Raw genomic sequence first — 144,179 nt, forward strand, 5'->3', positions numbered from 1 at the left:
TGACTTCATCAGAATTGTGAACATCACAGCAGATGCCTTTGTGTGAAAGTAACTGAGAATAAAACACAGAAAAACATGAAGGAGATTTTCCTGGTCTGGCTTTTTATAGCAGATAACCTTAAAAATATTCTACAATGTTCTGCATATATAAAGTTTCAATTTCTTCAGTATTGAACAACAGAAAAAATAGGCTTTCTTGTCCGAGGTCATTTAAGTGAAAAAAAGAAAAAGAAAAGAAAAAGACAGCAGCCGACAGCGCTGTAAACAACGGTAAACTGGTGGGTAATAAGCGAATGAATAATACAGAAAACAGAGATTGGAGATGGGAAACTGTTCTTGAAGTACAGAGAGAGATAGAGAGAGAGCTAGCTGTGCATGAAGTGTGATTTTAATAGTCGTGGAAGCAAAACAGCAAAATTCATGACGACATTGATCAAATGTGAAGCGCAGTTTGCTGCTTCTTTTGCTGCTGGCTCGGTGAATTTTGGTTGGAGAAAGACAAAACCTGCAGCTCAGAATCAGCGCAAAAAGACGTAATCACAGCGCGGACGCATCAGAATCGCTAAGCTCCGACAGCGTGTCCGTCAACGGGCCGTCGGGTGAGAAAGCCAAGAAAGACAAAGTTGATTCTGATGCGTCGGGTCCGTTCTGTGTTTACGTCTTTGTGTGGAATCCGTGTACCTGCTCTCATTTGCTGTTTGGTTGTTGTTGAAATGGTTTTGTGAGCTTTAATCTGAGAATCTGGCGTTTCTGGCAAAACACAGTTATATTTAAAAATCAATTCAGGATTTAATGAATTGATATCGCTTTATTCAAGCTACTCACCTCCCACTTCCACCTGCACTTTCAACTGGACCACGGCCAATCAGAGAGGTCCCGCCCCTTACTATCTCTGATTGGTTTAGTCCACGATAGGGGCATAATGTGTGTCTGTTGTTGACCACAGGGAAGGTTGCAGATTTTTTATTTTTTTTTGCTACCCGAACAGTTGGTCGCACAGGTGCAACCAAATATTTTTTTTTAGTCACACCACTGAAAAATTTGGTCGCATTTGCGACCAAATTGGTTGCACTCTAGAGCCCTGCCTATGTATGGTCTCACCAAAAACATCCTGTGTGTTTGTCAAGACCTACTGATTGACACAAACCAGCTGTGGTTTGGCTACAAGCTTGAAGGCGAGCAAGATGGATTCTCCCATGGTCACGACTGGGAGTTTGAATCCTGATGCCTAGCAAGATAAGAAACAACGCTCTATTAACTTTTGGCACTTAATTAGATGCTTCACTCTGGCACTTTGTAATGAAGTAGCCATGTGAGGACCTGGGTTGTCAGTTTCTCACACTAGATACTGTGATGTACTTTTTTTTCTTTTCTGGGGTCTTCTTCTTCTTTTCTCGATTCTAGACAAAGTTTTTCTAGTTAGACACTTCCACATAGATCCCCCTTCCTTTTTGTCATTTTGTGACCATCGTCTACCCATTAAAGGCTGATGCTAAAGCTTGTTTAATTATGGGTGATCATGGGTTCACATGGTTAGACTAAACATGTGAATATACGTTTTTTAAAATTATTTTTTAAATCAAAAACATTTCTAATTGACCCTAAACTTTGGAGCAATAATGTACATTGAAATGTATATAGCAGTTACCACTGTTTCTCATATATATGTGAAATAGCTCCTCATTCACCTCTGACGAGCGTGGTGGGGGAGGTAATGTGAAATGGCAAGAAGGGAGAGAAATGCGAGAAAGGGTGAGAGTTGACCTTTGGGTCTTGCTGAAGCAATGTCTGTAAGTAAGGGGGCGGGTGGTTGAACTAAGTGCCTGATTCATTTCCCCAGAGACCGCCTTCCCCCAAGCCTACACACACACACACACACACACACACAGACACACACACACACACACTGGACACCCTTTCTTTTGCGGTTTGGTCCAGCGATCCAGGTGCTGGCGTCTGTAGAGATGGCAGCATGACCTCTACTGACCCCAGGGGAGCCCAGTTGAGGTGAGAGGTCATGGTAGAATCCTCCCACTGCCTGTCCGTGTATGTTTTTGGCCTTGAAGGCCACAGGCGGAGCCTCGAGAAATATGGCCGCCACTTTGCCCCGCTTGAACCCTTGTAATTTATTCATGTTTTGACAGCAGACCTTCACTGGTGAATGAAGGAACTGAGGCTGGCAACAAAGTTCAGAAGTGTATGTGTAAATGTACATGTAAATTTAGTACCTAAATATATCATAAAAGAGCTGAAATGAAGGTAGTATTTTACTGTCATTTAAACAAGGGGTTATTTAGGGTCTCATAAGATTGACTGTTGAGAGATGTTTGCTCATTTTCCTTCATTGTAATACGAGTAAGTGCTAGAGTCATGTTTGTTTCATTCAGGTTCTGAATGTAGCCCATGTTACTGACATTTTAATTAATTTCTTATGAATAAAATCAAAATATACCTTCATAATAATACTGTGTTTATTCAAGCCTACAACATTAATCATCCCTCAGATGAACTTGGCATGCAAATGAACTCATTCTCCTCCAGATCAACTTTCTCTTCTTCATCTCTTTCTTTATTTCTCCTCATCACTGCCTACTTGGTGTTACCTTTCAGCTTCATGGTGAGTCAACCAGCTGCCTGTCTTGTGTTACAGCGAGTGATGCTCAAGTAACAAAAGCTCAATGCTGCCCCATCAGCATTCTCCTTTCTGTTAACATTGTGCTGAGGTAGATGCTAGCTAAGGCCACAATGCCAACACGATGTCTGGAATGTACAAAATCAACTGAGGACTTTATAAAATAGATATAATATTGTGAATAATAAAATAACCCTGACTTTAAAATTCTCATTTGGTAATAGAGAATGATATTCGATGTTTAGCAAGAGTCTGTCAAGTTAGAAATAAATGTTTTGTTCTATCGGAATGAGCACTAGAAACAGAAGTTAATAATTTGTATTTGAATGACTGAAATCAATCCATGCAGAATACAGAGTTTGCTATACAACACTTTATTTTAACAGACTGATAAAGAAGATGAAACAAGTGAGGCTGGTAATGTCCCATCAATTATTTGCTCAAGGTGCAGAGTTTTCTTGCCACTTGATGTCAGGAGAATGCAGTCAAGTTACCCCTCCCAATTCAAGTGCATAAACCTTTTTGGTAGTTACGGTAGCTGCTTTAGGACCAACACTTTATAATCAGCCTTCAGGGCAGCCTTCAGTCCCCTTCGAGGCCTTCCCCAAACTGCAGCTCAATTCATGTTTAAGCCATTCACCTTTACCTACTAAAATGCTGTCAAACCTAAAATGAGGACGTTGGCCCAGCAAGTGAACTGATATATAGTTGCAGAAAAAAAAAATGTCACACTGTTATGTGTGCTATAAAGTGTAATATCCTCGTGGTGGTCCTAAAACCAAATTTGAAGTTGCTTGGAAAATGGATGCGCTGAATTCCCCGTGTCTCAAATGTAATGAGCTCGCTGAGTGAAGACAGGATGCATAGATGCACAAGCATGACACTGACAAGGGTGGAAGCAGGAAACAGACGACAACAAACACACAGGGAGCATATGCAGACTGAATAATTACAGACTGAACAGAGACAATGATGATAAAGAGGTGTGTGCATGCAGAAACACACACACAGACAGACACACACACTTAGTGTCATGATGATGGCGGCAGGGTTTTAAGGATAAAGAAGGATAGACTTTACACAGTCGAGCTCAACTCCCTCCACTCTGTGGTGGTTCCAGACAGGGGCACCCAAAAGATCCTCTTCACAAAGATTCTGAGTGACAGGTAAAAAAAGGGAAAAAAGAAGCTCAAAGAGAACGACGGAGTGGCACCTAGTAAAGGAAGAGACAGCGTGTCTTTACTACTTCCTGCTGCCTGGCAGCTGAAGCTAAGAGGAAGATCCTCGTCTCCTTCTGTCTCCTTTTAATTATGGCCAATTACAAGGTTAGCACGCCAGGACTTATTACACGGCAACCAAAGAGCCCCCCTTGAGTATATTTGTGGGGCCGAGGCGCATATTATGGAGGGTTAGCGTAGCGAAATTTCCAAGGCCTCGGCTCTGAGGGGCCTTTGCAGTTTTCTTTTTGTGGTTTTAATGAGAACTGAAAGCATGAAAATGCAGCAGTACAAAAAGACCCCCCTGCTAAAAGTGAGTAGCACCCTCGGTCACTGCGGGCTAGCATCTGAGGTAGTAGGGGAGGAAAGTACTCCTACACATGTGTCCTTCCTCAAAACTGTGTTGCAGTAGATGGTAATGTGTTCAGCATAACTGCGTGGGATAGACAGGTAAAGGGGCAAAGAGAACCTGAGATGTTTCTGAAAGAAACCAAAATAAAACTCATGTTCTCACATTTTGGTGTGGAATCATGGTAGATTGTTTTTGTCACTGTGTATCTTCATATCTTTTTTTGTGGGTAATGCTGATTTAACATTAATGCTGCTGGAAGGAATTTAACTTCACCGTGTCTTTTATGTGAAATCCATTATGGGACATAATTATCAAAACTGTTTTTTGTTTGTTACTTTAAGTGTTTTTCATAAGCAAGCGATGATAGCAATAAACCACACATCACAAAAGTTTAACTACTGGATAAACGTAATCTCCCGAGACTAAAAAAAATTATTCTTTTTATTTTCTTTTTGGTGTCAAACTCCATGCAATCTTTTTTTTTTGCACAGTGAAGCTGGAGCATTTGGTATGTGGTGCGTCACTGCTTCGGCTGGCAGGTGTAAATAGGGCCGATTAAGCTCCCTCTTGGCTCTTTTGTGCTTTTGAGTGTTTGGACACCTCCTTGGCATGAGGTAACGAGGGCATGGCCGCTGAGTAGTGCCAAGTTTGCGCACTGTTGACACAGATTCAACAGAAGAGGGTCTTGTCATGTGCCAGCATGTGACAATACAGTGTGACGTCAGGTGGGTGGTCGCTCTTAGGCCGCGTCATTCCTTCCATTCTGTGAGTTTCTTACTGACCTAACCTACGAGCAGAGTTTTCCTTCAGTGACATGTCCTTAATGTCATGCACCAATGGCATTTTATAATTTGTACAACAACAGCGTACAAGATACTGTTATTCTGTTGTTATACAACCGTAATAAATGGTGCAAAATCAATAACCTTTTTTTTCCCTTCCTTTTCTCCCTCTTCCAGCTGCAGGCTGGTCTTAGCATTAGCTTTTAGTGGAGCTGGGCACCTCAGTGGCACTTTTATCAAATCACTTCCTCCCCAGCTAACTGGGCCAGTTTGTGGTGGAGGAGGTGGTCCCTGAGGTTTTGCGAACATTTCAGGCCACTGATTTATGTCCCGGTTCCTCATAAAACAGATGAATGGCTCATGGTAAGAGGACGCTGTTGAATATGGACTGGAGGACTGCCCAAGAAGGGGGAAGAGAAGATATCCAAATGGGGCGGTGTCAGAGCATATAAACTATTGTTACTATTATTTTCCATAAGATAAGACAAGACTTTATTGATCCCACGATGGGGAAATTTTTGCGTTACCTCAGCTCAGGTACTGATATCAGAAGGAAAATACAAAACATACAAATAAAATACAAACAAATAAAAAATAAGTAAGATAATACACTATATACAACAGTAGCATACACAGTATATGATTATGGATATGGTTGTGAAAATATGCAAGACACAAACTGTATAGCTTAAGCTTGTTTATGTGATAAAAAGTAGATTAAAAAAACTGCATTTGAACCACAAAAATGAAAAAGGAAACATTAAGAAAATCCACACAGACACATTTCCCTTGGCTCTCAAAGGATTCCTATATTTGCTTTCAGTAGTCCACAAGTTTTTGGTTGAAGTAAGTGTTGTCTCTGACATTATCTTTGATGTCTTTGTGTGAGAGCAGGGCCTTGCACTAGACAGTGAGTTCAACATACCCAGGGTATCTTTTTCTTACCTGGGTTCACTTTTACCCTAACTGTGGCGATCAGGATAAGCGGTCACAAAAAGCTGGCTAACGACTCGCTAAGTTTTCCAATCTGGGTCAGAGTGCGTTCACGTGAAGGTAGCCGAGTGGCTGATTTTACAAAGCAAGACTAAAGTATGATATTAGAAAGATATGCAGAATGTAAGTAAAGAGAAACACAGTGAATAAAACATCCAATTTAGAATCACTATTAACCCAACTCCAGTAACCTCATGTCTTTGGACTGTGGGTGGAAACTTGAGTACCCAGAGAGAACCCAGTCACATCAGGACTTTCTTGCTGTGAGGCAACAGTGCTAACCACACCACCACTGACACCGTCACTAACTTGGGAAACTCAAAGACAATATTAAGACACAGACACTATTAAAAAGCTTTAGACCCTCCCCCCACTGTCCACACAGAGAGGTCTGATAGATCTTCGAGGAATAGAGACTTGATTTGTCAATATCTGGTGATTTCCTACTTGCCAATCTCTAATCTGGAATCTAACCTTCTCCGGAGCAGGTTAGGAGAGCAGCATAAGTTACTACAGTAAATTCGTAGTACAGAAAACCCAGGGTTAACCCTGAAGTTACGTGGATAAGATGAAATCCTGCTTGGTGGGGCGTGCCTCAGAAGTCCACACTTGTCTATTTTTAAAACACGAGTTGCAAATTTGGCTCCGCCGGCACTCATCATGGCGTGGAAGCCACTCCAAAAGGAAGTTCACACCGGACATTACCAGAGCTCTGACGTGAATTACACATTACACATCCTGACATGAAGTTCAGTAAGATCCGCTTGTTTTCTCTTTCATTTCATCCAACGTCTCTCATTCTCTGCAGCTCTTTGCCTTTCTTTTCTTTGCCTATTTGTCCTCTGCTTCCCTTCTTCCATCTCTGTCACACACACACGCACACACATTCCACAGGCTGAGCTCATCTAATTGGCATCTTATCAGCTATCTTGTGAGCGTGTCGTTATTATGACTAGAGTTGTTTCTATTCCCAGGACACGGCTGACACTGAAATAGAACATTCACATGTAGCCACTCCACAAAGTTGCTCAGACATTCTTCCAATACCAGTTTCAATAAATCATCATCATCGTCATCCTTTTATAATCTCATCCCCCTGAGCTCATCCCTTGGAGGATGCTTTGTTTTTAAATACATGAGATTCATTTCAAACAGTTAGTGGTGCCAGGGTGAGATTCCTGTTAGGCTAACAAAATCAGCATTCTTCAGAGTTATGGGATGTGGGAATTGTAAATGTTTAGCTTAGTAATAAATACGATATGCAAATGTTTTTGAGAGATCTGAAGGTCGTGCTTGTTCTTGCATTGAGACCTATTTATTCTGAAAATCAGGGATTTATGCAACTTCCGTGTATCTTTCTTCCAAATACAAACATGATGTCATAACGTAACTCTTATCTGGTTCCAACCAGAAACAAAAGAAACACTTGCAGGCAGAGTAGAGTACAAATGCTTTTATTTTTCCCTATGTTTCTTCTTCTTTTCATAACATTGTGTTAATGATTGTTAATCACTGCCGATTAGCGTCTGTGCTCCCAGACATTTTGATTGTTTACCCACACGCGTTTCTCCTACAGTTTAAGTGGTTTTCCTTGACTTTTCCTGTCTCTCCTCTTTCTCTCTTGCCTTTCTTACACAAGATGAACAGTGGCCTCGCGCACAGGCACTCACTCACACACACACTAATGCTTCCAGCTATTAGCAAGAGTGCAAAAACAATGAGCCCAAGGCCTGACTGTGTTGTCTCCACCCGGTGGATCCTTTGATGGGGCCAGGGGCAGCCAGGGAGTGTGGAGCCCGGAGGGCCAAGGGGTGCTCAGGGGGCAGCAGGCAGCCGTTCCTCCCCTAAACCCATGTAACTCCATCTTGGGTCGTGAGCTGGGGGAGCTGCAGGCACGTGCCACGAGAGCGTGAGAGGCCCCTCGGTCCTGCTGTTGCTTTTGGGTGATGCGGCGGCGTTAGCCTGATTCTGAGCTGTTTAGAGGGCCTCTGAGATGAAACAATGAGATTTTGTACAGGTGCTGGCGCCCAATGAACACCGAAAGAAACGCACGCACACACACGGATACACACAGACATAATTCTCAGAAAGATTTGCACAGCTGCGTGAAGGGGACCCCTCCCTTCCCAAATGCAGCGGCAGCCCTCTGTGAAGCGCTCTCCAACACACACAGATGACTGCTCCTCGCTGAAACACGACTCCCCAGGTTACACAGGAAAAATAAAGTCGAAGGAGTCGTTGCTCTTCTGTTGCTTTAATTAATTTTATTTATTTATAAGCTCGCACTAAAAAGGAGTCCTCAGAGTTTGGGCCTGGCTTTCTTATCCTTCCTTTTCAGTTTTTTAGGATAATTTTGGTGTGCTTGTGTTGTTTTGCAGCAAAGTGTGCACATCTGCGACAGTATTCCTAAATCATATGTGCATACATGACGCATGCCGGGGAATCTGTCTTCTTTTGCGCAGCCACGCAATCGGCTCACGACGCATGAAGTAAGTGGAAATTTCCTGCCCGTCTTTAAAAGGATCTCAATCTGGGAAATGATTCATCATCAAGAGCTGCCGTTTTACACCTCGCTGCCACACGCCAGGCAAAGTGACACCTCTGGCACATCTGTTTCTTTTCTCCCTGCGACGAACTCCAAGCCATCTTTTTTTCTGCTTCTTCCCCCAATGTTTAATTTTTTCTCAGGCATCATAATTTACTCCTCTGGTTCTTTACTCCTTTTTTTTGTTGAAAATATAGTGCAACATTTAAGAATTTTTGTTTTTATTTCAGCCTGACTTGTAGCTAGTAACAGCCAGAACTCTGCAATGATGAGAAAGAGCATAAATACAACATCTTAATTTTGTAGATGACTTTCACATTAGAGCTTACCTAGACACGCTAATTACTGAAGTAACTTACAGTGACTTTACAGGGGGTGTGGCTATGTGCTGGTGGTGTTAAGCGTAATTTATGCTCCTGCAAATCTATTTGCCCGTCTTTGTACGCATTGCCATTCAGACAGCACATGGCGAGGTTTTTTACCCACTGCTCCCGTGCAATCCTCCAAAATCCAACCTGCACATCGCTGAACACGGATGGCCCATCTGTCAGTTGAATGTTTATTGGTTAACAAGTAGGCCAGGATGGGGGAGAGCACGACAGCAGAGTTTTACCAGAAATGAGAGAAGCACGGAAAAATCATCAAAGATCAAATACGGCGTGGAAAAACACAGACAGCGGTCACAGTGAACACTTTTCATTGTTTTTAACAGCACAAGCGACATAAAAGAAACACTCTCTGTAGGTAGACTGGCTGCCCTTTGATTGACTTTGCGCTAACTGTGTTAAAGCATAAAACAAGAATAGCTGAACACACTTTAAACAGAAAGACCTACATGACCTCTAAGTTGGCCACAAACTAGTGTAAGGTTTGTGACATTGATTAAAACAAAAAATTAAAAATTAAAAAACGAATGCCTGACTTAAAAGCTAAGTTAACACTGGAAGCGATTTGCTCATCACCCATGACTTTGAAGGTGACTTGCTTGTGGATATTTCAGACTCTGGTTGGCTTGGTAACCCTCTATCATCTTTGGCACCAAGTCATTTGTAGTCCACCTTCCCACACCTGCATTGTTTTCACCTATAGTTCCTTGAAGTTTCCGAATATCGTTCACTTTCTGTGGTCACCACATCGCTCTAAATTGCGTCCAGTGTGAAAGAATCTCAGACGAGACATGTCCCCGATTATTGGGGGACACCCAATAATAAAATAATAAAACCCTTAAATAACTTCATGCACACTTTTTTAAAAATAAATTGCAATATGATAAATGAATGAACGCCTACAGAAGCCTCTCTGTCTTCCCCCTTCACAATTGCCCTCACATCCACAGAAACGAAGAGATCACAACCACAACGCGCATATCATGACACACAGACACGCACACTGGGTCTTTGCATTTTTGCCTTTCGCCACTCCCCACAAGTCTGCCTTCCCCTCCCTCCATTCAGTCAACTCCAGATGTGCGAGGACACAGGGAGCCCAGTCATATTTAGTCAGCCAGTCACTTTCTCCTCAGAGAGAAAGTGAAACACCACCTGTGTGTCTGTCTGCATGCATTTCAATAGCCAAAACCATAACCCTCTGCCTCACCACAGGCCAGCCAGAAAGTCTCAGTGATGGTTTCCCAAGCTGGAGCTGAGATGATGTAGAGAGACATCTGTACACTACAAAAATCCCCCTCTCAGCATTGTTTTTGCTTACTGTTAGAAAACCTTTGCCAGTGACATAACATCATTTATTTTCCAATCAACTTGGTTTAAGAATCAGATGTCATCTTTGTTTTGGATTTTTTGCCATTTCCCATATCTATCCATCTATCTATCTATCTATCTGTCTGTCTGTCCGCCTGCCCGCCCGCCCTCCTTCCTTCCTTCCTTCCTTTTGCAATATATACTACATCTAACCACATCTGGAGTAGCCAGACATGGTAATAAAATGGATTTAATGTGGTTCTTAATCAAAGACATCCCACTGAATCTCAGTTTAGTTGTAACAATATAATTGTCTAATAGTAACAAAACAAAAGGTCTTAAAATCATGGCCATTTCAAATGTTAAAGAAAAATGTTGTATTCGAACAGAAATAAGTAGGAAGCAGAGGAAAAGAAGTCCCAGCATATGCACACAGTGTATTATAGCCCAGAGAGACAAACTTGGTAAAGCTGTCAACAGGCCTCTTCATGTGCACAAAAAGTGAGTGCATTCATCAGCTATCATGGACCGGACAAGCAGTCCATAATGGTAAACACATTGGTGATTTCATCTTTGTGCCATTTATATGAATCCTGAGCTCAGCATACACAATATGGACAAAAGTGAGCTAAACATCTTCATTTTTGAATTCGGATATTTTCAATCCCATTGACACAGGTGTAGCAAATCAATAGAATAGAATAAAATAGCTTTATATTATTGTCATTGTACATGTCCAATGAAATTATTGGTCCACACCAACCGCGCAGGAATAAAATATAAATGGTAAGACAGCAGCAATAAATAGCCAACATGAGAAATTCATAGAAAACAATAATAATGCACACACTGGAGAACAAAGTACCTGGAAGTAGCGCCAAAGACTTGGCCTGAGTGATGGGGGTTGCTCAGGTATGGCCCAGGGGAAGAAGTTGTTTACAGGAAACACATGCAAAAGCCAGGAATCAAACCCAGGTGACAAGAATGGGAATTTTCACGATACCGCTACACCAGCAGTGCTCAGGCAATTGTAAAGCCAAGCGATAAGATTATATAATGTATTGTTGGATGTTGCTGCCCTGGAATAGAAAAAGTGACTTTTGTGTTTTTATTTTTTCTTCTTTTTTTTAAAATGGATTACATAATTATATAAAACACAAATAAAGGAAATTTTATAATAATAATAATAATAATAATAATTATTATTATTATTATTATTATTATTATTATTATTATTATTATTATTATTATTATTATTATTATTATTATTGTGATTTAAAAACCTTGTAAGACATGAAGCAAAACTATCCAAGAAGTAAGGATTAAATGAGATAAATCAGAAAAATAATATAAATGATAAGTAGACCAATGAAAAACAAGTATTAACACTTTAAGGTGTATAAAAAAAAGCAAATTCAATTTTATCTTAAAAGAGTAATTTAATGCTTAATATTCCTAGGTCAGATTTCTCAGTAAGAGTCTAATCTGTCTTGTAATTGAACTTTCAGGTTGTAGTACTGACTGTGTAATATACATCCTCTGCTTAGATTTCACTGATTGCTCTTATGCAGGCACAGAACGCTGTAGGTAATTTACCACATTTATCTCTGTTCAAGTCACGTAACTTGGTAAAGTTCTATGAATAATTACTGAAATCGGAAGCGTTTGATAAGGAAACTCAGCTCTTCTTTCTTTAGGCTGATTGAACAATGACAGCGTGTCCAGAGATCAGTCATATGTGCAGCCACTAAAATATTTGTTCCCGGCCTGATTTAGGTTCTTCTCTAAAACAATGACTTTGACCTTGAAAGCTAACTAACAGCAGCGATAGCGCTAAAAGAAACATGCCCTTTCAGAGTTGTCTCCAAGCTTTGGATAAGTGACACACCGTGGAGTAAACAGCTTTGTTCTTATCACAAGTTTTCTGTCTCTCCTTTAGAGTGTTAAGTAAGAAGGACTAACTGAATAAACATGCATTAAATATGATGCATAACCACAACAAGAGGCCATCTTAAAATGTGCGGCTCGCTATCGCTCCATCAATCCTGTCTGCTAAATGTAGAATAAACTTGCTAACTCCACAACAAATCTCCGAGTTTGTGCAGGTCAAGAGGCCAGCGAGACAAACAACCCCTGTCTGTCTATCTGTTTGGACAAGGATTTGTTGCGGAAAAAGCCTTCACTCCATCTGTCTCTGTCCTGAGGTGTTTATTTGTACTTAGGACTCCCATCGCACATCAACTGTTTACAGTGTTTATTTGAATTGTTTCATTTTATTTTCCAAAAGGAAAAAAAAAGAAGCTGTTTTTAGCTTCCTCTTGTTTGGACAATGCTAGTTTGTTTCTTAGCCTATAAATATTTCGACACTGGCAGCCGGATAGACATCCTTCCCATCACTGGAAGTTGACCAGTTAGCTAAAGGAACAAACTGGTTCTGTTATTATTTATCTATCTTTATTGCAGGGATTTTTCTGAAAATATCACATTCAGATATTTTAAGATAATTTGAAGATAATAATTTTACATCCATTGATTTTTTTTCCCACACGTACAGTTTAAGATACAAAGGATTGCATCAATACTCAGTTTTAACTGTTCTTCAAATATTTTAATTGTTATATCAAATAAATGTTTGCACATATAAACAAATTCCATGCCATCCCACTTTGAGCAAACCTGACTGAAAATCATAAAAAGTTTATGAATATTATTTTACAACGTGACTGAAGAGGCTGAGGAAATAATATTTCATAAAAGCCTTTAAAATGTAGTAAGTGTACAAAGAAATTTAAAAAAAAATCAGTAAGCTGTCAATGTTGTGAATGCATAAAGTAAACTAGTTGTTAAACGTGGTTTAAGTAAGTTTAAATGTTAGGAAAAGTAATACATTTTAAGATATCTTGTCCCAAAATGCCACTTCTACTTCCAAAGAAGCAAATCATCTCATTTATGAAGCTAATAATTGGCTCAGGCCATGTTAGTCCTTCAGTGCTGCACTGTATTAAACAGAGATGTGGTATTTTTGCTACTATGCAAGGACTGCTTGCACACGGTTGGCTGTTTTGCTATCCAGGCTTTAACCCTGTAAAAAATGCTAATTTTTTTTTAAACTAGAGCGTTTATTGAACCTTCTGACAAATTTGTTTGTAATTAATTAATTAATTCATATATATATTTAATTTGTTTAATTTTTAACTTTTGTTTAAAACAAATGTGTTGTGTGCTTTATTTACATTTTTTGGGGGAAAAAATCACTCTGACCTCTGTAGAGGTCTAAATAATGTACTAAAAGTTGTGTTTTAAACATGTTACACTTGGTGTTACGGCGTTAAGATATGTTACTGTCCTCATTGCAGACTTCCATGGATCAGAGGTCTCGTAGTTTAATTCCCTTAAATGTACATTACTATCTGCTAATCAGATTGACTCATACAGTACATCTCTTGCAAGTGTATTTTGTAATTCGTATTTTCATTAACTCAGAGTGTGTCTCAAAGTGTCTTCTTAGTTCATATCCACGTCCTGCTTCCAATCTTGTAGCATCCTCCCAGGTATTTAGTTGATGGTTCACCAGTGTTCCTGCATGTGTAGTCCGGATGTTAAGGGTTGACAACAGAAAGGTTAATCAGCATCAAAGCTCAGACCTTCCGGCCTTGTTCAGAACCAGCAAAGCATGCTGCGCTCTGTTTTCACAATACGTCCTCACTGCCATTAGTGCTGTGTCAGCAGGCAAGGCCTTGTATATGTGTACGCAAGAGAGAGAAGAGTTTCAGTTTTCAGGAATAGAGAACGCACACCGACACGCGTGCGTATTCAGTCGTATGAATTCACCCAAACAGCACTTTCGTACAGTCTGATAAACTACGTCCTGACTCAGGTTGTGTTTTGAGGAAGTCGGGCCTGGTGGACCCCATTGCTTACTCATGCTGGAAGTGACAAAACAGAAGTGTCCTGTTCAGACATACACTGAAAGGCTAATAGTCCTGTTGTCCCCCCATATAAGGCTGTGTGCACTTGCTTCCTCTTATTGTGGCTTTTGATCCACTGGTCTCCTAGTAAATATTAAACATAGTCAGAGGAAGAAGGAGTGGTCTGAATGTGTGTGTGTTGTGGGATAGTTGTCAGATTTATTTATTTTTTGCTATGATGTTCATCTTCTAGTATTTTTTATTGTTTATATGTTTGATCTTGGCTTTGAAAAGGCTGGTGAGCTATAGTCTAAAAGCAAGCAGTTGCATGGTGAGCCAGACAGCAAAGATGCATCAGTAGTGAGTCATCTTACTTGGGGGCAGCTTATGTGGTGCGATGTGTGACCTGTACAGGTCCCTGTGAAAGGGACAGCTTGGGTGGTTCTTTCTCATTGCATGTGCATACCCAGGAGCAAATTCAACACAACATCACATTAACCAAGTCTTCATATTTTCCATACTAAGTTATGAACACTCAGCCGTGCATGTGGAAGTTTGATTTTCCTCATACTCTTTTCCCACAAACTGCCCTTTTTTTCTATTTATGGTCCCAGAATAGATTTAGTTTTGGGGGTGTGAGTGTGGGTTGTTTTAGTCAGAAATGAATGTTTCTCTTATATTTCTCTAACCCTCTATGACAGTGGACACTTTGTGTCGAGCTTGTGTGTTTGTTAAAAATAGAGTTTACTCAGCAGAGTATTTGAATAGATTGAGCTACCTGCAGACATTTCCTGACTAGAGCTGTATTTCCTACCCTCTGCTAGATCAACAGGCCATCTAAATAGGGACAGTGACCTGTCCGGTCCTGATTGTTTCCTTTTAGGAGGCTGGATCGTTGCTTGATGATGGCATAGGAGGAGTCGTGTTTGATGTTTACTACAAGCTAAAAATACTACCCAGCCGCATTTGTCTGAGGGGGTGGGGGTTCATGTGTGTGTCTGTTGCCCCAAGTCCAACAGCTGGAGACTTGAGAGAGCCTCCATGATTTCTGAGGGGGGACAACAGGTGGGAAAGTAGGCGTGGGTGTCTGTTGTACTGTGCATACTGTGTTTCTGAATGTGTGGAATGATTTAGGTGGGTCTGCGCGTGTGTGTGTGTATTATGGCAACTATGTGATTATGTGTGCAGAAATATGTGCTTACATGTGTTACTCACACAAACACACTATTAGTTGGATTACACATAAAAATGTCCATGTAATTTTGTTACATGTGTACTGTGTAAAAGATCTAAAGGAATCTGCTCAAATGGAATTGATTAATTCAGTTTTGGCCAAGCACATTTTCCTTAATGATTAATTATGTCAATAAATTAATCAGTGATTTCATATATTTCAGTTGCATTCTTCTCAGAATTATTCATTCATGTTTAAGGAGTGTGTCATGCAAAACCTGGATGTATAGGAAGACTTGAATTGTCGTATTCATCGTCATATTTTCTTACATATTGAAACTATGGCAGTACTATGAATTGAAATGAACGATCTTATTGTTAATGCCAGTATAAAACTGTGCACCTTTCTACAGCTCTTGCTTTCACCCTGATGAAACCAGACATTTGGCCTTCCCAAAGGACAGGGCTGTTGTGCCTTGGCAGCTATTCTTCTCTGTCCCTCCGTAAAATTCAAGTGGTTACAGATTCATTTGATTAATACAGAAGATAAAAACATAAAATCCTGCTTAAGTATGTATGCCAGACCCTATATAAACTAACATTTAATAGCAGTAAACTGCACTCTACTACAAAAAACAAATAAAAACTAAAACCGTGCAGAACAAGTGGCTTTGTGTATCTAAAATAGAGAATCCCCCATGCCTGATGTTCAACGAGCTGTCTGTCCCGCCTAGACAGTGGCCGTATGGCTGGAGCCAGAGCCCCAACAATGTGCCAGCTGATCCACAGGGTCTGGAGCCAGGCTGACCCTGGAAAACCTCTTCCCTTTTAACCAGCATTAAATCCATTACTTGCAATTGAAACTCTTATACTATATTACAACAGTCGCCATCACACACACACACATACACTCACACACACTCACACACACAAATTCAAAAGGAAACAGTCAGCTAGAGACAGAACAAGAAAAAGCGACGGCTTGCCGCCTGCATATCTGTTTCCAAATATAGCTTTTTCTCCATTGCACTCGGCCTGTTGTTTTTGTTACAGTGGCATTTTGCCCAAGTGGCGTTGTTTGGCTCACTCTGTAGAGGTTTATTTTTTAATTTTTTTATATATATTTTTAATTTTTTTGCTTGAGCATTTGGGAAGTGATGTTTTGATGATGTCTGCAAATGTCATGGGGAAGCTGAGGAGAATCAGTATGCAGACCACAGATGCCTGGTTAGACAGTGACTGTGTTCAGAGACATGTGATCGGCGATGGTGTGAGGGGAAACTGCGGTGAGGTCACGGGGTTCAGAGAGTTCTCAGGATTGTGCAAATTTAACAATAACGTAACCAAAAAGCGAAATATTTGAAAATGTGAATGAAACCACGCCCTTCCAGCAAGATATAGTGAACAGGGATAGTTGATGTTATTTCAGAGCCAGATTTCATAATAACTCCATCGGCTCTGCTTCACAACCCATACATTCTTTACTGAGGACCAACACTGGCTCTGCCAGGCTCAGCAGACAAAACAAAACATGAAACTGATAAGACCAGATGAAACTATTCCACACATTCGGCCTGGTCATCGCGGCTTGCCAAAGATCCCCTGCTTCCTAGCTCTGCCTTAATGATGTTACTGTATTTGATGTACAGTAAAATAAATTGGATTATGAAGAGGGTGAGCAATGCGAGCTTAAATAATAACTACTTACTTAAGATTAAGATGTTGGGTTTTATTTTTAAAGGAAATTTTTAAGACATGAATTATCTGTCGGTTGTTGCCATATGCATGTAGTTGCCTGCTTTATTGTAACCATCAGGTATGCCCACAATAATCCAGGGACACTTGCTAGATGGTGGATTTACCTTGTTATCATCTTTTACATTCCCTACATGGTAACCCTTATTTGATTGTTGCTACACAAGCAAGGAGGTATTTAAGCACATTGAGTTTAGATGTAGTGAAATGTGTTGTATAAATAAAAATGAACATTGTCATACAATTTACAACAAATTGATTATTATTGATTGGTTATATATTGGTTTAATTTCAAACATTGAAATATAAATAATATATTTACAACAGAATACATTTAAATCTGAAAATAAGTTGCCATGAATAAATTAATATACGTATATTAGGAGACAAGTTTTGCACTTATTTAGTCCTACTCCCCTTAATACTATTTTGAAATTTACAAATCAGTGTTACTCCATATAGTATATAATCTACACACACAATACACACATAAAACAATATATACCTCATCAACCAGGATAACAAACTCCATTTTTTTACATTGAGCTAGATACCCTGTGATTAACAACCCCCTAAAAGAGCCAATCAAGGGTGTTGAAATGTAAGGAGAGGGAAGAAAGAAGATTGTCCCCAAATGTTTTGATCAAGTGGATATGGCTCAGAATGGTACAGCTACTAAAGTGGATATGTTTTACTTTCATATATAAGTAGCTGTGTAGGAGTCGACTTTTGGACTTCTGTATTGCTTGCTGAGCACCATACACATAGGTTTGTCTACGAGCACTGCTTCTCAACCATGATCTCAAACATATCTTTATTTGTTGCTATAGAAAGTTTAAACATTCTTTAAAAATTATCGACAGAACGACAAGACGGGGAGATTCGAGCGCATAGAGATCCACCTTTGATTCCTTTATAGTGGGACAATGAAGAAAGCTGGAGATGGAGGGTGCAGACTTGAGAGCCTCGACCTGTCCGCCATCTGTCAATCCCAACTATAGGGCGAATCTCCTTAACATCACTACTATTACTAGGAATTTTAGTTTTCAGGTATTTATTTAGAATAAAATTGAAATAAATAAATAAAATTGAGTGCCTCCACTAGCACTATAATAGTAAAGAGTAAAAAAATCATTAAGTTAATGCTGGTTATCTGAGGTTTCAGTGCTACAGTATTTACAGATGCTCTATGTTAGTATTTTAGCTCCTCAACAAACCTGCAGTGTGTGTTTTGTTGAGGAAAATTATTTTCTGTGCACAAGACAAAATGCCATCTATTTCAATAGTTGCCCTCAACCTAGACCAAAGTGCTGGCACGCCCCCTGCCATTTATAATATCAGGCTGACTGGCCTATTGATGATGAAAACAAAGCCACAGTGTGACTGACCTACAGCAGTGGCTGTAGTAACATGGCACCTCCCTGGTGACTGACGATGCCACGCTGGCTACCACCACAGCCTGGCACAGGAGGGGGAGCATGTATGTGTGTGTGTGTGTGTCTGTTTGAGGGGCTTGAGGGTCTTTTGGTGGTTGTGGCAGCTGGTAGTGAGAAAGGCGCAGGGGGTGGGGTGGGTGGGTTTCCCTCATTTATAAAGACACTCCTGTGTGAACACTGTGTGAGTCCACACCCTGGATGTATGCAGTCGCATCCCAAAGCCGACCGGCAGATTACCTTTAAACACGCAAACGAAAAATCCTTGCTAGAACTCTCTGAGGTTTATATCCGTGTGTGTGCATGTGTGTTCCTCCTCTTCAGTAGATCAGTGTGGGTGATTCAAAGATTTGTCACCTTGAGTCATTGCCTGACTGCTGGTGAAATTTAGAGCAGTGTCGTGTTATTGAGCAGATTTTTTTTTTTTTTTTTTTTTGGCTCCAAGGACACTATGAAATGCCATCAAACTTTCCTGATTCAATCATGTGATGGCTATTCATCATCCCACATTAGAGAACAGTAAGATGAAGAAATCTTAGTGTTTGCGTCACGGTATGTGGCGAAATAATTCCTCAAAAGGAAGAGGCCTCAGAAAACTGGAAATTTTGTTCAGGCAGACAAGCACGGAGTTATTTGTGTTATGATCAAACATGAAAAAAATTATACGTATATGTGATTTTTTTTGTTTGCTTAATGTAAACAAAACGTATTCAAACATGCCTGCAGCCGTATTCTGTCTTTGTGGGGGTCACCACACTGGGGACCGGTTAGGAGCAGATCATGTCCAGCTGTCTCTGAAGACAAATGGTCCATCAGGCAACTGCTCATTCCCCAAATCTGTCCTCTAAACTCCCCCTAGCCTTCCCCCCTCCCCTTCTTCAAGGGTATTTACTTGACTTTATGTAATAAAAATCACTGTGAGCGCCTTTATCAGTTTAGTCACAGGATTAGCATAAGTGTGCGTGGTGATGGCTCCCGCAAGCAGATTGGAGCAGCTTTAAGTGTTTCTAGATGGACAACATTTTGCTTTATGGGTTTCACATGTAATGAACATTTGAGGGGGTTGTTTTTGTTTGTTTGTTTAACATTTGTCCCAACTCCAGTCTTTGATAGGTATCATTTAACATTCCACAGATTTTCATAGAAGATTGAACTTTCATAAAAATGAGACACAAACATTAGTCAAAGTAAAACCATTACTTTGTTTTCTTTCCATGTTTAAAGCAAAATATTTCAAAGAACATAAGTGCTTTTTTTTTTTTCTTCTGGCCCGTTCTACTCTATTTAAGCGCTCATTACTCATTAGTACCATTTTTTCAGTGTTTCAAATATCAACATATTCTCAGTCACACATTATGTGACCTATGAATCACATTTTTTTTTAGCCAGTGGAGCAAAACCCAGACCTGTACTCCTTTGAGCTTCCAGGAGCAGTTTAATCTCTTCACAACTCATAATTCATCTCAATGAGTTTGTTTATGCTTCGCATATATTTTTTTCTGCGCGTAACATTCCCCTGACCCACACAACTCTCAATGGCAAAAACTCTAACGTGCCTCAAACGTGATATCAAAGCCTCTCCCACACTAGAGCGAGCAATTTGATTTATGAATTTTTTTTAGCCTTTGTACAGCATGAGAAGCCTGTCAGTGTTCCCCACCAGACGTGCTTATATGGACACACCGGTGGATGTACGCTAACATGTGCATGTGCTCATGTGTGCATTACAAACATATCCAAACAGAATCATCAGTAAATCAAGTGAAACACCCGCTACGTTTCAGCGCACAAGCGTGAGCGCTGAACAACAGAGAGATCAAAAGGGAAAAAAAGAAGCGGAGGGGAGGAGTGGATGCAGGGGATTGTACGTCCTTGTGAAAGTAGCCCTCAGAAACAAAAGCAGCTTTGAGTGCGCACCCACTCAGAAGAGAGATTAGCCAGTACACACACCCCTCAACACACCACCACCATCACCAGCAGCACCACCCCTGCTGAAAAAAAAAAAAGAAAAAAGCTTTGGCTGCAGTTTAGCGGCACGTGGCGCAACCCTTGATACTTACCATGTGCGTCAGGTGCTCTTGCTCGGTTTCCTGTTCTTTAAAAACATACCCACAATTTCCCTCTTTCGCTCCCTCCTTCCCTCAGCCAAAAGCAGTCCATTCACACTGCACCCATCCAGCCTTACCCGTCAATTCTTCTTACTCTCTTTCTCTTTCTCTTTTTCTGTCCATCTCCTTTCTCCTGCTTTTACAAATACAAAGAACATATTGTATCTGCCAGCGTTAAAGTGAATCCATTCTCTTTGGCAGTGGCCCAGCCGGTGGTGAATCTGAGCTGGGCAAGCTCTGTTTTCCAGTTGGCACCAAGGCCACTGGTGGAGCAATTTGGTCGCTCATTGGGTTGGTGAATTTGAATCTAGCTGACACATTGGTTTGGGATTCATTCATGCAGTCTGTCATTTTTGCTCTCTCTCTCTCTCTCTCTCTCTCTCTCTCTCTGTCTCTCTCTTTTTTTCATTCTTCTTGCAAATCGTGACCTCAGTTCACCTCTTATAAGGATTTTGAAATGTACGCTTTCTTGGACAACATATAGGGACTTCTGGAGGATCACGAGCTCCTCGGGGTTGTATGCAGTTATTTACAATATTATTCAGTTCTCCAGGGAACGTCTATAAATGGGTCACATGAATTTAAACCCAACACTTTCACAGATTCATTGCATTAGTTGGTGGTTTTCTGTTGCCTTTTTCCATCTGATTGGAAACCAGCCTGTTGAGCCTTCAAAAAAACACAGAGGAAGAACATTTTAAGGTCATGGTACTATTCAGATTTAGTTGTGGAAAGTCTTGGAGAAGGTTATTGAATTTTACATCAGGGCCACATCAGCAAAATGCAAAACCCAGAAACACACGCTTTTGAATGTACTAAATAGAGCTTGTAATTACTGAAATATACTTACTATTGCCACTCCTCTTAACACGCCACATAATCCCAAAAACATTGCCAAAGCTGCACAGTTTTGCACAAAAGTCCATATAAACACGCACAGACACAAACATGCCAATAATGAGACGCTATCATATTTCGTAATCATAGTTCAGGCCCAGAACTACCCTCTAGTCAGACAAGACAGAGCCCAGAAGATGAGTCAACACACTCATACAATAGCAAAAACAAACTGGTGAATATTTGAAGAAGTTTTTCTGACTGTCTCTCTTTTCTTTAATCACTGAATTTGATTCCCCTTCCTTTAATAGCTGGCTAATACTTGTCTTTTTCTGTCAGTAGTTCTCTTTTACTGCATGTGTCTGTGTATTGTTGAGGGTAGAATGTGATGATAATTATGTAGATGCATTGCTAATTCTGTTGCTTAGTTTTTTAAGGTAGCTTCTGTCGATTTAGGGGAAATGTGGCTTTTTTTTAGATCAGCATTTTTTTCAAGGTGCTTTCAATAATGTTATAGTTAGTATCCTGATAAGATTTAATGTCTTGTGTCTCGTACATGACATGTTTGTGTGTGTTCTTTCCTGGAGACAAAAAGCAGCTTATGTCCTTTTTTCATTCTATATGAGTTTATAATCTCATTTTTTCCTGGCCTTTTCAGTTTCTCTTTCTCACCTCTGATTTTTATTCTCCATTCATTCATGCCCTGTCACATTGATGATAAAGATGACCTATGTGTAATGCTAGCTTATTATTGGCCCAACAGAAAAGCCAGTGTATGCCCCCTCTGCTGCTTTTCTGCATTGTCCTTTGTGTAAAGACAGAAATGCTGGAGCCTGTGTGTGTTCATATGTGTGTGTTTGTGGTGTAGGTGAAAGACAATGCACACGCAGTCTGGGTGAGCTGCTCAGGGTATCAATAGAGACTCTGAGAAATTCACCTAAACTGACCCATTGTTAATGTTTGCAAATATACAGTACACATTACAGTACACTACAGTATACATTAAGTTTTATGAAAACAAGGTTATAAAAACATTGCCAAATGCTGTCCTCAGTGTTAAACTTGTATGAAAAATATTCCAAAGTTGACATTTTAATATGGTTTATGTGGCATTTTTTTATGATTAACAAAACTAAGTGACAACAGCAAACAGTAAAGGTTAACTTTAACTCATAGGCAGTGTAAAAGATGGATATAACCACTGTAGTATGTCACATGGGGGTTTTGCTCTCTGTATTTTTAAGCTCAAATGCTAGTATTTTGGCTTCTGCCCTGTTGTTGTTTTTTGGGGGGGAGACTGAAATTAACTTATATGGATTAAACAGTCTAGCTAACTTTAGCAAGCTACATAGAAACTGTTATTGTGCAGACAAACATATCAGCTAATTATTGCTTCTTTTCAACTCACCTGTTTTGTTAAACTGGATTTGATGGTTCAAATTTTCACAATGCACGATCTACTCTAAATCACACGTTGCCCAAGGTAGTCAGTACAAGAACAAAGTATCTGTTACGACGAAAAATCAGACAGGTGTTTCTGTTTGCTGATGCTAGCTCTGTTTCTACACCAAGTGGGACTGATCTCAGAGCCAGTTGCAACCATTGTTAATAGGAGATAAGTCCATAAAATAGAGACACACTACAGTTTCTAATGGGATCCAAGACAAGCGTACTTCCTGTACTTAATCATGACCACAAGACAGCAGTATTTTAAAGAATAGATACAAATAAAACAGGCAAGGAGCTTTATGATAGAACACTGTTCTGGAGGCATTCTCAACAGGCAGCTAGAGGAACTGTAGTTTATGACACTTTTTCAGCTTCAGGGGTTGTCCCTTGCACTTTTTTAATGTCATTTTTCTTCTATAGCAAAATATGCCACAAGTGTAATCCTGACATATTATCTTTAAAACATTTACATTTGTAACTCGTGTGCTTTTGGATTGATTTCAAGCCATGGTTGGAAACTGGACAACAGAGTGATCAATGTCATTCTCCTTTTTGCTTTGCTTTGCTTTAGCTGTGACTTGTTTGGTAGTGTACAGTTATAACGGCATGGTTTTTTTTGCTGAAGACAAGGTTCACTGTGGCTGGAAGCTGGTAGTGATTGCAGTAAACAAAAACAATTAGCTGAAATGTGATAAATGTGAAACTAAGAGAGATAGTAGAGTCTCTCTTAGTTTTGTCTCTGCTGATGTGTGTTTATACAAAACATCTTCCACATTTCCTACAATGTATATGGACTAGAACAACTTTGATTGATACAGTTAGTTTTAAATAATATCTTTAATCAAAAATATGGTAAGTGTTTATTACAGGGATAGACTGTATAAAAGTCATTTTGGAATGTATTTAACTGAGGATGCATTGGTGTTACACATTAAGAAAGGTACTGGCTCCCAGTGCAGTTATTGGGCTGATGTCAATGCCGGACCATTGGTGAGTTTTACACACCGTGCACCTCAGAACTCCACCGCCCCACTTTGAAACTTTATGCAGTCTGAGTAGCTGTGGCTCCTGATAAGTTCCACTTTGCAATAATGCCACTTTCAGTTGAGTGTGGAATATATAGAACATTTCATGAACTGATGTTTCAGCTGTGAAATCCTATTACAATACAACACTTTAATTCTGTGAGCACTTTTGAAAAAAATCATTTTTTCACAAAAAATTGTGAAGGCAGGCTGCATGGTTAGGCGCTTTAGGGCGATCGTGGCTCAAGAGTTGGCAGATCGTCTGAAGGTTGCCGGTTCGACAGTCTCGGTCGTTGTGTCCTTCGGCAAGACACTTCACCTACTGGTGTTGGCCAGAGGGGCCGATGGCGCAATATGGCAGCCTCGCTTCTGTCACTCTGCCCCAGGGCAGCTGTGGCTACAACTGTAGCTTGCCTCCACCAGTGTGTGAATGAATAGTGGAATTGTAAAGTGCTTTGAGGGTCTCGAAAAGCGCTATATAAATGCAATCCATTATTTTTTTTTTTTTACACCTATGGCAATGGTCTTGAAACACTTGAATTAAAAATTTAAGAGGTGTGGTCCAGTACTTGCCCATATAAAGTGTTTATGTTAGGCTTAGGTTCTAAGATTAGGCTCAAAACTTTGCTTTTTGTCATATGATTTGTCAATCATATAGTTAGGGCTGGATCAGGTGACCATAAACCATCTATTTTTTATGCTTCAATAGGCCTAGGCTCCTGGGGGACTTCCAATGGTGCCCTGAGCGTTTCTTCTTCACCCACCTGTTTCCATTCTGTGTGTTTATACGTCATTGCTGTATTTAATTATTTATAATTGTCTCTTGTTACCTTGTTTCCCCTTACCCCATGCAGTTGTGGCTGACAAGCCTAGTTCTGCTGGAGGTTTCTTCATGTTAAAAGGGAGTTTTTCCTTCCCAGTGTTCCCAAGTGCTTCCTTATAGGAGATCATCTGATTATTGGGGTTTCTTTCCAATTTTGTAGACTCTTTAACGTATATTATAAAGCACCATGAGGTGCCTTTTGTAATGAATTGGTGCAATATAAATACAGTTGAATTGGGTGTTAACGCTCTTTGTTCCGCAAGACTGTCAATACAATCTCTTGCAATATGAAAGTGTTTTTGTCGTAACAGTAGTCTTCACAATATTGTTATTATACAAGAGGATACCTTTTAATTAGGAAAAAATCAAACATATCCCCTTTTCCTGCCTCCTTGAGCTATCATCAGCTGACTTCAGCTTCTGTAGTGGGAAGAGGAAATAATCAGTCATCAAGTTTTTGAGAAATGGAGTTATGAGCAACACTTTTATTTTTAGTCAGGCTCAAACTGCATCCAGTCTAGAAAAGACTATCTACTACTGCTGTATGCCAACCCCCAACGAAGCAGCCAAAGCCTGATTTTCAGCGCTTCATGTAGCCTGAGGTTTATATTGTAAACTAATAATGTGACAATGAATCTCAGGCTGTGAGAGCAAAGCAAAAATAGTGTAGAGAGCAGTGTAAAGACTTAATTTATTCAGGGAGTAAATAAGTGACATAATGTATAACTTTTTGAGAAAGTAACAAGTGATTTGTAATATAATACCTTTCTGTAATGACCCCTCACAGTGCAATCTTAGAAAAAAATTAAACAGCTACTTAAAATCTAGCTTTGTAATTCACACGGATTTAATGGGAATTAGAAATGAATTGAAATGAACATCATATGAGTCATTGTCTTGCTGTATAAGTAGGCACTGTCATAACAAAAGTGAGAAAAAGTGAGACTGTAAAACTGGTGCTGTGCAGGTTAAGTCAAGGGGCTTTTTGAGGTCAGTGTGGTGGGAAAACACTACATATTAATTACAGCATGCGAGGATGGTGACCAGCACAATTGTTTCCCTCTTGTCATATCTGTTTTTCTGTCTCGGCTCTGGTGCTATTGTCTCATGCAACCAACAGCGTTTCAATGACAGGAATCTTGTTTTGTTGAATAGCGCTGCCTGGACTGACACAGATGCCAAGACATTCCTGGAGCTGGTAGTCTTTCCTTCTTGGCTACTCTACTTTACTCTCCTTCTGTTTTCTCTATTTTCACTCCTATTCCCTCCTCATCTTTCCCTAGTCCTCCTCAAGGTGACTGTCAACGTGAGAGAAACAGAAGAAGAGAACGCAAGTGGAATGGACAGGTTTATATTAAAGTTTTGTTCCCTTCTTTCTTTCTTTCTTGCTTGTGTGTTCGGGTGTTGAATGCTCAAAGAAAAGCTGTGTACTCGGCAGTCCAGTCAGGATTGTGCAATACAATGTATATCCCAGTGTTGTTTTCCCCTGCTGAATAAGCCACGCCACTTCACAATACACCTAATTACCATTCATTACATGTCAAGGTTAGCATACACTCCCTCGTTCGTACGTATCTCATGTCCTTCTTACATTTCCTACCTCCATTTGTCAGTAATCCTGCGATGGTAGAAGTTGGCAAGACTCAAAGAATGCAGCAATAGCAAGCCTGAGCTTTTCTCCAGGCTTTATAAAGTCCCCAACAGATGGCAGTGTGAATCATCCTATCTGCAAAGACCAGCTTGTGATGAGTGAATCATGTATTACTAGACTTCTTCCTATTAAATTGTAAAGCAGGCACAAATCTTGTGAAATTATTAATTGTACCTTGTAGCATTTTTAAACAAGGTTACAAAATTCTGCTTGAGACAAGCTGCATCTCCAGAAATAAATGAAAATGTAAAAAAATAATGAACATTCAATCAGCGTTAGGCCACATACTATTTGTGGTGAGAAGGCTTTATGAAGCTGACACATGGTAAACCAACATGTGATGCTATCTGTTCTCTATTCTGCTCTTTGTGCTGTGGCTCCACTTTACAAAGTTAATTGTCTTGTGTGTTATTTTATCTGATCATGAACTTGATTTGGGTCCAGACTTTGAATATGGCCACAGGGAGCGAATCATCTTCTATCCTGAGCGGCAGAATTTTTCTACTCCAGCTGCAGTTAAGTCCATAAGTATTTAGACAAAGACACACTTTTTTTCTATATTTTTGCCCTCTCTACACTTCTACAGTGGATTTAGCTCAAAGGATCAAGATGCGACCGAAGTGTCGAAATAGAAGTCGCAGGATCAATTGTTGAGTGCGCAGTGCAGTAAAGGCATGGCAGAGCATCTCAAATGAGGAAACGCAGCATTTGGTGATGTCCATGTGTTCTAGACTTCAGGCAGTCAGTGACGGCAAAGAATTTTCATCCAAGTGTTAAAAAAGTATATAAATGTAAAATTATGTTTGTTCTATTACTACATACTACATACATATTCCTGGACAGTCTGTTAGACTGGTAACATGACGACTTTGGCGACAGTGTTAGCATCTCAACAAGGGCGTGGCTTCTTGTTGGCTCCATTTTTTTTGTTTGTTGTTTACTAGGTGACAAGAATGGAATTTATGCACATTGTATGCGGCTGTACTTGTTATTGTGTACAAGACAACAGACAGTCCCAGGGGAGGGCAGGAAGGTGGTTCAGGAAGGGTGTTCCTGTGTGAACGGGAGCTCTATGCTCTCCTCGCCACTATGGTTCATGTCTCGACTGATTGTTCTTATGATTGGAAGTACATGAAGTACTGGTGAAAGATGGAACAAAGTGTACCTGCTTTGTTTGCTAACTTTATATAAGATCCCTTTGTGTTCCCACAGTCATGGATTTTGACATTTTCTGTAAGTTAGATGATATTCGACAACATTTACCAGTTGCAGCCTTTACACTTTTTTCCTCTCTCGCTCACTCTCTGAACTGGCTCAGTCAGTCAAAGGGACCTCAGTGGAATTCAGGGAAAGCCCTGCTGCTGTAGTGTCAGGTTTGTGACTTATCCCATGTGTTGTCTGTGGTCAGAGGGCGAGGCAGGGACAGCTGGAGCATCACCTGTCACTGGATCGCATTTGTTTTTATGACACAGCAGTGGCTCGATCATAGCCCTAGTACAAATCACTGTGGACACCTATATAAATAATGGCACATTACAAAGTGTGCCACATTTAATTGGTATTTCTTCTGTACTGTGACATAAATGAGCAGTGAAGCAGAAGAAACTTTCTCAAACTTTATAACCACATGGATTATTGTAAAGGCTAATGTCCGTATGATAACATGTAGATTCATATGTAAAAAGGAAATTTGTGTATTGAATAACTTTGTAAAAAGGCTTGTTATCATCTTTCATGGGGTCACGTAAATGGTTTTAACTATTATGTTTTTTAATTACACCTCAGCATAGATTCCAAAAGAAAAAACACCTCTGACATACGCTAGTGATATATTCAAACACATGCGCTTTGTCCCCCTCTCACCGGCACCGGCCCCCTTTCGACCCCATAAAGCGCACACATACATAAAGTCAGTTGCAATAAATAGGCCCGCCGTGTTTTGGAACACGCCTGTCTAATTATGTTTTTCTTGTCTCTCTGTGGGTCTCCTGGGCATTTCCTTTCAGATTCACAACAGGAGGAATTCCTGATCCATTTTAAGCTCCAACGAGAATGTTGATAAGTCTGTAGATTACCAGCAAACATGTTTATGATACCCTATTATTCTCTAATTTTCATCCAGGCCCAGCGCGTGCTTCATCTACTTAGCAAAGCTATTTAGGTCATGGGACAATCTCAGAAAAGTCCAGTGGGTGGTGAAATATAAGCAAACCTTAGCAGAAAAGGTCAAAATGAAGTTATTGTTGCACAGTCATACTGCAGAATATTGGCAACACAATTCAGAGCAATTCAAACTTTATGAGTAAGTGAAGGTAACGCATTGAGGCACAACTGGGATGCTACTATCTGTGTAATCTTTAACTTGAAATGTGTATCATAAATTTCAGGGTAAAGCCATCCTGTCTTGATGTCTAGACTCTTCTGATTTGACAGTGTACAGTTATCTGTGAATTATGGCCATTGCCGTGCTGTGATGTGATTTCACTCTTCCCTGTGACCTACTCTGATATCGGAGATTTACGCTTCCTATTATGGCTCATATTTCAACAACAATAATAGCCGCTAAATGTCCTACTCTACCATAAAAATGTCTCGGCCATCAGACACACACAGTAAAAGATGGGGAGGGAAAAAAGAAAGGCACATACCCTTTATCCTAGAAAATGCCACTGATGTTATGATGTTAACTGCACAACTGTGCCTTGCCAGTAACACAACAGCGCTGTGTAGAGACCACAGTCTGAATCTGTGTGCTCTGCCTGATGCTTGAGATGCTCTTTGATGTGAGTTGCTGTTTAGGCTTTGATTTATGAAGCACAGTCATTTTCTACAGTTTCTTGAAGACATCTGAGCCATCAGAGGATTTTGGTTTGTGTGTGTATGTCTGTAAATGCTTTTGTAGGGATCGCTAGATAAGTTTAAAGGTAAAACCAAGGTTAAGGCTAAGAATATGTGAAGATATAATCTATCACGTTTACTCACACAGTGACCCGGGCCTTTGTATGCTTTTAGCTGCAGAAGATATCAGGCCTTTATTTGAAGCAGCATGCTTATATTTATAGGCTGACCTTTTTTTTTCTAATTCAGGCGATTAATAATAAGATATGTTAAAGCGTATCATTTTAAGTCATGATCTCCTTGTTAAAGTTACTTCTTAGTGCTGTTGATGCTGTGGAGAACGGTGAATCTTTATCAGAAAGAATCTGGACAAGGTGTTATTTTAGCAACAAGCAGATTGGGACAGAATGCTGTTACATGTGCCAACACAACTGCCATCAACACAGAAGCCCGCTGCACTCATAGTGTCACAGTTGGCCTAGTCTAACACAAAGTTAAATAAAACACAATGTGAGGAACTGAAGTAGAGCATGTTAGGCTTTACACTTTATGCAACTGACTTAAATTCAAAGCTCAGGCTTTATTTCTTAACAAGGCTTTTTATAATTGCAGCATTTGCAGGCTTTGGGGGGCGGGCCTTGCCAACCACTCCAACCATCATTATCAGACACCCAGCTTTTAATAGACTGTTAGCTTTTATTTAACTTCTGTACTTTTTTCCCCTAAGTGTGGCATGCTAATGTCATTAGCAAGTCCATATGCTCATTATTTCAGTTTAACTTAGTGACTGGGTGTTTCTCATATTTAGTAGAGTATTTAGACACATTGGGAAGCTGACAGAGAGTCTGGAAGCAAAAATTACATTTTAATTCATGCTCATTGGTACTGCACTGCTTAGTGTTATTTTTGACATGCAGAATGAACAGAAAAACATGATCTGTCAGAAACCAAGGTTAGTATTACTATTAGTAGTAGTAGTACTTTTAGAAGTAAGTGGTGGAAAACAGTGGTGAAACTATTTTTGGACCTCCAGCTCCTGCAAATAATTAAAAAGTATAAATAGAAGTCTTTTGTTTTTTGTATGTCCATGGATGGGTTTAAATACATATTGTTGAATGGGTGGATGACTGGTTGTGTAAAGCGCTTTGGGGTCCTTAGGGACTAGTAAAAGCGCTATACAAATACAGGCCATTTACCATTTGTTACAGAAAGAAAATTCAAAATGTTTCACATTTTGAAAAAAATGCTTATTAATTTAAAACTAGATGTAAGCCAGACAAGCCTATTTTTCATTCTTAATACCCAGTAATTCACAGCCTCTCAGATTCATTCATGTTCTTTTTGTGTATATGAAGGTATGTTTACGAAGTCTTGTAAGTAGGTGCTATACATACATACGTCTGGATGTGCAGTGCTCACTGCATTTGCATGTCACCAGGCAGTCTGCGGTCTGTTTACTTGTGCAACTCAGGTGGAGACATTTATGTATTCACACCATGGCTAGACTGGCTACGCCCTGTTAGGTCTGGTAGTATCTTAGCATCTGTTGGGTGACACACCTGTGTTTACAGTTGGGAAAGCATGTAAATAACAGTGGCCTTAATGTGTGTGTGTGTGTGTGTCTGCCCACTTAAGGATCATATAGCTCAACAGCTTTTGTAATGAGTGCCTTTAGCAGGTAGATGGCGACTGGCAGACTAACGTGTCATTATGCAGTCTGTCATTGGGATGACGACTATATTAAAGAGGCAGATGGATTTGAAACAAAAGAGCAAACCAAAGCTAGAATTGTTACACAGTGCAGGTCTACACTATACTTATTTTGTGAGTGTTGATCTCAGAGGTATTCAGCTAACATAACCTGTTTGGTTTTTTTGCTGCTGTCAGATCCATCAGATGGACGAGAAAATGGACTCGGTTCTACGGATCCTGTTGGAGCAGTTCCCACCCAAAGTAGAGCTGACATCCAAGCCCTCTATCCGCAGGGTGACCATCCAGAAACGGATGGGTGGCAGCACCGACGAGGGCCCCTGATGTTGCAGAGCGGCTCACGTTGGCTACGATGATGTCATCACCAAAGGACAATTAAAGGAGCAGGAGTTCACATAAACAGCCTAACCCCTTATGTGGGGACTTAATAAGGGGGTTCAGTCTTCCGAAATCACCCGTCCGCCCACCCTACCTCTATTCCTTTCTCAGTTCCAAATTTTCAAATTAACTTTTGACCCTTGAGAAGAGAACAACTTCTAATTGTCCGCTTAACTGTGATTTTGGACACAAGGGCAAAACAACCACTCGAGTGGGATTGATGTGTGGAAAGCTGACTGACTAGCTGACTTCTTCCTTAGGGTGTTTGCTGGCTGTGTATGAGTGTTTTGTTTTGTTTTTTAAGTTTTCTCAATGTAGCTTTGTCTTCTATACTAGTCAGTCTACCCCTGCAGCACAGTCATTCAAGCAGCGACATGCTGCATGAATTTATTTCACTACATTAGCCCTCATAATCGCACTACTCTGTGATGTTAATTTATGTGTGGCCTGTCAGTGAGCTGCATTCCTCTACTGCAAATATTATTCCAAAGCTAACTAACCCCGTAATGAAGTCGTAATGCAATCAAAGCCCTGAAGTTCCCAAAGACATAGGAAAAAGAAACCCAACTCAAAGTCCAGCCATGGTAGAGGAATTCCACAAATCCTTCTGATTATCTTGGCACCACCAATGCTGAGCACACAGTGGAGTTATATCCATAGATACATATCCATCTCGCCTAGCTGTACTCAAACTGTGGCAGGTGTTTGTTGGTAGTGATCGAATAACACGAGGAGGGTAGATGGTTTATCTGTTGACTTTTTCCTACGTTGAGACCGGAGGGCTGGAGTGGAAGAAATGAAGCTAACCAAATGTGTATGGTCCAGGCTGGGTGGCTAACACGGTGCTGATTTGCAGCTGTGTTAGTGATAATAAAACAGTCAAACCTCTGAGACAAGATCGGACACTGTACAGTCAGGAGTTGAGGCATGATCTGTGTGCTTGCTCGGGGTTTTCCTGTAGGTATCAAGCTCACGCGTTTTAACCTTACACCACTGCTAGGATTCTGCAGGACAGCTTCTGTTACCCTCGTCACGGCGTTCCCACTGCTATATTGAATTTGAGATAAATTTGCTCTGATTATTTTTTCTCTCCTGAGCTAATTAAGTGTCGAATTCGTGGTAAAGAGAGATTTCTGTCCATAACCAGATAGTAAAAAAAACACAGTGCAGAATTTAAACAGAACGCTTTGAGGAGCTGGAATGCTAATTCTGTGTGAAAGGTTTTTGGGAAAAGTCGGCTACCACCGAGGGCGATCGTCTGAAAGATAAAGACAATGCTCTCATTTTGTTTCTACACTCACATTATCTATCTGACAGAGGCCACTGAGGCATGGAAGAAGTAGAAAATAGAAAATAACTCAACTATGGAGCTGTAGTATGAAAGGCCTCCCATAATTATAGCATGCACATTCCTAAAAAGACGAATGCACACACAAAAAGAAGGGCGAACAAGGGAAGCAGAAAGCTCTTTCTCTGCACAAATGTGTGTTTTCTTCTTCTTCTTCTTTTAGAGTGGTTAAAAATGTACTATTATTTATTATCTATTACCTAAAGTGGGTGTAATTCTTCTCCTGTACAGTTTTATAGAAGTTGTAAATAGAAACATTGCCTTATTGTTCTGTATTTATTATAATGTGTAAAAAGAAAAAAGATCAGCCTGGAATATGTCTGCTTGTCTGATTGGTTTAACACATGGTGAGGTTCCTGTTGTCCAGATGGATGGAAATGATTGTAAATGATACTCTCACACACCCTGTGCACTGTAGCTCTGCTGTAAATAATAAAACTCCATTTCATTAAAGCTCTGCCCTCCTGTCTTAGTTTGGGAGAATTTGATAATCTCATCTATGCCATAATATAGTTTATAGTTATATAAGCTTATAGTTTTTGTTGTTGTTGTTGTTTTAAGCTAGTTCTTTAAACATCAAGCCAAGAATGGGTCGAGGTAAGTCACGAGCTGACGTTTCCATCCAAATAAAATGTCTCCAAAGCCTCATTTCACTAAATTCCTTTTTAAGCTCCAATCACCACTAAGGAGGAAGAGAAGGGGGAGAAAAAAAACACGACACTTTCACTGTACCTACTTTGAACTTCAATATTCCATAACCCATTGAGCCAGGCATGCAGAGGAAGAGGGAATGCATCTCGTATTACCACTCAATTATATTTTCCTTCAAAGGCCAAAAAATACTGGGGATGTCCCAAGATCAGCACACTTGTGCATTTAGAGAGCGAGAGAGAGGCTAGAAGAAGGAGGCAGGGTCATCCTGGGGGAAGGGTGGGGAATGGGCAGAGTAAAGTGGAAGAAGGAGGAGATTCAGGAGAACAGCGGGGGCATAAGTGACCTTATGTGAGGCGGAGAGCAGGGGCATTTTCAATTTACCAGAGGGACTACGGGGCGTAGTGCTCCGCTGCTTTTTGTGCTCCTTTAGTTTCTATCACTGCTAGGGGATTTTGGCAGAGAGAGTGCTGGGGGGGGGAGGTAAAAAAAGGAAAGAAAGCGAGACCCCATGGCTAGCTCCGTCTGCAGAGGCTGCTCTGTGCCTCCCCGTGCTGCTCTTTCATCTCGAGACTAGACAGAGAGAAGAGAGAGAGAGACTCCCACTTCAAAAGGCAGTTTGATCTCAGAAGTACACAGGAACGCAACTAAAAGAGGATCTGAGGAAGCAGTTTAAAAGGAGAATATAAGGGGCACACTGTCATAGACGCTGGACAGTGAAATCTGGCAGTCCTGGAAAAAAAAACTCTGTGCAGAGGAGGAATTCAAGGAAGATCATGACCAGACTCTGAGCTGAATCGATGATCCGTGTCGACTTTGATCCCGCCTCCTGACAGAACCTCATCATGCAGCTGAATATGGCCCCGTACAACACAGTATCTCAAATCATACAAAAGACTTGCAGTATATTATGTGCTTTGTGTCTCAGACATATACAAATATCTGAGGATGAGCATGATCTTCTAGAATAGTGTTCATTTAAAGTAATACGATCTAATGGAATTAAAATAAAATTCCTGCTTACCCAAATCAGGGTCACCAGGGCAAGGGGTAGCCTATCCCAGCTGTCACCCTGGACAGGTTGCCAGTTTGTCACTGGTCTAACACACAGAGACGGACAAGCATTCCCACTCACAGGCAATTTAGAATCACCAGAATCATCCTAACCTCATACGTCTTTGGACTGTGGGAGGTGTCAGAAATTAAAAAAATTCTATCTGTTCAAGCAACTGAAAACTTTTAAGAGGGGGAAAACAAGCACACTGAAACCCGAGGTTAGATTCATTACTCCCTCATATACTTGACCACGAGGGGCACTTCCAGCGCGGTGGTGGTGGCCGGTGACTGGGTGGTGGTTTTCATGCTGGGGCGGCTGGTGGTGCATGTAGGCCACCTGTCTGTAGAGGCCCAGCAGCGCTATATGAAAGCAGATATGTTTCAACAGGTGTGCGTGCATGTGTGTTTGTAGTGTATCTTTCAGGATTGTGACAAACAATGTCCGCAGCAGCTGATGCCAGCCACTCTGTCAGGAGTTGTCGCTAAATAAATGAGGCCAACAGTTGCCTAGAGGGCAGTTGCTGTAGTTCCTTGCCCTCCCCCACCTCTCAGTCACCAGAGAATATATTTTGACCTTTAGCATAAAATTTTCTTGGTGACCTAGTCAAGCTGTCATGAAACGCCTGATGTACGCACCTCTGTGATCCCATTAGAGTACAGCCTTTTTAGGAAATGAAAGGGGTTGCTTAGAAGAATAATTTTCATATTCACATTCATATTGTGTTGTAGAATGATTACTTGCCAAAAAAGTAAATAAAAACAATGCACGTAGCATAGCACATAGCAGATAGCACCTCTCTTATTACTTAAAAATGTTATAAGTATGATGAAGCATGCGTAAATAAATGAATAAATAAATCTATCAACAGAGGTTTAAGCACATTACTAGATAACTTGGTGCTGGGGACTTACGCAGTTTCCCAAATATCTAGCTAGCTTAGGCTAGCTTAGCTTAGCAGTTTAGCAAGAAAACAACTACCGCAAAAAATATATTAATGCCATTTGGAAGGTTTTTTTGGTATGGGTTGATGTGTCAGTTTTTACACTAAAGATCACTCTTGTATCGCCCAAACAAGCTCAATGCCCGGTTTATGTGCTATAAAAGCTATGTTCCACACTGTATTCTTCAACAGCTACACTTGCTTCACGTGCTTGACTTCATTCTTTAAATGTTTTAAATGGTAAATGTTCTAAAATGTTCCTTAGGCAGATTCTGCAGTGCAAACATCTCACTTAGCAAAGATATTAAGACTGCCAGTAACACTAAATGAGATACTTTCATTGCTATATATAGCTCACTTACTGCAAATACATGCATATTATGTTAACTGGTGATTCTAAATTGGCCAAAGGTGGAAGTGCAAGGCTGTACCCTCACACGCAAGATGGATAGCAAAATGGATAGCTCTTACATACTGACCCTTTAAGTACTTACTTGTTTCTATCTTTGCGTTGCAGCTGTGCGTTTACATAAGTGATCCCATAATTATTCAGTTGGTCTGTAGGCTTTTCTGCATCCTTTTATTCCTAACTGACAAAACCGTGTTGCTAAGCCGGCTTTCGGAAAAGGAACAGATACAGTATGCCCTTTGACCCCTGTTCTGTTTGGTCCAAGCAGGGCAACATTGCCCCATGGGATAATAAATCAACCAGAGGCTAAGAGGTTAGCTCGACCCACTCTGACCTTTGGTCTTATGAGATTTGCCTCAGCCATATGTCTGTGGCTCAGCAGCGGCCCGCCCCTTGCTGTGACCAGAGGAAGGCCGAGCAGCCAACAACAACAAAAGCTCGGATCAGCCCTGTTCAGATCCAAAGATGTGTCTGAGCTGCTCAATTTCACGTCCTGGGTCCAGCCAGTCGCAGAAACTCCACCCAGGGCTGGCTCTGGTAATTGTGACTAGAGGTAATGCGTTGTTAACGGCTGCTGCAGATTCGAGGCGATGTCCAGGCACACTTCCAGGCCGAAGGTGGTGTGTGGGTGGGATGGAGTGGGGATGGAGTGGGGGCGGGGGGTTACTTAGGTCATATTATTGGGGACTTTTCTCCAGACAGGGAGAGAATTCCTGGCTGCAAAGCAGAAGGATTTCAGCGGTGCGATGGGGTTTGGCCAGCCAAGGCAGAATGTCCGGCATGGTGGACAGCTGCGCCACCGAGCTACTGTAACGAGAGGGGTGGGGGTGGGTAGTTGTTGTTGCTGGTGTATTACTGTAAGACAACACATATTCTAAAAGCTTTGACCGTCACTTCATTGGTATGTTTAGATGCTCTGAAGTAATTTTGATTAGCAAGAGGAAGTGAAAACACAACATGAACACCAGAATTATTAGAAAAAACTTGCCTTGCAGTTCTTTGTATCGTGGTTTCACAATTAGACACAATTTCACAGACACAAAGGAGGTGTGGTAGACACAGCTTCTGTTTAGGTATCATCAAATGTCAGTCACCCTCAATTTAGTATCATTTCTATTGTACGACTGTAGCAAGCTGCAGAAATCCCAACACTGTCATTTGCCGTGAGTTAAAATTGAAAACAGAGTGAAGAATTGAATTTTGTGAAGTCAGTGTAACACATCTACAGCTGTGGAAAAGCAAAAGGTGGGTTTTCATATGGTGAAAAATCTGCTTTTCTCATCAAGGTCCGTGTTGAGGAACATGCTCATGCATTCTTATGACAGCAATCTTTTCAACACCATAACAGAACCGTGTAGTGTGGAGGCCCCGTGAGCCTCCTGATGATGAGGGCAGCAGAGAAAGAAAAGAGAAACTCAGAAAGGAGGTTACAAAGAAGTCTGGGTATACGGTCATAAAATGTGGAACGCGTTATCGCAAGTGAAAAGTGGAAAGTCGATGGATTTCTGGTTCGACTCCAAAGCAACACTGAAGACAGTTTTCCACTTGGTGTCACACTTTAACCAACAGTTCCCTGTTCCCTGTGTCAAAGGTTTAGACATGCTGGCAGATCAGCTTGGTGGATGGGATCTAATTTGATGTATACTGTGGTCCGTGCTGTAAGACATATTTTGAGTGACTGGAATTATTGCCACATACAGTTCTTCAAGAGTTACGCAATGTTGCATCATATGGAAATATTTTTGCATCATGTCAAGTACAGATCGCGACCTAACACACCCATGCTGCAATCGACTGTGTTCAAAGCTCTTCTGGCTTGTTTACACACAGTTACTGTACACATGTGTAGTTTTCCGTAACAACTATACATTCTTTTGGGGTTGGGGGTGGGGCTTAAATCTCTCGTACAATCACATGCTCTTTCACCTCAGTGAACTTCCACATATCGCTGCACACACATTTATTCCTTTGGTTATTTATGGACTGACTTACTCCTTTTACTAAAGGTTAGCAGATCAACCCAAGTGTCAGTATTATCAATACAAACGCCGATATGGGTATCAGATCAATACTAGTGCGATAGGATCGATACTTTGTTTATTAAACATTAAAAAAAAAAGATAGACATCATGAAAAATGTCTGAAACCTTTTGTGGGATTTATAGTCTATACCAAATTTAAGCAATAGAAGTTGACCCAAAGTGTTTTAGAGACAGGCATATTGTACACTCCAGGTCTCCAAAGAACACAGTTTCAAAATACATGAAAAGTTGAATGGTGTGTTTTGTTGGGGAAATCTTAAGAGCTTTACAGTTTGATAACACCATTGTGTGAGATTCCTTGAGGTCAATGAAAAAGGATCTGACATGAAACTGATGAGAGGAAAGACTGTGCTCTGCACAGATGTTTCAGCGGGAAGAGTCATCTCTATTTCTCAGCCAAATGCATCCAAATACACCCCTCAGCATTCCTGACAGGATTAGTGCGCCAGGTACTAGCCACTGGTCAGAATCGACTGGGAGAGGGAAAGAGATAAAGAGAGTATGAGTGAGCATGCAGCACAGTCTGCTTGTTTTGTGCGTCTAATGCTGCGTGCTTTAGCAGATTTCAATTGATAAGAGATAAAGGCTCTTTGATGGGCTGCAGGTGTGCTGCTTTAATGAGCATTACCCCCCACCCCAATCCCACCCCCCGCCCCAAACTCCCTCGCCTTTCTGTTCCCCCAAACTGCGCCGCAGATGCACATCTGCGCATCTGTCATTCAGAGCTCTGCAGTATCTCTGACCTCTTAACCTCTCCTCCCTGCCTCTCATTCACACTAACTCTGCAGCATGCAGCCTTTGCATACGACACCAGAGTATGTGACATACTGAAGTTCTGACAGTGCATCTGCTATTCAATGAAGTCGTTTCCCTGTATTGAAACAGCCCTTCCTTGCTCAATTAATCAAATTCAGCAGTCCAAAAAAACTGTTGAAATTCCATCCCGGGCTGCAGCAAACGCTCAGCAAGTAAAGCAATTTGTATGCTTGCAGACTGTTAGAAACTACACTGGAGAAACCAAGAAACAGACACAGAACGAGACAGAGAGATAAATGTAAGGTGTTTGTTTGTGGCCACTTGCTTTCTCCTTATTCACAGCCTAAGGTGCCAGGGGAACAGCTCGATGACGTACGTTGTGGCCTGGGCAGGAAACACAGGGAGGAACTTGTGGCTTTATATTAAGTGCTGGGGCGCTTAACAGGAAAAGATAACCTGTTTCTGTTGATATAGCAAGGAAGTGTGAATTCTTGGCACATGCAAGATGTTGCAGAGAGGAACAGGCCAACGATGCCTTCCACATCTTTGATTGACTGGCTTACAGGAATTTCCTCGAACTCAGTGCGTTTTTTGTTTGGGTGGCTGTGCTGGAGTGTTACAGGAATGTTTTCTGGGACATTCCCGTTGTTGCAGAAAAGGTGTTTCGGACGCAGAGCTGAATGCTGCTGCGTCACAGCGGTCGAGGTTTTTACTGACCTTTTGAATAAGGAACCCTGTTATTCCCTGTCATTTAGAATATATATATTATTTAAGTGTTGATCCAATAGTTTAAACATTAGATTACATGAAATAGTAACAGCATAATAGAAGTATGTTACAGATAAGGATGCTCAAGCTGTTATACAATTTATAGATTTCTATATGAGAGTTTTACGAACAGTGTAGCATTTGGGAAATGTGTGCAACTGTTACACCAGCATTGTACAAATATACTTGAAGAAATTTGAAAAATGCACCCATGTAATAAAAGGCTGGTGTGAATATGTGGAATGATGTCAGTCTTATGCATGCAAAAACACCTGCGACTGTGGCATTTTCCTGGAAAATAACCCCAACAACAAAAAACTCTTTTGCCATTTTTTTATTTACATTTCAGAACATGTCCCTTGAGTGCCTCATTACAGCACTTTGTTTTTAAATGATCACCCTGTCAAAATCCCATTAAAGCCAATGCATTTTATACATATTATGATAATAAAAAACTTATGTGGTATTTCATTCATCATACGTTTATCAGTATCACGTATATAAGTGACACTGATGTACACTGAGTATTACAGATTGCCTGAAACACAGTACTTCCCCTCTTCTGCTCCATCCAATCAATCACTCAACCAATCAGGCACCCAGTCAGCCATTCAGTCAGTTAGTCAGCCACCTAGTCTGTCAGTCAGACACCAAGTCAGTCAGTCAGTCTGCTGTTTGGGTAGGGTGGAGGCTCATAGACGGGGCCTTTGTTTGAGCAGAGAAGCCCCAGACACAACAGTGGCCAGCCCTGGGCCCTTACAATGGCTGTCCACACAAAAGCCCACACACTGGGACAATGGGACAAGCTCAGAGTGGGGGTGCATGGCTGAGCTGAGGTTACCCACCTGCACACTTCAGGAGTGGACCCACCCCCCACACACTTTTATCGTACCACACCACTCACACCCCCACCAACTCTTAGGCACACTCAAATGCACAGCCTCCACCCATCCAGCTTTAAAATGCTCTAAGCGCAGGTGTCTTCCTGTGCTGCTGACACAAGAAGGAAGCTGGGAAATTCTGAGCAGTGAAAACATTTAGTGAAGTTACTAGAGGTCAAAGAGCATCTCAGCACAGGTTAGGGCTCCACTTTTAGCATACATCACTCAGAGTGACAAGAAAGCTGAAAAGTACAACATTAAGAAGCTTCTGTTTAATAGAAAACACCAATTTATTTGGAGTAGAATCACTGAGTCAGTTTTCTACTGAGTTTCAGACCCACAACAGCCAGATTCAACAACACTTACTCTGAGCAATTCTCTTTATATTATTATTACTATTATTATCAAGTACTGGATGAAAGTTGGTGTACAATGGCACATATGTGTTGCCTGATAGCACCTGTAAGAACACCTTTATTTTATGTTTTTCATGTTTCAAGTGGATTACTGTAGGTGATTTAATTACAAAAAAAAGCAAATTATAATTTTGACTGATTAAAGGTCAAACCAAATCAATACCGATGTGAATTAATTTATTTTAAACATATAAAAGACATACTTATGATTTTTCAGTTCAAAGATTAAAATGTATATAAGTACAATACTGAGCTTGTGTGCACATTGCATTGTACACATTCAAAAAAATACTTGAAATAAATCAAAATTCTATAAAAAATAAAATTTTGATGAATTTGATATATTATAGAAGACACATGTATGAAAGAAAAGTTTTCAAAAAAATCACTCTGGGTCTTCCAGTTACACACTCCCTTATTTTCTTACACACACACACACACTTTTTATAGACACAGACAGATGCAACTAAGTCCATGTAAATAGTGAAAAAGAAAAAACAACAAATGGTAATAAAAAAAAAAAGCCTAACAAAACAAAAAGCCTGACTTGCCTTGTTTTACTTTGCATTCAAAAGACTGTTGTACTGAGATTAAAAGCAAATGAAAGCCTTACCCATAAATTACTAAATGTTACTGGCTGCAGCGAGTGGTCTGCTTTCCCCACTGTCTTTTTGATTGGATGACTAAAGTGTCAACCTGCTGCTCATAGTGCTGATGGAATTATATTGGGAGTGTCACAGTATTATTTCAGGAAGTCCACCCACACAGCTGTTGCAAATACTTTGTACGTCCCAGTGATTTGGGGAATGAACAAAGCAAAAACTATTTTCATCCTATTTTTCTACAAACAAAGTGTGTAATTTACACCGAGTGTAAGAAGGAACCACAACTCATTTTTTTCTTTTTTAATTGATTGCAATACATTTTATAACCACACATTAAAAAATGCACATCAAATATTTTACCAGGCTCAGTTTGCAACCTTTATAAGAAAACAAAACAAAACAAAAAACTACCAAAAATATGGTTTTACAAAATAAAACAATTATAATAAAGTAAATGCCACTTTGGATAACCGTAATCAAAAACCCATATTTTTTTATTCTACATAAAAAAAAAGGCTTGACATAAATAAGTTAGTATATTTCTCAGTGTTTTTACAAAATTATGTACAAAGGTACATTGCAAAGATTTACATAATACACAGGCATGGTGACTGCATTTCAGAGACGAGCTGTTTTCTGTCTCCATTTAGGTGTACCCTGGTCTTTTTCAAAAAAAAAAAACAAAACATAAAAAATAAAATAAACCACACTTCAGGCAAATAAAGGGAAGCTTTTAGATGCTCATGCGCATCCTCAGCAGGCTAACAACATTGATGAGAAAAGTACAAACATCTCTAGGTTATCACAAAGTAACACAATGTGAAGTCAATTGAAGAGCACAAGCGGTGCTGGCAAACATATTGATGCAACCATGTATTTGGTATTGTAGGACATTCAACCCTTTAACAAAAAAAATGAAAAAACCAAAACCCCTCACAAGCCTTAATGTTCATCAAACAATAGGAACAGTCAAAGAGAACTCAACCTGTGCAGTTTGTATAGTCTTTGTCCTTCAATATCTGAGTACCTCGCAACTCCAGAGCGTGGGAGGGGAAAAAAAAAATAAAAAAATCGTATTCCAGGATTCAGCTGATGCTAAAAGCACCTCAATTACAAAATAAATATCAAGGGACTTAAAGACTGTCCTTACACAAATATTACACTTCGTCCTGTTAAACTAGATCGTATAGGAGAATTTACACTTGGTGACACTAGACTGATCAGAAAAAAAAGGGGGGGGGGGGGGAAATATATAAAAAAAACAAAACAAAAAAAACCCCCGCTACATTTGTACCATTCTTCAATGCCGAGTTAGGAAGATGACGAGGGAAGAAACACTATTAAGAAACTGTAAGAAGCCAAGATTTTTGTTTTAAATGTAGCAATTAGGGACTGTCAACACCCACCCCCACCAAAAAAAAAATAAAATAAAATTAAAACAAGAGAACAGCATTTTGGAAACATTTATCAAACATTGCAATTCAAGTCAAATCAAAATTCACACCGTTTTACATAAAGGATTTCTTTTTAAATCATAATGTCTTATGTGCTACATATGGAGAGAAATAATATATGTTTATATATTTATATATATATTTTTTATTTACACACAGGTAGTTAAAAAAAAAAAAAAAGGAGCAAAAAAGTAAATTAAACCTAATTGCACACTGCTACATCGACTGCTTTTAGAGGCAGTAACTTTTAATTAAGTGCCAAAAAAAATTTAGTGTTTCTATTCAGTGCTTCAACAGCGTCCTCCCCAATCTTCAGGAAGGTTGATATGTTTCTGATGCTGTGTAGATCCTCTTCCAAAAAAACAAAACAACCCCCCCCACAAAACAAAACACTAGACTAAAAGCAAACAAACAAAAGAAATTACAAAAAAAACGCCAAAACAAACAAAAAAACAACAACAAAAAAAACAAAACAACAAAAACAACCCTAAAACAAAACCAAAAAACAAACCAGCCAACACTGAGGTTTCTCCATGTTAAACAAGGAGGGGGGAGGCATTCATCTTCAGTTCTGTGGGACAAAACAGATGAAAGGAGAAAGAAAAAAAGAAGCATAAGAGGTTGCAATGATGACACTAATGTGGGCATTGTGCAACAATTTCTGCAAACAAATAAATGAATAAATAAAATAAAATTACTTAGTGTGGTCTATGGGGTAAACCTCAGAGCAGCAGGAGACCTGAATGAACTAATCCGTTTTGTACATGTATTAATACATAAATACATAAAGACCTACCTGAGGGAGAAAAAAAAACAACAACAAAAAAAAAAAAAAAAAAAAAAAAAAAAAAACTGGTATAGTTTTACATTAGCACCCCTATTTAACCATGAAAAGATCTGAAAATGCCTATGAGACAGAATAGTTTGAGGGTATTTTTTGATTTCTACAATTAAAAAAAATAGAAATAAATAAAATGCATTAAATAGAAGTGACCACCCCCCAGCTTTGACAGTTGACATCCTGCCATAACAATGCTGATTTCATGCCTATTGGACGTCGCCCTGGCCAATACACACACCCACACACTTGCTTTCAGACCTGCACGACTCTTCTGCACACTCTCCACCGGCAGGGACAGATGTGTGTTGTAACGTTAGGGTGCAACGCGTGTGCAGCACTGCACAGAGACCAGCCCCTTCCCGTCCCTGCTCTGCTCTCAGTTGCTGACGTGTTACACTACTACACTGTTGTTCAGCACTTGTTGTTTACAAGTTTCGACGGAAACTCAACGGACTCACCGTGTCAGACAGCGGTTAAATGTTAAAGATCTTTAAAATGTACAGGCATTATTTGTTTGTTTGTTTTTCCTTCCCCTGTTTCACCTCGATCGCAGTGTATCGACAGAGCTCTCTGTGTCCGAGTGGAAAATTAAAAACCAAAAAAAACAACAACCCAAAAAACAAAAAAAACCCCCAACAACCTTAAGAACCCCTTTTACTCCCTTACGTTTCTGTCCCCGCTCATTAATGAATGAGACAGACTGACAGCACATTTGAAGGGCGTGCACAAAAAGTATGCAGACTGTCAAAGCTGTGCAACATCCAAATCTTATTTAAGTGAACTGAAAGGGTGTTTAAGCTGAATTAGAATGCCTCCTAATGGTTTAAAAGCGGTATCAAATTTTTTAGTAAACGAATAACCAGATGTTTTTGCACATTTACTCGTTTTCCAAAGGTACCCCCCCAGTTGGGAGATTGAGTAGCCAGTAAACAGCCTACTGTAGTTACACTATGCACAGACTTTTTTTTTTTGTTAAGAAATCTTTGCTTTTCCTTAAGGGAAAAAAATATGATTAAAAAAGGAAAAATATTGCATGAACAGTCTTTACCTTTTCTCACGTTTTCCTCTTGGGACTGGTCTTTCTGGGCGTGTGCTCTGCAGAGTGACTCCGACTTGGACAACTAACATCTGAGCTGCTGTGTGACCTCTTGCTCGGGACAGGGGAGTCTGCAAAAAGCAAAAAATAAAAATAAAATTTCGTAATTTCTTAAAAAAAAATAGTGGTATAGTGTTGCAGGCAAACCCCACTCTTTACAGTGCTTTTTTGGGGCCATGATTTTCAAAATTTTATTTTCGGTGCACAGATCAATACGCGATCAGCTGCGTTGCTCAGAAACAACTGCGATGTAAACGGGTTAAACTGGAGCGTATGTAGTACCGTGACACGCGTGTCTTTTCCTCAGCGCTGTACACTGTTCCGTGCACTCCATTTGCCCGTCAGCCCTGTCGGGATCTTCGCTCGGAGGCACCACAACACAACTGTGATTCCCGTTAAGATCCACATTGTTATTCCCAGTGGAGCAGACGCCTTTCTTTGTAAGCGGCTGCCGAGTGTAGAAGCCCGGCAGGTCTCTGCAATCCACTAGTTTCCACTCGAACCTGGAGTTGGCCCGCGGCGTGTCAGTGGCGAAGTCGAAGCCCCAGTGGTCGGAGGCGCGCTCTTCCAACTCCCGCAAATGTCCCTTTAAATCCCTCTTTAACTCTTCGTGATCCACCGAGCCGAAGAGGCTCCTGCAGGCTGACGGTTTTGGGTGTTCAGACAGCCGTGAGTCCGTCCGCTCCAGCGTCGGGCTCCCGTTTGAAAGTCGAACATCTGACATTTTTCTCCAGCGAAACACGCAATTTTTTAAAACAGCCCGGAGCGTCCAGTTTTTCACAAGGAGGGAAAAAACAAACAAACAAAAAGGCAGCACACACACACAACACTCAAAAACAACAGTTATCTCCTCGTCGCTGAGAAAGCTCCAAAACAAGCGTAAAACGCGTTATGCCATGCATACGTCGGAACGCAGACGCGAACAGCCGCCGTGTTGTGAAGCCCTGCGTAGTCTCATCAAAACAAAGTGCTCAGGAACGGAAGGCGCTCTGTCAATTTTGTCCCGTAGCGAGAGAAACTGCAGACAACCCTTCTCTTTCGCCCAATATGGCGAAAGGTTGATGTGGGGGTAGGGGCATGATTGACATGCTGAGCTATTTAAATTCCCGAAGAGGTCGCTCATTGGTCAGAGTTTTTAAGCCCGCCTACTTTTCTTAAGGTGGACCGGCTAAATCAAGCCGCTCTGATTTCTTTTTTTCTCTTTTTCCCTTAAAACAAAAAATATCAGCGTGTGAGTGTCATGTATATATGTAACTCTGTATTTAACGTATAATAAATAACTGTGAGTGGGGGAAGAGGATGGAGGAAAAAAAGGTCATTGATAATAAATGTTGTCATGGCTGTGCCAAATAAGAAAAATTATAATCTTTGAAATAAAAAAATAGCATAACAAATCATTCCTAACAGGTGCAGAACAACTAACTTAAAACAAAAAAAGAAACAAAAAAATTGTGCCAATTTGGCTAATGTGTATCTTTATGACATGCCATTTCCACCAATTATCTGCACCTCAGTGGTTAAGGTCAAGGTCAGCACACATCAGACTGTCCACACTGCCACCAGAACCCAGAGCAAAAAACAAAACAAAACAAAAAACACAGTGCTAAAAAAACCACACAGTATCAGAAGTCAGCAAATTTAGATTTTTTTTTTAAAAAAAAGAAGAAGCCAAAAGTACTCAATGCTAAAGTTTTTTCCCCGACACCTCAGGAACAAACTTGGCAAGTTCGCACAAATCCCTAGCGTCATCCAAATCCCATTAGAAATTACCAATAAAAAAAAGAAAAATATGGAAAATTTTAATTTATGTTTTTAACCCTAATCTGGAAAAAAGTAGGCAGGGTGTGCAAAAGTGCAAAGCAGTGATTTCTAAATTTACACTGACTCTCATATTGAGGACACTAGATTAAATGTTTTGATCATTACCTGCAAGGAGGAGGGATCTGTTAGAAAAAAAAAACAGTAATCTGCTAAAAATGAGCAGATGTGTTGCTTTCAACACAAGTCAGGTCAACAATAATGTACAAATCCCTGCTTTGAATTTAATTTGAAATTAATAGTCCAAACTTCTTTGTTTCTTATTTAAGGCTCTATTTAAAAATGTGATCTTCAAGCAAAAGTACTGTTTGTTTTTAAATTTATCAAGCTTTTTTTTCCAGCTTCTTTTTCTTTATCGTCCAAGTTTTACACTTTTCCACTGAAGGGGAAAACAGAAAAAAACAAAACAAAACCAAAAAACCAAAACAAGAGCGATGTCAAAAAAGATGCTCGCCTCAGGTTCTGATCAAGATTAAACAAATCAGATTTGCTTAAAATAGAAGCAAGCAACCTGCAAGAAATGATGCAATTCAATTTTACTGTGAGCAATTATTTACTTAAGAGGTCACAGCAGGCTATGTGCTGCAGCTGTGGCTGCTGGCTGGCCACCATTAATTCTGGGGCAATGATGCCCCCTAGTGGTCACCACACCGCCTCTCAATGTCCATACAAAGTAAGCAGGAAGCAATCGTGATATCAAACGCTTTTAATAGAATGGTTTTAAATAAACATTTAATCTGTACATACACATATTTATATCCAAAAAAAGGGGAAAATGATCCTTCCTGACTCTGCTGAGGTGTAGTCGCCTACCTTCCCAGTTAGTCCATTATAACAGTGGTCTCCTGCTTGATAAGGCACCGTCAGAGGCTAAGCCACTTGATAATGTAGAAGTTCTTCTTGCCCACTCTGAGCAGCGTGAGTCCATTAGCCAGGATGTGGAGTTTGGGGATCAGTACCTGCTCCGGGTTGTCTGTACGTGTGTGGTTGATCCACACAGCTCCATCTGAAACCATTTGATACCTGCACACAAACATTTACACCATCAGTTAGGACAGGGTTTCATCTTTAAAAAGAAAATCTAAAAGTCATGTGAAAAAGAAAGTACACCCTGTATTCTTCCATAGGAATTTAGTGAGTGAGGAGGATCCAGGTGCTGCTAATCAAATGGACTTAACTGATCTACAAGTGTGAGCACCTCTATAAAGGTTTTGGCAGTTTACTGGTCTGAGGCATTCGGGCACATGTTAACATAGTGCCAAGGAGGAAAGACAGCAGTGGCTTTAACAAGGTCATAAGGTCATTTCAAAATAATTTCAACTCCATCTCTGTACAGTCAGAATGATTATTCACAACTCGGAAACATTCAAGGGAGCTATCAATCCTCAGATAAGTGCACATCCCAGCAAATTCAGCCCAAGGTCAGACTATGCAATGTTCGGAGAAACTCCAAAAAACCCAAGAGATACATCACAGACAGTAGAGGCCTTTGTTAGCATTTTTAAATGCGGAAGTTCATGATAGTACAATTAGAAAAGAGTTAACAAGTCTTATTTGGAAGGGTTACCAGAAGAAAGCCTCCTCTCTCCTTAAAAAACAAGCAAGCTGTCCTTTGAATAAACAAGACCAATGTGGATATATACTTGACCTTCACATTTGGAGTCAACCAAATACAGCAAATCACAAACACCTCATACTGACTGTCAAGCACGGCGGTGGAGGGCTGATGATTTGGGTTCATTTTGCAGCTTTGCATGGATCGGGTAATAGCCAGAAAAAGGAAACAACATACTTTTCAACAACATTTTTGAAAATACGTTAATCTGATCATGGCATTTTTATGCTGGTAAGCTATAATTATGACACGTTTAACTCTTTACATGTTGCAGGGCTTTTGCTACATTATACACCTTAGATGTGGCAGTTATCTTGGCTGTAACTACATGACAGCAGAGCTAGAATCAAAGAAAACGTTTTTGTTTTCTACAAAAGAAGCTTTTTGAAATGTGGCGGCGTGAATGTGACTGGTTGCTATCGTTGCACTAAAGGCACACATCAAACTGTTACATGGTTACAGGCTGTAGGGGCAGCTGCAACCCGGCTAACACAAGCAAGACCTTTATGCTATTTTTTTTTCAGGAAACCAGCTTATGAAATTTGACTGCATGATCGTGACTGGGTGTTATCGTTACACCTCGGACACAAAGAAGTTGTTGTGGCTACCTGTGAGCGGTATCAGTGAAGAACAAAGAGACCACAAACTCCTGCACCTGCTGCAAAAAAAACACTACTCTTCAGCACTTGTGTTCAAAAGCAGCGGTCCCCAACCTTTTTTGCGCCACGGACCGGTTTCTGCCCGACAATATTTTCATGGACCGGCCTTTAAGGTGTCGCGGATAAATACAACAAAATAAAACTAGTACCGGTACCGAAAAAAAGAAAATTTATTCATAACACACGTGAAAAGACCAAGGAAAACCGAGTAAACGATGAAAACGATAACAAAATAATGCTGAAACCGATTAAAAACCCTGAAAACTATACATTTCACACCTGAGCCTCAACTCTCGCGGCCCGTTACCAAACGACTCACGGACCGGTACCGGTCCGAGGCCCGGGGGTTGGGGACCGCTGTTCTACAGGATAGAAATAAACAAGATGTAACAGTCAACTCAAAAAGGTTCAGATGTTTTTCATTGAAGATTTTAGCTTCATTTACTAAAAAATAATTTGGTTAACAAAATTCAGCGGGCTGCATGCTGAATTTAGAGGATAGAAACAAAGTATCAATCTTATCTTGCTACTCTCGTTCTGATACAAATACCAACTTTGGTATCGGTGCTATCAACATTTGGATCAATCCCCCCACCTCTATTACCCAGAATGTGTAACTGCATTACACACCTTACACAAAAGATTACACTGTGGATCTCTGGGTGCATGTATGCTCACACCAACAAGCTCTATCAAAGCACTACATACCACTCTGGTACCGCATTTAGATAAAGGAGAACTGGGGTGCTTACCCTCTGGGACCCTCAGGGATGGCGCCGACCTTGCGGCAGGCATCTATAACAGTTGTCCCCGGCTCCAGCAGCAGCTCATGGAAAGGTGCCTCCCTGAAGAGTTCCTGAAGCTCCTCATCACTCATTTCCTCCAAGGCTTGCACGCTGCTGTGATAAAGTGCATTGGTGCATCTGCAATGACGACATTAAATATGACCATTCTGTCCACATGGAAGACAGAGGACATGGGCAGCCACAGCAAACAGAGACTACAGCAATGAGCACTGTATAGTTAAGAATTTGGAATCTTCCTCTTACTGTACTGCAGGTATAAAATTTTCCACTTTTTGGCAGAGCATAATCCTGCTGTTCTAAACACAATGCACTTTGACTCTAATAAGTTACAACGTAAAAGAGCTGTAGATGAGGATTCAAGAAAATAAAATGTATAATTTAGGGGAATAAACACACAGACGATCAATTCTTACCTCTTTGCAGTCTCCAAGCCCTCCTTTCCATGCACCAGTTTTGTCACTTCAGCAGCCAGTCTTTTGTGGGCGAGGCGTTTACTTGGATCTTCTCTCTGTTGCTCCATCAGTTTCTCTACCTCTGCCAAAGGCAGAAAGGTGAACAACCTCAGATACCTACGAAAAAAAACAGCCCACACAGTACACCTCAGCATCCTATGACTGTGCACCGAATACTTACTTTCGGATAAAAACAGGGTTGCGATGAGATGTTTCTGGATATTGCACTTTCATTAAAACTCAACAAACATGATCAGCCTTCACTTCCACATACCCTTCCACACTGGCATCAGGCTGCCTGAGAAAGAACTGGTAGAGTTCAAAGGGTGACGTCTTATCTCTGTTGAGCCACACTGCATTGCCTGCAGTTTTCCCCAGCTTGTCCCCGACAGTGCTGGTAACTAACGGGATGGTCAGGCCGTACACCTCCTCGCCGCTTACTCTGGAGAAAAATAAAGTTTTCAGTGTTTCAAGGCAGCCTTCAGGGTAAATCTGGCAGGCATGTGTGTGTTTTGGTTGGTAGAGAGAACAGAAAAAAAAAAAAAAACAACCCAAAAACATATTGGTGGTATAACTGGGTGTAGAACTTAATGTCTCAAAACAATTTGACGTATGTGCATCTAATGATCAAGAATATATAGTGAATTTGCAGATTTTATAATGGAGTCTGACATTATACTACATGTAGGGTTTATCCACATGAAAATAGCCTAGTCCTGTTTCAAAAGGTGGTTGTGCTATGTTGGGATGAGCATTGTACATGTGTATTTACTTGGACCCAGACAACGAAGACCTTGGATGAGAAGAGAATGATTTCTAAATTAGATTGTGGATGTAACAGAGAGCCAATGAAGACAGGCCAAGATGGGAGAAATATACCTCTGTCTTTCTAGTCCCTGTCAGTACTCTCACTACAGCATATTGGATCGACTGCAGGCTTTTCAGGGACTGGTAATTATGAATTAATTAGCCCAGTACTGTAACAGTAGTGGGCTTAGAAAAACATTTACTTGTGAATGTACTCATGGCCAGACATCAAGTTGCCCAGTTGGTCGGTGCCTCCAAGCTGAATCTTGCAGCCGTATACTTGGTTCAGGTGGTGGAAGTCATAAGCTTGGAACACCTGGTAGGTGAACTCTGTCAGGCTCATGCCCTCGGCGCTCTTTAGCCTGGACTGCACGCTGTGGCGGCTGAGCATGGTGCCCATCCTGAAGTGTCTTCCAGCCTCCGACAGAAACCCCACCACGCCCCAGTTCTTATACCAGCTCAGGTTGTTTAGAACAGTCACGGTTCCCAGCGGCCTGGAACCGTCGTGAAAGTGCAGCTCGTGGTTGGTGAAGATCCTCTGAATGCTCTCCCGGATACTGTGGGTGTTCGCCTCCACCACGTCCGCGGACAGCTGCTCCCGCTCGCTCGTCTTCCCGCTCGGATCTCCGAGTTGTGCAGTGGCTCCTCCGAGCACCGCGATCACATGGTGTCCGGCGCCTCGGAAGTGCAGCAGGCCGATGAGAGCGAGCAAGTTCCCCACATGGAGACTGTCGGCTGTGGGGTCAAATCCGCAGTATACCGTCTGAGCACCGGACTGAAGCAGCCGGGGGAGCTGGTCTTGGGCTGCGTTTTCTGGGAATGAGTCTTTCAGAACGCCGCGTTTGTGCAGAGAGAGAAGCAGCCCGTGGTGCGCGGAAGAAGAAGAGTGAAATTTAGACCTGCGTGTGAGGCAAAGAGTGGCTGGCCCGAGAAGATTACAAGATCCACGCCGCCACACATAACAGCACATACCCACCATGGACGCAGCCATGTTGGACAATGTGACAAGAACACGGAGGTGGAACTGAGTAGAAGCTTGGGTCGTTTGGTAGGAGCAGAGCGCCCTCTGGTGCGGTGGTTCTCAAGGAAAGGCTTGGGTGTACTACCTGCAGTTTACATATACTCATCGTGGGCATGAATGCTGTGGTCAGTTTGGACTTTTAATGATTTCTTTGAGCTATTTCCCCCCTCTGATGCGCAGGGAAGCAAAACAACGAAATTACTTTGCTTGGGCCAAGAGTGTTCATCTTTAATATGCACACAGAGGAATTTAGAGTTATAGGCTCTTTCAACAGCCTCTTTGTTGATGTACACAGGACCTGTGTCTGTTCTCTTAGACGGTCTGAAGTCCACCACAATCTCCTTGGTTTTGCTACCAAGGAGACAGTGTGTGTGTGGTGAGGTTGTTAGTGGTGCATTAGGTTCTGCACTTTATCTCTGTCTGCAGTCTCGTCATAACTGGAGATCAGGCCAATGACTGTTGTGTGTATTGACTGTTGTGTGTATTTATACTTTTGACCCACAGGGTCAAAAGTATAAATACAGCTCATCTCATATGTGGTTAAATGTCCCTCAGCAGTCTTGTTGATGGCACCTTGGTTATGTATGTGCACATCTTGGTGTTGTAAAGATGCATCTGAACTAAAACCTAGTTTTGGTATAAAAAGTAAATAAGGCAATGTCATAATAAAAATAACTTGCACTACTAAAGTCTGAACACACGATACGTAGCCGATTTTAAAATCACTTTATTTTTAAATCCATTCAATGTCAATTTGTTTCATCGTTTAAATGACTAAATATACATTCATCAAACATTTACAGTATTGTTATCAAGACACAGTACACATTAACGACACATCGAAAGGGAGACTCCGCTGTCTCTTTGCATGACACTACAGCCACAGAAACAAGTTTAACTCAGGAGAGAAAAAAAAATCACGTTTCTAAATCCTATAACTGCTGCCTCAAGTAAGCCCAAGTTTTTTCTTTTTTTTCTTTCAGTTCTGGAAAAACAAAAATAAAGGTAATCTTAATCTGTATTGTTGTTGGTGTATGCGTGTTGTAAGGCAGAGCATTCTATACTCACTCCAGAGTAAATGAGGAAGGGAAAACAGTACTGTCCTATATCCTGAGCTAGTTCAACAAAGGAAGACTACGATTCCCTGATAAAAGTTTAAAAGTCCCTTAACAGTTCAACACACAAAAAAGACATTCTTAAGGGAAAGCTGACTTTGCAAATTTACATGACATCTTGTTGACATTTTGAGTTGCCTTGTTGATAAAGTTTCTAGCAGTTTTTTTTTTATGTTTAACATTTAAAAAGTCTGTATTTTTGAAAAGCAAATCCTTCACTGTTACAGCCCAGAAGGGTGCACATTGTATAGAATGTACAGTGACGTTATTTTCCAGCCTGCGGGACCCTTTTGTGTCACAAACAGCTAAATCTAGCTGAAGATGCCAACAGTTTACAAGTGTGTGCACAAGAAACTTTTTTATTTTTATTTTAAATCTGGTGTTTTATGGCACACACTAAGGCACACACAGGTTTGTGGTTTTTCCCCGAGCACATCTGGGATGAGCGAGTCCCAGGAAATCTGCAAGGTTAAAAACTGAGCTGCGCTGAAGTGGGTCTGACATTCTGTGACCAGATATATGCAAGTAGAGGCAGTTTAAAGATCAGTAATCTACTTATGGCATAAGAAATGCTTGGTAAGTTAGTACAATATAGCAGCGAGTGAGACAAGTCAGACAAAAACAAAGAGAAAAAGCATGATGAGATCAGAATTGTAAAACAATATACGCGTTTTTCTCATTACTGCAACACATTTACTGCTATAGCATGTGATTTAATGGCAAATTATGAGTGCATTCAGTTTCTCTATAAACCAACAGAGATATTATGTGACCCCCCCAATCTGTGCATATATTACCCCCTTTGTTTTCTTATGTACAACCTGAGATAAAAGCATTAGAAGAAGTGTTTAGTATTGGATGATCAGTGCTAAGCTGTGCCTTCACATTTCCTATGAAAATGTTTTTTGTTCTTTTTTACTCTTCATGGTAATCAAAAGGTCACAGAGGTCAAGTTTATAACTAACCACTCAAACGTGTAAGCTAGTGTAGCCCTGCGCAGACCAGGCATGCTTGCAGTTTAAAACTCTAGTGCTTAATTCGACAGATAAACGAACTTGAAGGAACTGAATGGACATTATGGTCTAGATGACTCTCCATTTCAAAAATTCAGATCTATGGATATGCAGATTACCAGTTGCCCTGTTACACCTTAAGTCTATTTACAATGTACTCTTAAGCTGTGCCATTTCAAATAAACACATGTGAGATTTTGTTATATATATATTCATACTTCAGTATAAAAATATGATTCGATTCAAAGACAAGCATGACGCATTTAGACCAAGAAAATAAACACAGTACATAACTACATTTACTGTAAATGTTCAAACATCTGAAAGTATTCACCCAACTTAGGAATACAAAAGTCAATCATCATTAGTACCTTGTTTACCACGAGAGCTGGGGTGAGCAGTCAGTGTGAAAGCTTCAGTTATGTAAAGCCCGCTCTGATGTTGCGATGTGTTACAAACATAAGGAACATTTCTCTGAATTAAATGATCATTTAATTCACTCACTCATTGTGTGAGTGATGAGGCAGAAAAAGAGTAGCGCCCTCTCACAGAGAGTCAGATGTGAACTATTAGAAAACTGTGCATGTTTTCAGCATTCCCTTAACATAGGTCCTCTGATGTCCACCGTATGTATTTTATATTAAAGGTAGTATGACAACAAAATGCAGGAGCGGCACTTTCACATGGAAATGTGCCTATTTTGTTAGATAGCAAAAACACCAAAGCCAGAGAATAACTGGGTAGGAAAAGGGCTACGGACTCATTTTTCTTTTACCTACATACGTCCAGATTGACTGTCTTCTATAACTGGCCAAGTGATTTCACAGAGAAAACTAAACAAATGAAAGTGTGACAACCTTTCAACTAACAAACTAGATGTTTCACCAATGAGGCCATATCACTGTGGTTTTCTCTTAGCTGGAAAAAATAAAAACAATTACATTTTCATCAGGGAAAAATGTGCACATAAGATTGTTAAATCTTAACTAACACGTGTGTTATGAGGACCAAACAGACAGTTAAACACAATAACAGAGAGAGATTCGCTGAGTGAATTCATGTGTCGCCTGTGTCAGAGTTGTATTGTGGTTAATAACAGTGTTAGCCCTTTAATACCAGAACACACATCAAGAGGGAGTGCCGAACACCTGTGCATGTCTTTTTTGTCCTTTGAAACCTCCATTAGAAAAGTGTCACATTAACATATCACAGGCATGCTTGTGCTTCAGTGCATTGTGGTGCATGTACACAGTGAGTCTGAACTTTGGGGTCTGATACCTAATTTGAAGAAAAAAAAAAATAGCATTCCCAGTACAGTTTGTGGACAACTTAAGCACTAAGTCGTATTTCTTGTTAAGAATATTAAAATAAAATAAAATAATAATAATGATGGCAATTTTTACTGTGTCATTAAGAAGTATGGCTTCGGGGACATAAAGTACAGATAAAATGGTTATGTTCAGGAGGTGACTCCACAGAAAAGCTTGAGAATCACGGTGGCGGGCTGGTGTGCTGATAACCACTGGCTCCTCAACCGGCTACATTTTGGTAGCCAATTGAGGAGAAGCTGCCTTGATTTAAACTGCATAATTGCTGAAGTTATTTGGGCATATGGCTCATTGCTGTAAAACAATCTGCTGGAGTGGCAATTATAAAGTTCACTTTTGTTCTTCAAATTAGGGTTACCTCAGGGTTTCACCAAGGAGGTGACCTTACAGACGTTTTAAAAAAAATATGGAAAAAAGAACATTTAGAGTTTGGTCAGAGATTGCATTCAGTGGTGTCTGGACAGGGGCTCAATCAGCTGTACAAACTATCTTAGCATACATGATTCTTCTGCCTGATAAGGTTCACACACAATGAAGTGGAGAGCACTTTGTCAAATCAAAGGAATCATCAGCCTCCTTTTTCTTCACCTTTAGGTTCCCTTACACTGGACAGACACCAAAGCTAACCCTTTAGGGTCGGAGGTTAAGTGGTTCAAACCCAGTATGTGGACGTCTCCTCTTCTTTTCAAGTCCCCGCTCAGAAGGAGATGGTTTCTTGTTTTCCTACTGTGGTTAAACCTCCAAAGTCTTTAGTACATGTCTCTGTAGATCTCCTGCAGGAGCGGATGCAGTGAGGTGTCCTCTGTCTTTTTGATCTCCTGCACAAGCTGTGCATGCTCAGTGACTAACTGCCTCAGGTCAGCTAGTTTCTGCAGCAGCTTGGGGAAGAGGAAAGTGTCATCGGGGTGATTGGCCAGCAGATGGAGCTGCAGGACCTGGACGATGCTCTCCTGCATCACCTCGATGTGTGCCACATTCACCAGGCCTGGCCGGTCTAGCCGAAATGAAAATGAGAGAAACATCATCATCTTTTGTAAGGTAAAAAGGATTTTATAGGATACTGAAGAATGCATGCAACAAATTTCCTCACCGCCACAGCAGATGATGGCAGCCACAAAGAGAGCCAGATCACTGTCGTCCAACTCCAGCGCATTAAACTTCATGGCAAACTGGAACTTTGGCTCCATCATGTCGCTGAACGGTCGACGCAGGCTCTTGAGGAATTCCCGGGTGATGAAGCCCGAGCCGTACGCTACAAGAAGCCCGTCCTTGTTCATACTGGAGGCGAGCATGGCGAAAATGGCTTCGTACACTCCGTATTTCAAAAGAGTCACCTGATCGTTGAGGTCCAAGCTCGAGAACCCGGGGACGGACTTTGCAAACTCTGTGAGCTCCGTGACGGTTTCCACCGACGTGCACTGGCAGCAGTGGAAAATCCGAACCTCCACCTCCTTGTCCTTCATTGCTCCCACGGAGCCGACCATCTTGGCCACCAGTGTCTGCTCTGCCAGCTGGAGGGTCTCCATGTCGTGAATGACAAAAGGCTGTGGATGGTAGGGAAATAAACGTCACTATAAAACTAAAAATATAATGCTTTGTTAAAAATGTGTCTCAGCTGAAATGCAACACAGGCTATAGAAGCGAGAACTGGGATTTTGGCCTGTTAACAAAAGACGATTCGTGACAGACGAGACCTGACATGGAACATGCCGACTCAGCAAACTTGCCAACGTGAATAACTGACTGACTGGAGTGTTTACAGATAATAATCTTCACTGAGAGGAAAGGCTAAGCCTAGAGCCCTTATTGATATCTGAATGTTTTGTTTCCGCGATGACATACGTACTGTCCTTCATTTTACTGCTACACACACACACACCAGCCACATCATTAAACTCACAAACAGGCACAAAGTGCAACAGTGATCATCTCATCACAACGCAATGCTGGAATTCATGTGGAAGTTACTTGAACAGCTAAAACCCACTTAAACTTAGATGCTAATGCACACATTCCACTATTTCCAAATCCGAGTCAACCAAGCTGGGACATGTGGCCCGGAGGATCCGCCGCCAACGTTCTAGTGCCAAAAACCGCTGGACACCCACAGAGGTCCCATATCCATGCCCTGAGTCAGAGCTGTTTTGGTGCTTGAGAAACAACAGTTCACTATTACGTGCTTGAAGTTCTGCTAAATTCAATTATATTTATATAGAAAAATAAGAAATATATGATTGTAGGTAACTATAATTATAAACTAAATTTGTGTTTGATCAATCATTTCTTTGTTGTAACAACTGTTCTTGGCAGTAAATCTGGAAAGTAAAGATTTGGCTTTTGGGGTTTTTTTTGTTTTTCATATGCGCAACCCACAAAAGCATTTTCTGTCATTTTCTGGCGCCATTGTTGGGGAAACAAACAGGCTTTCCAACAGTATAAAATTTATTTCCAAGAAGCATTGTCACAACAACGAAATCATCGACCAAGACAATTAAAAAAAATAATAATTTAGATGTTACTCACAATATCCACAACTGAAGGCACAGTTAGAGCTCAAAGAAATGCAGCGTAAACGCAGAGTTTAATTCAAAATGTCTAAAATTGTAAATGTTGACGCTGTGCCCAGTTGACAGGTCTGTTTACAGTGAGTGTACCTGTACAGAAAGCAAACAAAAGCATTGTGGGCAGTTAACGGGTGTTTCGGTTATGTCACTGTTCCCACAGAGGACAAGTTACAGCATTTCGATGAACAGCTTTACACCTGCTGCTGCACATCGGAGCTCTGACTCATGAATGCTGCTCTAACTGTGGGCTAGAGTAACAAGGGAAGGTATGCGCAACACGACGCTGAGGTGGTTAATTTTGTACTTTTACGTCACGCTAACATTCCTTGATTTGATAACGGAGGTTCAGATGAGGAGAAGATCAAAAAAGGTTCACAGCTCCAGAAGTCAAAGAGTGTATACTTTGCTTTTTGAGCACAACATATTTTTGAGTAAACCTCGCTAGAATTATTATTATGATGCATTAAAAGAAAGACTAAATAGGTGGAATTCTTTTAAAAAGTGTCTTTCTATTTCTCTTAAGTGAAATAGCCAAACTAGTGTTTTCCAAAACTGTCCTTATAATATATCACTGCTTGCCAAACTCCCCAGTCCACATGAACTACACAAATGTGTACTGGCATTGCAATCATTTGAATTGTTTTTTAAACAGAAGACGCTGCAGTGGAGTAACACGTCAAAGCAGGGAGGAGATACTAATCTTCGCTTATAAAGTTTTCAGAATGCAGAAACTTGCTGTTTACTCATTGGTGAGACCTTTAGGCCTGGGTTGAAGTGACAAGCATTTGTATCCAGATCAAGACATATATACACATGTATATTTAATAGTATCTGTATGAATAAAGTTAAATTTGACGAGACTTATTGAGATGTACATTTAACATGCCGCACTGTTGGAATTTGTACACAGACCACTGGCAAGAATTACAACAAGACTTTTATGGGCAGTTACGAGTTGTGTAAAAGTGCTGCGATAGCAAAGGTAGGTTAAACAATATTCAGTCACTGAGTACTTTCTACCCACTCTGCTTGTTCATCAGGAGCTTTGAAGCAGTGGATAAGATCTGTGCCTGAACTTGGATGAGCGCTTGGACCGATCTGTCCCTCTTGACCTATTTTACACCTACACATCCATCCATGGAATTCAGACTCTCTGGGCTGCAGTCCATGAACCTCTCCTTTTCTAGCCCCCCGCTTTTTATCCCCCTCAGTAGGAAAGAAGCACATCAGAGGGGGGAATGCTTTTAGGGTGAATGGGAATGGGTGATAAAAAGAACATACACATTAAGGGAAATGCACAGTGAAAGGCTAAGTAACAGGCTTAAGTAAGTCCTTGCCCATCCTGTGTGCTGAATTGCTCCACTGGTTGAGCAACTTATTTTTGTCATTGGCTGGCTGTGTCTAATCTCTAAGGGAGTGATTGCCAGGTCATATTGAGACATGACTTTGCAAAATGTATTTTATGTGCTCAGAAAGAGACTGAAATCACTCCAGCCGGGAAAAAAGAAATTAAAAGTTACAAAACCGCATGACCTCGCACTATGAGGAAAAGCTGGAAATGGAAGAACGTGCGAATATGAGGTCCACATGTGCAACACCTTTCACTCACCAACCCATTACTTTACTCACTAATCAACGTACAGCAGTGTTGGTCTTGCCCATGAGAATGGATCGAGACTTGGCCTTGTTCATGTTGAAGTTCTTCAGGTAAGCCTCATAAATGTGCTTGGCCAGGGTCTTCTGGTCAGCTAGCTGGGGGTTTTCCACCTCTTTTTCCACCGTCACCATCTCCGCCTTTAGTTTGAGCTTCTCTGACTGGGGCATCCGACCAAACCGGATGGCTGCGGACAGCACACAGAGAGATGGAGATGACTTTGTGGTGACATAAAAGTGTCGAGTCATAGATTTATTTCAGTTACACCAAGTGCAGTTCCAGTAAAAGCACCTTGCTAAATACAACTGTTTCAAGCAAACTTAAAAATGAAGGCAAAATATTAAATGTATCCAGAAAATATAAACAATTTCTGCAAATTCAAAAAGCTAACACTTTAATATGGTAGTACTGCAGAAAGCATATCTGTTGCCAAACACCACAGAGGATATGCAGACAGCCTTATAGTGTATTCTAAAGAAGGGACTCTTGAATAACATACAAGCACAGGATGAATTTAGTGGAAGAGAATAGACAGATGGAATGGACAAGTTAAAACGGCATTTATAGCTGAACACAACAGAACACATTCCATGATAACACCATAAACTTCCAATGCTGAGCTCAATCAAAGATGTAATTTAACTTGTATCTGCCCGTCTCAGTGCCAGCTTAAATTCAGTGGCTTATAGCCGGATGAAAGTACAAACATCGAAGAAACAAGAGACTTGTTTCATGAAGTCAATTTAGCTCCCCTGGCTTTTGCCAAAACATCTCGCTATGCCTGAACACGTACAATAAATCTGCAGCAACAAAAACAGTTTAAAAGGTCAGGAAAAACACTTTACAATAGAAGGTTCAGTCAAATATGTAACAAGTTTCAGTGCATCAGAAATATCCTGTGCTATATGAAACATTATGCAAGGATAAGAAGAAAAAAAAAGAGACGGTAAACATGTCTGCTTGCCATTGAAAGGCAAATGGACTTTTTGTGCATTACAGTAATGACATAAGTTAGCACAAATTACAAAGTGGGCAACATTTGCTTGAAACGTTCTTCAACAACATGTGCTAATAAGTGCTATTTCTCTATGAGAGGATGCTGGCATCGCTCAGACTGTCTGATCCCATTTGACTAATGAGATTAGAGGTGAACTATTTCCAACCCCTCTTCACTAGTTTAAATGTGCACAAGCTGTTTTACTCACACACAAATCTGCACGTCTATGTGAGGAAACCAGCTGTACTAACTGCCTGTTTTTTATAAGCCCATAAAAGCATTAAAAAAACATCAGATATTTATTGATGGTTGCTTACAAAATGAATCCGAGCATACTGAAGAGGACTGCGCAAGGATGAGACCTTGAGCTGGCAGGCAGCACGAGGGCCCTTTAGATTACTGCTCAGAATGTGGATGGATCATCTGAAGCTAGCAAAGCTCCACGGTGGGCGCCTGGCCAGGAGCCAAGTCCAATTAAGATGTCAGGAAGTGATTGATGCTAAGCTTTGTGTAAGTCTAATTCCTAAGCGACAGTATGAGGGGATAAGAGTGGAAGGGAGCTGAAGGTGGGCAGGGGTCAGTCCGTCAGTCTGCTGAGTCGTCTGCGTCTTGTCAGCAAATGAAATGCGTGAGGAAATAAGTTGCTGGATTTGAGAAAACTTTCAGTCCCTTTTGCTGATAAAGAGTTTTTGTGCTGTTGCAATGCTTAGAAACAAAGTGTTTAGGTAAAGAAAAGTGTGATGTGTGTATTTTTGGGTAAATGAAGCTTGTTTTAAAAAAGTACTTTGAGTGTTCATTTAGAGTAGAAAAGCACTATATACCATGATGAAGGATAACATTATGACCACTTGCCTAGATATTGTCTTGGTCCTCTTTGGCTGCTAAAAACAGCCCGGCTCCTCAGGGAAAGACTCCTGAAGGTGTGCTGTGATATCTGGCACCAAGATGTTAGCACCATATCCTTTAATTCATCAAAGCTGAGAGGTGAGGCCTCCATGGATCAAACAACTCAAACTTGTGCTCAAACCATTCCTGAACCATTTTTGCTTTGTGGCAGGGTGCATTATCCTGCTGAAAGAGGCCATCAGGGAATTCCACCTCCATGAAAGGGTCACGTGGTCTGCAGTATTGCTTAATAAGGCGGTATGCATGAAGTAAAAGAAAAAAAAAATCTGACTGACCATCCCTGACTCATTTGTGTATTCTGACATCTTTCTATCAGAAAGTATTAAATATTTTTTACCAATTTGAGCTACAATAGCTTGTCTGTTAGACCGGACCACACTGGCGATCCTTCACTCCTCATGTGCATCAATCATCCTGTCACTGGTTCACCACTGTTCTTTCCATGGACCACCTTTGACAGATACTGACCGCTGCAGACTGGGAACACCCTAAAAGAGGTGCAGTTTTGGAGATGCTCTGACCCAGCCGTCTAGCCATCACAATTTAGCTCTTGTCAAACTTGCTCAAATTCTCACGCTTGCCCGTTTTTCCTGATTTTAACATGTCAACTACGAGGTCGAAATGTTCATTTGCTCCCTGATATATCCCACCCACTAACAGATGAGTCTGATCACTGCCTGATCGGTGTACCAGTCCATTTTTCGATTACGTTTTGGAAATAAAGACTTTTACATAAACTACATGCTGAGACTGAAATGTAAATGTAACCATTTTTATTCTAAACTTCTTCACCTTTCTGTTGATGCTTTAACTTTGAATGTCTGATCGGTTTACATTTGAAATTTAAAAAAATAAAATAAAATGCAAACCTTGGGGAGGATCTTCCATTGTGTCTACTGTAAATGACTCTAAAGCAATACAAAGAGACATACAAAAATAGCCGTGCTGTGGTCCTGTGGTGTCATCACACCTCCAAAGATCAGGTTGTAAGGTTGCGACGGTCTCACATACCCTCAAGTTCCTGTACTCGCTTACATTTTGCTCAATGAAGTCAATAACATAAACCATAAGAGGAGGGGTAACCTAAACTATATCTCAACACAGAAGGCTATATTCGGTCAATCTCTCCAGAGAGAAATCAAAGCTGTTACACGTCCACAGGTTTGCTACAAAAGGGGTGGGGGAAAAAAATCGATTCTGTGTAGTATCGTGATATTTTGTTTGCTAATAATGTATCGATACAGGGACAGCAGAAATTGATATTTTGTTACAAAAAAAGTGTTTCTGGACTCTGACTTCAAAGCATGTTGATCCTTTTTCTGAGCAAGAATCCTGACATTCCTTCACTGTCCAAATGTTTTTAACTTTTTTTTTGGCAGCAATAAACATGACAGTTTACTTATTTTAATTTAAGACATGTTTTATTTTAATTAAGTTTAAAACTTTTTTATTTAATGGAAAATTATATTTTGTTTTAATTTACTTTCAAATTCTTCAGTTGCTGAAGGGGCTGCATAGTTTTCATAAACTGCATAGTTCAGAATAGCTATAATTGTACCAGATGGTTGCATTCAGTTAAGTTGGACTAGACTGTAATGCAAACCGTTCAGTTTGTCAACAATACAACTGACTGAAATGAGAGAAAGACTGAGTGTGAGACTTTGATATTAGATAAAATGAATATTGATAAAGTTTACCTTTATGTACAGAATCTGAATATTGCAAAATATTAAAAAAAAAATTGCAATAATATCGTATCGTGCGTTAAGTATTGTGATAATATTGTATCGTGGGATGTATGGTGATTCCCACCTCTAGCTACCACCAGCGTGGAATATCGGCAAAGTGTGCACACACTCTGTGTGCACAGACTGGCTGCATTGACCTTTTTGATACCTTTAGCAGAAGTCCACTCATACAAACACATACACTCATGTTTTCGATCAGTAAATGACCTTAGCCCAGGGTCAACATGACGTGCTATATTTTGAGTGTAAATATCATTTCACACATAATATTTTTGTATGTAAAAGAAAGACAGCCCACACCAAGGTGGAATCTTTTAAGCTTTTCCAATTGTGAAATCTTTGTGTTCCAACATGCGAAATAGAGGTTATTGCTGCAAAACACAAGATTTCTTTTCAGTGTCCAAGTGAACAGAACTATGCGGAAGTTCAACGAACTAGTAACGGTGATAAATTAGCAATACTGAGAACCACTGCTCTCCTGATGTTCTCCATGTGCTAAATTTGCACAAAATCTGACTATTAGTGAGCTCCAGGTATTTGCAAGCTGGAAAAAAAAAAAAAAATCGGGTGGAGGGACGCACAAGGTCATGTGATTTTCCCTTCCTGTTTGCACATCTGCACCAAATGGGTCAAGCAGTTTCAGCCAATGTAATTATAATGCAATGTGATACTAGCACTGTCAAGACAGAGAACAGGCGTGCCTTCCATCTGCAGGTTTGTTTCTGGTCTATTTCTGAATAAAAAGAGTGGAAATTGTCCAAAGGTTAAATGAAGACGACATATAAATCTATATTCGCCTGAATTAGGTGTCAGTTAGGGACCTGCCTTAACATGCATCTGAACACCCAACTGTCTGATGGTTTATTTGTGCTAATTATGTGGGTACGTGCCTGTTCAATCTTTCCTGGCAGCAGCACAACTGTGCTACTCTGTTAAGTAGTCTGTGTTTACAAGTAACAAGCAAGATGGATGTGTGGATGTGTGCTTCTGAGCTCAAAGCACAGCCCAGGACTCACCATTGTGGGACATTCCCACTGACAGGCACTTCTGGAAGCGGCAGTATTGGCACTTGTTGCGGTTCTTTTTTTGGATTTTGCAGCGACGTTCACACTTGTCATATTCCAGCTTCAGACGGATGGTCCGGCGAAAAAAACCCTGGGGGGTTGAGGGGAGGGGTTAAAAAAAAGAACATAAGAAATGTAATTAGTGCTCACATGAAGCAAACGTGTTTTCATTTGACCAGACTGCTCAGACACAAAGTGAAGTATTCTTTGAGAAAGTTCATAAAAATTTAAATAAAACAGAGTAAAGTTTACATTTTACTTTTAATAAAGTTAGCCGTTCAGCAGCCAGTTTCAGAAATAAAATTATCGTCTCCCCACTGTATTAAGACGATAATCATGGGAAAAGCAGCTCTTTGTTCACAAAGCAATACCACCAGTTTCCTTCTGTTTACACAACCTTAACACAAAGCAATATTTAACTTTGGTAAGGAACAGATGGACCAAACAGCACTTTTAGTTCATCGAAGGGTAGGAAAATGTCCTGAGGAGGTGCTTCATAACACATTTATCCTTACTAACAGCAAGCTTCAAAGATTTCATCCAAAACTCAGTCAATCAGTTTGCTAAAGTACGTACGGAGCAAGAATACACAGACGTGTGACAGTCATGTGAGCTCGCAACACCGGCTGACTTTCACCTACTAACCCTGAGCCTGACACTGGCACACAAACAGGTATACAATAACACGGTGATGGAAAAGAAATTCAGATTCGCTCAAGTGGGCTGCATGCCGGCTTTGCTTACATCCAATGTCATCCTGAATGAATGTCCTGACATGGTGAGGGTCATGTTTCTATTACTGATCGCTGACCAAACATCTGAGAAGAACTAAACAAAAACAGGTGTGTGTGTGTGTGTGTGTCTGTGTTATAAGAAAATTATTGACAACTATTGGTTTCCATGGTTGTTGTTTCCTTATTTTTTTATTAATTTATTTATTTATTTTTACACAAATAAAAAAAATTATATTAAAAAAAAAAACCCCACTTATAAATCAGTATATGGATGAGGCAGGGTGCTTAACGGTCATGCTTTACATTAAATATGGATATATGTATATATAAAAAGCAAAACTTTTAGATATGTTTATTTAAATAATTATTGATCAGTGTATACAGATACAGGGCTCGCAAAATCGCTAGCCCGACGTCCCGGGGCTAGCGATTTTGCCAGTCGGGCTACCAAACTCTATCTCTGCCCTGCCCGTCGGGCTATCATAGGAAGGAAAAATATATGTCAATGCTTTTGCATTCTTTCGTAAATGTAGCTGGGTAATTATGTCATTGGCATCGATGAGCCACTGTCAATATGTGACATATTGAAATCGCGTTTGAATTTGCGCTTGTTTTTTGCTTTCACTTTGCAATCGCGCGAACTGTGTATAGAGAGCGACAGTACTGATTGGCGAGTGACGATAATTTGCGCACCAATTCCTCTGTCGTCGTCTTATCAATCGTTAGCTTACTATGCAAACATGACAAGTGAAATCTCCCGCAGCAAGCTTAAACATGTGAGAGGTTGATCGCGCAGAGAATCGCTGAGCGTTATGTGAGTGCGTGTGTAAAAGCAGCAGGATATATATTTTAGTTCAGCTGAGCCAAATAAGACAGGTCAGGGTGAAGAAGTGACAGCCAAAGAAAAGCTTACCACAAAACGGAAAAGTTATGACAAATCAGACTATAAGGCAAAAAGAAAGTGCAGCTTTATGGTTTCATGGACAAAAGAATTTCTGTGGCTGCAATATGATGAGCTAAATAACCAGGGCTGCACATAAGTGGTCCGCAGGTGCGCATTTGCTGTCAAAATAAAAAACGTGCACAAGATAAGAAGTTGCAACGCGTGTTTGCGTACATAGGATTTTGTGGAGGAGGACAGACATTTGTTTAGAACTCTTAAAGATGTCGAAGAAGCTCCTTTAAGCAATTACTTTGGTTTTCCTCCACCTCCAAAGAAATGTCAGAAGGAGTCCGAACCGCAAAAGAAGCTCGTATTCTCGGACAAGTGGTTGCAGGAGGTGAGCTGGCTTCAAACAAATGATGAACGCACATAGAGGTGGTGCAGAATGTGCCGTGAAAATCCCACTCTAGCGGACAAAAACAGTGCCTTTTATATGGACGCAAACGCGCGTTGAAACTTCTTATCTGGTGCGCGTCTTTTATTTTGACAGCGAATGCGCACATGCGGACCACTTATGTGCACCCGTGTAAATAACATAATGTTCTGCCGGGTGTGTTGTTGGTTTTCCCTCGATTTCTGAGTCGACAAGCGCCTTTGTTACTGGGACCAGTAATTTTAAGAAAGAACCCATGAGAAATGCAAGAAATACATTATTGCTCAGTCTGCAATATATTTCCCAGAACAAACACCAATTGCAAATAACATACTAAAAATAAACCTGAAAATCAGTTTAGAACAGCTACTATGTTGCAAAGAGTGAACTACCACTGGCAAAATTTAGCAGTCTTTGCAAACTTCAAAAAGCAAATGGCCTCGATCTTGGTTCCACTTGCCTCTGCCCTGTGACTTCAGTGGAAATTTCAAATTCAGGATCTGACACAGACTGATTCATGTTCTACACAGTTCTTACAAGTTCATAGATATTTCTGTTCAATTAGAACCAAGTATTTGAGTTGATGATTGTAATTTTTATACAATGTTGTAATTTGTGTTTCAACTATTTTTTGATTAATGTTTTGTTTCCGTTACAATATCATACTTTAATGTATAATATTGTAACGGAAACAAAACAGGAAACAAAACATCAATCAAAAAATTGCTCTCTTTTTTATTCGGGCTACTTAAATTTATTTTGGGCTACAAAAAAGTGAAGAGTCTCTGCCCGAAGGGCTACCAGGGATTTTGAAATTTTGCGAGCCCTGAGATATATATAAAGATATTTTATCGCGTTGACACCGTGAAGCCCCACGCACGGTGCGATCCGCAGTAACTTGCTAACAGAGATTTGCCACGTTAATGTGGTTATGGCGTTTAACGTCATTTTAATGAGATTAACGCTGGCAGCACTAATATATATTAATCTAAAAAAGCTTGTGTATTCGATAAGTATATTTATTTAGCACATATATGTATAGATTTGATTGTATAATGAAAACTTATACACATATAACAGGGGTGGGGGAACTCCAGGCCTAAAAAGCCGGTGTCCTGCAGGTTTTAGATGCGTCCTTGATCCAACACAGCTGATTGAAACGGCTGAATTACCCCCTCAACATGTCTTGAAGTTCTTCAGAGGCCTGGTAATGAACTAATCACTTCATTCAGGTGTGTTGACCCAGGGTGATATCTAAAACCTGCAAGGCACTGGCCCTCGAGGCCTGGAGCTCCCCACCCCTGGCATATAATGACCTAAAGCACGGGTATCAAACTCCAGTCCTCGAGGGCCGGCGTCCTGAAACTTTTCTATGTGTCCCTGCTGCAGCACACCTTAATAAAATTAGTAGGTCATTAGCAAAACTTGACTACATACTGAAGTGGCAATTCAGTCATTTGATTCATGTTACAGCAGCTCATTAGTGAATGAACATGGTACAATAATAGTATTTTTAGAAATACAATTTTCCAAACACTTACATTTATTTAGCTTGCAGTCAAGTCTTACGGAGTCTTGTTAATGACCCATTTTCACTCAGCTGTGTTGCAGCAGAGAGACATTTAAAAGTTTCAGGACACCAGCCCTCGAGGACTGGAGTTCGACACCCCTGACCTAGAGCTCTCTCCTACTCCTTTTCCAACAGGAAATCATTAGCTTTTTTTTCACGTGAACATGATAGCTTTCTTTTATTTCATAGGTGTCAAACTCTGGCCCGCGGGCCAAATTTGGCCCGCAGCCTAATTACCATTAGAGCTGGCCTGTCAGTATTATACAGTGCATGTACTGCTAACTTTAGACCAATATCTAAGCTGCCCTTTTTATCTAAGGTCTTGGAAAAAATTGTATATGACCAATTGATCTCATACTTGAATGCACAAAATGTTCAGGAGATTTTTCAATCTGGTTTTAAAGCAATGCATAGCACTGAATCAGCACTTTTAAGAATTTTTAATGATATATTTTTATCATGTGATTCTGGTGAAAGTGTCATTCTTATTTTACTCAATTTAACTGCTGCATTTGACACTGTAGACCATGAAATTTTAATCTCGCGTTTGGAGCAGTGTGTCGGTATAACAGGTGTGGCTCTGAAATGGTTCAGGTCTTACTTAACAAATCGAACCTTTTCAGTTTGCTTAGGAAACTGTGAGTCCTCCCGTGCTCCGCTGTCTCATGGAGTACCGCAGGGTTCCATTCTGGGCCCTATCCTGTTTTCACTTTATTTACTTCCATTGGGCTCGATTCTTAGAAAGCACAGACTCTCTTTTCACTGTTATGCAGATGACTGCCAGATTTATGTTCCTCTTAAAAAGAAAGATGGGTTATCTGTAAATTGTTTGTCGACGTCAAGTCATGGTTGGCGCTAAACTTTCTTTGTTTTAACGATTCTAAAACTGAAGTAATGGTGTTTAGACCCACCTCTACTGCTGTTCCGTGTGTTGATTTGCAATCCCTGAAATCATTCTGTAAACCAGAGATTGTTAATCTGGGTTTTAAAATGGATCCTGAGCTTAAGCTTGAAAGCCAGATTGGTTTGGTTGTACGGTCTAGTTTCTTTCATTTGAGGCAACTGGCCAAAATTAAGCACTTTCTTACGAGACAGCAATTTGAAACAGTAATCCACGCTTTTGTAACCGTTCAGCTGGATTACTGTAATTCTCTTTATTTTGGGGTGAGTCGATCTTCTGTTTTTTGACTGCAGCTAGTCCAGAATGCTGCTGCACACCTTTTAACTGGCACTCGTAGATACGAGCATATCACCCCAGTTTTATATTCACTTCATTGGCTGCCCGTGCATTTTAGGATCCATTTTAAGCTGCTTTTATTTGTTTTTAAATGTTTGTCCAATGCTGCCCCTCTGTACCTCTCTGAGCTTCTTCATCCATACATACCTTCCCGGTCCCTCAGGTCGGCAGACCAGCTCCTCCTGAGCGTGCCCAGGACTAATCGTAAGCTCAGAGGGGATCGGGCGTTTGCTGTGGCAGCACCAAAATTGTGGAATGAGTTGCCTTTACATGTTAGACAAGCACTTTCCTTATCTGTTTTTAAATTACGTCTTAAAACATATTTATTTACCTTGGCTTTTAGCACAGCAGGACTTGATGTTGATGTTGATGTCTCTTAATATATTTTCTTACTAATTATATTATTTTTAATTTTAACATATTTTATATGTAATTTAAACTGTTTCCTCTCTGTTTTATATTTGTAGCACTTTGGTCAACATTGTTGGATGTAAAGTGCATTACAAATAAAGATGCTATGCTAATAGTTTAATTCCCAGAATGCTCTGTTGGTGTTTTGGCATGTTAGTCATGACAGGACCCATTAGCATCCTCTCCTCTGTTGACCATAGTCATAGCAACCATGCAAATACTGCCATGCTACCTATCCCAAAATGACAAAAAGAAAGGCAGAAAACAGGAGCTTTCTGGACAGGTGGGAGAATATGATGAAAATTTGATAAATGATAAAATGATAAAATTGAATTCAGAAGGCTGCAAATACAATTTTTTATTTAAGAAATTAATTCCACTGATGTGTTATTTAATTGGAATTTTGATTTTGCATGTGCGCAATATTAAGTTATATATACGTTTATATAAGTTATATATATTGTTTAGTATTGAGCTTTGCGTGGTCCATATTCAGTTTTTCAGCAAAACTTGTTTGAGTCCATAAGAAAAGATTCCTTGTTATATTTGGAGGAAGATTTTTTTCAGTGAATATCAATGTTAGCCCGCGACTTTGATCCAGTTTTGAATTTTGGCCCATTGTGTATTTGAGTTTGACACCCCTGTTTTATTTCATGTTCATTTATTTCTTTTGTAAATAAACATTTCTTTCTTATATCTTTGAAATAAAGACTTCGATTCCATGGTTTGGCTGTGCAATCATCAGTAGCTTGTAACAGAAAAACCTTTATCAACGTTAAAGTAAAAATCATATTTTCATTCATTCCTATTTTTTTAAATTTTGGCTAAACTACTGCTGTTTTTCCTCAACTGTAACGAATACTTCCTACAGTTTCTTCCACCATCGCAGTAACCCTTTTACTGTCATCATTGTCACTCACTCAGCTCATTATACAAGGTGACAGAAGGACTCACTTTCTTCTCACAGCTGTCATCAGCAATGTGAGAACTCCTGCTCTACATAATCATTTCTCAGTTATTGAGTGCTTTAAGAGAACGTGAGGATAACGCTGTTTAAATTTGTAATTAAAGGCACAATTTCTAGATTTTCTGGTTATGATCAAGAAATGTTGACTTCTCCCATTCAACTCATGTTCAAAGTTTGGGGTTTAACATTAACCTTTAGTACTTTCAGGCCACCTCTTATAGATATGCACTGACATGACTTTTTCCTAAAGGTATAGGCTGAACAAATTTACCTTGACTTTGGAGAAATGTCTTTGATTTATTGTTTTACAACCTTAAGACTTGTTGTAAAACAACTCTGGCTGACTTGTGGACTGACCTCAGGTAGCATCTACTACAGATACATCTGTATCAAAGCACTGATCTACAGTCAACACATATCCCACACATGATTATTCCATTTTATCTGAGTTTTTCTATCACTTCTATCACTGGCTGACACATCTAAGTTAAGTGTATTTACAGAGCGCAGAAGTACAGACGTCCCCCGATTTAGTCGCTATGTCTTCCAGATAGTTTACCTGAAGTAAGTGACAGCCAGCAGTAGCTGAAAAACATCTCAAGTCACACCTTCTTTGACCCTTAGTTTATCTTAATACGGCCTTGGTTTCCTCTTCAACAACTGGTAAACAATTAACTGAATGACTAATAAGTAACCATGTGTAAAGGCCAAATGTGACATTTATGATGTTGTTATAAGCCATCATTAGTCACAAGACACACTGCACCTGGATTCAGTCTGGTTTTTCCTTCTTTTTTTAGTGTTATACCTAAAAATAAGAAATAATTTACTCTTTTGAAACTGGTTAACGTGGGTTAAGCTGGCTTTCTGTGCCTCACCGAGGGTGGCGTATGGGGAAGGAGATTGGATGGATATTGGTGGTAAAGATTAAGCAGGGCACAGGGTGAAAAGATGAGTGCGCTCATCTGGCAAGAGTGACCTATGAAGTCTATCGAGCATAATGACAGAACCACTTTTTTGACAATCGCTACATTCGCCAAGGAGGTTTTGACTTTGTTAGCATTGCATTATTTATTAAACATTTAAAGGAATTTTATACAACAATTGCATGAATGCTACACATGTAGTGTAGGCACATATGAAAAAACTAATTACAGTACTCCCACAATTATCCGAGGGGTTACGTTCTGGAATGTAAAAACCATGTTCATTTTATTATTTTTATATATTTAAAACCATAAAAACCCTCCGCACACTCTTATAAAACCTTTCTACCCTCCTAAACACTTTTGAGATACATCCTTACGTATTTTAAAAACATTTGTATGTGCAGTGGCACAGTATACCTATAGGCTGCAGAAACCCGCGATATAACAAAATTCCCGTGATATAAATTTATAGATAAATCCGGGATTGTAGAAAGTCCGCAAAACGTGAACAGCAATGTGGCGTGGGAATACTGTACCCTCAAAATCTGAGTATGTCAAGCATATTAAATTCAAAAAGGCAAATAACAAAAGCCTGCACTTTACATTTGTTTTTACAGCACTACAAACATCTTAAAGTGCATTTAAAAAAGACCGAAGAAAACAAAATGAGTGTATAAAAAATACAACACAATTCTCTTAAAAGTAAATACTGCCCAGAGAGTGAGCTGCCTTGCCGTGTGCGCTCTCAGAGCACTTCTTCTTTATTTTACAAAAATCTTTATCTCACCTTGCAGCCCTCGCAGGCATGGACTCCGTAGTGGTAGCCCGAGGCGCGGTCAGAACACACTCGGCACTCCAGGTTCAGTGATGTGGATGAAGAGGACAATTCCTCCTGGCCAGCCACCACGCCGTAAACAACCGATGATGGGCTGGATGCTGGCGTAAGCGCATCTAATAAAACAAGCATGCACGTGATTACATTTTTTCTTGATATATAATAATATATTGCTCTAAATGACACTAATATTTAATGGTAACTAAAAAGATCTGGGTTTTTTACTATTTGTCGACAAACGCTATTATAATTTTAACTGAAGTAAGGAATGGCACAAAAAACTAAAATGAAATGAATATTCACAAGCTTGTACAGAGGACGGAAACACTGAGAACCAAAGACAGAAGTGGCCGAGTGTCTGAAGGTCACAAAATGAAAAGAAAATGCTTTTCCAAAAATCCTAGTTTTTGGATCCTTGCATTATTTTACTTTACACACAAACAAAACCCTAGTTTCGTCTCATCTGACCAAAGGTAGCGCTTCCAGTTTGCCCGCATACTTCAGTCTGGCTTGAGGGTGTCTCTTCTTCTTGGTCTGCAAGCTCTCAGTCCATTGTTGTGATAACTTTCTATATCCATCTCCTGCTTTGTGAGACAATTCTTTTTCTGCTCTTTTATTGTGTGCAGATAGAAATAATTATTTCTAAAGAAAACTAGTATATTTAGAAATGCTATGTTGAAAATCCCTCGATCAGTTATAAAAGCACTGCACAAAATTTTGACCCCAAAAAATGTAAATTTCACAGAGCCACCTCATCCTATGTTTAAATAAAGTTGAAAGCTTGAGAAATTTGAACTATATATAATCATTGACATCTGCACATTCACCTCTCTCTGCCAAAGAGCCGGCGAATCTGAAGCACAGTTGCACCTCTATGACCCAACAAGGACAGCCCGTTCCATCACAGCATTTACTTACAGATATTAACACGCTGTGATGTACTGCCTGTCACAAGCATAGCATCATTATGTAGTACTATTACAGATCCTCGTCATGGATGACAGGTCATGGGGTTTGCTGCGTGTTGCCAACAGCTTTCCATTTCCACACTGCATAGGGAACGTGGTTGGTAGAAGTTGCTTGGTACACAAATAGTGCAGATGAAATGGTACAAAACAGTGGCACTAAGTCAAGCCACATGAGTTTTGGCGAGAGATGCCAGCACAGGGATAAGCAGCATTTGGCAGTGAGCTGTGTTCCAGCTTGGGGCAAGTGCACATGTTTTGACTGAGAGCAGAGAGTGAAAGCATATGAGCTTCTGCTCCTGTGTCTCACCGTGTTTGTGTTCCTAAACACCCATAAATCGCATGAACCCTCACACTGCCTTTTGTCATCAAATGTTTCTCTGATGCTCAGTGCTCTTCCACACCCCCCCCCCCCCCCCCTTCTTCCCTGTCTTACATGTACTCTTCACAGCTCCTTTACTTGTTGCATTTCTTTTTTTTTTAAGCATGTAAATTTCCCAGACCCAGTCTATTCAGGAGGAAACACAGAAGCAAATTGGATGTTTCCTAATAGGTTTTGCATGGTGGTTTAGGAATGTGTAAATTCCTTGTTGGATATGGGGCAAAGAGAAAAGCTGGAAGGGGAAGGAAAAAAAGTGGTAAAACTAGAGAGTCACAAGGATGATAGGCGAATAAGGCCAGAGGAGAAAAATGGTGGAAATACTGAAGGAAAGAAAGGAAATCTATCAGGAGACTCAGATATCACACCGATCGCTAAAAGGGCAATTTCTCAAATCATTAGGAAGTGTTTTAGTCTGGACAGAGGAGACTGAGAAAAAGTTTGTTAAGATAAAAGATAATGTAGTACAGCCTTTTAAGAGAAAAAAGTTAAAAAGGCCAAAGTGAGTTTCTTATCTAAACCTCAATTTGGAGCAAAATAGGGATTACGGGGCTAAACTGAAGGACTCCTGGTTTGACAACAACAAGAATGGCAAGGAGATTACACTGAGGTGCTGGGACATTGTGAAACCAGAGCGAGAAAGCAAACCACTCATGGTCTGACTGTAACTTTGTAAACAAAAAGAAATCACACTTAATTTTACCGAGGACGGTGGACCCATCAGAGCCGTTGCTGGAGGATTGGTATTTTGGGACACCAAAGGAGCTAAGAGCGTCGTCGCTGATGGACTGGGAGATGTCCTGGAGCTGCTCCATGCTACCCATGAAATCGTCATCAGCACACAGGGGACTTCCCAGCACAGAATCCTCCAGGGGAGAGGGGGGATGGTAATGGGTCTCCATGTCGACCATTGTGGTGATGGCAGGAGGCTGGTGGCACTCTCACTCATCAAACTGGAGACCAGGGACAAGGGTGCAAGGGAGGGGAAACAAACAGAGGTCAAAGAGGTCAAATAGAAACACGGGCTGGCTGACAGAGATTAAAGAGTCACCCCGATTTTTACCTTTGTATTTGTACTTAAAGCTCACATGAGCTTGCCAATATGGCCACGACATCATGCTGATGTTCTGCAGGTATAATGCTTATTATGTTTATCATTTTTGTATAGCAGTTAGCAGACATTGTTAACAGATTTTTTTGACCTGATAATGTAAAATGGCAATCTAAAGAAAAGTAAAGGCTTCTGAGTAGATATCTCAGCTAATGAGTCGACGCTGAAATGTCTGAGGACTGCCAGTGAGGGGTCTAAGGATTTAAACTTTCACTGTAGACATCTATGTAAAACTTTATAGCACTCTATCCAAAGGTTGCTCAGATATCTCAGTATGACGACAGACTAAGAGACCAAACACTAACAGTACCTTTATCATCATCAACACAGCTGAGTAAAACTCCATTATCTTTCAGTGCAAATGATTCAAAACAGCTCTGAATAACACGTTCAGGCCTCATGAAAAGGGCTGACGCAACATGTGGCCATCAATACACTGACCCATGTGCAACAGCTGTTGCACATGGGTCAGCAGGCCATGAAGGAATGAAGCACACGGAGTATCTTATGACACAACACGGGCCTCTCTACTCCCCTTAGCTATTCACCGCACGTAGAGTAACCATATCCACACAAAACCTTAGTGCTGAAATAAGAGAAAGACTGAGGGTAGAAATATAGACTGAAGACATGTGGAGGCACGAATGTAGGACAGTTATTCCAGCTATAGGCTGTGCTGTAATAGGAAGGCTGGGTCTGAGGTTGGCTAGAAGACACATGAGAGACTGGCATGGCGTATAGATGGATGAAACTTTGCTGAATTGCACAGTGGATGCTGGGAGGAGCTACACAGTTGCTTCTTAGGCTTAGCGTAAGAATGGTATTGGGAATGGACCCCGAATCGCATAATTCAACTTTGTAAAGTGGGTCAATCTTTAGTAAGCTCATTCCATCAGGGCATGCTAAGGAGATGAAACAAGGGGAAGAAGAGGGTGACAGTGAGATAAGGGTGAGGATATGACCACAAGACAGCAGCTGCTGGATGTTCTCAGCAATCCTCGCCTTAACACTTGACTGCCTAGAGTTTAACTTGAACTTGTCCTTTAGTTTGTTAAGTACTGGTGGTTATATTGAGAAGAGAGAGGGACTACATACCCACACTGACTACAGAGATCATTTGCATACCGTTTTGTCTTCAGTGCAGCAGACATTTTAAAAAAAGTGGTTATACATATGATCTTGCTTGCTTTTCTTCTATCTGGTACTTCCGTTAGGGGTTGCTACAGCGAATCATCTGTCTGTATCTTACTCTATGCCTAGCATCCTCTTCTGTCACACCAACCCTCTGCAAGTTCTCTTTCATTACATCCATGAAACTTCTCTCTTGCCTGGCAGCTCCATCGTTATCTTTGATTTATATATCCACCATCCTTCCTCTGTGCAAGTCCAAACCATTTCAGCCTTGCCTCTAACCAAGTTCCAAGCTTCTGCAAACCACTCCCGATGAGTTGCCCGCCTTAAGGACTTAAGGCCCATCCTGGTCACTCACAATAAAATTCTGAGCATCTTAACTCTGCCACCTCCTTTTTGTCAGTGCCTCTGTCTCCAAACCATACATCATAACAGGCCTCACTACCAAACTTCCCTTTAAGCCTTGCTGCCATCTCCCCATCACCAATTACCCCTGACACTCATCTCCACCTACTCCACCCAGTTTTCACCCTGTTTAAACGCATCTACCTCCTTGCATTTTTACTTTTCCACCCGTCTCCCTCTTACTCACACACACATAGTCTGGCTTGCTCCTACTGACTTTCATTCCTCCTCTCTCCACTGCATACCTCCACCTCTTCAAACGTTCTTCCATGTACTCCTTACTCTCATTACACATCACAATGTTGCCTGCAAATGTTGCAGTCCACAGAGACTCCTGACCTCATCTGTCAGCTTGTACATCACCATGCAATCAAGAATGGGCTCAGAGTCAATCCTTGATGTAATCACACCCCATCTTGAACTCTTTTGTCACTTTTACCACACACATCGTCACAGTCTTGTTGTCCTGATTAGGGATGGGTATTGATAAGATTTTCACGATTCCGATTCCATTTTCGATTCTGTTTAACGATTCGATTCTTTATCGATTCTCTTATCGATTTTTTTTTTTTTTTAAAAAAGGAGAACACTAAGGTCAATTAGCTTAGATCTTTGTTTTATATCTTCTCTTTGAACAAGATAGAAATTTAGGAGTAACATGGCCTTACAAACCCAACAGTGAGATCTTAACAGATCCAACCTACGGCTCTTCAATGGGGTGTCACAGGGTCCCCAGGGAAAAAAAATTGTGAATGTAAAATAATAAAATAAATATTCTTCTGTAGCAATTACACAAGAATATCCAGTAATGTCCCTGCCTACAATTAAACACATTCACTTACCGAAAATCGGGGGCATCTGCTGTGGCAAATGGGTGCAAGCCTTTTACCACAAACTGAGTCACTGCTCGGTGACATTCGTCTATCCTGGCCTGAAAGGAGACGCTACCGGTAGACTGCAGTGAGAACTGCCAGCATCTGAGGCAGACTCTGTCTGTCTCTCTCATCATGGTCACCTAAATGCACAGTAATGGCAGGTTTTGTAATAAGGCAGATCGCGCTAACATAATATGCACTGTTAGTTGATTATTTACCTGCCGCATTAACGGGAGAGGACGTGCAAACGTTACTGCTGCTGCTGGGTTGAGATTCACGAGTCCGGAGCGGAATTAAAAACACGACATTCATTTAAGGTCATCGCGTGTTTTGTGAGCAAATGCTTTTGCATATTCGTAGTGTTTCCTCCCTTAAATGAAATATCTACTTTGCAAGTATTGCAAGTTGCCCTGTTGTCATCCATTCTCGTAAAGTATAACCAAACTTTTTAGCGTTTGAGCCGCCATGTTTCCTGCCAGGTAAATGACGCTCCGCAACGTGGTGACGTCATTCGGGGCGACTGGAATCGATAAGGGAATCGTTTGCAAAAATGGCAAACGATTCCAAGGAATTGAAACAGTGGGAACCGGTTCTCAACAAGAACCGGTTTTCGATACCCATCCCTAGTCCTGATACATCTCCCACGCCACCCTCACATACTCCTCTGCCACTCCTGACTTCCTCATGCAGTACCACAGTTCCTATCTTACCAACTTATTATATGCTTTCTCTAGATACACAAAGACACACTGAAGCTGCTTTTGACTTTTCTCTATACTTCACACACACTAATAATATATATATATATATATATATATATATAGCCACTGTTGGTAATAACAGATCATCCCCCTTTTACTGACATTTTAAGCCTTGAAGTAGTATGATCTGAATGGAAAAACCCAAGGAGAGTCCCTACTGGCTCCAGGGTTGGTGAGCAACAAGCCAGAAGCAAAACAGATCAAAAGCAGATGAGTAACATAAACGAAACCAAAAAAAAGGACAAAATGTAAAAACAGGAACACCAAGATAACCACACCGAGCTCAGACTCCTGTCATGTTCAACAGGAAAAACCACATAACAACAGTTATAATACATAAGCAGGGAAAATAATCACAATACAGTGAATGAAATGTTGAGATTCAAGATTCAAAGTCTAGAGGAACTAAACCCAATCGGATAATAAAGACCCCGTAAATTCCCACTCTTTCAAAGCACTTCCAAACATGAAGAGAGGCCTGGCATCTCAGCAGGAAACTTTACTAAGCTACTCGGTCTTGTACTTTTATCTGAATGGAGGCAGTGTTAGCTCTATTAGCACAAAGTAAACCTATTTAGCATTCAGCTTCTCACTCCTGACCCTCAAGTCTTCCTTCCGAGGATATCCTGTTTCATAAACTATTTTTTTTCCCCACTCAGCACCGTCTTATTGTAATTCCTCCTTAAGGGGAAACAATAAAGAATCCTCTTGACCACAGCTCGACTAAGATCTAGACAGGCTTTTGTGTAATCGAGTAATTGAGTGACAAGATAAAAATCCCACTTGCAAAAAGGTCACTACTTGCAGCTTCTTCCACAGGGCAGATATTGATCAGTCTACAGTGGACTAAATGGCAGGGTTTTGTGTCAACATGCCCAGAGCATGCGTGGCTTTGTATTTAAATAACATAGAAAAAAGGAGCCCTTTATTGAACTCGTGACCTCTCAGCCAGTAGCTTAGATGTAATGGACCACACTAAACCTCATGTTGCCACCAACATGCATAAGAATGTAAACACAGAGAGCGCTGATTAGCATCAGACTGCAGACTCTGGTGGACTCAGAGAAAAACAGACACACAGACGGAGGGTGGAGAGGAATGTCTGTTAAACTACACTTGTGGGTCTGTATCAGCAGTGTGTGAGACAGAGTGAGCATATGAGGCATGGAAAAAAGGAAAACAACGGTCCCTATGGTAACAGAATACCTTTGTCTCATAGGTCAGGACCTCTCTCTTGTGCTCACTCAGCCAAGCCTACTGAGGGCACTCTGCACACAAGGTCATAAGTATTTTTGTGTGTGTGTGCACGTCTGTGCGTGTGCATGCACTGGGGTTGGAATTAGGGCCTAAAGCAGACAAGAGGGGGTTACGCTGAAAAAGAAAAAAAAAGGCTGCCAACCTCACAGGTTGCTATAGCAATGCCATGGCAATTATGACACACAACACATGCTTTGAAATCAGAAGTGTCAAGCTGATATAAAAATCAAACAAAGCCATTATGATTTGCTACAAAAGAAAGGGTTGTGTGTAAGTGTATTTGCAAACTGTGATCACACAGCTGGATGTGCGGGCGGAGCATAAATAATCCATACTGTCTGATGGCTTTCTGCTCAGCAGTATCACCCAACCCCCACAAGGCAGTAAAGGTCCACGTTAGACAGACAGGCCATGAAAACTGCTAATAAGCTTTGGCTAAAGTATTTGACGTTCTGAACGTCACTGAGGCATGCAGACCACTTTCTTGCTGAAGCAGGTGTGCACAGCCCTCTGGAATCTGCAGGAAAACTGAAACTACCAATGACCTTGGAGCCTCATTAGTGACACCCATCACTCAGGGGGATCACGTCATCTAATCCCACAAACATTATATACACTACCTGGCTGAGAGACACTCAATGAAGCTTGAAGCTTTACAAATTCCACATTAGAGCAAGATGCCAAGAAAACACGAATTAAACTGGCAATAATCCAAGACATCAGAGGTGTGTATGGACTTGTCTCACTAAGGGGTGAAGAAAAAAATATGTAGTTCTTTGAAAGACCAGAACAACAAAAACCTGCGATTGGAAATGGAAGAAACTGCCAAACTGCTCACATACAGTGGTAGAACAAAAATCTTTAAAAAAAAAATCAGACTAGCTGTTATATATAAAATATGGATATGAAAGTAGAAGTATATGAAAACAGAAAAACAACTCAAATAAAACATGACAGAGCCCCTACCTTCCTCATCAGCAAAACTTGAAGTTTTCCATGCAGATTTCCAGACAGCAGTTTAACATCCAGCTCTAACAGTTTGTATGATCAGAGTGTGTGCATTTCAGTGTACATGCATGTATGTATGTGTGTGTGTATTAAAGAGTAGTCCATAGGTTTAATGCTTAACCCATCTATCTCACGGCCTGAAAGCTGTCATGCCTGTAAGGAGGAGTCTACGAGCTAATGGTGGTCATAGAGGAAAAAAATGGGCTGATGGGGCTGCCCCGTACCCCTGCCCCTTTGTTTAAAGAGTTCACCACGATCTTAGTCTCAACCATGCCTGCAGTGTAAACACTCGAGTGAACCCTTATCACTTGGAGCTGATATGCAGGCCGGCACCCTCTTATCGTTATGGTGATTGACCAAAGTACAGGCCGTGGAAGTGATTGACATTGGACTTTAGCTGTTCCCTGTGACAGATGAGCCACATGACAGCTAACAAAGCTGTCCTATTATTAGGTAACTGACAGTTAAATACACGGCTAAAGCAAATTTTGTCTGCTATTTTTAGTCCTGAAGATCAATACCAGTGTCTGATCTAATTATATAACATTTAATAATTTTGATAGTGACCAAGTGCATTGCACAAATTTGACCTGTTCTGGGGCACATTTCTCCAACCTGTCCATTGTGTCCATTGATTTTTATATAACAGAAAAACCAGTCAGCAGAGTCACGGGACACATTAGCTTCTTATTCAAAGCACCTATTTGAATGTTTGAATAAAAGCAGAAGTTCACTTGAAAATGAGTCAACTGCAGAAGGTGGGTAAAATAGTCCATTACTTTACCTGTTTGTCAGACATGTTTATGGGCAGATAACAAATCTATTGAGATGTTTCTCACTCTTTTGTAAATAGACAGGACGGGAGGGTTACTCAAGATGTTGCCTTGGCTGTCAGCTTGCGAGCTCACGGCTGCACAGAGTTGAGAAATAAAACATCAAGTTACACAAACTCTTCTGGACTCCGACCTCTGCGGTGACAACACGTTTAGTGTCAGAATAATAATCAAATGCCACTGCACGCTAACATGAGACAAGCCCTTACGATCTGAAGAGACTCTATGGGGACACTGCGGCTTCTCTATGGGCACAAAGCTGCAGTGTGGCATTGTATCAGGTTACCTCAAAGGTCTATGTTGACCTGACACTTGACCCTGGCTGTTAATAGTGCACCACTACGTGGCAGTAAACGTGCCTGCGTGCATGTTTGGTAGCGTTCAAACAAGAACATGGAAAAGAATGAAATTTTAGATTTGCGGGGCAATCAACTACTAACTATGGTTTTTCCTTCTAAAGAGACAGGTACATATACAATGGATCTGTCCTCTAAACTTTATGATATGTGAATAATGGGAGTTTTGGCCAAAGGTAGCTTTTACTACCAGTACCTTTGTGTGTTTTGCTTCTGATAAGGCTTAAGTATTTGTTATGTTTACATTTTGATACATTTTATTGTGTAACCTGTTAAAACTAGGGATGGGTACCGGTATCGCACCGGTTCTGACATAAACGGTAGTAACCAGACCGAAAAGCAGCGCACATTTCGGTGGGTTTTTTTTCCTGAAATGTCATACACTTTGGATTCTAGCCAATCATTTTACCTTTGCAAGTGTAGTAGGCGGGCCCAGGTATGTACGTTCTTTTAGAGCAGAGCTACAGATTAAAAATGCCCAAGGCAAAGTGGTCAAAGTCTGGCTGTACTTCACAGCAAAAGATGCAAACTCAGCAGCCTGCAACAAGTGCTTTAAGGTGATACTGTGCAAAGGAGGTAACTCCTCGAATCTGATGAAACACCTGGCGACATATAGCATTTTGTTAAAAGACGAGAAATGCGCCGTATTTGATAGCTTGCTGCGAGACCTCACACCGGGCACATCTACTGCGGGTGGGTTGCCTGTTATCAGACCCGGAGTTAGCAACATCCCCCAAAAACCCGAAGAGTAGAGTCCTGGCCCCTAGCCCTGCCAGTGTAGCAGAAGTGATGAAGGATGATGATGGCAGCAGCAGCAGCTTCTCTGCGTGAGTAGCTTAATGTTGTTTGTGTGTAATTTACGTTGAGTAGGCTAACCACGTTATTAAATTAATGCATGTAAGGTGAACTAGCAAACACCGTCGTAGTTACATGAGGCTGTCTTCTTGTTTGATGGCAGATACTCCCTTCACCCTGGCCAAAAAGGCTAAAATGACCAAAGAAAAAGTGGAAAACGGCTAAACATGAGAGGGTTTTGGACAAAGTTTATGTTTTTTCCATTGATTAAGCACTGCTTCCAGCCAGGAGTGATGCCATAAATCCCCTATAGCTTCAGAAAAGGCTAACATTGTTATCTTTTTACAAAAAAACAGCTAAACATGAGAGGTTTTTGGACAAAGTTTGTGTTTTTTCCATTGATTAAGCACTGCTTCCAGCCAAGAGTGATGCCATAAATCCCCTATAGCTGCAGAAAAGGCTAACAATGTTATCTTTTTACAAAAAAAACAGCTGAACATGAAAGGTTTTTGGACCAATTTTGTGTTCTCCATTCTTTAAGCACTGGTTCAAGCACCGTTTCAAAAGTACCGGTTTGGTAGTGGTATCGGATAAAACCTAAATGATACCCATCCCTAGTTAAAACTACAAATGCCAAAAGAATAAGATCAAATCTTGAAGCATTCTGAATTTATCAGGGAATCAACTTTGCAAGCATGTGATTTGCAATAAACTGATCTCATGGGACATCTTTGGCTCAGAGGAAAACATCTAAATACTATTATCAAATTTGAAGAATTTCCCAAAATATGACATAAAGTATTTATTGTTATGCTTTATTATTCTTAAATGACAGTAACAGTGAGGTTATATTGAGCAATGACACAGCTGTGCTACAGCCCTGACCTGCAGTATAGCCACAGCTATGACTCCAGTATTCCAGTGAGTTAAATGCATTAACAGCTGGATCAATGGTTAAAAGACAGCTACTGCTGTTTCCAGCTGTTAAGATGATCAATACCAAACAACGCCGTGGTTGTCCTTGAGCAACATTTCCTTTCTTTGCCAAAGTCTGACTGCTGGCTGCCACTTTGTACCTATTTCCAAATCAGTCACAAGGATCAGACAGGCCAGTATTACAAATCTTCCCCACAGTACAATGCAATCTTTTCCAGCGGCGTTTATCACTTGACAAATGCTAAGCTGGGGGGTGAAGAGACACCAGGGAATACTTGTATTTATTAAACTAGGCTGAGAATATCACACAGCTCCTTACTGAGTCATGTGTATTCCCTGTAAGAGAATGCTGCCTTCCAGGATCCTTTCCAGGTGTCAGAAAGTAATTGTGGATCTGTGACTATGCTGGATGGCCGAGATGTACAATGCTATCCCAGCTGATCAATCTATTAATGCCCATGACAAGCAAAAGTGTCAACATTTTCACAGTGGCTCATAATATTTTAAGGTAAAAATATTATTTAAGGTAATTATTTAAGGTAATAATATTATATTATATAAAAAAAACTGCATAACTTTTTGGCTGCGATTTTTTTTCCAATTAAACAGCAATAAAAATGACCAAAAGTGGGATCTCCACTAGTAACAGACCATCAGCAAGCACGGCCCTCCCCTGTCACCGAGAGTTCTGTGGTTTTAGGGTTCCCATTAGTGCACGTGTCTATGTGTGTGCGCTTCAGCAACACTGTCACACAAAATATTTCTACAGACAAAAAACCTGCATTTAAACATTTTTAAACTTCAAACCTGTGCTTAAGATTATTTGACAGACTGCACATAAAATATAACAGTGACTGAGCTCTGCTTTGAATGTAGGAGTCTGAAAAACCTCCAGCTAATAACAGTAAAACTTTTGTGTATGACAGTGACTGCATAGTCTACTGTCATAGCTTTCCCCCGATCGCCCCAACAGCGTAATCGAGGGAAATCAGGAGAAAAACATGAAGCTTAACTCAATCGAATAAATATGTTTTTTTAAGGGGGGTGGGGTCAAGAATTTTTTGATGCTAATTTTAAACTGTATGTCACTAAAGTTCAACCCGAAGGCTTGTTTTTCATTGTAGAGATGGATGACAAATTAAAGTATAGACCAGAATCCGTGACCCCAACCTACTACAATGACAGAATCCAGCTGATGATATTTTGGTGGCCTGCTTTGGATCAGCTCTCACCTGCTAATAGATATAAAAATTATTCACCTTTGTACTATCACTAAACGTTTCTTTGGTGGTGTGACTGGTTCCTTCTAGGCTGACAATGGCATGTTTCATGAATCAGTAGGAATCCCCGAATGAATAATCCGTTGCCGGACTTATAAAAGAGGAGCTGATCTGTAGGGTGGCAGATCAATAAGTTACATCCATTAGCAGTACAGTAGAACATTTGATATTCAAAGCCTTTTAGAGTTAGTTGCAGTTTGTCTAGAGATTGAATGGTACCATTTGTCAATATATATATATATTTTTGGAGATGAGTGAGCATCCTCAAATATAACAGCTTTAGTCGACTTTAATCAAAGAGTTTTCTGGTAAACAAAGAAAAGCTGATTATTACAGTTTTTCCACCAAGTCTTAACAAACCCAGTGAATGCACGTCCTTCAAGGTTCTTGCAAAGCTGAATTCCTGCATTCTTTAGGTCAAATTTACGAGCAGGCAGCCATCTTTCTTTGCTGGTGCATTGCTGCACCTACAACACCACCTGTAGCTAAGTGGAAGTGGTATCCTTGTGCATGGAAACTCTTAAGCCTGTGGATGACATAAACCTGAGACCCACATACTGCTACCACAGTTGTAAAATTCCACAGGGGAAAAAAATGTCTATTGGAGTACATAAAGGTAGTAAAGAGGTTGCTTAAAAAAACAATACAGTGATGAGTACTTGAGTACACGTCAAATCTAAGGTGAAGCTGGGAGTATTTCTCAGGCAGCTGTGTATCTCATTTCATTTTCCAGCTTGACACTGGAGTCCTGAGTTCCCCTTTCTGGCTGCCAAACCAGCCTACGTGTTTTGTGGGGAGGCATGCAGAACACAGTCCTAGTGACAGATCAACACTGATTTGCTACTGTAGTGCAACAAAAGACATAAAGCTCTTTCAGCTTTTCTTATGGGCAACCCTTAAGCAGGAGCTGTTATTAGCAAATCCTAAAGAAGATGTGCGCAGTGCGAGGACAAACAGTTAATTTTGATCTGCTACACAGCTGACATATTTGTGGATAAGTTTTTTTTTGGTAGCAGTATTAGCAAGCAGCAACCTTCATCCAAAACCACTCTGCACTGCATTTACCTTTGGTCATCTGTCATGTTAAAAAGCTCTGCGAGGTCCCATAAATGTGTCAAACACCTCTGTCATACCAAAACAAGCAAAAGTAGTTAAACCAAAAAAGTAAAAACCATTTTGTTGTTAGCAACGCAATTCCAATGGGAGAGTAGATATGGTCAGTGACAGATGATTGATAAGGATTTCTGCATATCTTGTGCCTCCTACTGAGGCAGTTGCAGTGGGAGTGGAACTTGTCAAAACGAGACAAGATAGTTGGCAAGAAAGAGAACACCTTCCAGCAATCTGTCTGTCTATAAGAATACAGACGTGTAACTAACATAGGAAGACTGGAAACAAACAAAGATATTGTTCAAGGAAGGAATCAGTCAAATCCTCTTGTCCTGTCAACTTACAAATTCAGCTTACATACGGCAACTTTCCTTGACTATTAGCAAAGACAATCTCCTGTCCAGAGCTCCTTACTGTAAATCTGGCAGTAGAGCCCCAATCCTATTCAACCCAGAAAGGCTTTACAATAAAGAAGGCTCAAGGGGAACAGACCTGGCTCAGAGGAAGGTCAACCCTGACTACAAGAGGACGAAAGATGCCAAACAAACAGACCGTATAAGTGATTAGAACCAGCCAAAGTGCAGTGTTTCCCTGCACTTCATAAATGCACACTATATTTACTTTTGTATTTATTTTTGATGGTGCAGGAACTTGAAAAACAGGCCAAAGGAGCTATGTGGCGTTTCGACATGTCTCTTTTAGGCCCACAAAGAGATACAACTGATAAACTTCTGAACCTGAAAGTCCTGTTTGAGGAGAAAACGTTGCATCTCCCTCTGTTGTTTTCTCTGTCTCTACAAGCTGTGAATGCAGCCAGGCAGAAGCAGATTGCAGGTCTCAGGTTGCCTGAGACAAACAGTGTGCAACAGCTCAGTCAGACAAAAAGTAACGATGGAAAAAAAAAACTGACGCCAGGGGCGATTTTAGTCCAGTTTTGGAGGTGCTTCAGCACCCTTTCAGTAACAGTAACTTTCAGTTACTCTTTATATAGTTAGGTAGAAGTCAGACCATGTTTCTTTTTAACTGAAACACCAGGTAACCTGCTGTGTTGAAAATAGGGGCTGCCACGATTAGTCGACTAGTAACGATTAAGTCGACTATCAAAATCATCGACGACTGATTTAATAGTCGACGCATCGTTTGAAGCTTTGTAAGATCACAAAAGACGCAGGAACAAGTAGTAGAATTTAAGAGTGTAATAACGGACTGAAACAGAAGATGGCAGCACTGCATGTACAAGGATGGCAGCTGCCGTTAAACCCCGAAGAAGAAGAAGGAGCTGTGTCCCAGAATTCATAGCGCAGCCCAGCTCAGTTTCCAACAATGGCGGCAGCTAGTTAGTTTTAATATTACTCTTATTATTCTTTCTGGGTCACAAAATAAACGTTTAGCATATTTTCAGGTGAGAATGTAACTGTGTAAACCTCAAATATCTGCTCAGTTTATCAAGACACCACATATTTTCAAAAGCGCTCCGACGTTATGCTCGAGAATATACTCCGGTGTCCCGTTATATTTTAGATAACAATGAGTTTATTAAACTTCACCGAAACAATCTGCAAATTTCATTCAAATTTAATAAACTATCATCTTGTCTTTATTTTTAGTTAGCACATACCTTAAACACTTAAAGCTGTAAGCTAATGATAGTTATATGAGAGCAGATGCATGCTGGTGCAATAAGCTGTACGCTGTACATCCAATGGATGCATGATTTGATTAGTCGACTAATTGCAAAAATAATCGGTGACTAGTCGACTATCAAAGTAATCGTTTGTGGCAGCCCTAGTTGAAAACGTGTTTTCCGACGATGTTTGCTCTGTAGTAAAATTAGCGATATTTGACTGCCCTGTTGATCTCATTGAAATGTATACAGCCTATTTAAAATGTAAAACCAAACATTGTCCGTAGCCTGCTGTTGTTACCACTGTACTGTTTGAAATGTAATGAGAGAAACTGGTTATTTTGCCATATGTGCATGTGCTGATATTGAACCCAAGGTACTAACTAGCTAACTGACTGGATGCCCATTAACCTTATAACTCCTGTTGTGTGTGTGTGTGTGTGTACAGATTCCTCTCTCCATCTTTGGACTGACAAAGAGGGGAACATGAGGACAAAGTACAAGATCAGGAAGTACCAGGTAAGAAAACCGACAGGGAGTACTAACAGGCAAAACAGGAACTGTTAAACTGGCAAAGAAAAAGAAAGACAAACAACTAATTTTACTCATACAATCTGGAAGTTGTGTTCTCCCTATATTAAAGCTGCTATACAGAATCTGCAAAACAAACTGGGTTGTCAGCCCTGGCACTGCATTACCATATTGAGCTTCAGTCAGAGGAAGTCACGGTTGCCAAAGACTTTATAAAGCTCAAGAGTGAGGCTGGTGCCATTCCAGATATGTTAACATTGTACAATCTTCTGGATAATCAGATCTTCCCCAAACTGAAAACTGTTATTCAGGTTGCCCTAACAAACCCAGTTAGCAGCTGTAGCTCTGAAAGGTCTTTTAGTGTCTTGAGTCAGCTCCATACCTGGCTGAGAAGGACCATGGGTCAAAGCAGACTCCAGCACCTGGCTGTGATGTCAGTTGAGAAAGAGATGCGTGAGAGACCACCAAAATGTGATAGACAGATTTACCAACCTCAAGGTGAGGCAACATAGGTTAAAAGAAAAGAAAAAAATCTGCAGAGCCATAGTAGTATCTGCAGTATACATCTTTTCATACATTGTATACATTGTACCAAAGGCCAAGTGTCTCCATTTTCTAATAATATTTTGTATATTTCAAGGACTTCTATTTTTGGAGTGTATTTTTTATGTATCTGTATTGTATTATACATACACTTTAGAAGTGAATCTCTGCCCAAAAAATGCACTCAGTTTACTTTTTACTCACTATGAGCATCATTCATCATTTTTCCCCAGTAATTAAGGTTAGGATATGTATTTTTTTTTTTAATTCCAATCCATTCTTCTTTGGCAGCATTTTAATAACCTTGATCAGATTTGATGGTTTTGTTACAGACTTTTCAAAAAAGTGTTTTGCTATTCTTTCAAAAAATGTGGGGATTAAATTGTGTTAAAATGTACAAAACAGTGATGTCATGTTTTGTGACGAGGACCCAGGCACAGAGAGACTTGATGAATTTAAGAAACTTATGATTTAATAAAGAAATTTGCAGACTTGCACAGAGAGGGTAAAATTATGATGACTGATAATGGAGATGAAGACAACAGACGATGAGGACAGGGAGGAACAGGGGTTTAAATGCACCAAGGAGGCAGTCAGAGAGAACTCGGGACAACTGGAGGCATTTAGGGATGCAGGGACTGACAGAGACGGGGAAGAAGTCTCATTGTGATCAGTAAAGTTTGCCTTGCCTGGATGGGCAGCTCTCTGGGTGCTCAGCACCCCCAAAGCTCTGATCCTAGAATTGCCCCTGACTGACGCACAAGTTCTCCGAGACTGACATAAAGAAGTCTGAGCAGGAGAGTTCATAAACTTTTATGCTGTTTAATGTCTTTTTTATCACCATAAAAACTGAGGTTATGCCTTCTATATTTGGTCCATTTTTGTTACAGCTGTGAAAATAAATCACTAGCACCATACCAGATCAAAGCCAAAAAAATTACATGTTAGTGTTTGTCAAGTGGACACAAAAATAAAGGGGAAAAACACATAATACATCCCTGATACACGGTACTCACTCACTTATATTTTGTACTTTTAGCAAAAGGGTTTGCTTTTTATTTGATCAAGGTTTGGCTAGCAGTATTTGATATGATCTTTTGAAACACTTTTAGTCAATCAATTAGCCCCCGCCCATAGGCAGTGCCCGAGATACAAATGGAATTTTAACGATACACACCAGAATGATACGACCTTTGCCCCTGAGGTAAATGGCACATCAATGCATAGATTTAGCACACAGCTACAAGTCTGGTGTGCAAAGAACTTCATGTCTCACAGTGCAGTTACAAGTGGATTTCAGAACAGAGGATCTGTCTTTGGTTCATCCTCAGCAAAGATCCAAAATTTCAGATGTGATTTTTTTCCCCAGCCCTTACAAAAGATTCTGAAGTTGGATTCTCTCTTTAAACCACGTGTATTTCTATCATAAACAAATCTTAAAGCATCGCGCATCAGTCAAGATTCAGTGCGGTGTCTCAGGCGGCCCCAAAATGCATTGAAGAGTGGACTGTTGCCACGGTTACAAAAGAGAAAACTGTAATTAGTCACTACACAACAACAACATACATTATTATTAATCTCAGACAAGGACATTTATCCTTAGTGCACCACAGGAATGGGGGTGCTTTAAAAGTGTCCTAAACCTGGTATGCCACAGCGGGAGTGAAAGTGGGATGGCAGTAATATATGCTGATTCTACAGTGAGCATCCCTTCCTCCTAAACTGTGTATCTGTTGGTATTTCTATTGGACTGTGATGGCTTGACTAACCGTAGCCATGTTAATGACAGTGATATGAAATTTATGAGTTTTTTTACACTACAGAATTTATGCAACTAACAATAACAACATGCTAACAACATGCTAACAGGCCAATTTTATCATGGGCGGGCAGCGGTGGTATCTGCTGGTCAAAAGTGGCTCATGTGTAGAACTGACACATGCTGACTCAACCACGAGTGGATGGATGCCTGTCAGTTTTTCAATCTAACAACTGCTGGGATTTCAGTCAACATAATATAGTGTTTTTCAGAAATGAAAAGTGCCAGTTGGTCCATTTTCTTCACTACAAAACAGATCATCTAACAAATAATTTGCAGAACAGTGACCAACTTCTGATTTTTAATACATTGTCCATGTTCAGACACATAAATGAGAAGGAGAAAGACAGAAAAACTCTAACTCAGTGTTACTTTAGGAGTTACACAGCACCTGCAGCCACACACTAACCACTGCTTCACTCATTTAATCCCTTCACCGTTGTGCTATAAAAGTACTAAACGCCGCTAGTGGGCAATAAAAAAAACCCTAATATTTCTTGGCTGCACATCAAGTCTGCAAGTGAGGCCTCCATAAAAATCACTGTTACTCATCCAACCATGATCCTTGTCACACCTTCTGACTGTCACAGTTATTTTGTGTATGTAATAAAAAGGCACACAATCCTGACTGCACAAGCAGTGATCCCACCTCTGAAACAAAACCTCTTGATTGACTCTATGAAAACAATATTTACATTATATGCAGGTGTTTACCTTTCATTGTGCTGAGTATAGAACACAGCATTAACCCTTTGGCATTACTCTTCCCATCACTGCATCACAGATGCACCAGACCAGACCTGAGCAGAGGCCTTTATAAAGGACTGCTCTGACAGCCGGAGCAATCTCTGCTTCTTCAACAGCTATCTTAGAAATGGGCCGTGCAAACAGGACAATAAACAGGCCGTTGTGTTGAACTAAATGAATAGCTTACATCACAGGGAGATGATGCCTATTGATGAGGAAGAGCTGTTCTCCCTGCGCAGGCGTGCAGGCTAAAAAAAAAAAAAAAACACAGCTTAACTCCCCCTCCTCCCCTCCATACAATAACAATAATCCTGGAGGAAATTAGTAACCTCCCCCCCCTCCCTGTGACTGCAAACTAATAATGTGCATATAATAGTTGGGCAGAGTGTCAAAGTGGGAGACGTGCACTAGTCTGCAGTTTGCGCTACACAGCATTCCCTCACAGTCAATGTCAGCTGCTGCAAAGAGGACTTATAAATAAAAGGCCACATGAAGACATACATATATATGTATATACCTTACAGCAGATAGCGCAAAACGTCGGCGCCATATCTTCGGAAATATCTCGGTGGGCTGGGAAGCGTTCAATGCAACAGCGAGAAAAGGAGCGATGAAGGAGCGAAAACGTCCCCCAGACACCGACCGCGTCCTCGCTGGCTCCCCTCGCAGTCCTGCCGCTGTCAAAAATCCCCCAGCACGTCCATACAAAGCAGAGCCATGGTGCTCACGCCCGCAGGAAGTGACCTCATGACTGACAGCTGGCAGAGAGAAAGCGCACACCCCGACACACCTATGGTTTCAGCGAATGGAAACAGCGCAACAGTTTCCCCTGAGAAGGACGCCCCCTGAGCCTGGAGAGAGAGGGAGAGCGAGACCGACCGGAAAAGCCTCTCCTTCTAAAAGTGACCCTGCGCACTGCAGCACACAGAGAAACTTCTTCCCCTTCACTGGATTCCTTTATTCCTTTATTTTATTCAAGTGCACAAAAATGCGTTGCTGGCGAATGTTATCAAATAACCTACGCAGCAAAGGATAATAAAAAAGTACACACACAATTAAATTAATTAATAAGAATAAATAATAAATAAATGTAAAAATATATACATTTTAAAGTTAACCTAAATTTTAAATGGGGATTATTGAATATATACTGTTAGTCTTAGACGTTTTTTTATTTATTTATTTTTATTAAATAATATGAAATAATAATTACATTTCTGGAAAGTTCTGTCAAGAAAAATTGTAGCAACTGCAAACAGCGACACGTTGCAAAGGGAGGAAGTTACAGATAAGCAGTGGTAAAAACAAATAAATCAAATCAAATTACACAATAATAACGATAACAATGATAATACAGTTGTGTTGAACTCAAGGGCGTAGATTTGGCATGGACGGAAGGGACATGTCCCCACCAATATCCAGCGATTATTGAATTGTCCCCACCAATAATTTGATCTCTTCGACTAAAGAAAAACAAACCCGATAGTAAGAAAAAAACGATCTGTCAACGTCTCGTTCACCCAGCGGTGCAGAAAGAGTTAAATTACGTTCTCTACTGGACTCCTACGTCATGTGACAAATATGGCCAATGTGATTGGCTGCAGTGTTACCAATTTAGCGACTTGTCGCTATATTTAGCGAGTTTTCAGACCCCTTAGCGACTGTTTTTTTTTTCTAAAAAGCGACTAGCAACTTTTTCTGGTGTTATTGGAGACTTATTGATGGTGACTTTTTGACGTGAAAGCGGGTATTGCTTTTACTCTCAACAAGCAGCGGGTGCTGCCGGGGGCACCTCGCCCGTTCCAAAGTGCTCACGGGCGGAGGATAGTCCTCCCCCAGCTGCTATCAGGGCAGAAAATGTTCACACCTATGCGTCCGAACTGCAAATGAATCGCGCAAGAGCGAAGCCGCTGCTCCTGCACTGACTTCTTTTACTGTTATGTTGTTTTGTGGATCAGGTTTAAAACTACTTATAAACACACACACACACAGTAACTCCACCAGAGTGCTTATTTCGGGTCACTTTTGCCGGTGTTGTGCCAAAAAGTGATTGCCTGCCACAAACTGATTTCCAATGTTTGCGTGTATTTTTTATGTGTAATATCTATGTTGGTAAATAGACTTCGGTGAACAGCGTTTACAAAGGGGCTATATATGGAATTAAAAAATTATCTGTTTTTTCAAGTATCTTTACAACTCTGTGTTATTGTACTTACATTATAACCAATCCGGTCCTTTATTCCCACTTTAAATATTTTTACAGAACTATTGTAATATTTGAGCCATTTCTGCTGTCCAACTACTTCTTACAAAAGACATTTTTAATGTTAATTAGACTTTTTTTAAACGGCATAAATAAAGGTTATATAAAAGTCACTGCCAAAGACTGATTGCGGCTTCTACCTTGTTACACTAATGTTGTTTGTAGCTCAATATGACTTTATGTCATCCATGAGGGATGCATTTGACATATGTTTCACATATTATAGCCCAACAAGTTACTTATAGCAATTTAAATACGAGCAATCAGTTTTTGGCAAATACCGGAAATCAGTTTTTGGCAGACAACCACTTTTTGGCACAACACCGGTCCAAGCCCGGATAAAGGAGCAGGGTTGGAATTGTGACATTACAAAAACAATAATTGCTAAAAATAAATTTAATTTGTAGTTCTAAATAAATTCTAAATGCATTTAGGACGTTTTTTTTACTCACTTTATGTCTCTTCCACGATGTTATTTCTCTCTCCAACAACGTTACAATTATATTAGCATGACCAATTATGCAAATTAGGCGGTGACGTCATTTAGCGACTTCTAGCGACTTTTAAACAGCCAATAGCGATTTTCCTTACTGAGGAGTTGGCAACACTGGCAAGCCTGCGCTGCGAGGACTTGCAAGGAGGAGAGGAGGATGGCAGCAAAAAGGAAGAACCTGGAAATAAGAAAGTATTTTTCAAAGAAACCTGTAAGTCACTTAAAGTCAAGTTCACTCATAAAATGTGTCCGTCATAATAACGTTACAGGCTATGCTAGGCTTTGGACCACATCAGTCTAAAATTTTATGTATTTGAAGCACATGTGTGCCTGCATGTATTTGGAATGTCTCACTGTTATTTATCAGGTGACAGAGGCAGCTCTGCCATGTTGTAGCTCGGACAGAGGTGAAGAGGCGAGGTCACAGGTGACTGACTGATGATTTGGTGCTATAGATTAAATAGTATTTATTATCATGACAATTGTTAGGCTGCTGATGTAAATTGATTCATTAGTGTATATTTGACAAAGAATCTGAATTGACATGTCTCACTTTTTATATGGAATATGGCTGAAGTAAACTAAAGTCTAAAATACTTAGTCATTTGTTTAATAGTAATTTAACATTATATAATTCACATATAAAACTATGAATTGTAATGTAATAAAGCATGTAGAATAGCATGTGTAGGCAAGTATATTTCTCCTTTTTTATTAAGAAGCAAAGACAAAAAGGAAAAAAATAAGAAACAGGGCAGGGTGTGGTGGTTGAATCATCCGTCCCCACCAATTCCAAAACCAAATCTACGCCCTTGGTTGAACTGAATGAACATGGAATGACAAAATCCCCCCCCCCCCAGTACTGTCCTCCCCCCCCTGTCCCACCGCCCACGTGGTCATCCAAGGTTCCTTCCATCTTGCCCTTCAGTTCAGTGTTTAATTCAGTTTGGCGAAGCTGCGATGCCCCCTTGAATTGTACACCTCGCTGCAAAGCACTCAGTAAAAAGTGAGTGATAATGGTCAATATGAAAATTGTAGTGATGCATAAAAAACACAGATGCAAGATCATAGAGAAAAGCCCAATCACAACCATGAAACAAAAATGCAACATGACTTCTAAATTTATCCTAAAAAATATCAGTTTCATGTTGGTTGAAATTCAGTAAATGGTAAAATATGAGCATTCAGCCAAGGCTGCTCAGAGCTATGTGACATAGATTTGCCCAATGTAAGCACTTAATCACAATAAACTTCATCTGAGTCGATTTTAATCTGATTCTCAAACTGACAAACAAATACCTGGTGTCATGTCTTTTACTTACAAATAATAAAATGAACAGTACCTTACTCTCCTTCACCTTAAAATCTAATATGTTGCCAGTACTAAACAAATGCATGCAAACTCATTGCCACAGAATGACAAACTGCTACGTACCTGAGATGGTCAAGTTAGGACAGCTTGTTTACTGGGAGTGCACAGTACTTAGAATATAGGGATATTGTGTCAAGATGTGGGAAAGTGGGGGAATGATTACAAATGCAGTCCCACATAAAGAAGGACATGTGGTCACCTTACATGACAGTGAGGAGGCTCAATTTTTTAAAAAGGTATGGATGAACTTTATCCTTGTGCGGTAGAAAATTAGTATTACAGACCAGAAAAAAACCTGAAAAAAATCCTGACAACAAGAAAGAGAGAGAGAGCGAGAAATACATAAAAAAGTTTATTTATTTGACAGTTCTCAAAAAAAAAGAAAAAAAAAAGAAAGAAGTTAGTTGAACCGATGGGGTGTTGATCTGGTCAGTTGAGGGGGTTGTTGATCAGTTTCAGCTCCTTTGGTGTTCATGAAGTTAACAACAGATGCCCTACAGGGTGAACAATAAAACAATACACAAATCAGGAATGCTTTTACAGGTGGAGGCCACTAAAATTTTGTGTGTGTGAATGTCTCTGACCAAAAAATCAAAAACTGACTTGATGAGAGTGGCCCAAGGGCCCGACGTCCTCTAGTGGGCCCTGTCTGTGGAGCCTGATTGGCATTTGCCATAGAATACCAGAATTGGCAGGTCCACCACTAGCTGAGAGCAGGTTCATGCTCAGCCCAGGTGACAAACGTGAAAGGGTCTGGAGAAGCAATGGAAAAAGTTATGCTGCCTGTAACATCAGCCTTTCAGACACTGATGTTTCGTCTGGATCAAATAGGCTATTTAAAATGTGGTAAAACTATTTTGTGACTCCACCTTGTTTTGCCACACACACCTTCATCAGTAATATGTTCACTGAGAGGTCGCCCCCACAGTAAAAGAAAGGAAACATCGTCTCAGTGAAGGTGTGTATGTGTGTGTCAGCACTGAGATCAGAGAACGACAGCTTCCCTCCATCCCAGTCCAGAGTCACTCTGACTCTATTCAGAGTCATCCGTATTGGTAGAGCTGGTGGTGCCCACTCAAAGCATTCATATGTCATATGGAAAAATCCAGATGTCCTGTGTCCTTTCATCTGACAGGACTCTGCCTGCACATCCATTATCCAGTGTCTATGATCTTTAAACTCAACATCCCAGCTGTGAGTTCCCGAGTTAAAACCCTGAAAGCCCAGGACACAGAGGGCATAGTTAAACTTCTCTGGATTATCAGGAATCTGCTGCTGCCTCTCTCCATAAGTGAAGCTGGTTAGATCTTCAGAAAGGATGAGTTTTGGATGTGTAGCGTTTGGGTCCAGGATCACGGGGGTGTAGGAGACTATGTCCTTCATGTTGTTCAAAATGTTGAAGGCCAGGTTGCCCAGGTGATTGGCCTGGTCCATCAGAGCTCCTGAGGGAAGATGTGGATCCATCAGGCGGCAGCGCTTGACTCTTTCCATTGCACCATTGTAGTTGTGCAGGAATGAGACGTCTTCAGCTCTCAGCTCCTCCTCTGTGGCTGTGACTATGTTTGAAAGAGCAACTATCTCCCTGCTCAGAGCCTCCATCTTCTCCTTCATCAGCCCACTCTTCAGCTTCTCTTTAAGAACGACTCACACAGGTTCTTTAAAACCAGATTACGAGCTGGATCTTCCCTCGAAGATCTTCTCATACAAATTGGACACTTGTTCGTTGGGTCTGCTCTCCACCAGCTCTTCAGACAGCCTCTACAGAATCTGTGGCTGCATGACAGAAGAACAGGATCTGTGAAGATGCTCTGACACACCAGACAGTGAAGATCCTCGTCTGATCTTGAAGCCATCGAGTTTCTGAGTGAAGCTGAAAACCGAAAGTACAGTCAGTCCTGGTTATTCTCGCTCCTGCTGACTTAAACTTCTTCTGAATCATATTTTTCAGTCGAACTTACTTTTAGTGTATGCAACATGTTGTTGTCTTCCACTTTTCTCTCCTGCATCTGGGCTCACTCAGTGGAAACTGGTAATTTAATCGAATTGTCTTTGTGTGTGTCTTCAGTGACGAAGAATAACAAGGTGTTTCCTGGTTTCTGTCAGGTGAGTTAGGTGAGGGGCTCTAAGAAATACGGACCAGAACTGTAAAATCTGTAACTTTACCTAACATTTTTGATGAATAACTAATTGTCTGTAAAAGTACCAAACAATAACTCTATGTAGGCTGTATAACAATACATTAGTTCATAATAATAGTTAACAATATAATAATTAAATTATTTCCAATTACAGACAGAAATAAATAGTAAAGAATTTCCAGCTTTGTTAAAAATGAAACTGATAGTTGTTACACTCAATGAAAAAAGTGTTTTATAATGTTTTTAGGCTATAAAATTATTTAAACTAAACTAAAATAAGATAAACATGTTTAAACCTTACATTTTAAAATTTAAAACAGTTCTTTGTTTTCAGAAATAAACAGACAAAATGATATCATTTTTGTGAGCAGCTGGGGCTCTCTTCCACAGTGACTCTCCCAACTGGTGGTGGCAGATGGCCGCCCCTCCCTGAGCCTGGCTCTACTGGAGGTTACTTCCTGTTAAAGGGAGTTTTTCCTTCCCACTGTCACCAAGTGCTCATTCATGGTGGGTCGCCTGAGGTGACTGTTGGTCCAAACTGGGGCTATATAAATCTAACTGAGTTGAAATTCAATTTGTGATTTGGGTTTCTGTAAAGATTTGAAACATTGTTACTACTTGTTCATTCTAACCCTAACCCATCCAGTCCGCTTATGATGACCTGTGGTTAATGTGCTCCTCCACTTTTGTTCCAGTTGTGTTTATGTACTTTAGTAAAGCTAAATTTAGCCTAGCTAGGACTAGCTGTTAGCCTAGCTGAAGAAGATGGTTTGAATTTACATGGTACTGACATTAGTGATTATTACTGCCACCAAAGAAGTGTTGTTTTTGGTAGCGTTTGTGTGCATGTCAGTTACTGGAGGATGTAGGAATTGATACTATTGACTGGTCTCCACGCTCGCCTTACCTACATCCAACAGAACACATCTGGGACATTGTGTTTGGAGCCATCTGACACCACCAGGTTGCACCTCAGAATGTCCAAGAGCTCAATGATGCCCTGGTCCAGATCTGTTTGAGCAGTGTATATGTGCTTGGACTTCAACTTTCCTCATCACAGTTATTAAAATTGCATTCTGGATCATGATAAAAATAGTCAAGTAAGAAACTCACACTTGTATGCTCTTACCTTAAACTCATAGTTGAGCACAGGGAAACTTTCAGCTTGGAGAAACTAAATGTTTCCCAGTCCCGCATGAAAATGACAGGAGTGGAAAAATCTTACATGAACCCCCTATTTGTGAGCAAAAGGACAATATCTTTGCATTTCCAGATGGCTTGGCAGCATTGTATCTTTTTTGTGGGATATTTAGCTTTTCAAGGTTGTGCTAATTGTGCACATTTTAGGACGAGAAAAGCAGCTGGAGAAATCCTAGTCTTTTACACTGACCTCAGGCCAAGTTATCAGGATTTCAGCTAAACTGTTGCAATAAACTGCCCATTACTGTAGCTGCTCTGTTTTCCCAGCTCATGCCAGATGCTGAGTGTGTGACCCTGGCTGTCAGTTGCATCTCTCTGCTCTACTGTTTCTTCACCCCCATTCCCTGTCCCAGCTTGCCATTACACATCTTTGCAACGTGGGCGTCACTCCCTGGACTCGAGGTCTGGAACCAGGCGCTGGCTGCTCTGCATGTGTCTTGGGACTACAGTGGACTTTCACAACCTCCATGCACACTCAGCATGTACAGCTTAAGCTCAGTGATGGCTGGTGTTCATATTATTCAACAAAATAATCTAACCCCGTTCATTTTTAAGACTGTAAGTTGCTAGCTGATGGTAAACAGGCATTTATTCTACAGTCCTAATCTATAACAGGGTTGTTAATGTATTTTACATCGAGGAGCCCACTTTGAGCTTAAGTGGGCTCAAACCTGTTAAATTCTTTACAACCAGTGAAGCTGCATGAAGATACCAAAGAATATTGCAATCATTTGTTGATAACTGCCCAAAATCTTGTTGGATCTTTTGTTTAACACAGCGATTTGATTTATGACATAGTTTCAGTGGGTGTGTCAGCCTTGACCTAACCTATCCCATGAACTGCTACACCTGTAAACACTATAACGTTGGTTTTACCTATGTGTGTGTCTGTGTCTTATTCTTGTCATCCCATTGCCGTCTTCCACGACCCTTGATATATCTTTTTTCTTTTTTTTAGCACCCACAGCTAAATCATACCCTCCACTCCCAGTCTCCTGTGTATCAGTATAACTGTGGTGCTGTTTTAGTGACTACTTGGCTTACCTTACCTAACAGCCCAAATTATTAAGAGCACTGTCCATTGTTAGTCCAGTTATTCCCAGGTTACTCACTTCTGGGAACAGTTAAGGCTTCAGAAAAGCCAAATATGGTAAGTATATTTGAATCTTTATCACGAGAAGCTTTTAAGAAACTTTAAAAAAAAAAGTCAAGTTATTACATGGGAATGACTTTTTGCTCCTATGGACATCCACATTGATACCAGCTCTAGTTTACCAGGCTTCTCCACAACTGCTGGCGACTTCACTGTGTGAGGAGGACACTGAGAAACACTAGACCGAGAAGATACGGCTCGTTGCAACAGTCCAGTCCACAGTAATGGGCTCTGGTCAAGACTCTCTGTCTGGATCACAGCTGGTTTCCTAATTAAGGGGAGACTTTCCACATCTAGATAATTTAATGACAGCTGCTTACAACATGTCTGTCCATGAAGTGAACCTAGCTGTAATAAAACAAACTCTGAACAAGCAACTGTGTGATGAAGTACTTTGTGGTTACGAAAGAGAACCCATCCTTAGAATTACAGCTCTTTTGAAGACTCAGCGCTCCACAGTGAACATCGTGGATTTGTCTGCTTAATACTGTGTTTTCTTCCCCAACTGGAAATCAGGAAGAACATGATCAAAAATGAGTCCGTAATTACATCTACATTGTGTTGGTGTGTTAACAGTATGACAGTATGATTCTATGACACGTGACCCAATGTTGGAGGTAAAACGACGGAAACAAAACGTCCTAGTTGATGCTAGAATTGTCGACCTCGATATCAACAGTTACACAAGTTAAGTTTTAGGCCCTGGATGGGACTTTCGACAGCAGGCTGGGGATGTTTTTTCGAGTCCTTATGGGAGTTTTACACGACCTCTACTGCCACCTGCTGGTAAGAAACAGCAGCTGAAGAACTTGCAAGGACATGACATGTTTTTTAAGCATCTTCTAGAAAAACTGTGGATTTTCACAAATACTTTGTAGAAAACAGATTTTATTTTAATCAACCAGTTTTGTACTATGGTGCCAAAGATCACATCAGGCTAAACTGCCCAAAATGTAATCTCCACTATCAGCAACAATGTCTGTCTTTGTTTTCTTTAGCTAAACATTCACACTGACAGAACACTGACGCCCGCAGCATTCATTTCTTGTATTTATGATGTAGGTGCATCACTGTTGTCTGCCCACTCACGAGAACTCAACAGCCGCTTTCCCAGGCTGCCTGCATCCAGTCATCCAGTCACAATCACCCCTTTGTGGTCAACTTATTGGAGGCCCAACTGGTGTTACTGCAATACTGCAATAATTACTCGATTCAGTCATCAATATATGGAAAGAATATGAATTTGCAAACGGTCAAATAATTCAATGTGGCCAAAATGGTTCATGTAGAAATAAAATATTCAGCAAATATGGCACAAAGATAAGTGTAGAGCGTCCACTAGGTGGCGCCTTTGCCATGTCTTTAAAGAGTGAGAGAGGTCTGGTGACTGGAGGGATCAGTGTTAAATATGATTAATTAGAAATGACTCTGTGTGCAGAAAATATAAATACGCAAACAAAATAATTTCATTTCCTTGGTTCTATACTTCAAACTCATTTTATCATCGCATATTTAATGTGGTGGCAGAAGCTATTTTGAAACCACGCTTAGCTTTGCTTCATTTCAGCAAATGTAAACTGCTCAGTGGTTTATTTGCAGGACCTGCCCACACAGAGCTTTCAATCCTATCCACTTACACTCAATCAATAACACCATTCCATTTATACAGGAATGACATCATGCAAGCTCTTATAAAAGCGCTGCTGCAAGTATTCTTCTTTTCAAATTCCTGGCAACTTTGGAAAAAGCAACAGTATATTATTGAATTCTGACTCATATGTGTCAGCCTGAGCCTTGCAAGCATTTCATTAGTTCCTTATTGCACTGGCATGGGTGGGGGTGAGGGGTATCCCAAAGCGGATGTCAGAGCTTTTTGTAGTGTTTTGGGTGAAGTGGCAAAGCAGGAGGAGATGAAGGATGGTGCATGGCCTTTAGAGATGCAACCCAAGAGACAGGATGCACACAGAGTCATTGTCTCAGCAGGCTTAGTATTCAGCTCCCTTTTGCTCCATCACCATGGCCGAGGATCAAATCAATTCAGCCTGTTGGCTGGCAGGGGTACAGCTACCCAGTGGGTGCAGCCCACATACAAATACACCCACCACTGGTCTAGACACACAGAATGCAGTGCTGTGGTAGACTTCTTCCCACGCTACAATGTTACAGCTCTGAGCAGTGTTACTCCAGTGATGTGCTGTCAAGCCATTCCCCTCTTTGTGTCAGAGACATCTGGTGGCTGCGCAAGAAGCTCAGCATGGCTGCTAACGTCTGATATGTGTGAAACTCTGACATAGGAAATGATATACAGGTGGCAGTGCAACACGCTGGAGTTTTAGTGCCTGTAGGGACTGGATTATGTAAAAAAAAAAGAGAAATAGTTGCTTCTTGCGCAAAGCTGTCACTTGTTATGTGACAACTGGCTAAAAAAAATCCAAGGGTGTGCAAGAACTCTTGCTGTGAGTGACAACTTCAAACCTGACCTTGATATGAGATACCGGGCTGCAGTCTCAGACAGTGAGGTATGTCTGATGTTCACGTTGGGATAGCGGCTGGCACTCACCTTGTTATCCATGTGTGTGTGTGTGTGTGTGTATTTATATGTGCTGCTGGCCAGAAAGAGAACACCATCTACTACCATATGCTTCAGCCCCCTGTAGTGCCAAGGTTCTTCTTTCCATATCTTGTGCTCTGGAGTTTGAGAACACACCGAGGTCCCCGGCTGATCCCAGGATGCCACTTGTGTTTCCAATATTTCTCGAAAGATAAAGAGGTCAGAACAGACCAATGGCGTTCCACGATTTTGCATAGTTCCGATTAAGTTCTGCCTTTTCCCATAAGAGACCAGCACTGTATGTAAACTGTATGTAAAGTTTACCTCAGGAAGATACTTTGAAAACCAAAGGAGCTTCAAAAGTTTGAAACATCCGATGAGAGAATAAACCAAAGAAGAGAACACCAAGGAGCAATGATCAATCACCTTATTTTTTATTATTAATTTTGAAGCAAAAAAAGAAAAAAAATCTAAGTCAAAGACATTTTCCTTACTGCACAGACTTTACCTGCTGGATCCTTCCGCTGCTATCGTCTGATTTGACATCTTTGTATGAAATTTCTTAGAGTCAGATGATTCATGTGGTTTAGTTTGTCAATATGGAGTTTTTTTTTTTAATGATATGAACAAAATGCTTCCTGATGTGTGTGAATGGTGAAGTATTGCTGCCCTTCAGGGAAGGCAGTAGGTTGTATAGTTATCTCCTGATTGGGCAAAATCACTACCCTGAAACCACACAACCTACTACCTCACCCCGTACGAACATCAGTAAAGGCCCTACAGGCTGGATAAAATCTTTGGTAATGATAAAAGTGTTATGATGACATATACAATCTGTAAATGAATATACAGAATTTGACAAAAACCATACCTACATGAAAAGCAAACACTGAGATTTTTGTCGAGTTTTAATTACTAAAACCCCCCAAATATTTGATGATTTCTTTTAGATTTTTACAAGTGCAAAGAAAATAAACAAAGAGACTGGCGGCTAAACAGGAGGAAACTTTGGAAACTATTATGCAGCGCAAAGTGTCTGCTGAGATATGAGGAGGACATTTTTGCTGTTGTTGAGTTTTACACAAAAAGAATGAACACTTACAATGAAAACACAGTTGTACTTTATTGGCAATCAACGACTTGCACAAAGCGGCTACAGTCCTTAATAACTTTCTGCTATCAAACTCGGGCTACTGAGCCGTTAGCAAGTAGTGCGTCGATCTGGTTCCGTGCACTCCACCAAAGGCATCTGACGACATTACAGCCACTTCAGGAAAGACAGTAAGTTGTATAGTTATCTGACAGGAAGGGTACGACCCTAAAACTATACAACCTACTACCTCACCCCAAAGGACAGTCTTTAAAAACAAAGTCCTTTCAGGTCCCCGTTCATGCAGGTAATCCGCTTTGACACGGCTCACTGAACACAGAACAGCGGTTATGATTCACAGAAACATGCCACTCCCCTCTGGGACACCTCACCACCGCGGCCAGAGTCTGTGAGCTCAAAACACAATGTGACAACTGGGTCTCCGGGTTCATTGCCCGGGCTGAGGGGGGTAATTCAAATGACCCAACAAGCAAATTGCGCAGCCAAGACATTTCCATATTCAAATGCAACCAGTAAATAACTTAAATGGTATATTCATAATGAACATTGTATCGCAAACACGCTAACCTCAAAAACACTCTGAAACATTATTATATTCACAAATATCACATAGCTTTTAGAAGCTAGGGTGGGTGTGGCCAGTCACATGACAAATAAGCAAATAGAATCATTTTAGATCAAGTTCTGGCAAACCTATATACTATTAAGATCAGTGTTCAAAGTAACGTATTGAAACAAATTAAACAGAGCTATGCTGTTTCCAGTTTGGCAGCACTGTTTCCTGTGGTTCTGAGCGATAACCTTGCTCACTAAAGTTGAGAGTGGGAGAGCTCAAGCTAGCTCATATCCTGGCCCACATGTGTGGAGCAGAGGTCTGCAGCTGCTGCTGCCTCCGTTAATGTTTCTCACCTGCTATATAACATGCATCGAGAAAAGGGGCTGGAAGGGCCCACTGGCCTATAACCTCCTCCCTCCATCATGGTTTCAGCAGCATGTCAGGTAGTCTCCATGTGGAAAAACCCAAGAGGGAAAATCTGTTACTTCTGCAACAAAGACAAAAGGGGAAACAGAAAAATACTCCAGCATGATGACTTTTAGATTTGACATATGTGAGATCAATTGCAAACACTGCAGCCAGTTCAAACGCTGCATTTTGGACCTTTGGGTGAAGACGTGTCTGGCTTTGCTTGCAGTTTGTATATGGGGGTTATATTTATTTACAGAGCGGTTCATGCTCATGTGTTCTTTGATAAAACCACACCATTGTGCGTGTTTCGTGCCATACAGTCGCCTGATTACTGTATATAATCGAATGTACTGGGAAGACAGAAATGTACAGCACAGCACAATACAAAGCAGTATGTCTTGAGCTGAGAGGCCCCATTGCGTCTGCTCAGTGGTGAGTCTGAGGTTCTCTGCATTATTCAACACCACCTTACTTACAACATAGAGCTGTGGGTTGTAAATATGCGCAGGCACACACCTGTACAGTATAACAGACACAAAAGGACCAAACAGATACTTTGCAGACAGAAACAACCTGAGAGAAGAAATATGGCAACCTACAGTTAGCACACATATACATTTGCACACACATTTAGTAATGACAAACGGAGCTCGCATAATTTACAAGGACTTAATTTACTTATGATGGACAACACTTAAATTCATATATTTAGATGCTCTAGAATAACACTGCTTTGCAGAAGGCCTGAACTTAGAACAAACTCCACTACAGAGCTCAACTTGCAATGATTTTAGGACCTAAATCAGTCCCTACATAGACAAAACCGTATGCTAAAGCATGTAACTCATTTTATTGTGCAGTCCTGCAAAACGCTCTGTGGCGCAGGGCCCAGACTTCATAATGTAGGGTCAAGACACATTGTCCTCTACATCTGCTGATTGAACATACTTTAATCTAATATAGTATATGACCCTGGGGTCCTGACCAATAAATAATGAAAAATATCATTTTCAAGTGAAGTCAGAGCCAGTTGCTATCTTCCAGTGACAGGAAAATATTCACGCTTACACCCACGCACATGTACTGTAGAGAACTAACATGAAATGCAAGCATATATACACACACCCACAGGTCCATACTCATGTTGCACACTTGTTTTTTTTTACCGCAGTTCTAGAGGACAATCTGGAACTCTTCTTTGGTTGTCGTGCAAACTCAACAAGCTGGCTCTGTAACTAAAGTACTGCTTCAGCCTCACACTTCCCTCAGCTCAAGTTTTGCTTTCTGCACATCTTTGCCTCACAATGTCCCATAAAACACATATATGGATGCACACGTGAAACCAAATCACATACAGAAGGTCACAGTTTGAAACACATGCACATAAGCTTGGAAAAAGGAAGTAAGGTAAAACATTTTACGGATTTACCTAATCATATTTTCACACAGTGTTCACAGCAAAGCTAGGCGCTGCTTAAAAACTCACTTTAACTTAATCACACTTGAGTCTAAGTGCTACATTGCCAATCAGTTCAGCTATAACCTTGTAACCTGATCTTTGAGGTTCTGGTGGTTTAAGGTCAGCGAGTGGGTAGATTTTTTTTTTAAAGACCACTTTAATGTAATATCCAACCTCAGATTCTTCTTATTCATTCCTGAAAATGACAAATTTCCATCATGTTTTGTCGTTTTACTGACCACTCAAAGCTTTAATGTATCTCATCTATTCTGCACTTACAGAACATACCAACATAAATATACCGTGGTTCATTACCAGAACCTTCTGGCTGTGAGGCAGCAGCACTAACCTCTACAACATTGTATCACCGACATAAAAGATGGTTACAGAAAGAAATGTCAGCATATATTAAATGCTCTTCATTTACCTAAAATAAATAAATGATAATACAAACCACTACAACAGTGAAATCAATATTTAAACCTTCTCGTCTTTTATTTGGTCACAGTCAGACTGACTTCTGATGTTTCACCATAAAATCTAGAGATGACAGTGCAGTAGCACTAGCAATGTAGTTTTTATTGCAAGGGGATATTTCTGGCACTCAGAAGGATCTACAAAGTTCATTAAAGTCATGCAATTTGCATTTTTTGTTTCTATACTTATGTATAGAGGCAAATAGTTGACTTTTGGCCAAAGACGCAATAAAGTTTACGACGCACAAGTACAACTACGTTGCATATCCAGTGACCTAGTCAAACCGACGATATCTGCAAGTAGCACAAAATTTCAAGTGGAAAATTTGAAATCATACGCTTACTTATTGGCTAATATCTAATCAGACAATTACTACATCATCTGTACTGAAAGTCAATGCGGACACAGGTTTTCTATAGCATTCATTTAACCGTTTGATAACCAAAAACTACCAGGCCAACCTTCATGAATAATAAAATAAAACAAAAAGCTTCTTAATTGCCACAAGGGGTCACCACAGCAGGCGGCTCTGCATGCTTTGTCAGAGTTAGATGCCAGATACAAGCCCTAAAGGGATGTATGTCTCCAGCTGGAACTGAACAAGTGCCCTTTGACTTCTCAAGCATATGTGTTAACCACTACACCACTGGAGGGTCTTCCTCATATACAAAAATCCTGATGGGTAAAAAAAAAAGAAAAAAAGAAAAAAGAAAATACAATAATATCTATAAAAAACATTGTATTCAGGGTAAAAAGATCACTCACACACTACACTATAGTTCAACTTTGCAAGTACACCCATACACACTCAACATGGTGACATTAGTGTGCAGTCTCTAGTCACAAACGATGTGGTCAGAAATACCTGTTTTTCTTTTTATGTCCTGCTGCAGCAGAAGTGGTGCAGACACGAGGAATCTTGTAGATAGACAGGGTGGACTATTCACCCCCCACCACCCCCACCACCCTCGATACAGATAGCACAGCAGTCATGACCCATCTATTTATACCAGGGCCAAGGGGCAGGCAGCAGTAGGAGGAGGACAGGAGCTGGGGGAAGAGGAGAGGCTGCTTGGGCAGGTCCTGTTACACATGCCAGGGGGAATGGCTGGGGCAAGCCACAGGGGGATTCTGCTCAAAGTCAGACAGGCTGACCTCCCCGTCACCTCTGCATGAGGCAGATACTGAGCTTGCAAACCTTGTGCAAGTGTGTGTTAGGAATGAAAGAACAGGGAGTTCAAAGTTCACATGAATAAGTTTGAATGTACAGTGTGTGCATAGCGCGTGTTTGTGATGCTGCAAGAACACATTAGCGCATGTGCACTGAACGCACTTGACACTTGTGGTGTTTGTGCAAGCAGATGAGCAAATGCATACATGTGCAAGTGTGCATGTACTCACGCCAATGTGGTTAAAGTGTGTGTCTGCCTGTAAGACTGTGAGATGAACTGACCCCACTGACTTATACCCCTCCAACCCCTCCATCCCGCAGCAGAGCCATAAACATGGCAGGTGAGGAGGGCTGGATTAGGCAAACTTAGCTCATTCCAGTGTGGCCCTGCGGCCCCAACTCTAGGGGTAAAAAACAAATGAGACCCCAATCACTGTAATGACAATGTACACAGCAGGGGTTTCCCACACCACTCAGCCCAACCTTGCCAGCTGCTTCTCATCTCTCTCACGCAGTGTACAATTGCACATACACAAAGAAACATCCACACATTTGCATGCATATACACACAGGCTGCAGGATGCACAGCAAGACCAAAACAGACTTTTAATTCATTTGAAAGCCTGATGCTTAGCCTTGTCCACCCCAGCTGTAAAACTCAGAAACCAGTCTTACTTGTTATCATATATCGTCCACCTGGGCCTTACACAGAGTTTCTGTCTGATTTCTCAGACTTTTTTTTTTATCTGATTTTAGTTCTCAGCTCAGATAAAATAATTATTGGGGGTGATTTTAACATCCATGTAGATGCTAAAAATGACAGCCTCAACACAGCATTTAATCTGTTATTAGACTCAACTGGCTTCTCTCAAAATGTAAAAGAACCCACCCAACACTTTAATCACACTCTAGATCTTGTTTTAACATATGGCATAGAAACTGAACATTTAACAGTGTTTCCTGAAAACCCTCTCCTGTCTGATCATTTCCTGATAACATTTACATTTACAATAATTGATTACACAGCAGTGGAGAGTGGACTTTATCAAAGTAGATGTCTTTCTGAAAGCGCTGTAACTAAGTTTAAGAATATAATCCACCCACTGTTATCATCTTCAATGCCCTGTACCAACATAGAGCAGAGCAGCTATCTGAACGCTACCCCAACAGAGGTCGATTATCTTGTTAATAATTTTACCTCCTCACTGCGTACGGCTCTGGATAATGTAACTCCTGTGAAAACTACGGCCTCAAATCAGAAGTACCTGACTCTGTGGTATAATTCTCAAACACGTACCCTAAAGCAGATAACTTGTAAGCTGGAGAGGAAATGGCGTGTCACAAATTTAGAAGATCATCATTTAGCCTGGAGAAGTAGTTTGTTGCTTTATAAGAAAGCCCTCCGCAAAGCCAGAACATCTTACTATTTGTCACTGATTAAAGAAAATAAGAACAACCCCAGGTTACTCTTTAGCACTGTAGCCAGGCTGACAAAAACTTCAATAATTACTTCCTCCAAACCATCAACGTGTCTTTTAGACCCCATTCCTACAAAACTGCTCAAAGAAGTCCTGCCATTAATTAATTCTTCGATCTTAAATATGATCAACCTATCTCTAATAATCGGCTATGTACCACAGGCCTTCAAGGTGGCTGCAGTTAAACCTTTACTCAAAAAGCCATCTCTAGACCCAGCAGTCTTAGCTAATTATAGGCCAATCTCCAACCTTCCTTTCATATCAAACAGCTAACAGATCATCTGCAGAGGAATGGCTTATTTGAAGAGTTTCAGTCAGGTTTCAGAGTTCATCACAGCACAGAAACAGCTTTAGTGAAGGTCACAAATGATCTTCTTATGGCCTCTGACAGTGGACTCATCTCTGTGGTTGTCCTGCTAGACCTTAGTGCAGCGTTCGATACTGTTGACCATAATATCCTATTAGAGCGATTAGAACATGCTGTAGGTATTACAGGTATTGCACTGCAGTGGTTTGTATCATATCTATCTAATAGACTCCAGTTTGTGCATTAAATGGAGAGTCCTCTTCACACACTGAGGTTAATTATGGAGTTCCACAGGGTTCAGTGCTAGGGCCAATTCTGTTTACATTATACATGCTTCCCCTAGGCAGCATCATTAGAAGACATAGCATAAATGTTCACTGCTATGCACCCAACTCTATCTGTCCATGAAGCCAGATAACACATACCAATTAGTTAAAATGCAGGAATGTATTAAAGACATAAAGACCTGGATGGCTGCTAACTTTCTGCTTGTTAATTCAGATAAAACTGAGGTCATTGTACTCGGCCCTGAAAATCTTAGAAATATGGTATCTAACCAGACTCTTACTCTGGATGACATTACCTTGGCCTCCAGTAACACTGTGAGGAACCTTGGAGTCATTTTGACCAGGATTTGTCCTTCAACGCACATATTAAACAAATATGTAAGGCTGCTTTCTTCCATTTGCACAACATCTCTAAAGTTAGAAATATCCTGTCTCTTAGTGACGCTGAAAAACTAGTTCATGCATTTATTGCTTCCAGGCTGGACTACTGCAATTCATTATTATCAGGATGTCCAAAAAAACTCGCTGAAAAGCCTTCAGCTAATCCAAAATGCTGCAGCAAGAGTACTGACAGGGACTAGAAAGAGAGAGCATATTTCTCCTGTTTTGGCTTCCCTTCATTGGCTTCCTGTTAAATCCAGAATTGAATTCAAAATCCTGCTCCTCACATACAAGGTCTTAAATAATCAGGCCCCATCTTATCTTAATGACCTTGTAGTACCATATCACCCTATTAGAGCACTTCGCTCTCACACTGCAGGCCTACTTGTTGTTCCTAGAGTATTTAAAAGTAGAATGGGAGGCAGAGCCTTCAGTTTTGAGGCCCCTCTTCTGTGGAACCAGCTTCCAGTTTGGATTCTGGAGACAGACACTATCTCTGCTTTCAAGATTAGGTATAAAACTTTCCTTTTTGCTAAAGCATATAGTTAGGGCTGGATCAGGTGACCCTGGATCCTCCCTTAATTATGCTGCAATAGACGTAGGTTGCCGGGGATTCCCATGATGCATTGAGTTTTTCCTTCCAGTCACCTTTCTCACTCACTATGTGTTAATAGACCTCTCTGCATTAAATCATATCTGTTATTAATCTCTGTCTCTCTTCCACAGCATGTCTTTTATCCTGTCTTCCTTCTCTCACCCCAACCGGTCGCAGCAGATGGCCGCCCCTCCCTGAGCCTGGTTCTGCCGGAGGTTTCTTCCTGTTAAAAGGGAGTTTTTCCTTCCCACTGTCGCCAAAGTGCTTGCTCATAGGGTGTCATAAGATTGTTGGGTTTTTCTCTGTATCTATGAAGTGCCTTGAGGCGACTTTTGTTGTGATTTGGCACTATATAAATAAAATTGAATTGAATTGAATTGAATTGAATTGAAGAAAAAGGTCTACCCAGAAAAAAAGCTTGAAAGCAGGTGTCTCAGGTGGGCCCCCTGAGTAATGGTGCCTGTCTACGTTTTCAATGACTCTACAGATTTTTGCTCAAGACATTCAAAATTAGTTATCGGAGGGCACTTAACAATGAGAATTTATTATTTATTCAAAGGTGGATTTTTGGTTTTATTTTGCATAGGTGGTACAGAAGTGCATGATGTTAACCCTCACGTTATGCTTTGTGGGGTTATTTCTATGTATGCTCCCTCGCCTTCTTCTTCTTAGGACACTGGCATTTTTATAGATACAGGTCTTAAGAAACTTGAACTGTGTCAGTTTCCCACAGTGGGTTACGTTAATACCGAGTTAAATAAATGTATAAAAATTAAAAAAAAAACAACCCTTTTTTTGCTTATCGAAGTCAAAGTCTTAATCTTCGTACTGCCACTCTAAAGAGCTCTGGTGAAATGCGCACTGCCATGTGGCTGCTGGTGACCTGCAAGGCCTCTGTCTATTAGAGGAAGGCTATAGCTCTGACATGTCTACATGCACTGTGTTCTGCGCCGGCCTGCTCGCAGGGCCCCTTTCAAATGGGCAGTGCCCCTTTGAGCGGCATCTGTCACCAGCTATATTTAGAGGGTTGAACAAATACCTTTCTCCCTGAATATGAACTTCAGCTGACAGACAGCAGGCCAGAGCAGGCAGAAGTGGATCTGCACAGTTTGTAACCTTCAAGAGCCTGTAACTCTCAGGCTACAGCTGCGTTTAGTCAGGCTCACCGCTGAAATCTAACGCTGTAAATACAGCGCAGTCAACCATAGTTAGCATTGATATGGCAGAAGGTTTTAGCACCAGTTCCTACAGTTCCAGGATAGCTGCCAGCATAAATGGGAATATACACTTATAAACCCTGATAACAACTTTTAATACCCCCCCCCCCCCACACACACACACACACACCTACCCACACCCAAACAGTGAGGTATAAAAGAAAAATGACTGAATGAACTCCTGTGCCTTCAATCTCCTTCAATGCTTTGAAGATTGCTACGTTTCTGCCTATAGGGGTTTGTGCGTGTGACAGTACAAGTGAGGCAGCCAGTGCGTGACTATGTGACCCTGTTGCATGAGCATCTGCTCTATATAACCATAAACAAATGCAGGCAGGCACAGCTTCACAGTATTATTTCCAAGAGGTCTAGGCCGGGTAAATCTATTCAAGCTTTGGTCTCTGGGTAGATGTTGTAGTGATATGCCCTAGAAGCAGGCCACGGTTATGCAACAGGATTCATAATTCATACTACAAACACAATATGGAGGCCTCTCTGTCCCATATGCAAGCACATGGGCAGATTAAGGAGTGAGCAGTCAAAGGGGACAGAGTGCATTCGGAGCTGCCGCTGACTGAGTGGCTGTCTCATAGAGAGCGTGTATGTGACAGGCCTAAATAGGCCAGGTTTTACTGCCAGAGGGACCTCTGCTATATTTTGCACCTACTGTCTAAATCAGTTACATGGCAGCAGTGAGGCACAATGATACAGTGAGGGAGGTTTTATAACACTTGACGCTATTAACAGGTACAACCCGATGAACGGTGTCAATCTGCTCATTTATTTTCTGGTCATTTACAATGTAGCTGATGTTTGCTGTTTTTCCGTGGAACACTTTAGCCCCTTTCTTCACACACACACACACACACACACACACACACACACACACACACACACACACACATACATATATATATATATATATATATATATATATATATATATATATATATATATGTATAACAAAGTTCTTGGAGCTGGTGCGATGAGGTTCATCCAACCTTGCAATTACAAGCAAGTCTTTTCCCCCCCTGGTTTTTAGGTCAATTTTGCTTTTTCTAACATAATTTCTGCTTTTATGACTTTATAATAATTATATTATGTATGATTTTTTTCTCCCAACCCCAGACTTTTTTTTCTTCTTTTCTTTAATTCGCTGTTGCAATACTGGGCTGTTAACCTGAAACAGTCCCAGAAGCAAAGCAAACAAAAATGTAAAAAAAGAAATGGTGTGTGTCATTTCAGACTGGTAGTGGGGGATCAAGAGAGCTTTATACACCTACTGAACACCTGCTTTAGTGTCTGTGGGCTGTAAATGAGAGAAGGGCTTTAATAACATCTGCACTTATAATCAAACGTGGAGCGCGCACAGAATTCCAGAGCCGCAGGCAGCTAGTCACTATAGCTATAGATTGCAGGGTGGTGCCTGGGGTTACTGAGTCCGTACAATACAGCCGCAGTTATGGGCTGAAGCTCCAGCTCGGTGCACTGTGGTTAGGGTGGAGACAGGTTAAAAAGCAGAGGTTAAAGATTTTATCCATTCACTGGCTTTAAGTAGCTACAAGACAGCAGGTTATGTTGAGAGAAAGCAGGCGGGGCTTGGAGGCAACGCGCAAAGGTGCGGCACAACTGTGGCACTGCCAGCGCAAATTTGCCCCTATGAAAAAAAAGGCACTGTTTATGGTGTCCACTCGAGGTCAGCTTGTTGAAAAGAGGAGCTGGAAGTGATCCAGAGTGGAGGCCGCTTGATTTTTATCTAATCAGCCAACAACTATTAAAACATTTCCCCTTGAGAAATAGGCACGCTAATGGTCCTGTCACTGTACATTAGAGTGCTACTTTTCCTCAATTTGCACACCTTTTCACAGTTTATTAGACTTTTTTTTTCCTTTTTCCCCTGAACCCAGCATCCAGTCGCACCCACTTTTTTCTTTCCCACTTTACTCTGTTCCTCTGCTACCTGACTACTTTGGCAGCGATGCACAAAATGGCGGCAGGGAGCTGAGGGCTGGAAGGCACAGAGTGGAAGCCATTTTCCAACAGTTTCAGGACCATGCATAGGGAGAGAGAAGGAGAGTCGAGTCGTTGCCTAGCGGGCAGTTCGGATAAGTGTTTTCTGCGCATGTGCGCGAAAAGATTATCTTTGTTTTGTTTTTTTTTTTCTTTCTTAATGTGCTGCGCTAATAAAGCCATCGGGACCTCGGCCTTTCTAAAAAAAGGGATAAAGGCACAACACATTATGATTTTAATCTGTTCCAGGCTCACATCATAATAAGTCTCACAAAGAGAAAGAAAATACATGTAGACAAAGCGGGGATGTAGCCTGCACATCGTTTAATTACAGGCCCCCCATCTCAATGAAATTGAAATGCAAGACAGTCCAACAGCATCAGAATACATCATCCTGTACAAAAAAAAGCCCAAAACATTTCTAACACGTTGGGGTACTTACAATCGCCAGTGTGTGTTTGCATAATTTCTCTCTCTGGCCAAAACTGTTTGCGCTTGGAGCTCAAAACTCTGTCTCACTGCCTACGAGAAGGAAAGACAGAGAGGAAGGAGGGGGGGAGGGGGGGGGGGATGGAGTGAGAGACAATTTACAGCAATGTAAACAGAGAGGAAGTGAAAAACACAATCGAGAGGAGACAGAGAGCCTGATCGGTTGAGTAGCCTGCAGCAGCAGTAGCAGCGGCAGAGGGCTGTAGGGTATTTTCTCTGTAGCCTGTTTACTAATAAGCTCACCCTACACTTGCCTGGCCAAGGAAGCTCATTAGCGAAACAAGTAACACACCGCACCCTCTCTGCTGGCCTGTACACCGGCCAACTCTTACTGCCGCATGCTCACCCTACACCAACACACCCGCACACTTCACACACACACAAGCTCCTCTGTGGCCTCGGCCTCGCCCGGTAGCGCCCACTCGCTGCATACATGTGCACGCTTTGGCACACCGTGTTACCGAAAGCCCACAGTGTCATGTGCGTGGGTGAAGTGGTGCATCTGCACGTACTTGTGAGTCTAATAAGTCTTTTTTTGTTTTTTTTTTTCTTTTACACATGCAGCACAGTATGCTCGGTTCGCAGAAGAGGGCATGTGCGCAGAGTTAATGTACAAGGTAGCTTTTTGGTTATCGTGCGTCGTGCACATGTGACGCCATCACGTGGAGGTGGAACAGGAAGCGAGGCGACAGAGGTAGGCGTTGTTAGCCAAATCTCAGATTGCGCAAGTAAAAAATAAGCGCAGAAGAGAATAAAGAGCAAATGTGACAATTTCGCGGGCCCAGGAGGACACTGCCGATTTAAGGCTTTCACTCGGTGCGGCGGCAGCTGCCGAAGGGTGATAATTCTGGACACGGATGCTAATTGCAACGCGGAGCACGGCCTTGTCGGGCAAAGGGTCTTTTATATATTGTTTCTAACGTTTGTAATTACAGTGCAGTACCTCGGAGTGTTGCCAGCACATGTTTATGGGCTCATGAGTAACCCAACTCCTCCAGCCTCCACGGAGAGAGATTCATGTCCGAGCTGTGCACCCACTGCACTCTGTGCGTGTGTGGGTATGCTGTTTGTGTGCATATACATGTTGATGACTCATGAACCTGCCTGTGTGTGTGCAGATGGGACAGTCAACATGATATGAGAATATACCACATGAATGGCTGTGAGTATAGAAAGAAAACTACACATACATTATGTCGGTGGGTTTTGTGTTGGTATGGAGGCTTTTGTCGTATTTCACTCGAAATTCTAAAACCTTTTGGTGAGTGCAAGCGAGGAAACCTGAGTATATGCACATTACATAAACATCAAGTGCTGTATTTGCTGTATTACATGGCACAAGTCAGCAGAAACTGTAGTCAAACAAAATGAGCAAAAAAACCCAGCCCAAACCAATCCAGTTCGCTAAACGTTGCCAACAGTAAATGCAGCCAACATAATTTAGCTCATCAGTGACGAGCAGTAGAAAGTGATGGAGTGGAGGTGAGCTGAAGGAAAGGGATTTACAGTATTTTGATAGTCGGGGGGGGGGGGGGGGGGGAGAGAGAGAGAGAGAGAGAGAGAGAAGGGTTGCAGGCGAGGCTTTTCAACACTTCCAATTTTACCTCAGAGTGGAACGAGGTTGCTGATTCTGCAGTTTTTCTCGGACTAAATTGCCTTGGCGACAGCAGAGGCCAAAAGCTGAAGAAATATATGAGTGCTGGAAAAGAAAAAACCGAGTGGGTGCAGCTGAGCATGATCTGGAATATCGCTTTGCCTGGCAGGTACATAAAACAAGCATCTGTCCCGACGATGTGTGCCGAGAGACACTCGCACGTGATGCTGTGTATTACAGCCTCGGTGCGTTTGATTAGGGCAGGAAGAGAAAAACAATGAGTATTTACAATGCTCAAATATTACATGTGTCAAACTTCTAACAAACTCTCAGGAGAAAACAGTGCTCGGTTTTCAAATGTGAGAGTTGTCCAATTGAGAGGAAAAAGGGAACACAAACTTTTGCTCATGATGTAAAGCATTTTTTTACTTACAGAATGTCTGGAGGAAAAAAAAAGAGAAATAAGTACAGGGGAGGAAAATTCTAATTTTCTGTCATGCCTTGAAACTTTGTCCCAGTCCAATATTATGTCATTATGACTGTACTTACCGTCTCTGTGGAATTGCTGTGGTTTTGTGGATAAATTACATGTGACACTCCCAGCTGACATCCTGATTAACACAGGAAGGAACAAAAAAAAAAAGTCCAGTCCTCAGTAGTCAGCAGGGTAATGGACTAATGGCTTCCATGTATGATGAGATGGGTGAGAAAAAGCAGGATTTTTTTTTGTTGGTGCAGGAATATGAATGTAAGAGCATCAGCATATGTGCCTGTTTGTAAATGAACAGAGAGAGAGAGACAAAGAGCAGCAGTGATCGAGCAAACTAAAAAGTGAAGAAAGTGGCGAATTAGAGAAATGAAACAGTATTTTTGGATAGCTTCACGTTGTTAAAGTAGAAGCGAACGAGCAAAATAACTTGCGCAACCCTTCGAAAAGATGCCGCGCTGCCAGATTTTGCGTGAACGCAGCGCATGCTTCACAAACAGGAAAGGACACACGAGCAGAAACACAGACTTGGAGATACATTCAACCCCGCAAAAATGTAGCAAACTGAAGCAAACACGAGCATCAAAACCGTGGAGGTTGCGCATGGTCTCTGTAACACGAATGTACCAAATGTTCTCGTGGTCGCTGTGTTATCACAGAGACCCGCCCTCACACCCTGCCTGCAATCACTGCCCGAGGACTACACACCGACACAGACTGCACAAAGGTTCCGGTGCAGAAACATCCAAACATAACCACATAAAAATAAAATACGGACAAAGTAGGAGTGGTGCTGCAGATAAACACACCTCAATACACAGCTTAGGTGTTAATCTATACATAGTTTGGATTTTTCCCCAGCATTTTATGACATAATTTCAGCACTTATATAGTTGACCACAACACTGAAAATTCTTGTATATGTTTTTTTTGTGTGTGTGCGTGCATTGAGGACTTTTTCTCTAGATTCTCTCCTCTCTGTTTAGGCCTGGCCTACTTTCTCGTGTACTGTAACTCCTGTGTGTGCCACAGCCTGTAGTGGCCACTGCAGATCCACTCATGGATTCTTCCACGTTGAGGAGAGCAACAGGGGGCCTGGTCATCTTCTAATACAGAGACTTGGCATGACTGCACTAAAGGGCCCCTTTTAAAAGTTTTCTAACTCAAATGTTGAAGGCACTACGATGCCTACACGAGCACAGTGAAAAGCATTTTATTGCAGGTTTTGGTGGAATTCACCTTGACCTTTAGATGCGCTGCAGTAACGCTATGCAGACCTGCTGCATAGCGTTACTGCTTCAGTAAGAATCCTGCACCTAAATATAGGATGGATCAATATATTGATGCTTTGAACTCATTTTAGATCGACATAAAATCACATCAGGTTTAATTTTTTTATGTATTTTCTTTAATATGCACGACTATTTACTAAAAAGTGGGAAAGTAGTGTAAAAAGTTTAATAGAAACAGACATGCAGTTAAGAAATATCTGATCACATAATAAACAGTGAGATAAACGTGCTAGAAAATTTCCATTCTTTAAACATGGAAAACACTTTTACAGTGAACCTGTGAATACATTCAACTTAAGAGTGCTACATGCGTTTTTGTAGAGCAAGCCCAGACAGCAGAGTAGGACAACACAATCCCAAACCCTGACAGCTCTCCAGAGAGCTCAGACATACAATATAACTTCCATTATGTAGGCTTTCTCAGTTTTATTGTATTTTTAACAGCCGCTTTAAGCAGCAGAATTCAAAGCGGATTCATTATTATGGCACAAAAATATATTTACAGTGAGTGGTGACTTGGCCCCCATTCATCACTCCAATCTGGATTTCATATTAGCCAGGAGGAAATTGGATGAAATTCACAACATCACAGCAAGCTCATAAATGAAACAAAATCACATAATCTAAAATACCAATTTATCCACTTAACAAATGAAGCACTGTGTCGGTGGCTTATTGCTGTGTTGTACTCATGAATGACTCATTTTCACTGAGTTGCACTAGTAAGAATACGCTGAGCACTCACACACGACCTCAACCACATACTCAAAACTTCAAACTCAGACAGCAGTCTGCACAGGGCTGCCTCACCACACACACACACACACACACACACACACACACACACACACACACACACACACACACACACGAGCATCAAAATGTGCAAAATGAAACAGCAACACAAAAGACAATATTACACGCCATGTATTCTTGCTGATGTGAAACACATATTTTTTTTAATTATGTATGATTCAGAAATGTGAAAATGTCCAAGTGTGTAAAAAGAGATTATTGCAATTTTACACAAAAGAAATTATGTATTTTTACTGCTACTATATAAATGATCATTTGGAGAATACTTCATACAACAATTGCCTTTTTTACACTAGTCGAAAGGTAGAACTAAATGATTATGAACGACTATTATTATTATTAATAATTTAATTCTGAGAATTGTCGCAGTTATAAATACATTTTTATTGTGACACTTGAAAAGTCATGGAATAATAAAAGGGTTTTGTGGTCAAATATGTGTGTGTGTGTGTATTATATATATATATATATATATATATATATATATATATATATATATATACATACATATGAATGTTTAAGAAACAAAATCATATACATGATGCAGCAACAAATAGAAACATGCTCAATCATGCCTTGCACCATTATTTTACTGCAAACACACTCACACACACACACACACACACACACACACGCATACACACACACACACACACACACACACACACACACACCAAAAAAGGCTGCTGCTGTGACTTAGCTATCCGTAAACTGATCTCTACAGTAATGTAAATACTTTAAAAACAGTGTTTTAGCATACACATTTTTCTTTTACGCTTTCTGCTTAGTTTCCTCTATGAAGACGTGTGCTTACAAAAACTACACGGGACAAACTTTAGATTTGTTTTAAACAATTACACTTGGCAGAAAAAAAATGAGGACGTGCACATGTGCACATATTCGTCCGTTTTTATATTTTCTTCTCTTTTTACTACGCGTTATGACATATTTGAGTTTCACATGGACAAACTCAAATATAAATTAAACTGAAAGTGAGTAATAAATTAAAAATAGCAGGGTTAGCTCAGTATGATACATATAATAAAAACAGTAATAAATTACTTACAGAATTGCTGCGAATATTGTAGAAAAATAACTGAACATGACAAATAATCTTTTGCATAGTGCACCCCCTTCCCCCCTCACACACACACACACACACACTTTTTTTTTTGCTTATCTATTAAAAAATGTCCCACATTTTTTGTTAGATTTTTGTTAGCACCATATGTTTTAACTAACATACTAAGACTAAGAACAATTGTTGAATTCAACAATTCAAGTTCAAGGACAGTCAAGTTCAAGTTTGAGAACTTGGTGTTGTAGCTGTGGCATGCAGTTTTGGCGTCTGCTTTGCTTCTGCATTATATTAAGTACATATTTCCATTTACATAAAATAAAAAATAAAAATTAAAAGAAGAAGCCATTTGAGCCACTTTGCTGTTGGTAATTACATGAAAAAATGCTTCTAACCAACTATTTGACTAAACCTCACATCATACACCAAGAAAGCATCAGCAAAAAAAAGTACAATTATTATGAACTACTATTAACAACATGAATACATTTACGCGCACGTTTGACGGTAAATTTGTATTAGTGTGTAGTGTGTATGTGTGACTGTGTCTGTGTGTGTCCCATTGCTAGCTCTGCTGTGTAGATGCAATAAACTGTTAGTTTGCTTCAGTGCACCCACTGTGGGTTGTACCAGGCTGTTGTGTTGTTGTAGGTATGCTTTTACACACACAGAGAAAATGCTGAAAACCCTGCCATCTGCCTCCCGACATGCAACCTTCCACTGCACTCCTGCCATTTAGTGCCAAAAAGGCCTTGGGGTGGAGTAGCGAAATACTTCTCCAGCCAAAACCATGTGTCCACAGCTAGTACAGCAAAGCTTACATTCATATGAATGAGCATAATAAGCTACATATGCAACAGTAAGGCTCACTCTTGAAAGCTTTGAGTAATCATTTTGACTTTGTCCTTCAAAAAAAGTCATCCCGACACCCAACATAACACAGCACATCTGAAATCCAAAGCAGAATAGTCGACAAATACGCAAACTTTTGTTGATTAAACTAGAAGATTTCCGCAATTTTCAAAAAACGCAATCAGAAAACAGCTTTCAAGTGACACCTCGAAGAAGATTTTTCTCATTAGACTTGGGAATATACTTTGCTATTTTAATGTCTTAAAAACATTCAAGCAGTACAGATTTCCCATGATCTTGATCATTAAATTCACAATATCCACAGTCAACTTTTATAAATTCTCTTGTTGGTGAAACTGCTGCGTTTGTTGCTCATTCAGGTTTGTTCTTCCATCACATCAAGAGAAATGCGATTGGTATCAACATAATAGCAAAAGCATCTGTAGTTGTATGTGAAGCGCTTGTATCAAAAGCACAAGTCTTGTAAAATCTGTATTCAGACATGTAAGGTATAGATCCAAAAGTGGGGAAAAAATATGAAGGAATCCTCCGATTAACAAAAATTATGTATACAAAAGCAAATGGTGAAGAAATGGTGAGTTATTCTCTATTCCGTTTTCTTGAATAAAATATAAGCTTCCCAAGTACAAACTGTAAAAGCACAAAGTCAAAGAAATTTGCCATTTAAAAATAAATAGTTGTAAAAATTAAGACGTCCTCCAAGCTTCTGAAAACATTAAACTGATCAAAATGATCAGCGCACCACGTGCTTCTCTTCATACAGTGCATTCTAAGCTCGGACAGCATCACTCATATGAAATACCTCCACAACTGTGGCCTTGCACTTACTCACTGATTGCCATAAAGTAGGATTATCCGGTCAATAGAGTGCTTTTTTGCCTTTTTTGTGCGTATTGCTAAACTATGAATGAGTTTGTAGAAATTTTTAGTGGGGAAATGTTCTTGAAATCACGAGAATAGCTGTTAACGCTCTGATATCTGCTGTTCTAAGTGCAGGGCTTTAAATTCAGATGCATAAATGCTCGCTCAGGTGAAAAGAAACTTTGTGCAAAGACCTCAAATGCATCGAGATGTTTATTTGTACAGGATTCCTGCGAAAACTGAACGCCCAAAATGCGAACACATTGATAAAGTACATCAAAAAACCATGCATCCATAGGCATATTTTAAATGAAAATTACTCACCAGTTACCAGAGCAAAGACGCTAAATGTCCGGTGAGGTTCGGAAGCTCTTCCCGCTTCGATCCACATCTCTGTCAAGAAGAGGAGAAAGCCATAAGCTCCAGTTTGGTGCTTCTTGCATAACCCCGTGATTTCCCTCAGACTGTCCCGTTCACAGCCGTGCCTCAGCCTCAGCTCCAGCCTCAGTGCCCACGTCAGTCTCACCTCCAGGCACAAATCCCTCCTTCAACCACAGTCTCAACCCAAAGCTCAGGGCTGCATGGCTTGCCTGCCACCAGCTGGGTCCAGGCCCGGTGAGGCCTGAAACAATAGGAGGCCATGAGGCTGTCTGTGAGGCTCCAGCTAAGCCCGCCTGCTAGTTAACAAGTCTTTGAATGAGGAATGTTAGCAAACAGACAAACAGCATGTCTGATGCATGCAAATAGCACAACCAGTCCAGTCTCAGCCTTGGCTGAGCACATGAATAATTCACAAGTCTATATGCTTCTCTCTCACATTACTCCCTCCCTCTTCTCAAGTGAAATGCCTTCACTGGAATAAGTGAAGCAAAGTATTCAAACCTCTGTTTTACTTTAATACTTGATAATGTAACGCAACAATAATGCAAACCGGTCAAGCGGCGACGTAACGTGCACAGCTACTGGTGACATCTCAACAACTTGCAATTCGACAATTCACTCCCCCCCCCTTTTTTTTTTTCGCTTATTGCCTGTTAATTTCTTTTGTTTGCAATTGGCACCTGTCCCAGTAAGAGCTCCAGCTCAGTGCACCACTCATTTGCCCTCGAGAGCGAGTCGGCGTGAAAGAGAGAGAACAAGAGTGAGAAAGAGACACAAGGAGACAGCGAAGGAGAGAGGACATGGAGAGGAAACAGGAGGAGAAGCAGAGTAAATACAAACAAGGTGCGGTACTTCACGCCAGCCGCTGGCGCGGATTACGAAACATCTTCTTTAAAACGCACACGTATACCCTACTGAGACACTGGTCACTCTGTGACTGCCATCCATGGACATCCCGGCCACGAGCCCACCACCACAAACAGGTTACCCGTCAAAAATGGCGCCCCTGGCATTCCAGGTGGATCAAGGCCCATCAGATGGAGAAACACCACCTTGGAAAATTTTGATCCAAAATGAGAGAAACCAAAAAAACATGTCTAGAAACCAGCAAGGGGAAAAAAAACCTAATAAAACTAAACAAACAAACAAAAAAAGAAGAAGAAAATGAGGTACAGTTTTAGAAAATAGGCAACAGAAAAGCAGAAAAGCGATCAAAAATCCAGAGCGGTGCAAAAATCAATGTGCCAAAAGTAAGAAAAGGGCCCCTAAAAAAAGCCACTTGTTGCCAGGGTTTGCAGAGCTGCTGTGCAGCTAGTTGGAGGCAGAGGGTTAAAATCCAGCTAGTAGTGAGTAAAAAAAAAAAAAAGATCCATCTATGGCAGGGCGGGCTGCGGGGAGGCCCTGACTGTAGAAATAGCAGCAGACTTTTTGTCTTTTTTTTTTCTCCCCTCGCAGAGCTCAAGTCTCCCCCTTGCGTGTGGCTCTAGCAGAAAGAGAGGAGCGACCGATACAGAGAGAGAAGACGAGGAGAGGGGGAGAGAGAGAGAGAGGGAGAGAGAGAGAATCCGAGAGGAGGAGACAGACATGCATACAGTGAAGGGGTAGAAAAGCTCGGCTGATGATGAAATAGGAGGTGTAGCAGAGCGCGCGAACCAGTCACTTTTTCATCACATGTCCAACACGGCAAGGAACTGTATTTGCACTGGGGCCTGGGGAGGGAGGGAGGGAGCATAAGATGGGTGGGAGATGGAGACACAGAAGGGAAGAGAGCGAGGCAGAGTGGGAGGGTGGAAAGCACTAAATGTGGGAGGGGTGGAGGAAGAAGAATGACACAGAAATCCACTCCTCCCAGGCAGCGCGCAGGCTCAGTGCCTGCACTCACACGCCATACTGGGATCCACTATAACGTACGTCAGCAACTATATCAGCAAGTGCAAAGAAAAGCAAGGAAAACGGGAGAATACACAGTCATTCAGCATAAGCTGCCCCCGCTGAAGGATCCTTGAAATATGCAACACTTCTGAGATCTCCTTGAATTATTAACCTCATCTCTTACCGTGGTGGAGCTTTACAGATCTGGAAGTACACACTGAAAGGAACACACGTACACACACACTCAGAGTGCATTAACTCTTTGGCATGCCTGAGCAGCCTGAATGGATAGAATAGACCACGACACACACACACACACACACACGCGCACACACACACACACACACACAAGGACGCGAGCACACAAAGTGAAAAAGAAAAGTACGGAGAGTGTTAATTTCAGTAACATGTGGCAAAGAACGCATGGCCAGGACGCCTCCTTCTTGCCCCGGCTCTGTCACAAAGCAAAGGCTGTAGCCGAACCTTCGCAGCTATTTTGGCACAAAGTCAAAAAAGGCTGATAAGCATTTTTGGGTGAGACTCTGCTGCTTTTTCCTCGAGGAAAAACAGCTGCTACATGCCCCGGTATTCAATGTTCAACAGTTCGGAGAACATTTTAGCGAAACCCCCCCCAGAGATGCCGATTTGTCTTGTTTAAAATGGAGAACGAAAAAAAAAAGATAACATAATGGTCCACACGTTTAGTTTGAACCAATTTCTTGCACAGATTTACATGAAGCGTAAGTGAGCCTCAGAGGGAACTAGGAGAGGAGAGGAGAAAGGGGGGGCCCTACTAAACAGCAGGGCTGTTTCCACCATCTTAGATTGCATTGATTATGCTTTGCTTCTCACACGCTAGAGCTCTTTCTCTCCCTGCCTGTCCCTCCCTCCCTCTTTCTGTCTGTTCTGCCACCTTCTCCACTCCGCGATCAGCATTTGGCTTTTTCCATTTGAGGCAGATTACTGTAACGCTATTGTACAACAACTTCCTGCCTCTTTTGGCTCTGGTTCTAAAAAACTGCAAAAGGCAGACCTCGTGGCTTTAACTTTTTTCCCCCCTCGGCCTTGAACCAGGAGCTCTATAAGGGAAGAAAAGGAGGAAGGAGATATGTAAAGTGTATTTATTACTGAGGAGCTATTTTTTTTCTCTCTCTTTTTTTTAAAAAGAATTTCATTTCTGCTTTATAAACTGCTGAGCATTAAAGAGGGGACTTCATGCCTAGCAAGAGACAATGAGAAAGAGAGAAAGAGGGAGACAGAGAGGAAAAACATAAGGTGGGGGTTAAACTTTTTCTTACGTTTTACTCTGTGAAAACTTCCTGTCGGCTTTGGAGAGCACAAATACACAAGCGGGGCTCGAGCTCACGGAGACTTGTTTAACATGGCTGCTACTGCTTCAGGCTGCACAGCTTGTGAGGGCTGCTTTCACTGCACGGCCACCACCCCGTTCCTCGCCGGCTCTCTCTTCCTCACAGCAGCACAGGCTGGATTGCACAAAAAAACCCCTCTTCTCCTCTCTCCGCGCACTCCTCTTTGCTAGACGGGTTTTTTAGTAGAAACACATACGGCCAAAGACAATTAGAGAGAGAGGAGAAAAATGCCAGTATTATTTAAACTAACAAAGTGCAGGAAAAGGCCGCTTTGCACTGCAAGGTATTTGTTCGCTTTCTTTCTTTTTTCTTCCTTTCCCTAAATGAGATACTAGCTCAGTTCAGTCATGCACTTTGGCAGGAGCTACAGAATCCTATTAGAAGGAGTTCAAGTTATACGTCACATCTCGCCATGCGTTTTAACCAATTGAGAAACTCATGACTTCATTATGGCTTCAATGTATAAAGATGTCTTGGGTATATGTTAAGATTTTCGGGGAATAGCTTGTAAAAAAAAAAAAGAAAAAAAAAAAAGCATATGTTAGAACTCCAAGGAGTATTAGTCATTAGTTTTAGGGAAGCATGCTCTGTGAATTTATGCTTAGTGTGCGTACTGTATGCATGGCATAAAGTTCATCTGAGGATACAGTTTTGGCTTTGGGACTGCTGCCAGCTCTTGCCGCTGTGTTGCGTGTCTACATTGCCGCTACATTGTCGTAATTACCTGTCACATCTTAATTGTGGACTTTAGAAGCAAATGCAGACTATTTAAGGCGACTGTATAAAATCGGTTTCCGTTTAAAAAAACACAACAAAACGCACAAAGCAGTTCTTACTACTGCCAACATCTTGCTTCTTTTTTTTTCCAGATTAAATGATCAAAAACGACTAACGTTAGATGAAGCACTAACAATAACACATGATGCAGCCGCACTTTAACTGACATCCGGGAGGGAGAAAAGGCAGGGAAAAGCCACAGCTTTCCTTCTGGAGTACTAGGCTGCTGCAGCTGTGTGATACAAAGTCAGTCGATCAGGCCAATTGATATTGCAATGAGAAACAAAATGGCAGACGGCGCCATGTTATAGCCTCTGCCTGACAATTATTTTACTCCTAATAATTTTATGATTATGCTTCTCTGTTTCATCAAGGTTTGATGTAATGAATCGAGTTGGGAACACTATTTTACGACAGAGAAAAAAACAGTTTTGAAGCGGTTAAAATATATAAATAGCATTGCAATAGAAATGCAGCGCATACGTCTAACGCCTTTATAAATAAGACACATTTTTTGTGGTTTAAACAAACTGCGCTGATTGCATTCAGAAGAAGGCACGTTAAAGTGTTTTAAAAGACATCTGCAGGCATTTGTTAGGGTAAACATTGCATTATAGAATTTAAATGGTGGACTGGATGAGCGTTCGTCCTAGTGCTACATGAAACAATAAAACAATGAGCACAGCAAGAGCGATATGGAATTTCACTGGGCAGGGAATCCACAAAGACAAACAATATTTGCACTTAGAAACATAGAGGAGGCATTAGCAGGTGGGAGTAGGGGTTTGTGTGTGTGTGTGTTGGGGGGTGGGGGTAAGGGATGGCTGTGTGCTTGGTCAGCAACCACTACAACGTCGACACTTAGATATGATATGCGGCACATAAAAACAAGGTTATTCTAATGGACTTATTGAAGGGGATAAAAGCTAACCACAAAGTATCCCTTCTGTATGAGGGGAGAGTATACTCTCCAGGAGAAGAGTCCATGAGGTGGTCGAGCTTAAACCCTGCACGTGTCTAAACAACTTCTCTATTACACCCAGGACCTTTGAGGGCACTCCCCATCGAGGAGGGAACAAAGGCCATGACCCCTGGGTCAAAAGCGTTACATGGGAGGCCAAGCGAGCTCATTGAATGTTCCACTGTTGTTTGCTTTAAGAAGGTAAAGATTACTAACACATTAACTAATGCTGATTAGGGGGTTATCCCTCATGGGACCGAGGTCCCGGGGCAGCACATCACGTCGTATTAACACAGCCTGACCTTTGACCCCCACCAGTCACCTTAGGCAGCCGACTGTGACCGCCACTTTCTCCGCCTGTTTGACATTTATACGCATGCATGCACAGACAGGGAATGCAGGCTAACCTTGCAAGGTGCAGCACAGCTCAAACAAAATTCTTTCTATGTGGAAAAATCTGAAGAAACGACTGAATGCTCACTGCACGGGATTCGCAATGTTAACACACTCCGGTCAAAAGAGTTTTTAACTTTACTTTAGCAGGCTGCGCTTCATCCGTGTACCCGTATTTCCAATAAGTACTCCTTCCTAAGTAAACATTGTCAATTCAAGTATGTTTTCAAGGCCTCTGACCTAAAAGACTGTTTTATGTTGAAGCTCATAAAATGGTTGCATGTGCAATGAAATGGTGGACAGAAGACATGCGCAGTAATGATGTTTCTAATACAAGAAAAAAAAATCGTAATATTGGCGATTGCAACCGATAAGAAAAAAGCAGCTTGTTCAGGATCTGTTTCTGTGACTCCCTTCAACGTATACTTTGATATTAGTACAGAGGTGAAAGCATGCTGCACAGCTGAGCTTACCTAACCCTGCATTTCCTGCAAAAGCGAGCCAATAATAAGTTATTATGATACATAATTCAGCTATATCATTTTGGAAATGTCTGCTAACAATCAGATCCTTTGGAGAATTTTATGGGATAAAACACCTTGGGAATATCATTTTATCAGGATTAGGGATATTTTTCCAGCAATGAGTTCCCAAAAATATCAAGTTCAAGTTTTTCCACAAGTTATCTTCACATGCAAAACTCTTGACTGAGCACTTATTTGATAACACATTATCCATCAATATTTGAAATGCACTGTGGCATGTGTAAGAAAGCATATAAAAGCATGTGTGCAAAATATTATAGAATATAAACAGAATGGACTTGCTTGTTTCCTTAAAATGCCGTCCGCTTATTACAGAAACCCAAAAAGACATAAATAAATAAATGATTAATTAATAGTTAAACTTAATAATTTTATCATAAATGTTGACTATTTTATATATTAGCTTCGTTAAAGGAACACACTGCCTAAAAACCAAAAAATGCCAGGGATACTCATTTAATTTTAGGAAATGTTTAATAATGCCTGAACTTTATGGATTCGGTGTAAATTATTGTCACGATTTATTCAGGGGAAAAAAAAAAACTTTTCCAGAAATGCATTTTTTGTTCATTGAGTAAAAATCCACATTAAAATGTTAATATGAACTGTGGAAAAATATGCTTTACAAAAGGCAGCTCATCCAGCCTTTTGTTATACAAATAATAAAAGAACTGATATTCAGTCACGGCGCACACAAGTTGATTTATTTAACATGAACCTGTCACTAAATTAAAAAGTAAGAAAAAAACTGTTAGAAATCTGTTTTGGGTTTAAATAATACACTTCATTGTGTGTGTATAAATAATTTTTTTACTCTAGTATTAGATTGTCAAACACGGTGTATTTAAACACTTCATTCCTAATAAATAGTTTTATATAAATAAAAATATTAATTTAATTTTAATGTATTTGATTTCTGTTTAATCAGCTTTACCTGATATGTTGTGCTGATATGAAAGCACGAAAACAGAGCACTGATTCCGCCCCCCCCTTTATCTGCCACATAGCTCAGCAGGCATTTGATCCGGTGCTTTCATGAGAACAATTCAAAAGCACCGCAATAAATCTTGAATTTCAAAATATTTCTGAGACATATTGCGAAGAAACAGAATTTGTAGATATGCCACATGCACAAAGAAACGATTCGTCTTAGCAAAAAAAAAAACAAAAACAAAAAAAGAAGAAGAAAAAACAGGAATAAAGACTTTTTCAAAAGCAGGAATGAACTCACCTTGCTGTTTCTCACAGGATTCTGAAAGGAGAGGAGGAAGAGAGACACAGAGAGAAAAGAGCAAAGGAGAGCTTCTCCTGGGAACAAGCTGGAAATTATGGACCATTCGATATCAGACCTCAGAGTGGACAACCTATCCTAAGAGGGACGCGCCCTAACTGTAACTAACAACTACTTCTGGCAGCCCTTCAACAACCAGACATATTGTCCTGGATCAGGGCCGTTTTCAAAAAGGCAGCAATGAGCAAGGGCAGCCTAGGCAAGAAATCAACATCGACCTTCAGCCTCATTAATGTCAATTAATACTTTTTTCCTCTAATAAAAATACAGAATTTTAAACTATGATCCCAATGAGACGTTAATTATCAAAGGTAGCATGTTAAGGTGATACATGCTATAAAAAAGAAGGATTTCCACACTAAAGTGGGGCAGCATTAAGGGGTCAGCACAGCACTTTAAAAAAATAAATAAATAAAATGTATAATGCGTGAGTTAATTATTTCACCTACTGTTTTAGTACTGATATATTAAAAGCTCAAAATCCAACACGAATGCAATGTTGCATTACTTCGTACTGTGTAAGTCTGAAGATCTGCATTTAAAGTGTGAATGCAACAAAACTGCCTCATGGTGGAAACGAGCACAAGCAGGGTTTGAATGAGTGTAACAACGTAAAAATATTCCATTAAAAATTTTTTTTGACTGAGTATAATACCTGTGTCATTTTTGTCATTATAGCAGAGATCACAATGTAGTAACCAATCATTTTTAGACATGCACCAAATGTTTATTATCTAGTTAAACAGCAATGTAAAAATACTGATCTGTAGCACTAAATAATGTACTGAGACAAATTTCAATAATCAGTGACATATAAAGTAAATTTTCTGTCCACTTAACTATCAGGTCTCTGCATACTTCTACTCTTCCTTCCAGTTTTCTCATGCAGGTTATTAATTCCTATTTAAAAAAAACAACAACAAAAAAACCTTGGCCATTTTGTTTTGTTCTCCCTAATCACTACGCCAAGAGTGCACAGCCCTGGCATTTCAGGGGCCACGTCACAACGGCTGTTTCTGTGCCGCAGGGCTGCAAGGAGTCCAACACAGCAGAGCCATACGCACTCAGCGGTTCGCTGCCTCAACAAACACTTTGTGCGCACTGTTTTGTTGTCTTACACAGTCTATCTAGCATCCTTGCTCCACTGAGCACAGCAAAACATGTAACTAATAACATTTAACAATACGTGTGCTTTTCTTTTTCCTGGTGCCTTTTCCAACACGACATCACACACGTTTCAGCTTCCGAATCACTTTGCAGCACTTTCCTTCTTATGCTTACTACAGTAAAGTAAGCTTAGTGACAAAACAGAGTTACTCGAGCACAAAAAGTAAATATTTGAAATATTCTAGATATTTACCACTTTGATATCTGTTGTTTGGCAACCTTGAAAAAGGGGAAACAGCGCTGATATTGATGTCATGGATTAAAAAAAGAAGGACAAAAAAAAAATCACTGATTAGGGAAATCACACTTGGGTTACTGATGAGTAAAAGTGCATTGAATGGCGTTTATCTATGTGGGAGAAAAGCAGTGATTTATAGGACAGTTGCATAAACAGATGTTATACTCTGTGGGCTATTTATGCAAATTCAGTGGCTCTTCTTCATGCAAAATATTATTAATATTTATTTTTTACATAGAGCAAAGTAATATGTGTTTGAGACATAAATCACTGTTCAGGCAAACCAGACCACATGCCAGCAATAAAAGTAAATGTCCACTTACTACTGTGAAAAGTCTGCTCATTTGATTGCATGTACACATGTGTAAAACATTTGTCTTCATAACCTTCCCTTAAATTGATTTTTTTTGTAATCCTGTGTGTTGACAACTAGTTGGTTTATTAGTTTCATGCAGAGGCTTATATCAAAAGCACAGAGAGCATTTAAAGTATACACTACATTTATTTTGTCTATTTTGACTACAAGTGTCACGCATTGTGTGTTTTTTCAATTTCGTGTCAAGCGTGTGATAAAAACAATGTTTATTTTTATTACTCTCGTTATCATCATTATAATCATTATGCCTCATTATATAATACTTTTGTGGGAACAAGCAACTCTGTTCCTCGTGATTATGACTGCAGACACTTACAAGGGTAAACACTTGCGCAAAATTATTTCAATGCTAGTCTGTGATTCAGGGACCCTCTGTGTAAACTCTGTGCTCTCTTTATGGTAAACTGTGCTGACACTGATGGGGTGTAAAATGTTCTGGTCCACCCATCAGCATAATCATCATCAAGCTAAAGGTGTTGACAGCACGTATTCGATGGTGTGACAGCCTCTGACCTCTCACACCAACTTAGTAAGGCAGAGGGTCATGTGGAGGACATGGCTATGGAGGGAGAAGTCAATCTTATCCTTCCGTTCCGCCACAGGCCTGTGTGCAGCGACAGCAAGATGAGCTCGAGGGCTTTCCAAAATCCACACACGTTTGGCCGGGAGTAAGGCATCGGTGCCGTGTGTGTTTCAAAGGAAACGCTGAGGAAAGCGCTTTTTTGTGGCAGCACTCGTGCACTTGACAGTGTGTATTTGCCTGCCTCTATGTCTTTGCTCCGTCCCCACCCTGACTCGATATCCCTCAGCACCAATATGTGTCATCTTTAGTAGCCAAAATGGCGTACAGCCCACTTGTCTCCCAAAGGTAGAGAACACTACCTTGTATCTCTTGATTTGGATCTCACGTGTGCAGACAATTTTTTGCCATTATCTCTACACATTACAAATACCTCGGGCTCTCCAGAGCAGCGTGGGACTGAGAGGTTAAAAGGCAGGAGGCACGGAGATGAGAGGCACTGAAAAGCCTCAGCTCTCGGACTGCTTCTCTAATGGGGGGGGGGTTGATAACCTGGCACACAACCAACCACTAATGCCACTTAAATGTCAGAGACTGCAGAAAGAAAGGGAGACAGCAAAACTGGGAGCACATTCATATTTCAGCATGGCAGATGCTATAATATGTTCATGCCTCACAATGAGGACAAACAAAGACCCCAGAAGTTTGAAAAAAAAAAAAAACAAGACAGAGAAAGCAGGCACGATAAAAGGGAAATGAAAAAGAGGAAAAGGGATTTTGTAGAAGTGATGGAGGCAGCTCCATCTAATGGTTGTCTCTATTCGACAAAGTTTGGAGTAGATCTGTCTCACTCTTTCTGTCTCTCTCTCCTGTCTCTTTCTCACTCTCTCTCCGCAGATGAAAACCTGACTGGGTGGGGGTCGGGGACAGGGTTGAGTCTGGTGTTGGGGGTGGGGTTGGATTGCTGGAGAGAGTGATCTTTTTTTCCAGCGGGGTGAAAGGCGGACGGTCATGTGTGCAGAGCTCATGACAAAAGGCCCTTTTATGTGCAGCGTATGCAGATAGAGGAGGCTCCTTTGTGCACAGATGGAGATCCCATGCCTGGGTCTGCCTGCGGCAGAGAGGGAAGGGAGGGCGGAGAGGAGAGAGGAGTGGTGGTGAAGGGAAGAGAGGGGAGGGAGGGGTGTCTCTGGCACTGAGTGCCATCACTATGTCTGGTGGGGGATGGGGCACAGAAAAGAAGGACCGAGCGGTCCCGATCCTGCCAGGTTCATACACAGCGAGGAGGGGCCACGAGCCTCGCTAAGAGGATACAGAGACTTGTAACTCAATAGTGGAATCGAAGAGAGTCCATCAAGTGAGTAGCAAGTGGCCCAGGGTCAAGTATTACATACAAATAATCTCTGATTTTTGCTTCTTTCTGCTGGCTATGGAAAACAGGGTTTGTCACATATAGTGCCAGAGAGCTAATACAAGTACAGTACAGCATGCAAAACTTATCTGATACCAACTATGGATTACAGGCTTAGAAAAGCTTAACCTAGTTTTTTTTTTTAATGCCAACTATCACATGTTCCTAACAGGTAAAATGTTCAAACATATCTACAGTTGCACTTTTGACCCAAAACGAGGGGTCAATCATTCACGTGAACCATCGAGCCCCAAATGAAACTGACTGCCAAGTTCAAGTCCTAGTTCTATGTCAAATAAATGCCTCTTCATCTGTCTCAATCTCTATTATCTCAATGTTGCTGCTTTGAATCCATCCCGACTGTTATCTATCAGTGTCTGGATAAGAACATTAAATGTGTATTCTGGTGGCAGCTCTCCCCTGGGAGTCGAGGTGACTCCTACTGACATCTGGTCTGCTGAGAAGACATCATATCCTTTAAGTAACCTCCTTCCCTTGACCAGCACATCACAACACTCAAGTCAGACAGCTTCCTATCCTCCTGGAGGCCCACGGCTCTTTTCTACAGTGGACAGATAGATACCACACAACGACAGACCCTTTAAACTCTTCACATTGGGCTGAAGCTGCTGATGGACGTGCTGAGAGCTGCTACTGTTTGAATATAAAACAAGAGCAAGATGGAAACGCACAATTTCCTAAAGAAAGATTTCTGTCAAGGGATTTATTAACTAACATGCTTGATAGCTAATGAGTTAATGTTAGCTACCTATTGGGTTCATTATCTCATGATAGTATGCTTGTTAAGTTTCCCAAACACTGAAATTCTTGCTGAGTAAAAATGAGTATAAGATACAAACAAGTATTATTCTGTATTTCATATTTAAAGCAATTTTTACATTTTATTCCTAAACAGCGCTGTATAAATAAACCTTATTTTCTTACTAAAACAGTTTTGTAAATGGGGTCCAAATTAGAGCCAAACTGACCCAGAAGAACAAGGTATGCTTTCAGGTAGGCCTTCCTTGTGATTTACACGTCATTCTTAGTCAAAGTTCTCTTACTTCTCATGTCTGGTTTCAAAATACTAACACAGCAACAGGCAAAATGCTGTTCACTGAACCAATGGGTGGCATCACAGTCCATTTTTGTATACAGTCTATGCTTCTCCCCAGGAAAGACTTTGCCAACCTGCCATACTGAAATCAGTGGACCAGGGAAAAAATCTGGAGTGAAAAGAAGCTGAATTAATATGATTAATGGGGAAACAAAACAAACAAGACGTTGCTGATGCTGTTGCGCTGATCATTATGCCATTAAATTACAAACTGTACCCTTTTTACGGGTAATGATTGACAAAAACTGGATGTGCAGTGTACACTTTTCTGGTTTATAAGAGGAGCATGCCAGAAAAAGTGTGAGAACCACTGGCTCAGGCTAATTAAAGTGATCAGGTGTTTTTGTCTGAGTCCTGTCTTAACTTTGGCCTAACTGCCCAGCCTGTCTGCCTGCACTCTGGCTGCCAGGAGGCCAGGAATGAAAGCCTGGCACTTACCCCCCCTCTCCTCTATCCCCTGTTGCTACCCTAGATGCCAACAAAGGTATTTCTGGCCCTAATCAACATGGAGTGGTAGAGAGATATGAATGCATGCCTGTTTTTTTTGTTTTTTTTTACACAAAAGCAGAAAGGACTTAGGTAAACACTAGGAAACATTTTCTCAAGATTAAACTGCATTCCCAAGAGCTACTACAATACATTACATTGGTTTATCAAGCTTTCTTCTCTATTCAAACTTAAATTCATGAGTTGACGTTATGTCACTTATGTTTTTAAAATACGAGGAAAGTCATCCCTTTATTTCTGTCCTTTCTCCAACAATTTTATACTGTAGCACATTCATGGTACATTGTGGGGGAAAAAGATAATTTGGGATATGTTAACATCATCATGTGAAAGCATTGTACCTTGTGTTAACATAAAAGTTGCTAACTTATACCGTACCTTACTCTGTTTTGATGTAATGTCAAATGTGTATAGTTGTAACAGCCATAACGGTTCCTCTGTGTGATATTCTGGCCAGTTTATCTCTGACACCCACAAGAAAGGCAGAACTATCTGTTTGAAAGGGAAATGGGCAGCAGCAGATAAAACCAAGGGGATATAGACATGATAGATTAAACAAACCGTGTGTTATTATAAGCTGAAATATGAAATGTGAGAGTTTCATAAACAGGAAAATACAATGTGTGCCCTCTTAGTGTATTTACTGCCATCAGCACATGATCTGCTGGATCCATCGGATCTGATGATTTTTTTTACAGAAAGGCAGATTAAAATGACTAATTTACTAAACTTCAGTGAAAGAAGAGGCAGGAAATCTGGGAAAATAATCAGAAATCCCGACTATAAAACAAAGACGAGGGTGATGAAGATGATGGTGAAGAGAAAAACTGTAGCGTGTTCAACATGTGGCTGTCTCAGCTGATCTGTTAAATCTTACAGACAACACAAATAATGATGATTTTCTTGCACTCGAAAGGATTGAAGGATTTTCAAGTGAGCTCACTCTCACAATAGTGGGGCGTCCAGGACAGGAGGGATACGCGGCCTGGACCCCGAACAGCACAATGTGCAAAAGCAAAATGGGGAACATGAGATGAGGGCTCAAAAACCTCCACACCGCTTAGCTTTGAGTGCTTCGTCATAACAAAGCTGACCACCACTGCTCACCAGGATTGAGACAATACATTCAGCAGTGACAGCCAGCGCTATTGTGTAGGCCTGTGTTAAAATGAAATTAAAAAAAAAAAAAGCAATCATGAAAAAACGGAACACAACTATGAGCGAAGGCACAACCTTACAGTAGGATTACAGGACCTCTGTTTTATTTTTGTGCGCCATCAGAGTGGGTCAGTTAAAATTAATTCCTGATCAACATCCTACAGTGCCTGTAAAGTCTCTCAGCACATCCACAGTCTGAAGCAAGTTTTAGCTCCCCTCCCTAAAAGCTCACTGTCTTCTGACTAGCAAGCTTACACCAGTCTTTGCTTATTGAGACCATCTCATCCTCGTGTCATGTGGGAGCTCCAAAAGCAAAATAGAAAACACTGTTTCTCTTTCTTGGTTGCAAATTGCAATCTCTCAAATCCATCTTTGCCCGTTCAGATCTGATCTGGAATACAACCAGCATGAATACCAACAGCAAGAAAGATTACAACGGGATCTCTTTTTAGAGAAGAATAACGTATTTTACTCTTTTACTGGAAAGTGAGCAAATATACATGGAGTGCCCACTTGTTCACAAACCTTACAGTACATAAAACACAAAATTGTACTAGAGCCAGCCTTGGTTTTTTGAACTGTCTTCCAGTCACTACCGAAGCAATGAAAAAAAAAGAAGCAAATACAATCTCTCTCCTTTTATGACCAAACAATTTTTGTAATTTCAAAACTTACTAAAAAAAAAAAGGGAAAAAAAGATCGACATTACTGCTTCTCTTTAACTGCAAATTTGAATGTACCTGAGCTATCAGCAAACAAGTGCAAAATTTAATTAAAACTAATAATTGAATGCCTGATTAATGACAAGCAATTCACCTCTAATATTTATACTACATGAATTTATTCTATCTACCTAACTACATGCTCATAGTACATATGTTTGAAGTAAAAAAGTACATGAAAATCCAACATTTTAATATCACATTGTATGAGATGGAGCTTCTACTTTTAAGAATAAAGGAAAATGCAAAATTTCTTTGTAAACTTTTCCAAAACAAGAATTGCAGGTGACAAACATAAACATACATAAAGCAGTTCAAAAAGAGTTACAAAGATATGATCTTCATGAGTTATAAAGAAAGGGATCATGTGGAAATTCAGTCAATGCCTTTGTTTAGGAAATTGTATTCATGCTTATTTGACAATTAACTGGAGGTATTGGTGCGCAGGCAAAGTTAAATATGGAAAACACAATGATATGATGTGGTGCATAAATTATATTAGAAATATGTTTGTTACTATTACTGCAGATTATATCAGTAAGAAAGCTGCTTAAATATTGACTCATAACTTATGGCAAAGGGGTGGGATTAAATAAGTGTTTACTTCTTCCCTCTTCTTTTCGATATGTAACTGAATCAGAACAGGTGAAGCAATATTGAAATGTATTAGCTTTATTTTGTATAGGATTTCTTTTCTTCTTTTATTTGCTAAATGAATTTTGTATATTGTTTACATTATTGAAATAAATTAACAAACAGCAACAACCTTAAAATCATAAAGAAGGATCTTTAAATTAAAATGGTTGAGCTCTCTTTGTTTGTTAACTCAGTCATAAGCGATACTTATTTTAGTGCCCTTGACTAAGGCTCTGGAGCTTGTCTTTGACAGCTCATTTTTTAATAAAATAAAGCAAAACAAAAATGTATAATATATAATATAACAAGAACATACAATCTAATGTGCTTCACACACAACCTTCGCTTCATTAATTCAGTTTCCTAATACTAAAACCAAGCTGTAATACTTTACCTTCTAATTCAGTGCAAAAAGGGTCATAGCAAATTACAGGAGAGCAATTTAAAGCGATATTTGCTGTTACTGTGAATGCTGGCACGACACCATATGAGCCATCTGCAAAAATGCCCCGTTTCACAGTGCATTTAACATTTCCAACTTCCATGTCCGTGTCCCTTTAAGAGAAGGCTGAGTCTGCAGCTGTGAAAACTCTGCATTGTTGCTTCTCTTACTTCTACTTTCAAACTTCATTTTCAGCCCTTGCAAAGATTTTCAGAGCCACTCTCTGGACACTGGCAGGTACTTTCACCAGGAGCCAAACTTCCCAGCATGCCTTGTAGCAGGGCAGGCTTTGTTCCTAAAGTTAACTGTGAAGTTGCACTGCTTAACATGTGATACGACCCTGCTTCGTTCTTACTCAAGCGGGTTTACATAAGATGCATACTATACTGCCAGAAAAATGAAGTTTTCATTCTTTAATTGCACCAATATTGAAAACTCGTGCAGAAATCCTTTACAGCTCTCGAAGCATGCGTTGCTATAATTTAAAAGCCAGGCTGCTGAGAAAAAAAATCATCAAACTTCAAAACAGCGCTTAATAATAGCCATATAATGTTTTATATCAAACATTTCCTTTCATCATCTCTCCAGAAACTTGAATTAAACTACTGGAATTAAAGACACATCTTTAATCACACTGGCCTCAGTGTACTTTCTGTAACAGATGCATCATCAAAGATACTTAATAGCTTAAAATGGGACCCATTTTCTATGATGCACAGCTAAATAACATAAATAATAACATTTATTCCTAATACCATGGAAACAGTTCCAATCTTTGCTCCAAAGTGGATATTACAGCTACGCTGGATAACATGTGAGGGACAGTGCAGGCTGCCTGCAGCATCTGGTGGACACCTGTAAGACTGCAAGTCACTAGATTAAAAAAAACCCAGAAGCCTCTTTGATTTTGCTAAGTCACTAAAATTCCTGGGCGAATGTACGCTGACCTTCAGTGGTAGTTCTGCGGACATGTGGGGTTTTCTACCTATCACAAAATCAAAGGCAACATACACAATTATGAACAGTCAGTGAAACACAAATCTGGTCAGCCAGACAAACCAGAATACATACTAGTTTTTAGATTAACATTTTTTTTTATTTTATTGATGTTCAAGTCATTGTGTTCACCTTGTGTATATTAAAAAAATACAACTGTTCTGCTTCATTCTTCACCATCTCTGATGTGTAAACAGTTTTAGAAAGTATGTCAACATACGTGGAAGGTTTTTCTTAATGGCTCTAAAAGACAAAAAAAAAAACCATTAAAATGTGTGTTTAACTCAAGCACTTATGAGCTATATCTAGTGAGCGTTTTGAACTCAATCATTGCGAGTAAAGCTGATCACAAAGGGGCAATCACTGACACCAAAACAATTAGGTTGCATGGATCTAATCCTTTGCACAGCACTTAGGACACTTTTAAAAGCCACTAGGGCACACTGCAGAGTTCCCTTAACTTTTAGGGTTCAGTCTGGTGCATTTTTAAAGTCACTGGGGCACGGGCCTGATTGTTAAGACCAGGGAAAGTAATCCCTGGAGTCAGGCCACTAAACCTGCTCTGTCCTTGTAACCATAGCAGCAGACAGGTAGTGTCTGGGTCACAGGGCAAACATGGCCAGGCTTCAACCCCGGCTGATGCAACATGTTTACGCATTCATTTATTTGGTTTTAAGACATTTAAAAAGTCACCCTTAATAAAAATGTACATGACTGCTGTATGAAGTGGGTTTTGCTATCAAAGTATGACAAACTTTCAATCAGTAAAACTCATATCATTATTAGATTACATAACAAATTATATACTGTAAGTTCATAACTCTAAGTAGTTCCTCTGTGAAGAAAATATTTTAAGACTTTGCAGTGGACTTCAAGAACATTAAAAAACAGATGCTTCTATTCAACAAAATTATAAATCAGCAAATTGAAAATAACCTTCACATTGATAAGTGGTGAATATAACTGTCATTAATGCAAAATTACAACTCTACATCTTTTACAAGATGATCTTTGTCACTACACCAAGTCTAATTATCTCTATGTTTATTAATACAGTTCAATCCACTATTCCATTATATTCATGTACAGCCTCATAAAAGTCATAAAATACCAAAAATATATATTTACAAAATTATCATATGAAAAAAGATAAAATAAAGCAAATATAAGAAAACACATAATGTTACATGAGGATGAGACAAACCAGTTGAATTTTGCCTCTTCATAAAAAAAAATGCCCAAATGATGGTCTTGCCCTTTTGAAAGGAACACATGATCTCCTGTGGCCTTTTCAGCTTTCCCTCTCTCTTTTCAGTTGCTATGAGACACTCGAGATGAAGCCAAGGCTTCCACAATTCATTACTGGAGGAATAAAAGCCAAAAGACTGGACAAAGCAGGGCAGACCAACTCAAACTAGCTCCCACTTAACACACACATCACACCTCTGAGTGCTCTGCTGACATACAAATGGCCAATTCAAGACTTCTGTCTCTCTCTTTTTTAGTTTTATTTAAAAACTGGGATATGGATGAAGGAAAATGGCACAGGTACAATGTGAAAAGTTATCAGCTCAAACATTTCTTACATTAGAAACCAAATAAGACATTTTTCATATCAAGATTTTGGGGTGGTGGTGGTGGTGGTGGTGGTGGTGGGGGGGGGGGGGGGGGGGGGTGTTGTTTTAAAAAAGTTTTTCAGGCAATAATTTTTATACGTCCTAAATAGTGTAACACACCGCTTTTTATTGAGTTTGCACCAAAGGTTGAACAGGCTACAATGCAGCATCACCTGTCTCTGGCTTCCCACCAGCTCTGACTCGCCAAATCATGAAGCATCTCTTTTCTCTCCAACCAATCAGATCTGAATCTCTAGCTGTTCTCATGCAAAGAAAGGAAAAGGAAAGCCAATGAGAAATGTCCCTCCTCCTTCCCCTCATACACCACACACACACACGTACACAGACACACACACACATACATAACAATCACCATCTGAGAAATGCCAACAGACGGGCAATCAGTCATTGTAATTAGGCTTACTGCCATTCCCGGGCCTTCATAATTCAGGCTAGAGCTGGAGGACATAGGTAGTGAGATCCTAGCTGCCATAGCCTACCGCTGGTTCACTCAAGCCTCGAACCAAGCCACTCCCCTCTTCCATCTCTGCTCCCTACATTGGGGGGGCAGCACAATTATAAGGGGTAGCTGGATTACTGCAAAATTACTCCCCTCACCCCAGTCCCACTCCCATTCCTTTTTCACTGGACTGCAAGTTTTTTTTTTTTCTTTTTGCCAAACTGCATTAGAGGAGATACATTTGTCTAAGAAAATGGCTTTTAAAAGAGAAAAAGTACTAATCTAAACACATAAAAACACTATAAAACACAACTTTGTGACATTTAGTCCATACAACTTTGAAGACGCAAAGGTGTAAGGGGGACACTGGATTTATAGGACGGACACAGCAGACTGTTTTTCCTTGGAATTCAAAGCTAAACAGGAAACTATGGCAGTAATTTGCAGAGATTTATTTTATTTGCTTACAGGCTGTGGTTTACTCAGAAACTGGCTTTGCCTGTTCTATAGGACATGAAGTTTTTTTGGCAGTGAAATGAAGAACTGCAAGTTCAGCCAAAATAGACAATAAAGCAGAATGGAGAAACATGCCAAATTGCTCGGGCAATTCAGTCCAGAGGCTCATTTTTCCTAAATGATTCATACTGGAAAGAAAAGCATTTCCCTGTCCTTAGATGAACTTAGTGTGCTTGCCGTCGGCTTTACAAGGAAGAGATGGGGGAGGGAGGCGGATGTGTTCACACTCGGTCCATCAAACACATGTGTGTGCACACACCATGACTACAGATTCTTTGCTCACTGGGGAATTAGGTAATAAACATGTAAGTCTCAAACACAGACACATATAAACATATGCTACTTTAAAAACATATTTTTTACATAACCAAATCGAGTCAGTCCTCATTTCTTTATATTTCAACTTTCTTATGATTTTAGAAACTGTCTTGTACAATAATTCTCCAGGCTTTCTGCAGGTCTTTCAAAGTTTTTCTTTGGACATTAGCTGCTGCTATTTCATTCACTTTCAGTCCAGTCCTTGCACCAGAGCATTTTCAGACAAATGTTTCATTTTTTGTCTGTTTACTGAGCCACTGAATACTGACTTATGATTAATTCAAGCATAAAAACGCACCCAACTAAAAGGATGAACCCGTATTGCATCTACACATAACAGACACCAAAGACCCAGTTTTAAATTGCATCTTTAGATATTTTGTTATTGGCAACCTGTCAAAAGAAATAATATGTTTAATTTTAAAAATTAAACAGTGATTTAAACAATATTTAATTTGTTTAGTGTAATGTATTAGTTAAGTCTGCAAACGGGCAGAAAATAGCATGTCTACATCAACAAGGTGAATCCCAAAGAGCTATTAGCTGAATATCTCAGCATGGTGTGCAGTGTGTCCTTAAAACAGTGAGGAAAGTGGAGGACAAAAGAACAAGTGGCAGGTCTAAAAAACTATGTAGAGCAGGTGAACAGTATGTGAAAGTCATGTAATAAAGTAGAACAAAAAAATCTGACAGCTGATCCCTCCACCAAAGATAAACAGAGAGAAAAGGCAAACATAAATAAACCACAGACATGCATTTACAATGATGAATCCACATCTGAAATTTTCAATACAAATTGTGCCTATAGGTATGAAGGTCAGGGGAGAGGTACAACAATGAGTATCTACAGCAATCTGTAAAAAATGGTGGAGGCTGTATCATGGTTTGAACTTCATGTGAATTTCAAACATCCTGTCCAAAAGTGATTAAATTATGTTGGTAAATTACTTAATTTTTCCCTATGACAATGTTGGCATTGCAGTAAGCACATACCTGAACAAAAAACCCCCACACCAATCAGTCATGGACTGGACTCCACAGAGCCAGGATCTCAACAATATTGACGCAGTGTGGGATCATCTTGACAGAGACTGTAACAAAAAGGCAGCCAACATCCAAAGAAGAGCTTTGGATGTCCTTCAAGAAGCCTGCAGAACTATTCTCCAAGACTACTTAAAGAAATTCCCAGAAAGCTTCCTAAGAGAGTTCAGACTATGTCAAAGAATAAATATGGTTATACTTTCAAACAGTGTTTTCTGCTTCCATCTATGTTTGCATGTTTCAATAAACTGCTGTACAGAACACAAAGAAATGAGGAAATGACTTCTGCACATTGTTGTATTTTATTTAGCTTGAACCATGACTGCACGACAAACAGCACTTTTTAGACTGTACTTAGTGTTCAGTGCAGTAGCAGTAGAGTTTAGAAATGAGAGAAAACTAAAGGCAAGCTTTGTATCAGTCAGCAGTGTCCTGAGGCTGGTTTATTGGCCTGTCTGGCTCAGCTGGCTGACAGTGTTCACCTGTTCCTTCTTTCCACTGCAGGATGGCAGCTAATAGTCTGCTGCAGCACAACAGGGATTAGAACCTAAAACTCTTTTGTTAATATTTGCTTACTAGGCGTGACACTTTTCTGTGCTAATTAGCTACTTTTCAATAAAGAGAGACAAAAAGACATGATGGGAGCATGCTGATAACTTATTGTATATGCATCAAAATTAGACCATGCAGTAAGGAAACATCTAAGCATTGGGTTACATGAAAAATACATTATGCTGCTCATAAGGATACTTATGAATCTGTTTTGTACATCATTAGTGTTATGAAGCAGATATTTAAAAAAAAACAATAATCAATAATGAACAGAACAGAATAGAAATATCTAATTGTTGTGATTTAAAGTTATCACACTGTTTTTTACTTTGAGACTAAATCATGTCTGCAGTGACATTTTTTGTGACCTTGGCTTTCCAAGTCAGGCTTAAATTTAATGCTCAGAATGTAGAGTGCAGCAGCATTAAGGGACAAACATAAACATCTCGCCTGTGACATATTTGGACAGCAGTATGAAGGTTGAAAACGAGAATAAGCCGGCCGTGTTATTGCTGACTCGTGCAAAATGTGGGCAAATATGTAACAAAGTGGCCGTTAATAAGACAAATTCACTCAGGATCAGTCGAATGACAGATTTAAAATAGTAACAAATCTATGAGCGACACAGTGGCAGAAAAATGGCGATGAGGTCTCTACACAAGGGTGTGACACAAAGCAGGAATTTATTTCAGCCCTGAGTCTTTCGAATTGTTGCTCCAGATGTTGCCATTCTGCAAATGTAAATAAAGGAAGAAAGCAGCACTTGCCATTTAAGATATAAACGATGTTAGTTTTCGTTAGTTTTCAGCTGTTTCTGTAAAAATCCAGCAAAAATCAAGCCAAGACTCGTGTTTTTTTTTAACCTCGTGATTCCTTGTGAACATACGTGACATACTTAGATTTCGAGTGACTGCGTTATGAACATAATTTCCTTAGGGATTATTAAAATATTCTGATATGCATGAATTTATTTACTGATTTATGACCAAGTAGTCTCCTTAACTCCCGCAAATGATGTTTTATCCTGTATAAATCTCTGTCTCTCTTTTATATGAAATGCATTTTAGAATATTGCCCCTTGCCAACACTGTATCCCTCTTCATATTGTCCAAAAATCACAAAACTATAACCCCACATATGGAGAATTATTATTATTATTAATATCATCATTGTTACACAGAAGCCAGACAACTGTTGTGCTGCATGAACTTCACTTATCATCATCATCAGAGTTCAAGTAAAGCTTGTGTGTGTATGTGGTTTTTTTCTCCCTTCCCCATGGCAGTGAACCTGAAACCACATGACACCTAGCAACAATGGGCGCCTGTGTACAAATAGAGGAAATAATTTTTTTTAAAGAACCACAACAGAAGTAAACTTTATACCACAGCAGCGTTCAAAGCCTAGTGTTAAATATGTGTCAAACTTGAAAACAATTTAATGAATAAATAAATAAATAAAAAACCCACAGCAAAAATAAAACACGCCACTAAATATAACACAAACCAGCTATCAGCGCTACACAGGAGAGCTGACACCATAAAAGCCACCTTAATCATGGCGCTAATATACAAGCCACGCTATAAATATTACAATATCACTTTCCCCCCTCCGTTTTAGCTTCTATTGATATAAAATGTGAAATCATTTCTGGGTCTATTTCCAATCGTGCTGCAGAACAAAGAAAAGTTTCGACTCACCACAACAACGCACCATGTGCTGCGACTGTCCACAGCGCAACAGGCGAGAGGAGGGGAACCGAGAAACAGCCGTTCTTTTAAGGTGTTCAGTCCAGCCTGCTGCAGCTGCTCGGTACTGCTTTTGCTTCTGAGGGAAACTTAAGAAATATCTATGTCACCGCTGCGCTTCGTTAAATACAGATAGTCCGGGGGGGAAGCGAGAGAGAGAGGGAGAGAGGGAGAGAGAGAAAGAAGTGATGATCCGTCGGGTTATAATCTACGTGGTGGTCTGACGGCTTTGGTGAGGACAGGATTATACACATCCCAAAGAAAGCTTTTCATCTGTTTCATCCGCTGCTGCTGTCCCCAATATCCCCACAAGTCTGCATGCATGG

The 144,179-nt window shown here is 40.6% G+C and overlaps 4 protein-coding genes and 3 long non-coding RNA genes across 11 annotated transcripts in view; 2 read left to right on the top strand and 5 right to left on the bottom strand.

The window, feature by feature from the left end:
• Positions 1-33,101, top strand: part of kcnq1.2 (potassium voltage-gated channel, KQT-like subfamily, member 1.2) — a 164,149-nt gene extending 131,048 nt beyond the window's left edge. Inside the window, exon 19 of the mRNA XM_006782491.3 lies at positions 31,106-33,101. Coding sequence (XP_006782554.2) covers positions 31,106-31,252 — 147 coding nt within the window. The 3' untranslated portion in view covers positions 31,253-33,101. The remainder of the gene's footprint in view (positions 1-31,105) is intronic.
• Positions 33,102-42,238: 9,137 nt separating this feature from the next.
• Positions 42,239-45,958, bottom strand: cdkn1bb (cyclin dependent kinase inhibitor 1Bb). The gene is made up of 3 exons (XM_006782490.3): positions 44,853-45,958; positions 44,523-44,641; positions 42,239-43,204 (listed from the first exon to the last, which is right to left on the bottom strand). Exons 1-2 carry the CDS (start codon positions 45,292-45,294, stop codon positions 44,529-44,531), a joined length of 555 nt encoding a protein of 184 aa, XP_006782553.1. The 5' UTR covers positions 45,295-45,958; the 3' UTR covers positions 42,239-43,204; positions 44,523-44,528.
• Positions 44,523-51,789, bottom strand: yars2 (tyrosyl-tRNA synthetase 2, mitochondrial). Of its 2 annotated transcripts, XR_015719250.1 has the most exons (6): positions 50,931-51,789; positions 50,195-50,362; positions 49,882-50,037; positions 49,415-49,585; positions 47,202-47,411; positions 44,523-44,641 (listed from the first exon to the last, which is right to left on the bottom strand). XR_015719250.1 is itself a non-coding variant. In XM_006782489.3 (5 exons), exons 1-5 carry the CDS (start codon positions 51,716-51,718, stop codon positions 47,252-47,254), a joined length of 1,443 nt encoding a protein of 480 aa, XP_006782552.2. In that variant the 5' UTR covers positions 51,719-51,789; the 3' UTR covers positions 47,080-47,251. The 2 variants fall into 2 exon arrangements, 1 of the variants encoding a protein (XP_006782552.2); XM_006782489.3 differs by lacking the exon at positions 44,523-44,641 and having other exon boundaries at positions 47,080-47,411.
• A 675-nt stretch (positions 51,790-52,464) lies between these two features.
• Positions 52,465-91,393, bottom strand: pparab (peroxisome proliferator-activated receptor alpha b). 4 transcript variants are annotated; one of them, XM_006782488.3, is made up of 7 exons: positions 91,125-91,393; positions 74,184-74,433; positions 72,089-72,252; positions 64,090-64,228; positions 59,410-59,609; positions 56,295-56,748; positions 52,465-56,198 (listed from the first exon to the last, which is right to left on the bottom strand). In XM_006782488.3, the coding sequence occupies exons 2-7, from the start codon at positions 74,389-74,391 to the stop codon at positions 55,954-55,956; spliced, it is 1,410 nt and encodes a 469-aa protein (XP_006782551.1). In that variant the 5' UTR covers positions 74,392-74,433; positions 91,125-91,393; the 3' UTR covers positions 52,465-55,953. The 4 variants fall into 4 exon arrangements, with proteins under 4 accessions (XP_006782551.1, XP_006782550.1, XP_087699404.1 ...); XM_006782487.3 differs by having other exon boundaries at positions 91,120-91,393; XM_087843278.1 differs by lacking the exon at positions 91,125-91,393 and adding an exon at positions 90,570-90,872.
• Positions 91,394-94,958: 3,565 nt separating this feature from the next.
• Positions 94,959-97,113, bottom strand: LOC102786013 (uncharacterized). The gene is made up of 3 exons (XR_015719251.1): positions 96,689-97,113; positions 95,334-96,600; positions 94,959-95,224 (listed from the first exon to the last, which is right to left on the bottom strand). It is a non-coding gene; the product is annotated as an uncharacterized LOC102786013 (long non-coding RNA).
• A 5,076-nt stretch (positions 97,114-102,189) lies between these two features.
• Positions 102,190-129,023, bottom strand: LOC102785544 (uncharacterized). Its single transcript, XR_436625.3, has 4 exons — positions 128,253-129,023; positions 121,047-121,115; positions 113,675-113,754; positions 102,190-103,926 (listed from the first exon to the last, which is right to left on the bottom strand). It is a non-coding gene; the product is annotated as an uncharacterized LOC102785544 (long non-coding RNA).
• Positions 123,897-129,028, top strand: LOC102785746 (uncharacterized). Its single transcript, XR_004844081.2, has 3 exons — positions 123,897-124,250; positions 126,166-126,284; positions 128,270-129,028. It is a non-coding gene; the product is annotated as an uncharacterized LOC102785746 (long non-coding RNA).
• Positions 129,029-144,179: the final 15,151 nt, after the last annotated feature.

Source organism: Neolamprologus brichardi, chromosome 7, assembly GCF_056152115.1.
Source record: "Neolamprologus brichardi isolate AB-2024 chromosome 7, ASM5615211v1, whole genome shotgun sequence".
NCBI lineage: Eukaryota > Metazoa > Chordata > Actinopteri > Cichliformes > Cichlidae > Neolamprologus > Neolamprologus brichardi.

What these genes read in the sequence shown, in the direction of transcription:
- cdkn1bb (XM_006782490.3), bottom strand. Translation starts at nt 45,294, where the DNA reads ATGTCAGATGTTCGACTTTCAAACGGGAGCCCGACGCTGGAGCGGACG. An exon ending in GAAAAGACACGCGTGTCACG is followed by an intron (nt 44,642 to 44,852) that starts GTACTACATACG and finishes TGCTTTTTGCAG; the next exon opens with ACTCCCCTGTCCCGAGCAAG.
- yars2 (XM_006782489.3), bottom strand. Translation starts at nt 51,718, where the DNA reads ATGGCTGCGTCCATGGTGGGTATGTGCTGTTATGTGTGGCGGCGTGGA. An exon ending in GGCCATGAGTACATTCACAA is followed by an intron (nt 50,363 to 50,930) that starts GTAAATGTTTTT and finishes ATTTTTCTCCAG; the next exon opens with AGTAAGCGGCGAGGAGGTGT. An exon ending in CCTGATGCCAGTGTGGAAGG is followed by an intron (nt 50,038 to 50,194) that starts GTATGTGGAAGT and finishes TTTTTTTCGTAG; the next exon opens with GTATCTGAGGTTGTTCACCT.
- pparab (XM_006782488.3), bottom strand. Translation starts at nt 74,391, where the DNA reads ATGGTCGACATGGAGACCCATTACCATCCCCCCTCTCCCCTGGAGGAT. An exon ending in TGATGGGTCCACCGTCCTCG is followed by an intron (nt 72,253 to 74,183) that starts GTAAAATTAAGT and finishes TTGTTTTATTAG; the next exon opens with ATGCGCTTACGCCAGCATCC. An exon ending in ATGCCTGCGAGGGCTGCAAG is followed by an intron (nt 64,229 to 72,088) that starts GTGAGATAAAGA and finishes TCAACCCCCCAG; the next exon opens with GGTTTTTTTCGCCGGACCAT.